The following is a 144,179-nucleotide window of genomic DNA, read 5'->3' as shown; positions in this document are numbered from 1 at the left end:
GCTGCAAGCCTGCAACAGCATTTCAGTGTTCTCAGTCTTAAAATAAAAAAAATCTTGTAAAATATGTCCGTGGTGCAAAAAAGCAATGTTCCAACAAGCCCCAGACTGCCCTAATGTTTCCACTAGGATAAATCTGTTTTCTGAATCTATTTTGTCAATTGCAACGGGAAATTCTTGCTGAAAAAGTAACCTGGATTTCAAATGATCAACTACTTCCCCAAACAAGGCTTTGCATCACCAAAAACTGTTACACTGTTGTCTATCCATTATTGTAATGGTCACGAAGTTGCAACTGACCCGGTGCAAATAAGTAATACATTTAATACATATTTTATTCAAGTGGGACCTTCACTAGCAGCCAAAGTTCCAAAAACCACTTCTAATCCATTGTCCCTGATGAGAGGCAGACTTCTCAATTCCCTGCACCTACAAAATACTGATAAAATGGAAATTTTAAGCATTATCAACAGCTTATATAACAAAAAAGCAACTGATCCAGATGACATCACTATTAAAACAATAAAAAGATTGAAGTACGTCATAAGCCCAATCTCAGCTTCTATAATAAATGAATCTATGACAATTGGTAAATTCCCTGATAGCTATAAAATTGCAAGAGTGACACCCCTTCATAAAGGGGGAACGAAAAATTAAGTTGATTAATACAGGCCTATTTCCATTTTAACTTGTTTCTCTAAAATCTTTGAAAAAATCATTCATGAATAGTTAGTAAATTTTTTTGAAAAATTCAATGTTTTGTCCCAACAACAGTTTGGTTTCAGAGGTGGACATTCTACCACATTAGCTGCTACGGTTATCTATGATCAACTACTACAAAATTGTTATGATGATTTTACTACGGTATATGCAGTATCTTTATTAATCTTACCAAAGCATTTGACATTGTTGACCATGAAATCCTTTTAAAGAAACTAGATTATTATGACATCAGAAGAAATGCTTATAATTTATTAAAGTCTTACCTAAATTACTGTTACCAGTTGTGCAGATTGGTACTACAATTTCTAAATATGAAGAAATCAAATGTGGTGTACCCCAAGGCTCGGTTTTTGGTCCACTGTTGTTCATTATTTACATTAATGATTTTTATCACGCTTCTGAATTTGTGACTCGTTTGTTTTCTGATGACACACTACTATGCATTAAGGATAGGCTAAATGTCCTACTAGATTGCAAGAAAAAGTGAATTCTAACCTCCTAGTGTTTCAAAACTGAGTGCATACAAACAAGCTAACAATTAATGTAAGCAAAACCAAATACATAGTGTTCGGGTCAAAGTTTGTCCAAGCAATTTGAAATTTAGAAATAACTTTTCAAAATACGAGTTTGCAACGCACAAACACCTACAAATACTTAGGAATCATGTTTGATGAGTCGTTATCATAGAAACAACACATCAATATAATCTCAACAAGACTTTTTCAAAGCTGTGGTGCTCTATATCGATTAAGACAGTGCGTAAATTCACAGACATTAAGAGCAGTTTACTATGCTCTAGTACACTCCCACTTAATGTATGGCATTATCTGTTGGGGTCGTGCTTCTAAAACGGAACTGTAACCTTTAAATTTGAGACAAATCATTTGTACAATTACAATCGCAGTTACAATTTACAAGTACAATCGCATCATTTGCTGTTTAAGCTTCACCAAGATTAAGGACAGCATTTCCTCCAAAACTCTTTTCAATAAAAGCAACTTGCTACAAGTCGAAGACACGTTTTTAATGGAAGTGCCGTAGGCCTATAGTCCAGTCGCTGAACGATTTGACCCAGAGAAAAATAATACCAAGCTGAAACTTTGTCAGGAGGTTCGATTGGTGATGTGGAGTCACCAAAAAAAAAGCCCCATGATTCCCCTTTGGGAATAGTGAGTTTTGGCCGTTTTTCCATAATGGCCCCGCCCCCATAGGCCAAAAATTCAAAATCGTCTAAAATTGTTGTTTTATACTTCATTCGAAAGATAATTTCATACTGAATCACTTTCACAAAAGAACTATGGTCAAAAAATACACACATTGAAAGTTATTAGCCATTGAATGCGGACTATAAGGCAGAATCCACTATTAGGCTTTAGCCTGGTGGATTTTTGTGAAGAGTGACAAGCAATGAATTACTCCATGGTTAAACTAGAGCTTACAAAAAAGTGTACAATTTCCCATCCGAAGTTACTCCTCAAACTGATTTTGGAAAACTCAATATACAGTATAAACAACAAGTCTCCATAAAAGTGGAAAATTAAAACCAATTGTATACAGCCTAGTGTAGAAATTCAAAAGTTGTTGAATCTATAATTTTGGAATATTTTATCCTGAATTACTCCCAAACCAATATTGACATATTTTTGACATTAAAATACACCACACTGAAAAAATGTTGACCGGTGAATAGCAAAATTGTAGAAATTATGTCAAAAAATGTGAAATTCAAGATTTTACATTTTGGGACACTACAAAAAACACCGACCTAAATAGTTAAGGATCACTTTTCACTTATAACAAATTTCAGTTCATAAATTTTTTTAATTCTTGTAACCAATGTCCAAGTACTGGCATTTCCATATTTTATATTAGAATAAATCAAAGATATTCCGTCCATCATCATCGTCGTTATCATCATCACTTGATTCGTAAACTTCGAGTATCTAAAATTAATAACATTGATCTTGAGATATGAAATATCTGATCTGACTGCATGTCACCTGACATATAAATAGTTAAAGTCACTCCATACAACTAAAATAATGGTCACATGACTTGCTTCTGTTGTAATGAATTATGGCGTTTTATACTTATTCTGATGTTAATTGACTAAAAGCTTGATTGTCCAAGAAATTAGAAAACATTGAACTGAAGAACTGTTTACCTCTTTATTTTTACATCCTTCACCGTGACAACCACTGCATGCTGTTACACAACTGAGGCCATGCTTCTTACACGAACATCTGTTTGTACCACATTGATTTTTCGTTGATTGGCATTTGCATCTTATAACCTGCAGGACACACTCTGGAGCAACTTTATTGTCCGTCATTATTGGAGAATAATTGTTGTCTTCAAGTTTCCAGCCCCACTCCTCTTCCTTTGACTCTATTTCCCTATTGCTTAACAATTTCCATATGGTTACTTGATGATGTGCACGAAGAGCATGGTAATAAGCTGCTCTGCTTGTTGGTGGCATTTTTTCTGGTTCCAACACACCCTGGGTTGCCATCTCCATATACTTTCTATGTCTAAAGTAAAATTAATAATGGAAGGTGTATGAAATAATAACTTATTACAGGGATGTTTAAAAGATCAAGGAAATTATCTTAACCAGTTAAGTGCGTAATTAAATTTCGCTGGTCGACCGCACAGTGCGGAATTATTTTTCGCAATTTTAAGTGGTTAATTTCAATCGACTCTGACACTTTTTGTGTTGAAGCTACAGCAAAACAATCTATTAATAAAATGTTCAGTTTGAAATTATCTTTGAAAATAGCTGCAATATGATGACGTCATATCAATGACGTCATAATGGCAATCAAAATTCCACAATCAAAAACATAATACACAAAATGAGAAACATCAATAATTTTTTACAGTGTGATAAATGCGGAAGCAAGGCTCTACACACAGTGCTTTGTCACATTCTTGGCACATGTAACAAGTTTCAGTTCGTTTTTGGTGTGAATAGCACACATGGCACCGGCGTGAAGGTCTTGCCTTTCTGGCAGTAGGTGAGATTCGTGCTGGATAATGTGAAGCATAAAGACGAATAGGAGTGTCCTCTCTTGATGGTCTTCCAACAGGCTTTGAAGGGCCATCTCTGTAATTTTCTTCTATCAGCCTGTCAATTATAGAGAGAATAAATTGTAATCTGGACTTTGATCCTCCATTTTTCTTATAAAGTATGAAGGCATTGAGTGTTGCCATGTCCATAACGTGCCGGAATTGTTTTTTGTAATACGTCTTCAATTCTTCATTCGTTTTCTTGTAGTTGAATAGGAAGCCAAGTATGCATCACTTAGATCAACTCCACCCATTTTATCATTGTATGTTAAGCATACTTGGGGCTTTTGCTTTACCTCGGACCGCGTTGCTACTTCTGTGGTGGATGCATCATGGATGGTGCTGATCATATGGACATACCTCTTGTCCCTCCAGCGGAGAGCCATCAGTTTTCCCCGAAATATTGCCTTGACTTCACCTTTTCGAAGAACTGTTTTGCTGAAACCGTCAGGTAAACCTTTTCTGTTCGCTCGCAAGGTGCCAATAGCATCTGTGTTTCTGCCACAAAGTTTGTCGAACAGATCCGGTGAAGAGAAAAAGTTGTCTAAGTGGATGCAGTACCCTTGATCCAAAAGATGATGGACAAGGCTGAGGACACACTTGCTTCCCATATAATATTCATTTGCGTATTCAGGGCGGTAGGCAGTTCCTTGTCCAGTATATACAAAGAAGTCCCAAATGTAACCTGATGAAGACTCACATAGTTCGTAAGATTTTATGCCATAGCGAGCTCGCTTTGAAGGAATATATTGCCGCCATCCCAGCCGACCCTTCCACAACATCAACGATTCATCTACAGAAACATCTCGCTCTGGCATGTAAATTGTGGAAAATTTTTGTTTCATGTGTTCAAGCACGGGCCACAATTTATATAGCTTCGGTGGAATGTCTCCTGGATCACTTCTGTTATCAGTGAAGTGCAGAAATTTGGTCAGGAGAAGGAATCGGTCTCTGTCCATTATTTTGGCAAAAAAAGGTGTTTCAATAGATGCTTTTTTGCTGAAGTAGTCAGCGACAACAGGCTTCTGAACAATGCCTTGCAAAAGCAAGAGAGCAAGATACAACCTCATCTCTTTACAGTCTGTATCTATCCATTTTGTCACACGTGATCGTCGTCTCAAATGAATACCATGGACCTCTTTGTGCTGTGCAGCATATAGATTAGTTTGATGAACTATCATATTCACCAAACTATCATCAATAAATAACTGAAAAAATTCAAGTTCATCCTCAGGATTGACTATATCAACCTTCATACCAGGAACACCAGTGAAAGAAAATCTTTGTCTAACTTGGCCTTGATCAGACCAAGCAGCATCCTGAGGAGGAGACTGTACATCCCAAGGTGTAACGGAAGTTTCACTATCAGTCACAGGCAAATGGCTAGGATTGTCTGTTGGCCTGCCCTGTGGCACAGTCCAGCTTGAATCAAGAACGTCACTGTCATCGTCACAACTTATTGCCCCAATCAAGCAGGGCTCTTCATTTTCACTATCATCCTCATCTGAACTTGAAGCAAGAAGCTCATCAATATCTTCTTCAGTCATATCAGACAAACATATTCTTTTACGCCTAGAAGCCATAATTTAGCTATATTTATGTACCTAAACTTGTGGTTATTCTGAAACGTTACCAAAAAGTTATCATTAGCTTTACAAGTAGGCCTATACTTGCTTCCCTTTCTCAATCTGCATTCTGTGCTACGCCAGGTAGCCTAAGCTATATTTGTTAGATAACTCTTCATTTGCACGCAGTTATACCAATTCTTGGCTAGAACATTGCCAATAACAACCAATGTGTATTTAGCCAACCGTGAAATATCTAAAACATAGAAATCTAAAACTTGTTTTTATAGCGATAAGGGACAAATGAGTTGAACTATAACTGACTAATTTATAATGTAAATCATGAGAGGAGTGGAGGCGGCATTAAATCTTGCATTAATCCTCTTAAATCTATGAAAACAAAAATTCTAAAGATACAGAGATTGAGAATAAACCTTTAACGTGATAACGCAACAACTTCTCATACGAAAAAAAACAAAACGTCACAGCTGCACAACGCTTTGTAGTGAGACCCCGCCTTGACGTGATATCACGTCATACGCACTGTAAGGAAAATTTTCCATGACGTGATATTCCGTCATACGCACTTAACTGGTTAAATTGCCTCTCTTCTGCGTTAATTTAGTTAAAATGTTACACTCTTATTCACAAATGCAATGTCTGAGATTCGTGCTAAAATTCTGATTTGTTGTGTGGCTCGTTAATTTTCTGTACTAGGGTAATATAAAGTGATCTTCAGTGAGAAATACACATGTATACACTATGATACAATAACTGACTTAGCCAATACTTTTAAAACTAACCTGAGTTTCGTTAAAGTTTCAAATTTCTTTCCACCATACATTGCTACAAAGATTGGTTCTGCTAACATTGCAATTTTAGCTTGGTCTGCCCAAACATCGCTTATTTTTATGGATAAATTTTTCAGTTCATCAGATTTTTTCACAAGCTTGAGAAAGCTTACTTTTCCTTTTCCAAATGGAGCCGAAACAGTATCACAGCCGGACCATGCATGAATAAACAGAAGATGTTCTCTGATTGTCTCCAGTGGTGGTGAAACAGTTTTCATGCTCCATCCCTTCTGAGCCCTTTCTTGGAAAAATACAATCTCTTGAAAATCTTCCCTCCAATGATAAAGTAACATAACAATGATGTCTGTGTCGTCGGCTACAACAACAATAGAATTTCGTCTGCTTGCAGAAAGATTGATTGCTGTTTCCACAATTTCAGTGTCAGCATCACCATCACAGTTAGTTACTTGCTGTCCATCTTTCTTCAAACTCTCAGAAACCAGATCAATAAATTGAGCTTTGTTGTGTTCATTCGAAAGAAAACGATCTTGTGTAGCTGGTACAGAATTGATAGACGCCACTTCAACATTTGGACACTTTTTACTGGCAGTTCGTCGAATATGCTCATTTGACTTTGTAGAAGCGTATTTATATCCATCAAAGATAATATGAGCAGAACCATATTGTCTTCTAACATAACATACATAGAGTTGAGCCAATTCAGCGAATGTTGAGTCTTTCAACCATCTGACTCTGTGAAGTAGGGCACCTCCATCAACAACATACAATGAATTTTTATCAATCTGGTCCTTACCAACAGCTTCTGCATCCCTCATTAGTGCTGTTCTCAAAGCAGCTTTATCAGCTTTCCTCATAAGTCCATCCTTGAACAGTGAAGGAGGATATGGTGTCATTTCGAATGAAAAGTACTTCTCAACATCGTCTTCACGTTCTGCAATAGCGGTCAGTCTTGTAAAAAGAATGATTGGATTGACATTTACGTGTTCCTTGTCTATCTTCACAAAATTTCCAAGTACCTCAAGTGGTTTAATGCAGGTTTTGCGTTGAATAGTTGCAGTTGCTAAATTTTGACCATCCAATGTTTTTTGAATGATTGCTCCTATCTCCTCTGATCTCTCACAATTAACCAAATCTTCTCCAGATATAGAAACCCAGCCGGATGTCAAGGAATGTAGATGCTCATCAGCAAAAGTAAACGGATTGCGTTGTTCAAGCCAATCTCTAAACATTACGTAATCATCATAGTCGCGCTTGCGTCTGGAGTCGCCCATGTCTATGTGCTGTTCACTTGACTTTATATCTAGTGCGGAAAGCATCATCATTGAATGGTGCACAATGGAACTGTGGCTCAAACTCAAAACCCATAAGTGGCGCACACTATCTGTCATACCACGCCCTCGTGTCAACCCACCTCGAGATTTTATAGACTTCATAAGGGTCTGCTCTATAACTAAATCACTCCATAAGCCACTCCAATGTCGGTTGGATCTTCGAACTGCATGTAGTCCATTCATGAAGCAATTGTATAGCCATTTATGAGTAGTAGGTAATGCTTGCATTTGTTGAACATAGAACCTTGCACATTTGGTATAATGTATATGCCCACTAGCAGCAAAAAGATTGATCATATCTAAGGTAGATTGGATATGTAGAGACCAGTTGGACGTTCTTTCTGCTATGATAAATTGTTTTAAAACATTGATGTAGTCAAGATATGTCAGCCAAAGCTTTGCTGTTCTGGAACTTTCACTCAATGAATCTTTCAAAGTAGAAATGACTTCACTAACTTCCTTCAATACTTTTGAGTTAATCAATACCTCATTTGTTTCTTTGGTTGGTGTTTCCAGGACTCCAGTTAATACAGATTGGATTGCTGTTACATCAATCAATTCTTTTTCTATCAACATGTCGATCAACAAAGAAGTTAAAGCGATTTCTACTAAATAATGGGCACGAAGAGCTCTAGAAATTGCCTTCCCGGATATCATATGTTTAACACTATGTTCCGCATACACTTCAGCAAACAAATCTTCCAAACCGGATCCTTTCATCAGTCCTCCTATGCTCCCAAGAAAGCTCATCATGATGTGGAATCCTCCTAATCTGCAAAATATATCCAGATTAGCTTCCTCAATTATGCCAGTAGCTTTCAACCACAGTGGTTGGTCAAATGTAACACAGGGCGTCTCGACTTTGAATTTCTTTGCTTGATCGATGACGAACAGTAAAGTTGAGTAAATACAATTTTCATCCGAAGGATTTAAATCAATAATTGGCAAAAACGTTATTGCATCTGTACGTTGTGTGCTATAGCTGTGAGTCATTTCTTCCATGAAACCAGACCAGTTTGGTGGAGGTGTTGTCGATGAACTAAAAAACCAATTACATTGCCATAGAAGATTGTAACTAACTCCCCCCAACATGTCTTTCACAATTTCAAGCTGGTTGATTGATTTAAACTTCAAGTTTAGAAGGCCTTCATAACTTTTTCCAAGATAGTTTTCAATATGTATGCCTCTATTTCTTGCAAACTCTGCTGCTTTCCTTCTTTCTTTCAATCGCTTTATAGCTGTAGTATTAGACACACTTGTTGAACTTACTGAGATAACTCCCATACCATGAAACGTGCCTTTTCCTGTGAGTGTTATCAGATTGTGGTCGACGTTATCTGCAACCCACTGGCAGAAGTTATTTTCATCACATTCGATTGTTTCTACTGCTGAGCTTTCGACTGCAGATTGTTTATACCTTAGAACTTCACTAGAAGATATTGAATAGCCAAGCTTATACAATTGGTTTATAAGCCATTTAGATGCAAATGACTTTTCCAGCTGCACCCCCAGTCCAGGCCCGCAACCAGGGGGGGGCATTGGGGGCATTTGCCCCCCCCGAAATTTTTTGAAAAAACTTTAAGCGTTCTATGCAGTATGAAATGTACTATGAATAGACGTACGTCGTACACGTAAAGCCATACTATCGAAACCGAAAGTAGGCTACGCTGGTTGGAAGCCATGCTAACGATTTTGTTCGATAAACTAGGCTGGCATCCTCATTATCTGTTACTCAAATTCCAAGCGCGGAATTGGTGTTAAACGAACTTGCCAAATCAAGTAGAAAGTTAGACATTATGCTCTAAATTAAAATGTCATTTTGCATTTGCAAAATCAACTTCTTTGGGCCTACAAACATAAAAGCTTGTTGAGCCAACAAAATGTTTCAGGATTGTAATTTGTAATTATCGTGTTGAGTTTATTCATATGTATCTGTTTGTTTATGTTGATGTAAATATATGTTATTGATTAATTTATGACTCCAGTCGTGCCAATGCAGTTCGTAGCCTACAGATGTTGTGTTTTATTTTTAATCGACTGAACACATTACTGTAATATCGTAATTTTCTTCCTCGGGTAGTCATAGCTAAATGAGAAAAGGTTACAAAGGCTAGTTTCCTTTAATGCTGTACTAAACAAAAACGTGATTGACATAAGTTATGACCATTGAACCGTAACATGGTAGTGTTACACATAGGCGTAACCGGGGGGGGGGGGCGAAAAGGGCCATGGCTGTTGAACCCTTTATTGAAAATATAATATAATTTGTAGAAATTTATATCGTTTTTCAAGACATCTGGCTATTAACACCCCCCAGGACTTGTTTTAGGCACACAGAAAGACACTAATAAATTTTGCAAATCGTAAATCGCGCAAAATTTACGCGATTTACGCTTCTTTTAACTGATCTGTTGAAGCAATTTCAGAATCGCTTAGCTACACAAAAACCCAACAGAGTAGCCTGAGTTTTTTGTGTTCTCTAATTTTAGCCGCAGTTTTTGCCCGTTCGTGTGTAATAGCTACCTTTAATAAATTAATAGCTGTTTATCTGCTAATAAATTTGATACAAATATTACCCTGAAAGTGTTTCCAGAAAGCGCTATAATCCATTATTTGAGTGTAATTTTGCAAAATTTGTCCGGGGGAGTATGCCCCCGGACCCCCTAGAATACGCGTGCCTTCGGCACGCTCTAAACTCCCACCAGCTTTATTGCTTCCCTTGCCCCACCAGGATACATCACTGCACATCAGGTGGCAATGTTTTAAATCAAACACTTTGTTGTTCTCTTCAATTCATCAAATATTTGGCCCCCCCAATTTTTGTTTGTGGCAACGCCACTGGTGTCACACACTCTTGTCCCTTATCAATCGGCGTGGACATTAACATAAAAATGTCACAATGCATCATTTTAATGTTTGTTCTTTGATAAAAATTAAATGCCCCCCCCGAAAATATTTGCTGGTTGCGGGCCTGCCCCAGTCCAAACACAATAGGACACATAACTGATCTTGGCCTCGCGGCTTGAGTGATACATTGACCAATGCTCACTTGCTTCAGTGTTGATGGTACGATATGAGCCAGGAGAAGTAGTAAGCTCTCAGGGACCCATTCCTTGTTGGTTTCGATATTTTCAATATCATGTGTGGTGGGATATACATCAATCGGTTTATTTAACTCCCTAAGTTCAGCCTTAATTATCTTAGCAGCAGCTGTGACGATGTCTTCCTTTGTTTCTTGGGTTTTCGTTTTCATTTGGTATAGAAAATATGACGCCATGTCTCGAAAGCAAACTACATTCGCTCTTCCAGGCAGCTCATTGAAATAAATGTGTTCTTTGTAGCGATGTTTTAACTTTTCTCGCAGACGTTTTTCAGAGTATACTCTATCGTGTCCAGCTAACCGTTCCATTTCCATACAAAGTTCTTTTAGAGAATACAGTTCGCAGTCACTTTTCTCTTCTAACCAGCTGCAAAGTCTATCGAATGCAATAAACATTTCTAAATTAATAGGTCTTCCTTTTTGCTTTGTATCCTTTTGAGTAACACAAAAGTTGGTCATGCACAATGCATGATACATTGCCTCTTCTGCCACGAGGTCTACACAATTTTCTAGGCGTGCCAACACAATGTTGCCCCAAGAATCACCTCTTTCTCTAGCCTTTTCTATCATATTTGATCTGAGGGGTAGTGTCATGACATTTTTAATTTGGTCTCTACATTTGTGCTTTAAATCAACAGGTTCAGCGCACAAAAAGCAATGTAACTTCCAGTTGAAGGTTATGTCCAAAGATGACCGTAATTTTTTAACTGGAAATGTTCCTTCAGTCGATTTTTTACGTTTATCTACAAACTTTCTACGACAGTCATGATGCACAAATACATGTTCGACGCCTTGTAAGTAGGTGGTCAGCTCTTCAAGTTTTCGGTCTGCACTAATTTTTATCAAGGTATTCAAACCTTTGCGGTGTACTTGAACGGATGGTGCAGATGCAGTAAATTCACCTTCGCACAACACACATTTTGATGAATTGAACTGAGCCATCTAAACAAATAAAATATTGATTTGTCTTTTGTCCGATGGCGAGAAAAGTTTTACATACATGTAGAAATAGACCGAAACAAACTGTAAGGCTACAATGAAGAAGAGGAATCATGCTTACCAAAGTCATATAACAATTTCACTGCCAACTTTTGTCTTTGCAACTTTGCACAACCAATACAAAATTAATCTAATTTTATTTGCTAAATATACCTAAAAGATATTAAAGAAACATTAAGCATATTCTGACAGTTACAAACAACATAAAAACAGAGCAACTGTCTCCAATCGAAGTGGCAACAAAACATTCGAATGTCTTATTCTGAAATACATTGATTCTAAAACATTCATCTACTAATTAGCCTACTTATAAAACATGCGTTTTCGTTAGAAATTTAAATCTTAACTTATGACACTTCAATGAATAATACATCAAAAGTGGGCACTTTTGGACCACAGTTCTTTTGTGAAAGTGATTCAGTATGAAATTATCTTTCGAATGATGTATAAAACATCAATTTTAGACGATTTCGAATTTTTGGCCTATGGGGGCTGCGGCCATTATGGAAAAATGGCCAAAACTCACTATTCCCAAGGGGGATTCATGGGGCTTTTTTTTTGGTGACTCCACATCACCAATAGAACCACCTGGCAAAGTTTCAGCTTGGTATTATTTTTCTCCGGGTTTGACCATTTTTTTAAGTTCAACGACTGGACTACTATGTAAGTTTGTTTATAAAAGCAATAAAGGACATCTTCCAACAATTTTTTTTTAGTACTTTCGCCCGAGTAATGAAACTCATTACTATAATACCAGAGGTGCTAAGAAGGATATTGCCTACTTTCTAAACCAAGAATGCGTACAAAGCTTGGCCAACGCTCAATTAAATTTATTGGAACAATCTCATGGAACAAATTACCGGAACAGTTAAGAAAAGTTAAAACAATTATGTCTGGGTATAAGCAACTGGTATAGTAGGCCTACCATCAAACTGTTTTTACTTATGCTCAGTCACCGTATCTCGCCAATTACTGAATTTTCGCTTTTGTCTTCCAGTATGCCGTGTTGTGTATTGTATTTGTATCTATAGGCCTCCTATGCCATTTTGTACTACTGCATCTTTTCTTGTATTCCTGTATTATATTGTAACTTACTGTCAAGTTCCGTACATGGGTATTGTTTTTTTATGTCATGTTCTATTGTAGGCCTATTGTGTTCTATGTCAAATAGGTTATGACATCACACGGGTGTGGCAGACTTGATTGCCAGTTCGGTCCTTCTGCTACTCCCATCATCTTCAGCAAACAATTTAGTTCACATTGTAATCTTGTATTGTTTTTTTGTTTTTTTCACTTGTGTTGATGATGCGAAATAAAAGAACTTGAACAATGAACATTAACCTTGGAAGTTGGACGCATGTTTTCGTTTACAATCAGTCTTGCGGCGAAGCTTTAAACTTCCCTTGTTATACCTTCAACTCAACTACTGCAGTAATTTGACCTTCTTTTGACAGATATGAAATAAAGTGAGTATCTCACAGCAGGAAAAATTAAATAACAAGCGGCAGAATTTTCTGGCACAAGCCCCCTTCAACCCCATTTTATGTTTGTAGCTTATCAATCATTTTCTTTCACAAATTTTTTCACACTACCGGTATTTTCATTGCTATTAAATTTAAAAACGCTGAAGAGAAAGATAGTAGCATAGGCGCCTAAGCCGTGGGGGCCAGGCCCCCACGCATATTTCTGCGTAGGAGCAACTTTTTATGCTGCATTGATAGATAAACTAGCGATCGGCAGCAGGAAAACATTTTTAAATGCAAACCGCAACAGCTTCGCGATAAATAATCACTAGAACGAGTAGCGATGATACAATCCCACCCCAGATAAAAAAAAATCTGTCATTTTTACATTGATTTAACGTCTGCAGACTACCATTTTGATTTACATTGATTTAACGTCTGCAATCTACCATTTTGCGTCGATTCAATGTCATCAGATGTTGAATGCACCCAAAAACAACATAATGTGCTACGTTAACGCAGCGTGCGTTTAGCTTAATGCGCTTGCAAACAGACTCGATGTCGCTTTCATTCGCTTAAGTCGAAACCACTGCAGAGAATTGTCGCGGCAGTGAATCGCTTGCTGTGAAAATGAACTTGAAGTCTCGGCCCGAAGTAACCTACAAGGGCTGGTACAAACCGCATTGCGCACAGTAGCACAAGCGGCATAATCAACACAACAACGGACTCGCACAAACTGCATGGCGCACACACGACCGTTGCCATAGAAACCCGATCAAAGGCGGGGAATATGCGCATCTTTTGTTTCATCTGCAACACGAAAACGGGCGTATTACAGCGAATTGAAACTTGAAAGCAGGTCAGCCATAAGTTGCGATATTGTAGTGAAAAGGGAGCAATGTCAAGTCGAAAACATAATCAAACGTCTCTCTGTAACTATTTTTCAAGGGCTGTTTACGGATGTCAGCAACTTTTAAATTCAAGGTGACGTGCTGTTGAATTAATGTAAACATGAATGATTTTGCTTTCAACAGGTATATTTTCAAGCGTATGATCAAGTTAGCTTTTTCATTCCAAACCGTCTCATGTTTCATGCTAATAAATCTAGTTCGTTGGTAAACTTTATGTTGTGCTTAGCTTAAAGAGTCGCAGTCCATCAACCGCTAGCCAACGCAGACGCATAGCATCCGAGTGTGGCAATAAAAGCCTAGTGTGACGACATAATTACGTCATCCATCTGCGTGACATTTCGCTGAATTTACGTTGCTGCTGATGAAACACGCTTTTGCCCCCACGGCCAAAAAAATAGTTAGGCGCCTATGGATAGTAGACTAGGCTAGTTTTCAAAACCTTTGGTGATCTACATTTTGGGCTTTTTATTTTTGTATTAGATTACCATATAATTATATAAGTTTTTATCTTTTGTGCGTTACTTTAATGTTAAACGTTTGTGAAAGAGGCCAAATCAGATCTTCTTCAACACGATTTTACTTTTTTTTAAAAAACAACTTCTATTTTAGTCTTTGTTCTTGTTTTACTTTCAGTTAAGCCTATTCAATGGTGTTGCAATGCAATTCGTCTCAACTGTGGAACATGAAATGGTATGCAGTAGCGTATAGGCTACAGCAGGGGTCCGCAAATAGTGGATCGCGAGTCCAGGGCCGGAGCAACAAAGAACGTGGCCCCCTCTGAACAGAAGTCCGGGGGCCCCTTACAACGCAGAAACTGGAATGCGGTATTTATTTCTCTGCATCATTTGCTGCTTTTCGTTTAGCTCCGCTCTTATACGTGCTCTTGGACATCACAAAGCACGCTTCAGCGTTAAAAAATTAAACAACTAAATTTAATGGCGTATCCTGGTGGGTTGAGCAAAAGAAGCAAAAAAACTCGTGGAGGTTAGAGCGTGCCGAAGATACCTTAAGCCAAGGCGTGAAAACTCTCTCAGCTTATCTCCAGAACTGACGACTGAAACTCAGCGAAACCAAAACTTTGACAGCAGCTTTCCACATACACAATCAAGAAGCTGATCGTGAGCTACATGTTCAGAACAATGGAAAACCTGTCCTTCTACCCCGAACCAAAATATCTTGGGGTAGCCTAACACTAGACAGATCGCTCACGTACCGCCACCATTTGGTGTCACTGCGCAAGAAAATGATATCTCAAGCGCCTGGCAGGCTCCAGCTGGGGGAAGAGGGCTGACACTTTGCGTATAGCAGCCTTAGCCCTTGTCTACTCTTCAGCAGAGTACTCTGCACCTGTTTGGTGCTGCGGTAGGCTACTACTCACTGCCATAAACAGCGCCCTGCGCACAGTTACCTCCCGGATGCCTGCGTCCCACACCATTGGACAATCTCGCATGGGCTCTATCCAAGGGGGGGGCGAGGGGGGTGAGCAATGCAAAATCACCCCCCCCCCCCCCCACTCATTTGACTTTGAAAAGGTAGTGTGATATTTTATTGATCGAATTTAAAAAATATATATTTTGGCTGTTACTCTTCGGCTGTTGTTACTCATTTGGCTTTGAAAAGGATTGTGATATTTTATTGATCGAATTTTGAAAAAAATATTTCGGCTGTTGCCACTTTTTTGAATTTTTGATTGGACAACCCTGAACTACGAGCCAGGCGTTTACACTGTGGAGTTTTAACTTAGTTTGCTTACCCAAAAATGCCCTTCCGACAGTGATGCCGAAGTTAGTTGAAAATTGGGGGGGAGAGGATAAATCACAATTTTATCAAATTTTAGACGATTTTGAACATTGGGGAGGGATGCATACTTTTATACACAATTTTAGTGGTAAGCTTAGGCTACTGGTATTTACTATTAAATTTATTAAACAATTACCGGACCTCGGTAAATTAGCTGCTAACAGCATAATATACAGACAAGAAATCATAGAGATAAAAGCGCTACCAGTGCCCTTGTGAATGACTGCTGCAAGATTAAGAAACAGGCAAAGAAAAATTGGTACCTCCAGCGGGAGTCGAACCTATGACCTTCCAATGAATACTTAGTTTTTCCAAAAAAAAACGGAAGATACTTTTCTTCTTGCCCTCTCCTTCACTAGAATCACTACACTTAGTGCATTATAGGACAAAGTCACTAGTCAGGAGACTGAAAACAATCGAAGCTACAGAAGAACATCTGCAAATTTATGACAAAAATAATAACTTTCAAACACATCAAAAGAACTTGTTACAATCGAACATATTGCGTCTTACGGTAGTGCGCATTGAAAACTCATTAGCACTGTCATTTATGCTGATGTCATTAAGAATATTTTGGTGAATGTTGCAAACAATGCTAGCATTCAACCTTTCCTGTCCCAAAGTATTTCTCAGCCAGATGGAAAACAACCTTTCACAAGCAGCAGAGCTTACCGGACAAATTAAGAGGATGTTAATCATGTGGAGTATTTGAGTGTAGAGAGATTTTTCCAACTCGGACAATGCCTGGTAAGCTCTTTTAGCATCGTACAGAAATTTTGCTCCTGTTGCCTTGCTGAATGAATCAATTTGATAACTCATCGATTCAGTGTCGGTCTTAGGGTATTTCGGGCCCTGTGCGGAATATGCTTTGCGGGCCCCAATGACAATGATCCAATTCAATAGCGTAGCTAGGTATTTTGAAAGGGGAGGGTTTTTTTGACGGCTGGCGGTGAAGCTTGTTAGCGTGCTCGCCGAAAGCGACACCCAGCGGAGGGGGATCTGGGGGGCCTCCCCCAGAAATTTTTGAAAAATTACCTTGAATTTGGTGCATTCTCAGAACATGTTCAACAAAAATTTGGGTATGAATATTACTGTAAAATGGTGCTGTCCGGTGGCATAGCAAAAGGATAAAATCATATTTTCTTTGGCATTTTTCGGAAATAAAGCTGAGTCAAGGATACCGGTACTTGCTTGTGAATCGAATTGAATTTTTTCCATTGGAAATGACAAAAATTGCTGCATTTTCTGAATAAATTGCGGCCCCCCTAATTTGCGGGCCCTGTGCGATCGCACGGTTTGCACACCCTAAAGACCAGCACTGATCGATTGTCTATTAAGCTCTGGATAATGTTTGACCATTTCAGGAACTAAGCCGGTCTTGAAAATTCGTGTAGGCTAAGTTCTTTAGGCTATACTTTGCTGAATCGGAATTCAGGCTACTTTTAAACCGTTCGGTCAGTTTAGAGATAACTCTGTCCATGAACTGATTGTAAAGTATTTTATAATGCAGTTGAGTGTCTGCAGTAGTTGCCACCAACCCTCCACCCAATCTTTCAGGGACTCTTCTTTGGCGTGGTGCTTGCAAAGACGTGATAAAATAAGCAACAAATTTTTTCGGAAGTGAAACTGCATTTTTGTAATTGTTCTCAAACTCCAAATCACGATATTTCTCTCGAGTGATTTTTAATGTTTGAAACAGCTCTTCACAAGAGTCAATGTCAAGCTTTTCTTGCAACGTGATACTAAATTGCTCTATAAGTGCCAAAGGCTTCAAAATCAGCGCAAGTCCCAAATATGCTTGTGCAGTTTCTTCATTACTGCAGTACCGTGGCCAGTGGCCTGGTCCAACTCGTCCTTAATACCTTCAATCAGGGCCGGATTTAGCTGATGGGGGGCCCGGGGCACTTTTAGATCGGGAGGCCCCCTTTGCAAAAAAATTTTTCAAGCCTACGGCGCGAAAAACCATCTCTACGTTTACAATAGCATCAGTCCAGTACTGCACAGCATTTTGCAGAAACTTTAAAGGCCAAAAGGAAAAACATAACACAAAATCATTTACAATTTACAAACCCATTTACAATTCTAACACAAAATCACATTTTTTCCACATAGGGGGGCCCTTCAAAAGTCGGGGGGCCCGGGGCAACTGCCCCCTCTGCCCCCCCCTAAATCCGGGCCTGCCTTCAATGAAGATCCTGCATTGTCTAGCGTCAAATCCAAGACAATTTAGAACTGTGATCAAACATCAATAAAAGAATAACAACAGCAATTCGAGATGCTTGCAAACAACTAGATCGAAGCAACCTACAACTTTATAGCAAATATTTTTTTTTTATGAATTATTGGGAGGGGATGCTGCTAAAATATTGGAGAGTATATCCCCCTCCCCCCAACTTCGGCATCACTGCCTTCCGAAACATACTTTCTGAAACGAATTGGAAACCCTATGCATGTGGATGATCAATGAAGCTGATGCTGCAATGGGGGGTCTGGGGGGCGTAGCTCCCCAGAAGTTGAAATGACTATGACGTTTTTAGCCCATTGTCCAAAAAACACCCCCCCAAATTTTAAAAGTGGATAGAGCCCCTGCAATCTCCCCATTCTCGCTGGCATCCAACCTGCTGAGCTTCACTTGTGAAGAAACTACGCTTATTAAGGCCCGATGTGGCCTTAATAAGTGGGGACGACCGTATTGAAATTGATATTAATTTGCATAGTGTTTTGCGCAAAATTATAGCCTATAACAGGGCTACTCAACTGGCGGACCGCGGTCCGAATCCGGACCTTCTGGGTGTTGATGGTGGACCTTGAGCTTTTGGAAGAATAACCTCATTGCCACGTTTCAGGGCTTTAAAACAAATTTCTATTGGGAGGAAGTAATTTTTACTGTGATTATCCTAGTTGCTGGGGGGTTTCGACTCCCCAACACTTTCTCAGAAATCGAATTCGAGTTACATTTTTTTACCTAAAACGTGGATTGGTATGCCTACAGATAATTTAACTTTGAAAATAAAGTATTCACCGGACCGCTAAAAATATTCAACTTGTCAAACTGGACCTTTGTTAACATTAGTTGAGTAACCCTGGCCTATAGCCTACTTTCGAAACGTTTGGGTAGCGAAGATTTCGAACGATTGTTTTTTGAGTTGCGCCAACAAGTAGCCTAGGCCTAGCCTATTTGCTGATCCCTAGGCTACAGTATGATTAATTATCAAATATTGAAAATTTTCGCTCATTATTAGGCTAAGGGAAAAATAGCTTAGGCCTTATGATTTATTTTGTTATGTTGGCGAATAAACAAAAATGTGCAAACCAGTCAAAAAACACAATAATTTGCACAATAAGGATGGCAGTGAAATACCAAAATGTCACGAAAGTCCGCACCGTTAGCCTACGTGCCAGACTCAAGATCAAGCGACGTTGGTTCAGCACTTGGGGTGTGCGCTTGAGCAACGCAATCCAGGACTGCTCTCTATTCAGCGGTACCTAGTGGATGGAATAATTTCCTCGGCAACTACTAGGCTATCGGAAACCTTACTCTGTCAATCTGGGCGACCGGGCTTGAATCAGTGGTTCAAAGCCTCCACAAGTAGGTATGCGAAACTGCCAGGATTAACCTTTCAAAGAAGCTTCCCCATTCCAAGGATGAAAATCAAACATTTAAACAAGACAGCAACAATAAGAAACATTAAGACTTTAATTAAAACACAGATAATAGGCTACATAATAGGCATAGGCCTACCGGTACCTTAATAAGAAAGCTTAGGTCTACTGTAAGCTACTTTATCTGTGAATTCATCAAACAGTTAAAAAACAAAACCTAGGTACCGGTAGCCTAGGGCCCTAGGTTATGGACGTCACTTTACTTAAACTTCTTGAAACCGGCATCACCTTAATTGCTTCTGATGTTATTAGCCTATTCAAAGAAATACGTGAACATGCAAAGGGGCAGGGCGGCAGGCTACTGCCAGGAGCGGAACTAGCCCGTAACGTTAGAGAGAAGGATGATTTAGGCCAAACCTATTTAGTGATTTCGTACGGTAACTCGTGGACGTCGCTATAATAGCATGGTGCTATTATAGCGACGTCCACGGGTAACTAACCCTTTTGTTTTGATCAGCACAACAATACACTTAAAATGTATTAATAGCTTAGGCTACAATTTATCTTGGAATACGATAGGCTTACTACAGAATCGCATCGCTATAACCTATAAGCTATAAAAAATGACCTAGAACCTTTTTTATTAACAGATTGATAAGCTTTGACTTTCCTTATTTTTTTAATTGACATCAGACACATCCATAGTCGTAGCCGTAGAAGACAAAACAATTTGGGGGCGAACAAACTTGGCCCAAATTTTACCTTTGCAAATATTTTCAAAAACGCAACATTAGGCTACTGATTTAGTGAGGGCGGCTGCTTGACTAGAAGACCTTCCAGTTCACTTCGCAGCCACCCGTTGCAGTATCCACAAATTCTACGTCAGGGGTGGGCAACCTTTTTAACACAAGGGCCAGTTAGGAAAATGTAATGCTTACAGGAGGGCCGCACATCAAATAAACAAAATTCATATTTTTAGCAATGGAGTTTATCTTATTGAAATTTCGTACAATAATGTCATCCTCCTGCAGTGAATTCAATTCAAGCTGGATTTCTACAGGCGCAAAACTTACTTCGCAAGTATGCTACAGCCTACAGGGGAGTGAAAAGACGATCATATCACTTCTTAAGCTTCGAAATTGTGCAAATCGAGAAGAAAATAGCATTAATTTAATAAGCCTTAAGCTATTTTGGGAGAAATAGCTGGAAGAAAATGAAGGGCGCACAAAAAATGGAAAAGGGCCGCATGCGGCCCGCGGATCGCACGTTGCCCACCTGTAGGTACTGTAGTGAGTAAAAATGTTGAATTATAATAACAATTATAAACTTTTTTTTTCGTTCAACGTTTAGAGTTCAAGGTGGATACCACTACACCTTGCAGGTTTACATTTTCCATACGGTATAATTTTTTTCCATTCATTTTTCCATTTGTTCTATTTATCGTTTATATTAATGATTTCAATAACCTCAGCTTTTCAGTCCAGTAGGCTAATTTGCTGAGTCTTATCAAAATATTTATTTTTTGTCGTCCCTTTGTTCGTTCGCCGTGGGCTACCAGTCTACCACCTACCATCCTGGTCAACATTCGAGTCCTACATTTTCCAATGAATTGCTTTTTGAAATTTGTCACTTATGCAATAGCTAATACAGATAGCCCAACATTAGTCGAATAGGCTAATCCCAAGCATTTTTGCCTTACCGGTAGGCTTACAGATAGTTTAAAAATATTTTGTGCAGATGTTGTGACGGACTGGCGGTAAGCTAGTAGAAAAATTCTCAACAAAGATCACTTATTCCGAAATGCTGGTTCGGTAGGCTATTTAAAATCAATGCCATGTCGCATAGTTAAAAAAAGTGGAAGATTTGTAAGCTATTTTGAAAAAGGATCATTCGGTCAATCAAAAATGTGGATCAGTGCACAATAGCAGTGTTGAGTCATCATTGCACTTGCAGTATCAGATAGATATATTTTTCTTTACAAACACTTGTCTACCGGTACTCCCCAAAAGACCACTTGGTGACAATTGTGGATCAGCAGCTGATTCTTGTTCAAGTTCTTCTGTAGATAAAGCGACTGGCATACTTTGAAGAACAATAGATCTCACATAATCATAAGGTTCTTTTAAATCTCTGCTTTCTTCATAGGGCTCTTTATTTAGCCTTGACAATGCATCAGCAATGTTAGTTTTCCCTGGACGATAGATAACACTAAAATCAAACGATTGTAAACGCAATACCCAGCGTTCTATTCTTGCTGATGGTCTTGATTTCTTCGTGTAAATGTATTGCAGGGGCTTATGATCTGTTTCAAGTTCAAAATGTCTTCCAAATACATACAAATTGAATCTTTCACAAGACCAAACCAACCCTAGAGCTTCTTTTTCCGTTTGGCTGTACTTCTTTTCCACATCTGACAAACTTCGAGATGCATAAGAAATGACTCTCCACACTCCATCTTGTAACTGTGTCAACACAGCACCTAGACCAACTGGAGATGCATCTGTCACAATTCTTGTCTTGCAGTCATTCCGAAAATATGCCAATGTATCAGCCTTTGTGATCACTGTTTTTAATTTCAAAAATGCATCTTGGTGTGCTTTATGCCATTGAAACTTTGCAGTCTTTTTGGTCAAGTCTAGTATAGGCCTTGCAATGGTTGCTAAATTTGGGATAAACTTAGCTGAAAACTGAACAAGACCCATGAATGATCTGACTTCACTAGCTGAAGTTGGAGGTTGTGCTTTTTGAATAGCTGCAATTTTCTCTGCACTGGGACTTACCCCTTGTTGGTGCAAGTCATGTCCAAAAAATGTAAGCTTTGACATTCTAAACTGACATTTTGTTTTATTCAAAGTCAATCCAGATTTTAACAACTTTTCCAGTACCACATGTAATCGACTGTCATGTTCTGTCCTGTCTTTTCCATAAATGACAATGTCATCTGCAATGTTAGCAACACCATCGCAGTTCTTCAATAAATCCCAAATAATTTTCTGATATTTTTCAGGAGCAGAACTCAGTCCAAACATTAGCCTTTTATATCTGTATAGACCTCGATGTGTAACAAATGTTGTAATATGGCGGCTCGTTTCATCCAACATTATCTGATGAAAGCCCCATTTTAAATCCAACTTACTGAAAACAGTACTACCATTGAGTTGACACAACAGTTCTTCAACAGTGGGAATTGGATGTCTCTCTCTAACTATAGCCTGATTGGCTTGTCGCATATCAACACAAATGCGAATGTCACCATCACTCTTAGGTATGACTACCAATGGAGAGATCCAACTTGATGGTCCTTCTGGGACTTCTTCTATAATATCAGCATCAAGCAATTCATTTAACTTCACATCTACCTTTTCTCTCAGCGGAAATGGTATTCTTCGAACAGGTTGAGCTACTGGCTTAAGAGAATCATCAATATGCAATTTTAACTCATAATCTTTTAACAAGCCAACACCAGTAAATAAACCATCATACTTAGACACAATGTCATTATCAACTTGAGGTTCAACATTATTAGCACCAGATTTAACACCATTTACATGTATTGGACCAACATGCAACAAACCTAAAGTCTCTGCAGTGTCTTTGCCCAATAGTCTGTGTCCATCGGTATCTGCTACAACAAAGTCAGCAACACATACTTTTTGTGTAACTTTTGATTCAACTTTTGCCGTAAATGTTCCTAATGTTGGAATTGGCTTCTTACTTCCATACGCGTACAATGTTTTAGCAGATTTCCTTGTTGTTGCATTAATATTACATGTCTTCAGCCATTCCCAAGTTTGCTTGTTCACAATGTTGCATGATGCACCGGAATCAACTAACATGTCTCCCACAGACACACCACCAATGTTTAAATTTACACTGCACAGCCCATGTATTGAACTTTTCATTGAAAAGACATTAGTTGATGCTCCAAATTCATTTTCACCCAATCCTGAATTATCTATTTGATTGGCATTAGATTTTAAAAAGGTTTTAGATTTAGCATTTCTTTGTTGACAAAACTGTGTTGTATTTCTTACTTTTGATCTGCATTTCTTTTGAAAATGTCCCAGATTTCCACATTTGTTGCACTTCTTCCCTCTTGCAGGGCACTGCCTGTCAAATTTGAAATGACCAAATAATCCACATGCAAAACACTCTTGTGTGTCTTTTCCCTGTTTTGACTTAATGTTACTCTTTCTTTGTATAGGAACTGAATTTACTTCATGCTGCATGCTTGGTTCTAATGATTTTCTTTCCATCATCTTAACCTGTGAATTAACTGCTTCATGTGCTCTAGCAATAGCTAATATATCATTTAACTGCACATCTCCTTTTTCCAAAAACTTTCGTCGTAAATGATTGGAATGACATTTATCAATTACTTGATCACGAAGTTGGGTATCCAATGAATCACCAAATTCACACATAGCTGCCTGTTGTCGCAGTCTGCAAACAAATTTGTTCACCGGCTCATCATGTTTTTGCATCAATTGCCTAAAAACATGGCGTTCAAAAGGTACATTAGCCTTAGGAAGAAAATGATCATCCAACAATGTTAAAGTCTCTTGAAGAGTTTTACCTTCATTGTCTGGAACCAAAGAAAAATAAATTTCTTGCACATCCACACCAGCAGTGTGCAGCAGCAGAGCCTGTTTTTGTTCATCACTGGTGACACCTTTTCCAGTGATATACAATGAAAACGCCCGTTTCCATCGCTTCCAACGTTGTCCCTGGTTTTGTGCATCACCATTGACATCAAAGGGTAATACAGCTGACACCTCGCAGGTAACTGCAGCTCCATTCATGATGCTCACTAGTAGTTTGGACAACACGATAAGAACAATTCACTGTCTGCTTGGACCTCTTGAACTAATAGGCTACAGATTTAAATATTTTCCTCGTCGCCAAATGTCATATTCTGTCTGTTTACTGGTGTATTATATACAGAAATAACATGCACTTCTACTTTGATTAATTACTGACAACAGAATGTACTTCCGGGATACTTGCCAGGGTTGCCAAAAGATAATCTGGTAACCGGTCATAAGCATAACATAATAATCACATTTCAATACACTACAGCTACTCTCTCAAAATCTACTGCGGACAAGCTATTCTTAGACCACACACTGATGACGTTTCTGTGCGTAAGCAATTAATCATGTCTCCAGCTCAGGCCCGGATTTAGGGGGGGGCAGAGGGGGCAGTTGCCCCGGACCCCCGACATTTGAAGGGCCCCCCTATGTGGAAAAAATGTGATTTTGTGTTATTTTATTCCTTTTGACCAGGGGTGTGCAACCCATATTACAGGAGGGCCATATATAAATATCTGGGTGAAACCGCGGGCCACACGTTTATTTAACATATGTTTTCTAGTAGTTGCAGGCACAAACAAGTAGTTTTTTTGTTATTCATGTTAGTCTTATGGCATTATTAGAGGTTATCTCCTTGCAGAAATAATAAGTTAAGACACATAAATTTCTAAGGAAAACTGCTATTCAAATTTATTGTCACACCGACTACGAGTTCAGTGAGAAATTTGCAACTGGTTTCTTTTCCGGACGACTTTTTCCAAATTTACTTTAATGGAAGTGCTCGCAATTCGAAGTCCATTTTCCAGGTGTTTGCCTGTCAGAACGGATCGATGGGGATATTTTATGACGCCCATTTTAGAAAAAATCTGTTCGCACAAATACGTTTAGCCAAAAAGAGCCATTTTTGAAGTCATGTTTTTTTCAAATATGGAAAGTCATCTTGGTTGAGATGTTTTCGGTAAAATCAAAACATTTACGACTTCTTTCCGCAGTTCGTAAAATCGTTGCAACATGCAGCCCTTGCTTAACCAACGTACCTCGGAAAAGTAAAGTAGATCTTTATCTGTCGTGTTGAGATTATCCAGAAACTTTTGAAACTGACGATGGTTGAGCCCTCGTGCTCGAATGAAATTACTGCCTTAACAACCGGACTTAAGACGTGTTTGAACTTCAAGGATTTTGCGCACAGGTTTTGCTGGTGAATGATACAATGAAAAATTGCTATGTCATCATCGATTTTTCTCTTCCTCAAGGTAGACTTCAAGAGACCTATGAATCCAATGCCAGTTCCGGACATGGATCGAGCACCATCAGTTGCGATTCCGCATAAGCTGGACAAGTCCAGTTCGAAGTTGTCAAAAGCATCAATTCAGTAAAAATGTCAGCACCAGTAAGTTGTCGTACCCTTCATTAACTGTAATGACAGAAGCTCTTCCGTTTCGTTCAAGTCTTTGTCCACTCCTTTTCAAATATGGCCAACTGTGCTGTGTCCTTCTGGTCCGTAGCCTACTTTCATCGATCGCAAAGCTCCATGAAACAAAGTTCTTCACCTTATCCTTATTGAGAGTGAGAGTGTCACTAATATCACAAGCAAGATCATCGATAGCCTACGCCTCGCTATCGTCCACCATTTTCTCGAACGCACTCTTCATTTTAGAGCACATTTCTTCTGCGACATCGATAAGACACTGCTTTACAAAATTACTGTCAGAATACGGTTTCATAGTTTGAGCTATTCTCTGTGCAATTCTGTGCCTCTGATCTACTGACGTTCCAAATAATTAAATACAATCGGATGAGCGGTGGCCAGTGGGAGATTTCTAAAATAGTTAACAGAAGGTGCGAAATGTACAATAATCCACTCTATAATGAATTGTTCGCACGTACCAGACTAAACTACATTATAAACACGTTTCGCGGGCCGCACACAATTCAAAATTGCCACATCTTCGCGGGCCGTACGTTGCACACCCCTGCCTTTGACCTTTAAAGTTTCTGCAAAATGCTGTGCAGTACTGGACTGATGCTACTGTAGACGTAGAGATGGCTTTTACGAGCCGTAGGCTTGAAAAATTTTTTTGCACGGGGGTCTCCCGATCTAAAAGTGCCCCGGGCCCCCATCAGCTAAATCCGGCCCTGCTCCAGCTACCGGTAGGCTACTAAAGTAGCATACAGTAGCGTTGACAGGAGGGTCCAGGGGTACTTTTGGACCGGGGATAATTTTAGGGGCCCGGAATATTTTCAGGGGGCCCCGGAATATATGAAGAAATCACCGAGTATTTCATAGATATAATCAGGGCTGGATTTCAGCCGGAACGGTCCGGAACGCCGCTCCGGAAGCTCGATCAAAAAGTTGACTTGTCCGGAACGGCGTTCCGGAAGCTCAAATATTTTATGCTCTTATTATGCTTTTCTCTGTTCAGAGTAGCGTTAAGATGGTCTTTGTAATTTGTATCATTTATTTGATCCGTTATTGTGCAATCTTAAGGCAGCTTGACTGTCCTAGCGCCACACAGTGACGTTTACACTTCGATATTTTATTGAGCCACCTTATTACGTCATAATTAGTTTTTCCTTGATTTTTTCACTTCTATTACTGATTGTTTCCCGCTGCTTAGCACCACACTTAGTAGCCTATGCCTTGCCCTATTCCAGTGGTTCTTAAACTTTTGAAGACACGTCTTCTTTTTACAATTCTGACAAAATTCGCGCCCCACCTTGTTTTAATATCAAAAAACATTAAGCAGAACAACCGCATCTGTTTATAATGATGCCCTTTTGAAAAGTGGTTTTGCGGAGAGAGTTTGCTACAACCCTGCTAATAACTTACGAACATCTAGGAAAAGGAGCCGGAAAATTTTATGGTTTAACCCTCCTTTCAGCTTGCAGGTTGATAGCAATATTGGTAAAGAATTTTTCAAACTTGTTTCCATACACTTTCCACCCCATCATAGATTGCACAAAATATTCAACCGTAATACTATTAAGCTGAGCTACAGTTGTACTCCGAATGTTGCAAGCGTCATATCCTCCCACAATAAAGCAATATTGCAGGCTGATAATGTACCATCGCAGCCTGGTTGCAATTGTAGGGTGAGGCCAGATTGTCCTTTGAATGGGCAATGCTTGCAGAAGGCCGTTGTTTACAAAGCCACCATTGATAACAGCCCGAAGGTTCTTAATTACATTGGTTGTTGTGAAACTACTTTTAAAAAACGTTTTTCCAACCATAAATGTACCTTCATGGATAAGTCAAAACGAAACAGCACCGAACTATCTAAGGCAGTTTGGGACCTTAAAGTGCCCCTGACAGGTTGGATCCAAGTATAGTAACTTTTTATAGCATTTCCTAGCGCAGAATTACACTTAGCGAAGTTTTTAATCTTAACCTCGTAGCTCGACTGGTTAGGGCGTAATTTAATCAAACGACTGCTCCGCAGCGCCACCACAGGTGAAACTCCATATTTCACTGCTCTGGGACGACTTTGGTGGTATTACGTCATCCTAAGTGGACGTCGTTAGCAACGGATGAAACAAACGCTTTCTAGATGTAATTGGTAGATCACAGTTTGGTCGGAGTTGGTACAAGCGGTTGCTTTTTTAGAAGATTTATTGTCTTTTGCAGTTTAATAAAACTGTACTGGATACGTTCCTACAAAACCTAAAATATACTTGAAGTAAAAAATGAAGAAATCGTACGAATCATCATTCATATTTAATTCATCATCACTATTCAAAAATAAATAAAAGTTCTCTCTCTCTCTCATAATGTGCCTTCAGTTGGCCATTGAAATCCTGTGTAACGGCCATCTGGATCTGGAAAATTGTTTCGGATTCGCCAAACAATACATGACGGCATCACAATCCGATTGTTTCTTCCGAGAGCATCATCTTGTAGTATCCACTCCAACACATGCCTGTAGGCATTTTTACTTGAGTGGTATTAACAAAATCATCTTCAGTGAAGTGAACATATACGACTAGTTTTGTATGGCCCATCCCACTTTCGAACACTTGAAAAAAACTTTGACCATTTTCTTTTCAGTACCTTGTTTTGTGGGAAAGTGGGAAAAGAAAGCACACGGTCTTTGTCACTGACAATGTCACATAAACAGCAATTTGTAGGCATTGCCTAAACCATAAATTAAAGGTACTGTTTGTGAGATACTGTTGTTACCAGGCCCGGATTTAGGGGGGGGGGGCAAAGGGGGCAGGTGGCCCGGGCCCCCCGACTTTTGAAGGGCCCCCCTACGTGGAAAAAATGTGATTTTGTGTTATTTTTTCTTCCCTTTAGCCTTTGAAGTTTCTGCAAAATGATGTGCAGAGCTGGATTGATGCTACTGTAGACGCAGAGGTGGTTTTTCGCGCCGTAGGAGCAAAAAAATTTTTGCAGGGGGGCCCCCCGATCTAAAAGTGCCCCGGGCCCCCCATCAGCTAAATCCGGCCCTGGTTGTTACACTGTAAATGGCCATAGCCAGATTAGGACAAATAAAAAAGTATGAAAATTGTAGCCCTATGAAACTGCAATTTCAATTGAATTGAGATGCTGTTTGATAAAAGTAAACTTAACCTATTTGATCGAAACCTGATAGTAATAATAACTTCACTTTTTCATTTCGGTAATTCTCAATTTGCACATGCTTTAGACCAACAGAGCCCCACACATTCACGTTTTGCAGTAGCCGTACCATACTTTACCAAGTCATCACAGAGAAAGAATGTATCCTTCCCGCTTACTGTGACGTCACAGCGGTGTTGCCGTTTTTATTTTCATAATTGAATAAGTGCCAGATTCGCCGATGTCAACGAAAGTTTGCAAGCGTGCAACTTAGTAGCCTGTTGATATATTTTACGATTTGCTGGTCAGGGAAGTTTGTTAGTGTCATCTTTTTGGTATCTTAGGTAAATTTAGCGAATTTATTTACCTGTCAGAGGCACTTTAAGGACAAGGGTGTTGATCCTAAAATACGTTGACGTTGGGCTCACAGTCGAAAGCCTGCATGTTCGACTCCAGTCACCCGCACTTGCTGTTGTTTCTCTAGGCAAGAAACTTTAAGATAATTGCCTTTACCCAGTGATCGATTTCGAGTAATGGGTAGTACCAAATTTAAGTCATAAGTAAAGTAGACAACCGGAAACAGACATTGCAGTCGGCTGCAGCGTGGGTCAGGTGTAAGTCGGAAGGCGTACACCGATGCATAGCGCTCAAGTCCGCTTTCCCGCAATGCAGGATAAAGATAAACAAACAAACAATAACTTGGTCTATCCACAGCTGTGCTCGGCCTTATAGTGGAGGTGGTCGTAACAATTGTGGCCTATGTTTGGCTGAAAAGCTGGCCATTCTGAAGGCTGATAGCGGCCACCTTTTGAACAAGCGTTCGGAACTGGTCGGCAAATGTCGTCATGGAAACAAATTTAAACTCAAGTACTTCAAAATAAAATAAATTCCTTTTGATTTTCACAGGTTTTTTAAAAAAAATTTCGTTTGATTTTTACAGGCTATAAATCTCATTTAATTTTTACAGGTTTATAAACAGATTTTATTTCATTTATTCAGGTCACTACAGGTTACATCATCACAATTCCTTGGGATTTTCACAAGTTATAATTTTGATAAAATTAAATTTCATTTGATTTTTACAGGTTATAAATCTCATTTAATTTTTACAGGTTTAAAAACAATTTTTATTCATTTTGTTCAGATTACTACAGGTTGCGCAGATCATCGCAAACTCATTTTGCTTCTTTGTGATGGCATAGATGTTGCCATCATGTTGCTTGGTTTCCATTGGGACAAATTGATTGAAACTTTGTCGTAACGGATGAAGGTAGTCCTTAGTAATTCTGAGGGTTTTTTTCTTCAGATTGGATTACGGTTATGATGTTTAATATCTTTTCAGGAATTCAGGTTTAGAGGTTTTTTTTGCAGATTAAATTACAGTTGTAATATTTAATATCTTCTCAGGAAGTACAGGTTTAGAGATTTTTGTTGGCAGATTAAACTACAGTTGTAATATTTAATATATTTTCAGAATTATCGATTCTTTACTGTTTGCAGGTTTTTTTAGACCTTCTGATGATCCGTTAGGTGAAACAATTTGTAAAGCTTCAGATAGTAATAACTATATTTGATTTAATTCGCTCTGCTTTGCCTTTTTGCTTGGCAATGAGCACTTTTTGTAGTATTAATAGTTTTCATTGTTTCAATTCTTTTCTAGGTAGGCCTAAGTTGCATTAATGCGAAGGATGTAACTTTTTTGTGGATAGCCTACCAAATGTTTAATTTGGGGATTAGTAGCAGATAATGCACATGTCAGATCGGCTTCACATTCAAGTTTGTTTCTAGATTTTGTCTTTATGTTTACGAGAGTAGAAAAACCATTTTCGCACAAGTAAATGGATGAAAATGGAAGAAGGCCTATTCAGAGTAGCCTTGTATGTCTAAGCAGTAGTGGTATCAGTTGCAGAAATAGCCCGCCAATCAATCCTGCATCTTCTATCATCACTTAAGAAATTCCATCCAAGATCGCTTGTTGAATTCAACAGATTCGTCATTTATTAACGCCTGCAAAATAGGTTAGGCTACTTGATCCCACCACTTGGCCAGAGGACACAGTAATGACACACGGAGAAAACGAAATCATTGAAGTGGCAAAGAGATTACGCTTAGATGAACGCAAAGCTGTGAGGGGTCTTCGTGAATATGTATTGTATAACTACGAAAAAAAGATCCTAGCAGAGTCTTCAAAATTTGATAACGTCACTACAATCCATTCTAATTTCATCCAGCGAGTGTGAGCGCGGATTTTCATAAATGAACCTGATACTGGCATCTGACCGTGTTTTTCTATCTCTACACACCGTAACTGTTTATACGAATGGTCGGTCCTCCACTGAGAAAGTTGAGACCCGAAGTTGCCAAAGGTCTTATGGTTTGAAATACCATGAATCTCTTGAAAAATTGTGGAACTTGTTGTAATTTTTGTGTTATTGTTTCACTAAAATACGAATATTTGTGTTGAACAACGTACGTTATATCATCTATTTTTATATTATCCACGTTTTAAACACGTACATCAAGTGTGTTGTTTCAAAGTCTTAGGCTATAAGGGCGTATTTCTGAATCTCTACTACGACACCTACCGCATTTGGAAAGTTAAAAAATTAACGTTCCGGAAGCTAATCTTCTGGAAATCCACCACTGGATATAATAATAATGCTTGTTTTTATATAGCACTGTATCCATCGCAGAATGAGTTGCTCCTCAGCGCTTTACAAAGCAGAAAGTGTCAATGCAGCCGTATAGAGGCGCAACTGAGTACATTATTACCCGAATCCACTCCATTGCTCAGTGCCGAGCAGGAATTAAATTCAGTATCATTTAAAAAAATCTTTGGTAGCCTATGACCCGACAGGTTATCGAACACATGCCTAACGATTCAGACGCGGACGCACTAATCGTTAATTAAGTCACCGAGCTGGTGATATAGATATAGCGCATTTTTTTAGAAGTCTCTTTATTTGGGCCCGAAATTCTATTGGTAGGCCTACCATAGACCCAATTTAGCCTGCTAAAGTAGGTAGCTTAGCATTGATTCAAAAAATAAGAAATCACGCAAGTTTTGCCAAAATTTTTTCGATTTTTCTTTCCTTCTTGGTGAAATCTAAAAATAAATTCCCAAATTATGCGTCACAATTAAATCTCAAGGTAGGAGTTGTTCACATAAACGAAGTCGTAGCCTACAAAGGGTTTGCAATTGTCCGTCCTGACCTAAATGAAAGCGTGCTCTCTTTGGCCTACGTCAGGTCCGGTGTAGAAACATGATAGTAAGACCTTAAAATATCACGTACAAATGCCGACACAACTCAAAATATGACATGCAAACTTCCTAAATAGTTATTTCTTTAAAATGCGGCAATAGGCTACTCAAAATAGAAATACAAGCAGCCCGGTGTCACGCAACAACTTATAGCCTAATAAGCAGTCAAAGTCCAAACCATGCTTATGTTATCATACGGCACAGATTAGACTTGAAGAAACAATGTGCTACAATTTAGGTAATGTCGCTACTTTTCAGTTCAGCTTTGTTATCTTCTAGCACAGTAGTTCTTAATATTTTTTCTTGTTGGCACCACTTTGAAATCACCAATCAGTTCTCGCACCCCCCAGAATGACTCAAAAGTAATGTTGTTTACATGTGAAAATAACAAAACCAAATTGTGTTTCTTTAATCACATAACTTACAATGAAGCAATGCAATCTGTAGGCTACTTTCTTTAGAAGGGAATCTGACAATTGCGTTGTTTTATGTCTCTATCCATCTCTACGACATATCTTCTCTTGTTCTTCCATATTCCCCCGAAGATTGGTGGCCAACAATCTTCTATTCTGTTTGATGGCATTACTTCATGCCACCTGTCCTGAGGGTTGACCGAGACGAGATTTATGGTTCTACTAACAGCAGATCTTAGTCTAACCCACGCTTCTTAGGACGTTCTAGACTAGAAGGTGATTCCCATAGACGTCAAACGACTGAATTGCTTCGACCACAGGATTTCTTCCGCAGGTTTGCACGTGTCCGCACCAAGGCAGCTCTCTGCATTTCATGACATCTCCAAGTTGATGAATGCCAAGTCTGGACCCCAGTTGTTCCATTGTCACCCGGTCAAAAAGGCACTTGGAACAAATCCATCGTAATTATCATTTCAACATAGCCGACTTTGCCCTTAGAAAGTAGTGGACCAGGTCTCACTTGCTTGCTCCTCACACACATAGCCTACTGTGCAATGTGCATGCGACCTCCGCTACCGAAAGGAATATCCTTTTCCATGAGGATAGGAGTGAGCTCACGGAAACTTTTCCAGGCCAATTGCACCCTCATTGCGATGGCATCCATACAGCCTCTCGCTTGCACAATCATGTTACCAAGATAGGAAAAAGTAGGCACAACGTTGAATTCTGCATTGCATAATTGTCAGCAAATCTTTACTGTTAGGCTATGTGAAAATTGCAACTAGTTTCTCTATGGTGGTTGAGCAACAAGCTCAGTAACGTTTTTGTTGTTTCCTATTGATGATGGCATCAAATCATGATGTAGGTGATGATAAATGCTATTGCCTATTGGTGGTGATAAATGCTAACTGTATGCAGTGGCTTAATTACGCATTGGATGTTGTAGATAAATCCAGGGGCGGCACGTTGCTGGAGGGCGGCTAAATGTGATAACGTTTTAACGAACAAAGACAGTCACATTAATTTACTCTCAGAGAGACTCGGACTTAAACGACCTAAGTTAACACTGATCTAAGTGAAGCCAAAAAATTGCACAAGTTATGCCTCTAAACAAATTTACAACTTTTTTAGATTGTGACTTACTATGCAGTATTTGTGACGGTAGGCTACTGGTATAATGATACTTATGCTGTTGAAGTCATAACTTAGTAGAATGTCGGTTGTAACTTGTAAGCTTTGGCATTGTTCAGTCAAGTTAGCTTTGGTAGTTAAGTTTAGATTACCATACTTTGCAATGTAGATTCTAACGATCTGTAAGTTATTAGCCTGATGCTGCGAGTTCGTGGTGGCAATATCGAATTGCACTAGCTTTCGGAACACAGTTCCCTATAGTCATGTGCTATGCAATATCGAATTGCACTAGCTTTCGGAACACAGTTCTCTAGTCATGTGCTATGACGAACTCGTTTGTAACAGGTTTAAACTTTTAGGTCTGAAATAGATCAATTAGCTTAAATCAGCAAATTTTCAATTATGGTTATTGTTTTTAACCATTGTGCTGCAGATTCCAGAGAAAGGTTTAAGCAACAAATTTTTATTGTAAGCTGTGAAACAAGTTTTTCAAAACTTGAGTTGATAAAATCTTACTTAAGATCGACCATGGGAGAAAGCAGGCTGTCTGTGCTAGCAATACTGTCCATTGAAAGTGATTTAGTCGAGATGTCATCTTTTGAGCGTATAATCTCTGAATTTGCTTCAATGAAAGCTAAACGTAGGCTATTGAATTTTAAACTTTCAATAAAATTAAACAAACACTGCTTTAATTCTTCTATTGTGTGGAATTTTAATTAGCTTTTACGACGGTGTTGGGGGGGGGGGGGCATTTCGTGCAAAAATCCAAGGGCGGTATATTGCGTTGCTATGCCACTGCAGTTGCATGTCAAGGATCCAAAGATGTTTGGTTTTTTATGTTAAGCAGGAAGGAAAATCAAGTTCTTGCACCCTTAAGGGGTGAGAGCTCCCCGGTTAAGAACCCCTGTCCGAGCAAAACAATCTCAGACTTATGACATGTGACAAATCGGATTATATTTACTACGTTCGTTTAAGTTTGAAAGTTAATCATTTGCTCAGCTTTGTTTGCCTTTGTCACGAGATCAGATTGGGAATTACTTTGCTGACAATACTTAAGGTACAAGTGTGGGAGTTTACTCGATCAATTTTGGCTGCATTACCGAGAGCCCTGGGACGGCACTCGAAAGGGCGCCGGTTCGACACCGCTCAAGAGCATCCGACTGTGTCTTTGACAGAACACTTAAAGAAATGCATGAAGGTGGACACGAAGATCGGAAGATTGGCTTCCTTGCCTTCCCGCCCACTTAACTCAAATCTTCAACTACAGGGCGTAAGCCTGGATACGACAACACTCGATCAAAAAGTCTAGGTCAACACGGGACGAACATGTTGCAAAGCCCACTAAAAATTTGCATTTTCGTGGCACTATTCTTGCAGTTAGCAAATCAGTTTACATCAATTCAACGTTTGTCACAACGCAACAGGGATGATTTGCTGGCTGGGGTTGAGTATTCTGCGTACGCTGCTGACATTCAAAATAGCAAAGGCTTACCAATTACATCCTTTTACAATTGCATGCTTTATTATGGCTTCGGAAAATATATAGCATCCTTTTATGAATATACTCCCATGGGCCGGCCTCAATCATCGGTGCTTGTAGCTCGCTTCACATGGCAGTCGAAAAATCATCTTTAAATTATACTGACGTTAGGACTTTGATCTCAAGTGAAGGATTATGAAATGCACCTGTATGCTATTAGCGCCATAAGATCCTATCAGCAGTGACATTGTTTGGTTTTAAAATTAGTTGGTACAAATATTCATACTGGATGTGAACTAACTACGTTAAATTTATATAAGAACTTATAATCTCATGTAAGAGTCAGCCATTCTGTCTGAATCGAACCCCAGGCGCTACAAAATAATGAAATCATCGCCAACTGTACTCTACATGTCGTAAAAGCGACAAAACGACCTGCTGTTGTAGGCAAGTTGAAAATGATGAGTATTGTTTTATTGAACGATCGCATACAAAAAATACGCTCCAGCCAAACGACAAGATATTGCAGCCAGGATAAAATCAGTATATGGAGCAAAACAACGCCGAGTTAGCGATGATACAGTATATAGGAAGTTAACATCGACGTCATTTTATAAATAAACGGAATACTCAGCATCCACAATGCTTTGCGGCAACAGTCTGTGAAAACAAAGCCAGTACAATAGATTTAAGTTTGAGACAATGTCAACGATCTAACCGGTCTGTGGTAAATAAAACGGCACTATGAAACTCCACACCTAGCTGGGAAATCACATCTGGACCAAAATTATTACACATGAAATTATCTAAAAGCGACTAGGTTGTCTAAAAGCAAATTTTTCGTCGTTTTACTTGACTAAACTCGAAATGTGGCGAGTGTAACATTGATATTGAAAATCCGACTAATTTCTACAGATTCAGCATCTGGCATGTCTCAAAGTTAAGGTGACCATAACTTACAGAAAGTACCATATATTGTAAGAATCCTATAAAATTTCCCCCAATTAAATTAAATGACAAATAACACTCAAAATGCCTGAAAGTATGTGATCAATGGTTGAAAAACATTTAGTTGCAGTTAACACTGAGCATGAACAACAAGTCAAAGTCTTGTCGATTATGCCCAACCACTATTTCACTTCAACAGTTTAATAGCAAACAAGCACATTAGATAAAGCTAACTTGCAAACTATCGTACGTACTGTATCAGGGTTCTATTATATAATTCACACCAATCTTGCTTCTCGACAGCCACGATTTAGGACTGCTTTAGCAACAGTTGACATTTGAAGTCACAGTAACGCAACTGAGTGATTACAAGAACACCGAACCAGTTCACTGTGCATTTGACCAAACATCTGAAGTTGCACTTTGACAATAAACTTCTAGGCCAGCAAATCAAGTGGTTGCCTTGCTGACTGGGTTGGTGTATTGACTTACCAACACAAAGTTGCCTTTTGTTAAAGTTCTTGTAACAGTGACAAAACACATATTTACTGCCTTTAACGTGAAGGCTTCAAGACAATAAGAAAACAAATATAGCTTTGAGCATCACAAATTATATTGGTTCGCCAATTGAATTTGTTTCGAAAAAATGATGTCATAACATTTGAGACGCCGATGCGATATATATTGATTCCAATTAATCATCTTGGAATGGGTTATTCAAAACTAGCCTACCTCATGCTTGGAAATCCAGGTAGTTTTTCATGTTTCAGAAAGTTACCAAAAATCATCAGCTAGATTACATAATGCAGTTAATAAAACTGTATATACGTCAATAATTGAAATTGAAAGTTGGTTTCGCAAAAGAATGCATTTTGTAATCGGTTGTAAAGACTAGCGTGATTCAAAAAAAACTTTTTTCTAAATTTGATCAGTTTGGTTGTTTAGACCTGTGCATTTTGGACACGAAAAACACCTCGTCAAGTCACAGGTCAATCGGTCGACATTTGACGCCCTAGAAGTGGACCCCTTTTTTGCCCGGGGCTCGAAAAGGGTATTTTTGCTGTATCTCGGTTGCCACTTGAGGTAGAAGGCTGGGACTAGGCTTAAAATGACCAGAATACATGAGTTCCTATTTAACTTTAAGAGGAACATAGGGTCTATCTAGCTTATTTTCCTCATAAACCTTAATAAACTGATTTTTTAGCCAAATTCACTACGACGTGATACAAACCAACCCCCTATTGCCATGTTTATACTTAATTATAACTTCAATAAACTTTAAATATATTTGTTTTCATTTGCTCAGGCTGTATATTAATTTGAAAGTAGTAATTAACTTGAAGTGTTTGATTTCTAAAACCTGAAAATCTGATGGCAATGAAAACAAGAACAGAAACCCGCTTATGGCCATTCGATCGATGTCTAAATGCCACTGATTTTTCATATGTTGGATCACTACCTCCAACAGTTGAAGATGTCTTGTTTAACTGCCGCTCTCGTCACAAACATCACCAACTTGAGACAAGCAGACAGTCTTCTTTAAAGGATTCAGCAAAGGAAACTGTGGTGGAAGTACAAAAATGGTGGATTCGAGCAGGGTACAAATGTAAGAGAGAGCATGAACTGGTCCTTGACATTTTGAATATTGATAAAAGGTGGAAACAACTCACCCAAGATCACAATAAAATTGTTAATAGAACTAAGAAGATGACAGACTCTATCAATAAGAAGCAGAATGATTTCATCAAAGATTGTGAAATGACTTTTCGTGTTGTACCGATCACATATGAGAAGTATCTCAGTGAATCTGCTGTGCAAACCCAAGACTTGTCTGCTAAACAAAAGTTTCAAACTGACTTGAAATACTTGATGGATATGCATGTACTTGTGGGCAATGATAGGTATGGAGGTATTGGACCTCAAGATAAGGCTCTTGCATCTGCTAAGAAACAACGAGATGAAAGAAACTCTAAAAGACTAAGATTTGTCAATAGCCAAACTGATGTTGCTTCAACTTCATCTAGCCCACCAGAAGTTGTCAATGCTATCTTTTCCTCTGAATATGAAGCATCTATCTCATCATGTGATAAATCTGATGATTATGTTCCAGTAGCAAAAAAGAAGACTGCAACAGTGACTTTTGGTAAAGAAGCATTGAAAAGGGCAAGTTTACAAGCTGAAATTGATGGTATCAGTACTCGACAACAACTGAAATACACAGCATGTTTAGTTCAAGCTTCAGGTGGAGATATTGATGATGTTGCATTGTCACAATCAACTATTCTTCGATACAAAAAACATGCTCGAAAAGAAAAAGTATTGCATATAAATGACGATAATACTGAATTGTTGCAAAATGAAAAAGCTGTTTGGATGCTCCACTGGGATGGCAAAACAATCAAGAAGAAGACTCACACTGGGAAAAACAAGCCAGTTCTTGCTGTAGTACTACATTGCTTGAATGATGAAGAAGTGCTGGTGGATGTTATCAACGTTACAGGCCATGGTGGATCAACAAAAGAAACTGAACAAGTGATTGAGTCATTGAAAACAGTTGGTTTTTGTAAAGAGCGCATTCTGGGTGTCGTGTTTGACACTACTGCACTACTGCAGTGAACACTGGATATAAAACTGGAATTACTGTTCAACTTCAAAATCATATAGAACATAGTATTTTACAAATGGCATGTCGACACCATGTAATGGAGTTGGTATGCGGTGGAGCAGCTACTGTTGTTTATGGTGATACTGAATCTCCCTACGAAGCAGTAATCAAAAACTTTGCAGAAGTCTGGAACGAAATTGTTACAGCAAATTATGATATATTTACTTCAAAAAGCAGAAAACTGTATGGTATCAAAGAGACAGTGCTCGATTTTCTTTACAAATGGCTTGAAGATAGCAATAATATTCGTGAGGACTACAGAAAACTGGCTGAGTTATCTGTTCTGTTCCTAGGTGGTGCTTTTCCTCAGGAGTACAACTTCACTTTCAAAGCTCCTGGTGCATTCCACCATGCACGTTGGATGGCCAAGGTCATCTACACCATACAAATTGCTCTTTTTAGATGTCAATTATCTCAGGTAACAGGCTTTACACATTGCAGTTACCTTGACAATATATATTCACTTGCTTCATTTTTGACCATCTTTTATGTCAAGTACTGGTTTAAATCAACAAATACCTTTGATGCAGCAGTCAACGATTTGGAAATGTGAAATGGTATTAATGAAGTTATACATGCATCCAAAGGAGAAATATCCACCTATCCTAATCTCTTCTATGATATGTCTGTTGCTGCACAGAACAAGCTAAACTCACATTTATGGTACCTTACAGAGCGTCATGTTGTTTTAGCATTTGCGAGTGATCGAGTTCCATTGACAACTAAAGTACAAATGTGGAAAAAATTACAATCATACAGGTCAAGTTCTAAACGTGCTGTCATTGGGAAAGGTTTGGTGCAGATGCCTGTGTTAAAAAAGTCTACTCGACTCCCTGATCTCATTGGAAGTGACTCTTTTGAATTATTCAAAGTTTTGCCACAATTTGAGTGCTTGACATGGAGCAATCCAAGATTGTGGAGTGAAATGGAAGAGTTTGCTTTATTCCAAAGCCTTCTCCAGAACATACCCTGCACAAATGATGTTGTTGAAAGAGTTGGTATGGTGACTGAAATTGAACTGAGACAATCTGCCCCTAAAAGCGAAGCTGGTATCAACGAAGCTATCAAACTTACGTATGCTTATCGTTGTCAAGTCAGAAAAGCAGCTAAACAGTCCTTGACATCAAAAAAAGCTAACACTACTAGTAAAAAGTTCTTGAAAGACTTTAAATGGTGAACGTCCTTATACTGAGCAAACACCATCTTGATAAACTGAACACATGAAACTGCTAATCTTGATTTTTTTTAAACGTTTCATCTTCTCATATCTCTTATTTAAATACGTTTTACCAGTACCTAACAGTTGTATAATTTGTGTGTTATCAATGCCCTTTTTCTATACATGTGAGAGGGAACATATGCTATCAAAACATTCCTTTTAGCAATGAATTTCTATTTGGCTTTCAACCAAAATTCCAAACATCACCAAAGTTCTCTCTAAGTGCGCTGGTTTCATGAATTTTGACCATTTTTGCCCCTTCAAAGGACCTAAAAAACGGTTTTAGGGGATTTATGAAGAAAATGAGCTAGATAGACCCTATGTTCCTCTTAAAGTTAGATAAGAAGTTATGTATTCCGGTCATTTTAAACCTAGTCCCAGCCTTCTACCTCAATTGGCTACCGAGATACAGCAAAAATACCCTTTTCGAGTCCCGGGCAAAAAAGGGGTCCACTTCTAGGGTGTCAAATGTCGACCGATTGACCTGAGACTTGACGAGGTGTTTTTCGTGTCCAAAATGCACAGGTCTAAACAACCAAACTGATCAAATTTAGAAAAAAGTTTTTTTTGAATCACCCTAGTAAAGACCATAAATATTGTATTGTAAATCTTCGTGATCACGCCTTGACAAGGTGCATCATATGCACAACAAAACATGGCAGCACTGTTCCATAAACATGTGAATTGGGAGCATTTAAAGTGTAACTTTTGGGGTACTAGTTAACATACTTAACAGTCCAACGCCGTTATAGCCTAGTTTTGAACAGCACAGCTAAAAAAAATATATGAACCATGCTATTAAACTACAGTATAACAAAACATTGATTGGCTATAAGAGTAAAAATAATCACCAAAGGGTTGAATTTGTTAGCTATAAATATATAGGTTCAAAATACACGAGTATACAATCATCCTCTCTTCACAAAACCAACTATTGTTCCAAACATCGCGGTGAGCCCCAGTGTGTCTTGCTGTTTTTCTCTTTGCTTTTGAACCACAGATGAATAAGCAGGTATCATGATATTATGAGCCATTTCAAGTTTTTCTTTACGTTTCAACAATTTCAATTTTAGTGATGAAATTTCAGACGCATCATTGCATGGCGATGATGACGAATTATGAAAAGAAACATTATCACTTACCGAGGAGTTGCGATCTAAATTTTGGTTACAACCATTCTCCAGGTTGGCACCCAAATGTAGGGAGCCGGTATGTGGAGAAGGCGGTAATACCATCTGCCAGCTGCTGCCTGGTTCCACAGCAGTGGCTGCATTAGAAAAGGAACTGCTGAGACTGTTGCAACTGGCAACACTATCCACAGCCGGGAGTGTCTTGGAGTTCAAAGGTACAGTGATGGGCTCACTCTTGCATAACGAATGTTTTGAAATTCCTTCACTGAAATCAAAGGAGCTGGACATTGTTTTTGTTGGAGGACCTGATGGACTAAACGGCTGTGTAGCGTTCTTTGATAAAATTGTTGCTTTAGCAGTTTCAAAACTGGAAGACAGTGCTGATTGCGGAGAGTTACATGAAAAGTCTTGGACTGAACCTCCTTTATCTAACAAGAAATTATTAGTTTCCTCATCAGAAGAGTTTAAAGGAAGAACAGCTGGAACTGATTCTGCAGAACCGTGCTTTTCGATATCAATAAGAGGTCTAGTGTTTGGAACAGAAGGATTCTTCTCCTGTTCATGGATAGAGTTTGTACAGTTATCATCAGCAACGTTAGCAATAATGCAATTTAAGCAGGTTTTCACATCATGTAGACTCAACAATGAATGGTCAGAGTTATCAGCACTTTCAGTCTGATAGTTATTTGCACAACCAATAGCACAATTCTGTGCGAGGTGCAAGTTTTCGAATTCAGGTTCACGAGTTTCCTCTGACTTGTTTAGATGGGGCATGCCATTATCATAAGATATTGCTGTTCCATTTGTTGTTTCATGACTATGGGACAAATGCTCCATCACAAATACTTCTTCTGTTTCTGTAGAGGAATTTGATACAGGTGCATTTAAACCTTCAATGCTTGGCAAAACAGAATAATCCGCAGAAGTGATGTCCTTCAAGAAATCAAAACAAAAATGCATTATTTCTTCATTCTTGTAAATGCGATCATAGAATTGATGACTGAACAGGAGCCAGTCATATGCTAAAGTCAAATACACCATCTCTTCAGCATCCAAAGACTGGTGGATCAAACCATCTGCCCAAAGTGAAAGTCTCAGTAATGAAATAAACAGAGGAGTCCTATCCCAACCAGATATGCAGTGCAAGAGAATTCCATTAGAAGACTTGCTAACCAAGCAGTTCAACACTAACTTTAGATAATTTTGTGTCAGCTTCACTAAGTCCCATTGCATGTAATCTTTCCACTTTATTCCATTGAGCTGGGCTACATTTTTTGGAACTTGTAACTCGGCATCTACAAAAGTTTGCTTCCAATCGAATTTCAGTCCAACACCAGTGTAGTTGTTGAGTGTGTAGTCAGCAAAGAATTCACATCCAGGGTAGGGGATGCTGACTATGCTGAAATCACCATATCTGTTTTCGGAGTCCACCTTCTCAGAAGATGTGACATTCATTCCAAACTTAACTTTTTTGTTTTCAACCATCAAGTCACAAATTACATCAACGTTGAGAGTTCTTAAAAGTCCAATGTCAGCATTTCTAACTTTATCTACCAACCATTCTTTATTTTTACCAGGATCTTGCATTTTTTGAGGCAATTTAGCTTCTGCTGCCCCATTTCCATTAACTGCAGCTTGTGGCTGAGGAAGCGAGACATTGCCATTAGTAAAATGAACAGAAGCTTCATCAGAATGACCATTTGTCGAAGGCATTTCTGAATTACATTGCAGTGAATCATTTTGATTGTTGCAAGTTCCATCGTCAAGCCTAGATGATGCTTCCCCTTGCATTAAATAGTCATATCCTGTTCGAGAATATATTTCTGGAGAACGTGCTAGTGTCGAAGAACGACAGACAATTTTACCTCCAAACAACAAAACTGGAGCAGGAAATCTGCTTCTCGTGCGAGCAAAACGACCTCCAATAGACTGTAGTAACTCATTTTTCAAAGTCTCTGTATCAGTATTCTCGTCTGACGTCAAATCTTGTTTTTGTTTTAATGGAAGAATTAAAGAAACTGGGTATGTGCTGCACAGAACTCCTTTGGAGTTATCAATGGTGGTACAAACATTGTCTCGACAGAACAACTCCAAACATTCGTCAACAAGCTCACTAGCAAACTTGTTGTTTGGCAGAAACACATTTCCATTGTTAATTCCATAATCCAAAAGTTTGCAGATTCTATTCACTTCATCAGCCATCATACAAAAAAATAATTGTTGCAACACCTTTTAACATAAAATCTGAAAAATTGATTATTATTATTAATACTAGTCAACATGCTACTAGCCAAAAATTCCATCATAAAATTACCATTAACACTGGTGTCATACGCGCTGACTTCCGAGGGGGGCCAAGGGGCGGCACCCCCCGTAAGTTTATTGTTGAGGAACAACAAAAATGGCTATTAAAAGTGGTGTTTCAAAGATAAAACACTTCGCGAAAGAGATTTAGATCATTTAAACGGACTTAAAGAATGCCGAAAGTGAAAAACAGCCTACGTTGCTCTTGCCCGCAAAACAGAGGCTGATCGCATGGCTTTCTCTGGAACGCGAATTATTGAAATGCGCACAGCACGCGCGCTCACAGTAACACACTGCTTATCTTCCGCGCGTGAGGAGCAACTTCAAAGTCTGCGAGCTGCGAGGTTGAATGTTTATTCTCATTTCAGGAATTATCAAAACGTCTGTTAGATTTTTGTAACTTCAAACATGAAATCGATTTTAGCAAACTATATATCGAGTTGAAACTATGACACAACGAACAATTACGTGAACAAAGCTCAAAGAAAACATGCATTTTTCAAAACTGTCATCCGTGTTTTGCTTTAATAAGCACTGTATTGATCTTGATGTATATATATATTTTGAAAATACATACATCTCATACACTCCTCAATATACTCCTCATACACTATCATACAACTCCTGTACTACGTAGCTATTTTAAAAGACTATAAAGACTTTCGATAAAAAACAGAAGAGAAAACACTTTGCCGTTGTTAATGCTTTGAAGGGAGGCTAAGTAATTAAATGAGGTTAATAAAACTGATAGCGGGTTTCCACTCTGCTTGAAATGATTTTTTGCGTTTTATTGCGATAACTTCACTGCCTTGATCGTTGTTATTGACTGGCACAAAAAGGAAATGAATCGGCTTGTTTTCCAACTGTTCCAATTATGAGCTAACAATATCAAAAATTTTACGACTAGGCGTACTGCAGGCCTCGAAATTTGTACTTTTTTCCGGCGGTCAAGCATGTCCTACCCGGACTGGCCCTTTCAGCGGACATTTAATATCTCAACCGGACATATTTTTTGCATGTAGATTTTGCACAAAATCACGCTACAGTATTGCGGAGTCGAGTTTGTAGAAGATTTTCTACAACAGAGTAACTCTGCAATGGATCATGGCTTAATTAACCGACCCTGAAGTATAATGGAGCAGATTGCTTGCAAATAAATCAGTGCGTCAATGACAGTCGTGTAATGACGCAATAAACACAATTGAAAACAACAATCCAAATTTCCTAATTACAAAAGCAACTACGATCACTTATTCCGTGGTTTTCGCGTTATAGAATCGTTGTGCCAAGCGATTATTGCCGGCGCGGGGTCGTAAATCTCCAGCTCAGGACGGTCCAGACAAATGCGCATTAGTGACTCAATAGTGTTAGTGTTAACTAACTAACACAATAGTGTTAGTCTAACACCCTCCCTTCTGTGCAGAAATTCTATTTCTATCAGTATCAGCGTGAATAAGGTCGCCACATTCGCCTAAGCACGTGCGGAACCCAGCTGAGACTTGCTTCTCTGTGACGTTTCTTTTTAACAAACGATTAATGCAACGCAATAACCCTCATTGTTAAAATTAGAATACATATCCTGCCGAAAAGTTCAGACAACTTTATTTCAAGGCAACATTGCAAGGCGTTGAAATGATGTAAAAATGGCTACTTTTGCCATCAGCTCGTTAACCACGCCACTCTAATGTGATCTTGATCTTTAAAGCAATTGGCTGTACTACTGTATTGCTTCAGCTCCGTATTTGTTCGCATTAAACAAAAAATTGTAACAATTCAAATTTAAAATATATTTTTGCTGCATTAGCTCTATTTTTGTCAAGAATTGCCGGCGGTCATTTATGACCGACCAATGAGTCGGCTTCGGCAGACATTTGAGGTCATTCCGGAGGTCATGTCCGCCATGACCGCCGGAATTTCGAGGCCTGGTACTGCATGTGTAAAATTAATCGTTTCAAGCAGCGGTTCTTATAAATTCGGTTTGCGACCTAGGTGTCAATATAAACAAGACAGTAAGCTTAATCAAAGACTATTTTAATTGAGTAAAATAGCGATATGGTTATGACGTCATCACCTTTCTCGCCCCCCAAGGTTTTTTTAAAAGTCGGCGCCTATGACTGGTGTTACCATTTCATAATACACCAGAAAGCACTGACATCCAACGATAGATTTTAAACAAGGATTAACTTCATTAATGGAAGCATTAACACTTAGCATAGTTGTGAAGTGGAAATGCTAAAAAACACAAAGACTCTACTGCACATTGTCAGGCCTGTTAAAGTACGGAATGGCCCGTTTCGGTGAGTCTGATCCCCATTCAGTGATTTTTTCAATTTTTTTTTGTAAATTACTGGGTACCGTAGCCTAATTATCATTGCCGTTTTAGGGTTAGGAACTCACCAAATAGTAGCAGACCCGTTAAAGTAGCATGTACATTATAAAATTGTACAGTTGTTTTTTAATACTAGGGTGCACAACCAGTGTGTTCACATTTAGAAGGTAGGACAAAATCGGGTAATTGCATACTGTTTTAATGTATGAATTGTTTTATCACATCAAAATCCAAAATCACAAACTGCAAAAGCCATTCTTTGCACAGCTGGACTTTGTTGAGGCAAAAACAAGGACAACCAAAGAAATCACACTGCAACAAAACTAAAATAGCATGTTTGAAACAAATGTGCATTGCACAGATAGTCAAAGTTCAGATTGTGATGTTACAGATATCAGTAAAGATGCAAAAGTCCAATTGCCACCGTTTACAGAAAAATGCTTTGATCATTTATTATGTTCTGGGACGATTGCACACAATACACTGTCGAGTAGTATACCATTAATAAACTCTTCCAAGTTTAACCAAAATTGCAAACAGTTATGATTAAATCAGTTTCAAAGCCTATTGCAACTGAGTTAGCACACACACACTCTCAATAGTAACGCCTATTCACGACAAACTATTTTTCTTGAATTGGTTTAACGCATAAATTGGATAATCCCATTAAAATGTCTGGAAAATAGGTGATACAATTTTATAAACCGATTTCATCTGTATTTGTAATGGACTATGAAGTAAATGCTTTGTGTAAGTATGGCATTTATAAATTGTTTTTGCATGCTTGAGGTACTATAGAACACATGATCAGCAACAATATCAAGCTCTGTTGAATGGAAGAACTGCTAGCCTCTCAGCAGCTTATCAACTGAGTGTCAGCTCGCATAGCCGAGTGGTGAGAGCCTTGGTGAAGCACTCAAGAGGACGTCAGTTCAACAACGCTGAAGAGCATGCAGCTGTGTCTCCAGCAAGACTCTTAAAGGCATGCCTGAAAAGTGCAAGTGGACACATAGATTGGCTTCCTTGCCTTCCCGTCCACTTGATCTAAATCTTCAACCACCAGGTGTAAGTACGTAAGCCTTGATACGATAAAAAACTATCTAAATATCTAAACGTGTTTTCACATGACATACTTGATGGGCCATGCATTGGAAAAAAATCTTTTTTGCACATTTAATTCCTAAATAATTTTTTTTATCTAACTGTTATGCAAACGCTTGAAACCATGTGGTATTCAGAATTTGTTTAAAATGTTTAATGTAAAGCACCATTTGTCTAATGAATTATTGTATATACCATTAGAAGTTGTGATGCAACATCACCATTAAGAAGTGAGAGGTAGGAGGAAGATGTGATGAGCAAAGTGAAGCAAGAGTCGAGACAAGGGCTGCATGAAAAAAAATTGGCCAATCTAAGTTCACAAAACTTTCTGTATAATTTACAATTTGTGGGATTGTGAGCCCTTTGATTTAAAAGACAGATAGCTTCTTTGTGTTTCTGCTTCTGCTGAGTTTGGTTTAACCCTTTAAGCTTTAGTTTAAGATAATTTGACGACTTGACCATTTAGGCTGGATGGCACAGCAGTCAAAAACAGCCACCTACAAAATTTTGGGAAATGATTTCTGCCGAGTGTGGACAAAGTGCTTGGACTAAAATTAAATTTTAATTTACTATGTCCTTAAATAGATTTAGTAAGTGTTTGATGGTGCATATTTATAGTATCAAAATGTTTCAGAATGCGTTTCAGAATCTTTCAGAATGCGTCATCAGTTTATCATAATTTAGCTTTATTTTCAAGTATGAGTGATAAACCTGACAGCTATCATTGAGCTTCATCGAGCAGGCAAGGCCAATTCAGAGATAATAAAGCTTCTTGAAGCACCAAAATTGTTAGCAGGCTTAAAGAACTGAACAGTGCCGCAGATTGCCCTCGAAATGGGAGACCACGAACTTCTCATACCCCAAAGGTCATTAATGCGGTTCGAGCCAGAATCCGCTGCAATCCCGAGAACCATGTGGAAAATGGCTCGCGAAATGGATGTGAATGAAAAGACGATCAGGAAGATCATTAAAACCAATCTGAAGTTGTCCTCCATCAAAACGTAAACTTGCCAACACCTCACAGACCTCCAAAAAGAAAGGAGACTCGATCGAGCTAAAATTCATCTGAACAAAATGAAGTCAGGTATAGACACAGGAGAGATCATTTTCTCAGATGAAAATATGTTCAATGTCAAAGCAGTGTGTAACCGACAAAATGATCGTATCCTTCCTCAGCCATCTGCAGACATTCCTGACTCCATGAAAAAAGTTATCATGCACCAGAAACCGTCTTCTGTCATGGTGTGGGCCACTGTCCCCAAAACCTGGAGGTCTCCCCTCATTTTTGTTCCACAAGGCGCTAAAGTTAACACCAATTCGTACAATGAGACAACTTTGACTTCTGCCCTTGCAGAGGCTAAGAAACACTTCAAAAAGAAGCCATTCACACTCCAACAAGACTATGCACCATTCTACACGCCCAAGAAAACCCAGGAATGGTGCCAGAACCATTTTCTCATTTCTGGAAGCAAGGAAGTTCGGCCTCCCTTAGCACCAGACCTGAATCCAATGGACTTTTGTGTTTGGTCCATTTTGGAGGCAGATGCCTGTGTTTCATCCCATGACCCAGTTGAGGCGTTGAAGTGATCTCTCAAAAAAGAAAGAGGCAAAATACCCCAAGAAAGTTTCAGAAGTAGATTTCAGCGTGTTATTCAGGCCAGAGGGGGACGTATTGAATAAAACTTTGTACGATTGTTAGTTTGTCTTGGCAATACAACGTTAAAATATTTTGCGACTTTATTCACTATTTACAGAAATATTACACTTTAAAGCAGTCCAAGGACTTTGTCCGCACCCTGTAGGTCTATTTGTCTATTGTTTTAATTAAAAAACATGATTTTCATTCCACTCTATTGATAGATGGATAATATCTAATAAAATTAAACCATTTTAATGCTGAGTAGCAAGTACCAACCAGAAACAAGAGTTAGGAGTATTTTAAAAATGTTTTGAACAGGTTATGGAACTCATGTCTAGTTATTAAATGATTTAAGACAAGCATCCCATCCATTGAAGCTTAAGCCATTGAACAAGATCCTCCTCATACAACGTGCCAAGTCAGTTATTGTTTCTTGTTCAAATTCCATCATACAACAGAAAAATTTAACACCTGAGCAATTTAACGAGTTTCGTTAAAGTTAATACACCGGTACCTGGTGCAGTGTATATATATATTATAAAGTGTTTACACAACATCATGCAAACCAGCCATAATTTTAGTTCTGCCTTAACCACACAAGACATCAGCACTTATGCTATCACATCTTTCACACAAGACCAAAATTTCGCTTAGAAAATCATTTATCTATTTACATCAGTCTTAGCCGGTTGTATTTGCATAGGCTATAGCCTAGCCAGTGACCGCTTTGTTTCAGCTCAGTCTTTGAACACATGCCAGGTTTGCAATTTGCTCAATAGCTGTTGAGATCATATCAAAATGAATATATGTGATATGATATAAAGAGTCAATGTGCGATTAAATCAAGTGTTTCAAACTTTCTAACAAAGTTTAAACATATAAAATGGCTAGCGTATGCCTCTGCAACAGTCATGCAACAAATTGTGGGTACCATACGATTACATGACATCTTGACCCAGCCAACTTGGCATGACTGATTTTGCATATGGACAACTTGCCACATGACTTTTAACCAATGAAATTATTAACTGCAACATTTCATATACCATAACCTTAAATTGCTTAACACTATAAGCCCACCATATTGGTATTGCATTCTTGCTCATAACACAGAAATAAGCTTATAGTCTAGCCTACTCTATTATCAGAAGTTTTAAAAGCAAATGCAATCTAAAGAAATACACTAAATTAAACCAACAACAGAAAGTAATGAGTATGGCTGCTACAATCTCAGCACTAATGTGTCTTCACATGACAAAAATCATCAACATGTTTTCTCATTTGAAATAGAGTGGCTTGCTAAAAAAGAATCAACATTACCATATATCATACATATCATATGGACGGCAGGATTTTCTAATTTAAAGAAAACTGCAACAAAATTTATTTGGAAACCATCGACAATAGGATACCAATAGTACACGCATTTGTATGAGTAGCCTACTACATTTTAGTGCGCAGTAAAATCCATGCTCACTCACTATTCACTTAGCAAAAATTGCTCCACAAGTTGGGCTTAATAAATGACACTCAGATAGTTACATTAGCATATCTTTGTAGCTAGCGATGTACTGTACTATATGTGAAGCTATACCTATAATATAGCATATGCACTAGCGACTAGCCTATTCAAGAGTAGCTACAATATTGTTTGAAACCTGAAGTTAGATATATGGTTATTTCATCGCATCACTACAAGTAATCTGAATGTTAAAGTGTTTAAAAGTTTTACAAAATCTATCAGGGCAGAGAAAAACTAGGAACTGAAAAGACCACAATACTGTACTTGCAACTTATAGGTGAAACCATGAAAGTCGAGTTTGAGTACCTAAGTTGCAATAATGCAATCGCTTCCGCTTTAAGCAACAATATATGACAAAGTTTTCCGTTGTATGGAACAGTTTCCGTTTTTGCAAAGGTTTTCCGCTTAAACCACAGTAATTGATAAGAATCAGTAATTGATAATTCTCTCTTGCATCAGCTTGCTGGGCGTGCAGTTGTTCTCTTGCGTTATATTGCCTTTTTCATTATTTTTGCATTTAATTGATAAGAGTTTGATTAATTAATTATAATTATGGAAATGTTTATCAAAACCCCGGATCCAAACTCGAGGGTTATCTTAAATCCATATTGAAACGTTTCTTTGAGAGCTTAATCCTTGCAGTTCTGCATACTTGTGAAGGTCTTGAGGCATTAACGCAGGCCCGGTAACCAAAATTAAAATATGTTGATTGATTGAATCTTTATCCTCGGACTGGGAAAGTTTCTTGCAGAGCTTAATCATGGCAGTTTCGCATAGGGGAAGGGAAGGTAGCCTAATTTGATACACTTTTAACATTTTTGCCTGTTAAATGAAAATTACGTGACACAAACCATTGATTTTAAGCTGAAATGAAAGTCTGATCCCTTACTCACTTTTTAAAAACATTTTCACTTTTCTATTTTTGTTACTTTTTTTATAATTGAAATTTTGAAAACGTCACTCAAATGTATCAATTTACCTTCCACGGAAAATAAATTGATAGGCTACACCCGGAAGGTAATTTGATACAGTAAAACTAATACAGAAATCCCCTTTGACAGCAAAGCAACAAAGGAAAATTTAATATGTGGTTGGCGTGCTTGGGTGCAAGGATGACTGTTGAGGCCTATATATGCGGCGAAGCTTCTGCAGTGGGATGAACATGGGAAGAATCATTGGCTGGAGTTCTTATTCAATGGGGGTGCTTTGCACTTTTCTCATTTTTTGACAGCAGATGGCGTATAGGCCTACGAAAGCCTATATAATAGTTGTTTCCCAAAGTAGCAGGTCTTCTTAAGAATAACTTATTTAAATCAACTAGAATTCAGGGGTCACCAACCTTTTTTGCATACGGGCCACTTTGGCGCTAAGGAGAGCTGTGGCGGGCCGCACAAATACAATTTTAGGTAGGTTGACTGTTATGCTAGAAAAGAACGCATCTCGTACCCAATATCCAGCGTTACATGTTGTTACTATTTATCTTAGAATACCGTAGCAACAAAATTAGTCGAACAATAACGCTACTGCCAGGCGAAGCTCCTTTAACAACACTTTTGACTTCTATACCAATGTCTAATAAACGAGGCTACTTTGTTTTGGGCCCTTATAGCGAGGCTATAGCGACTATTCATCGCCAAGCAAGATTGGTGTTGTCATTTCGCTTCACAAAAGTATTTTGCAATAAACAGTTTCAGTACCGTAGCCTATATTGTGGAAATCACCGCAAAAACGTTTCTATCGTCTCATGAACAGCGTTCCCTCTAAAAAAGCAATTTAGTTTTTCATCCTTTTTGTGAGAGTCTACAAAACCGTCTTTCTTTGATTATATTAGACAACTGTCACTTGCGGTGTTTATCAGCATAGTGCATTGGAATAACTTTAAGCGACCCCCACCTAGAACTACAATCTGATTGGTCGGTCGGTGGAATCGTATGCAAAGCGAAAATATGCTTCCCGGAAAGTATTTTTTGCCTTCATGCACTTTAACTCCTCAAGAAAAGTGTTTTTGGTTATACAACATTTATTACAGTCACAAAAACAAATTTAATATACTGTATCAATTTACCTTCTCCACATGTAGCCTATCAATTTACCTTTTTTAAAAAAAGTTAAAAAATTCTGATTTTTGTAGTATGCTTGGATGCACATTCCAGAAAATACGTGACATGCTCTTGAAACCTTATTAATGAACTGTCAAATAAGTTTGGTTTCATCTTTCATTAACTTTTCTTTAATTTTCCAGACGAAAATAATCATGAGTCAAAAATTTTACGAAAATACTAAAAAAACACACTTTTTACAATTTTATGCCATAAAAGCACGAGTTAGCTGCATGGTGCAATTTTTGTAGGCATCATTTTCACAGATCTTCCACCTAATGACAATATTTTTGATTAATATTTTTTGTACATTTCTGTAGGGGGGTGTATCAAATTACCTTCCGTATCAAATTACCTTCCCTTCCCCTACTTGTAGAGGCTTTGAATCACTGACGCAGGCCCGGTCACCGAGATTGAGAGTGAAGTTTCCGATTGTTGAAGTCTTGTTGCCGGGGAATTATTCCATCCATTAGATGCCGACACCCCGAGAGTCGAACCAGCGCCGCTTAATCTTAAAGCTTCTTCATTTCGGAAGTCACGCGCTAACCAACTGAGCTATTGTTGCTAAAGTGTTGTTTATAAATTATTCTATGCACTGGGTGCGGCTGAAAAGAGAATTGTCGTAAAAATGCGTTGCTTGAGCGCATACCTGGAAAATAAATTGTAAATTAAAGAAATTATGCAAAAAAAAATTGTTCAAAGCTAACAAGACCAAGAATTTAAGATGAAATTTATTTCTCGAAAACGTGTAGGCTTATCATTCTAACCACGGCGAACTAGAGAAACAAGATCCAAAACGATTGTAGGCTAGGCCTATACTTCTTTAAGTCCTGAGGTGTTCACTTTAGCAGCCCACTTCAACGATCGTTGACTATACGGTGGTATAGTCAAGGTGTCAGAAAAAAAAACAGAGCTAAAACTACATTCTGTTAATCTCGATGAGCTATAATTTGTGTCAGCACTCAGCCTCTGTGAAAGACTTTGAACTGCTAAGTGATACTTCCATCGATCCTATCTTATTCCGAAGATGAATTTTTAAAAGAACTACATCACAATCAATCATTTTGCTTAGGTGTATTGACAAAAAATGTTTTAAAGTGTTAATTTTCTGATGACCTAGCTTGAAAAAAAAATTAATTAATGTCACACTTAACACATTTCTTTGCCTAGTCCTTCGTCACTAGCAGCCTTTATCCAACTGAACAGTTTGCAAAACATTGGTTTTAAAAAGTAGTTTAACTATCAAACCTCGCAGAAAAAGTGTTGATTATGAAAAAATGTAACACCTACGCAAAGCATTTCATTTTATTCCTGGCCTGATATTTGATTGAAAAACTGCAGTTATTCCTAAGTAAATATCGTGGGTCCAATTATTATATTTTGGCTTTGTTAAAACGTGAATAAGCGCTTTTGCAATTGCTTGAATAGCCAACCGTTGAAACAATTGTACCAACAGTCAACGTAAAGCAACGTTTTTTTACCGATTGCACGATTTTTTTTAAAACGCAAAGACTAACCTACCTCAAAGCATACCAGCTCAGTGGCCGAGTGGTTTCGCCTTCGGCTCTGGTGCTGGTAGATCTGAGATCGATTCCAGGTCGGGTCAAACCGAAGACTTTAAAAACAGTAACGATTGTGTTCTATCCTGCATAGCGCAGTGAGAATGAGTCGGGTAATAAAAATGTGATAACATCGTAAACCTGATATAAATTAAAAATTAGCCCAGTCGCTAAAAGACCTTGGCTGTTAGTAGAGCGACAATAAATAAAACCATAACATTATTACCTGAAAGCATAACCAGCAACGTCATGGAAAACCTTCAAAAGCATTATCAATATAGACAACAAAACAACTAAGCCTACAAACGTTGGCTACAATTTTTACATTGTTTCAATGACTAGAGATGTTAAAATAATGTAAAAATAGCAATGACTGCTAGTTGTGAACGGTTTTGAAACGTTTTGCTAAAATGCTTTTTAAGCTCGAACGAAGCCGAAAATGAACCCTTGAAGAACAATGTTGTTGATTGAAATGGCTTTTTGCTTCCACTTTGATTATAAATGAATTTTGAGGCGCATTAGCCTATGTTTATCCCGGTAACCAAAATTAAATTTTGAATCGAAACCAATTGAAAAAATGCCCATTTGCTAATAATAACCAGTAAGTCGTATGGTGTAAGATTAGCCTACCATATTTAGCTTGCATTGACGATAATTTTTTAGTTTGCAGGAACTAGTTTACTCATTTGGATAGATTTTGTATTGAAATCAAAAAATATGATATAGGCTACTCTTGACGTCGCATAGGCTATAATGTTTTATATAGATGACGTAGTTCGCTTACTCAACCCAATGAACCACGACCATGGAGGATATTTTCAGTGGAGAACGCAGGATTTTCTTACTGGAAGAGGGGAGCGTACGATGTAATTTGACATTTTTTTTATTAAGAGTAGCCTAATGCTACTTTATAGTCTGATCAAGATTTAGGGTAGCCGCGGCTATCTGTTTGTAAAATACAAACACTCACGGTCTTTGCGTATGTCACTGTACTTTTGAGTTGAATTTTTAGATATGTGAATATGAAAAGCATGCTAGTAAGCCTGAACAGACCTAAGTAAAAACTGTAGCCTAATTGTTCCATTAACAGGCAAGGGTTTTAGATTAAATCATGAATCGAACCTCTCTGTGAAAGGTCAGATATCGAATGCAATTTATTATGGTACCGGTAGCCTACTAAACAAAAAGTATCCCTTTCTGAACATACAGTAGGCTATAAACAAGTCACATACCGTATATAATAGGCTAAGACACAACATATTTCATAATTTTGATTGAGAAATATGATAAATGCCCAGCCTACAATTTAATCACAAGGTTTGTAGACATGTTCATCATCTTTAACCAACCTGTTTCTGTTACAAATATACGCAAACCACGCAACGAGTAGGCCTATTTAATTAAAATACCTTTTTGCTACGAAATGCAATCTTAACGTAACTGAAATGAAAAACGTCTTCGTACTTATTCTCCACAGGAAAGGCATCAGTTCAGTGGCCGAGTGATTTCGCTTTCGACTCTGGTGCTGGTCGATATGAGATTGATTCCAGGTCGTGTCAAACCACAGACTTTAAAAGCAGTAGGCCTACCAATTGTGTTCTTCCTTGAAAAACGCAGTGAGAATAAGTTGGGAAATCATGATAATTGAAATTAAAAATGAGCCCTGTCGCTAAAAGACCTTAGAAAGCTGTTGTAGAGCGACAATAAATACAACTGTAACATTAATATTATTCCACAGAAAAGACGGTCAAATAGGCTACCCGATGCAATATAATCAGAGATGGGCGTGATCTTGATCTTGATCTTCAAGATCACTTTTTTTTTGGTGATCTTGATCTTGATCTAAGATCACTTTTTTTTTGTGTGATCTTGATCTTGAAGAACAATAAGATCAAGATCACTTTAAAATTGAATTTTACTTCCTACATAGAGGCATTTTTTTAGAACTCGTACTGTACAAAGTAGTTAGTGGCAACTACTAACATTAAGCCACTGTTAATATGATATGTGCCCAACAAAAGACGATTTAAAGTCTCCATCAAATCTGGTCAGTGTTGCCATTTCAAAATTGAAAAAGTTTTTTGTGTTGGTCATAATGAAGAAGTCAACTTCCGTGTACTTTATGTTTACGTATAATAAAAATGATTTAATGTGAATTTTAAAGAAATGTTTGCTTTTATTGACCCAATTTTAGATGTTTCAAAAGTCTAGAATGGCGGTGTTAAAAAATCTGGATTCTAGCCGACTTTGGTCATGTAAAGTGGTTTATTGCAGCAAATCAACCAGACCAAGACTTGTTTAGGGTCTGAGTATGGAGCGGTTTGTCGGACCGCAAACCTCTGAACTTTTTTGATAGCAGACAACAGTATCAAAGTTGCCAGGTGGGTAAATAGTGCAATAAACATTTACATACGGTAATGCAGTGAAAGTTAAAACTACTTAGTAACACGAATAAAAACTCCCACATGAACCAGACAAAAATTTGGTAAAAAATGATGCGGTTTAAACTTTATTTTTATTTATTTATTATAAATAAAAAGTATAAAGCTAATTGCAAATTTTGCGACTTTTCAGAACTACTGTAATTAACCTCGGCCTTGGGGGTGACGTTGCGATTCTAAGCAAACTACGTCAACAATTGATATAGGCCTATAATAGCAACAGTCACTAACTTATTACAATTCTTAGGCCAGCGATCGAGTAGTTAAAAGTAAAAGTTAGCAATACCAACTATATACCTTTACCCAGATTGCTTATAGTTATTATTTTTTGCAACATCATTGATCAAAAACTCCATTTTTTTTCAAGTACACAAAAAGTGATCTTGAAAGTGATCTTGATCTTCAAGATCACGATCTTGATCTTGATCTTCAAGATCACATAGTTTGGTGATCTTGATCTTGATCTTCAAGATCACCAATACTGGTGATCTTGCCCATCTCTGAATATAATTATGTGGACAGTGGATTGCATTCATGATTTCCATTGCACGAGACTACCCAATTAAGCAACAAATTTTTAACAAAAAAGTAGGCTTATGATAACGTTAGTGAAGACCGTCTTGCAGCCTTCAGCATTAACACAATTACAAACTTATGTTTTTTGACCCGTCTTGCTGCTCGCTTCGGTTTCAACACGTCTTTTCCAACCGAGAAAAGTCTTCCCAACACTGGAAAGAATTGAGGTGTTAGTTGGGCTATAGGCTACTATATATTACTGAATGAACAGACGTTTCAACTCGCTTTGAGAAAGTTCAAGAACTTGCTTCGTGTCCGAAAAAAAAAGGCATCGACAAGTGACTAATTCTTTCCGTACCGACGTTTCATGAGATGGCACCAATGAGCACTCTTGATAACGCACCATGGCCGATCTTCATAGCAACTGTCCATACAAATCTTAAATATATCAGCCAAAGCTATGTGGGCTAATAAAGCTATATAGCTTAAATATAATTATGTTGTTTATTTTATTTTTGTAACATTTTATTTTTTTTTCCTTTATAGCCTATCTTAAATTTTTCTGAAGGTGTTGCGACCGTGCCAAATTTCTTTCAACTCAATAACTTACTTCGGTCACAAGCACGTTTTAACGTTCGCGTTTTGTCGCTTCTACCTTTTTCTCGACCTTTGCTATGTTGACGTGTATTTTTTTTTGGTACGATGGTCAGAAATAAAAAGCAATTGAACTGAACTGAGTCAATGACAACACAACGAAGAATTCAATGTCACTCTTGTTGGTATCAACGTGGCTTGGGTGTTTCCGGCAATAGTCGAATGATTTTTGTTTCGATGTTTTCATGGACTGTTTTTATAAAAAAATCTCCAAAAACAATGAAATGATTTTTTTTCGTTTAAAATTGTAAAGTAGCAGGAGTGTGACTGAAACGAATGTAGCTCATCAGGCATCACCTATGTTACTCGTGAACTGACTATGTCGACTTAGTTGTATAAAAAGTGAAATTCATATGCACTGCAGAGAATGTGCTAGGCCTACATGTGGTGATTGTACTTTGAAAGCAGTTGTCAAGTTAAGGAAAGGATACTATTGCTACTCACACAATTATGTACTCGACTCGACCGTTACGCAAACAAGAAGGAGCTAGTCACTGCCCACTTCTGGGCAGGGCCTCTGAGAGAAATTTTCACTAGGGGTACGAAGAGTCATTCCGGGCCCCTAGTGAAAATTTCTCTATGCCCCTCCCCCCCAGGACAGGAGAATAACCAACTTTAGTGATTTAATTTAGGGTGCTTTTAACAGAACATGTTTGCACGTAAGGCATTAAGTCACCACTTTAGACACCTAATTTCTTTCCGGGCCCTTTTGCTACATGACGGGCCCCCCAAGGGCTAACGAATAACAACATTTACGCTTCTGGGTGATGGTAAAATAAATTTTTATGGTTTACCTTTTATAGAAATATAAAAAAGTAGAAAGTACAAGAAATTAATATTTTTTTCTTTCATGATCAGCAATTAGAATCCACCAAACGAAACTGGGACTCATGGCAACTTTTTTTTTTTTTTTTTTTTTTAAGGGATAGCGCGAACGCAGTCCCCACTAACAGAAATTATACGACCGAGTTACCCACATTTGGGGTAATCACAGAGGTCAACTTCTCCGAAGTGCAATGGTGAAGTCTCGCCCTGGGCCCACCGCCTACTAAAACATTAAAAAAATCAGAAAAAATAGCGTCTCCAAGTGATAACTTTACACGTAATCTCATCTGATCTCACTGAAAAAGTGAAAATACAGTAAATGTAATACCGTAGTTAGTACTGAAGGCTAAGGCTATCCTAATCCAATAGCAATATGTGTTGACGGCCTGTGTGTTTATTGTTTGCCATTGTGCTTTCTGCTTATTTGCACCATAACAAAAAATTAATTGATTCTTAGATTGGCTTGTAAGTATAGAATATCCTACTTCTAAATGCAGACATCAAAATAGGCATCCTATTGTAGGATGCCTATTTTGATGTTAGTTATCGGTACTGTACAAGATGTTAAATGCAATGCTAGCATTACATACTTTGAAAAGATCTGTTATACTGCATTGAGTCAGTTTCAATACATAGGTAGAATACGTAGTATATCTTCAGGCCTTAAAACTCGTGTTTTTTTCCGGCAGCCATCGTGGCCTACCGAGAGCTCCTTCTCGGCGGCCAAATCTGCGTACTTGGAGGCCAAAATACAACAACGATAGCACAAGTAAATAGCATTAAACTTGCAACAATGTTAAAATGATCACTTAGCGTTGTTGAAGTCTGGGCGACGTCCTGCAATAGAATCGTTGTACCACGCATTAAATGCTTTATCGGGATTGTAATCCGGTATTGCGGGACCATCTAACGACCCTAAATTGTTTTAACTGCTCGCAGCTCAGTAAATTGTTTCAACTGCATACCGCCTTTCATAAAACCTGACCATTTATTCCGTTATGATGTCACCTTTGAGGGTGTGAAGTCACTAACCCACAGCGTTCTCAACTATTAAGACACGTCTTTTACCCACAGATGTCAACTAACCTAGTTCTCCTTTTTAACAATGATTCAATGTCCGACAACAGTGAATCGATATAAAAACAACAATATTGCCAGCCGATGTAAATTAGCACTTCGGATTAACACTTCGTTAAAATAAACATCGGAAATTGCAAACAAGACTTACAACGCTGGTGATTGCAGCTGGAAGTATTCAATACAACAGTAGTGACTATGATGCGCTGACCTAATTCTGCGTCATTCTTTGATGCTACATATTTTCGACATTTAATCCACGATCATTCTATTGCGAAATTAAATAATTGGCTAGAAGAAACCGGCGGCCAAACTTGGCCGACGGAGGAGGTAGCACAGGCGGTCATTCAAACACTACTTAGCGGCCATGGCCGCGATGGCCACCGGCTGCTTTAAGGCTTGATCTTAGATGATAGTGAATGAGACAGTTTGTAGCATAGGTCAGCGCCTAGCCTTGATGCCTAGCGCCTTGATGCCTATTTTGATGATAGCTATCGGTACTGTACAAGGTGTTAAATGCAACGCTAGCATTACATACTTTGAAAAGATCTGTTATACTGCATTGAGTCAGTTTCAATACATAGAATAGTTACTGGTCTATCTTAGATTAGATGATAGTGAATGAGACAGTTTGTAGCATAGGTCAGCGGCTAGCGGTTCCCAACCTTTTTTCTTTTATGGACTGGTTTTAAAATGAAAATAGCCTTGCGGACTGAAGATAACCTACTTTTAATCTTTTTAGCATTGTTGTGTGGGTTTTAAAATTAGAATATATGTTCCATTTTGTAATGGCAGAATTTATAAAGTTCTAATAATAACAATGAACAATGCCAGATGCAAAAAGGGAAAAGAAAATTGCAGCTGCAAAGCGAAAGGTACAGTACAGTGATTATGTTTTACACTATAATATAAAACTAAATTTCAGTTATCCAAATTGATTTTTTTATCTGTAATGAGAACAGTATTATACAATTTGAGCTCAACTTAAATTTGAAAAATCGTACAGAATTAGAAAGTCGTATAAAATCTTTAAAAAATATATTTAATGTTTACAAATAATTTTTTTTTTTTATTAATATGTTTATTCAATGTTAATATTTTGTCATGTGTTACCGGTATCACTCATCTTTTTCATGATCTCAGCTTCTTTCAACTCAGCAATGCTTATCATGTCATGCTTTAAGTCATCTGGTTTGTGGAAGGCCCTTTTTCTGCTGACTAAACCATTGTTACATCTTTTTTGAATGATTTGCTTTTTATTATGTGCCAAAATATATAGTAGTTTATGTTTTAACGATTCTAGCTGACATGAATACAGTTTCAATTGATGAATTATTTAGTACTATACTTGCAGTAGGAGTAACTTCAATACCTTTTTCCAGCTTCGTCAATTCAAACAAAAGCGTGAGAAAGATGTTACTACAAAGGTATCTATGGAGTATGTTTAATATATATATACAATACAAAATACATATACATAACTGTTTTCATTTCTATGTTGAATTGAATAAAGAGCTATTTAAAAGCTTAGTATTTCAGTACCGGTACTACACTACCGTAAACAATAAACAGTTAAACACAGTACGCTACTGAGTTGATAACAGTTTGTGTGTACTGGATTGTAATTTTGTGTTTGTAATACAATTTTTGTTATTGTTAAACTTTTTTCTGCAATTGTTTCCCTACGGTACCCAATGAATTTTACTATTTGAAAATTTGTACTTGCTTAATACAACATGTGAATTCCTTTGAAATATATTGGCAAAATCAGAAAAAAAGAAAAACTTATAGCCTATATGTTACCGCTTGTTTCGTTTCCATGGTGCTTTCTGTGCTGCTTGTCATGTTAGTTGTGGATATATTATATACTAAATATTTTTTTTGCGTTTTTAGAGTTTTAAAGATGATGTCTCATCAATAGCCAGTGAAGATACGGAAGATGTAAATTCTTTTACAGAAAAGTCAACTGATAACAGTTTATCCATCAAAACTTTTGAAGAAGGTTTAGACAATAGTTTTGGTATTAACGAACAAGATAGGACATCTAATGTATGCAATGAAGATACCATCACTGTTGAAAGGAATTCGGTCGAAATACAACATGATATAGTTCCAGTTGTACAAAATGGCTTGGCTTTCAATGAATTAAAACATGATGTGAATGAACTGAAAGCTGGTGATGTTATTGAAACAGTTTCAGAAATTTCTAATTTACATGCAAGCGAAAATCACATAGAACCTTCTTTGAAAGAAAATGAATCCCTATTTTATCCAACGGACATCGCAAATAACGTGCAAGACAGTGGAGATTTTTTTTCTGACACTCGGAAGACAGTTCAACATCATCATCTTGAAGATTCTTCCACTGACTATTCCAATTCAGTCTCCACTGCAGATTTCAATAATGAAGTGAGTTTCCTTTGACTAACATCAAGTTACAGTTTATTTTATGATAATTGATATAAGCTTTTGACTCTCTTTTCAAAATTTGTTTTCTGTATTGCTTTGTTACATTGCTTTAGAAAATTAGCATATAAATGTAGCTAACAATCATAATGTAAAATGTTAACATATCATGTTTGTTTATGCAAAAAACAAACAAAAAACTATATATATTATTTATTTACACTTTATAAGTGAGTTTTTTCTACCAAGTTTTAGTGTGGACTTAACTCCTTAATTTTTTTTATAAGGTGAATGCCTGAAATTCTTGATTTTGTAGTGTTTATATAATTATACCTTACACTACATGATGGTATCGAAAAAATACTAGTTTTATAGCATTGCGGAAATCAAGTCTTGAAAAAAAGTCCAAGCACGTTTTATGATGGTAGTTTGTTACATATTGCAAGCTTATTGCAGCTGAGAACGGAAACTGAAAGTTGACTGAATCTAAACAATTGTTCAACTAAAACATGTGTTTTGGCAAATTGTTCAATAAGAAGAAACATTATATGAGTTGCTTCAAATTTGTAATGATAAATTATAACATGCAAATGTTTCAGAACAATGATGAATTAAATGGAAACAATGGCGAATCAAAGGATACTCAAACCAACAATGATTTGAGGTGCTTACTGCTTATTTTACCATATTGTTGGTAGTGATGTGTCATAATGTTTTTATGTGTCTAAGATTTTGTATGTGTCTCCTACAAATATTATATTCTTTAGAGAAGGATGCATGAACATGTCTTAGGTCAGGCATGTACAATTGTACAACCTTTTTCACTAGTGGGCCAAATACAAAACTTTAAATGATACCGCATGCCGCATTAATATTTTTAGAAGAAAATTTAATATAATTTTCTGATAAAAGTAGTTTATGTCAAGAAACAGGTTTGACACAGTTTACGACCAAAGGTGTAACCAGCATAACATTTCAGTGGAAGGGTAAATAAGTATTTTTGCACATGATGTGAGTGAACCCATCAACTAGTCACCGAAGGCGGAACACGCAAAAGGAGTCTGTATTTCACTAAGTCCTACATAAAGATGCGAGGGTTTATGCTAAAGAAAAATGTTCCACGACAATTCCTACATTGTGTCCACAAATACTGGTAGTGCAATAAACACATTATAGGCTAAAAATCGGATACTTTAAAATTAGCTTTCAAAATTAGTGAGGAGTTCTCTCTCCTCAGGAATTAGCTTGGGCAGCACTGCGGCCCGCCGGTTGCACAATTGAAGCACATGTCTTAGGTGAAGTATCAAAGTGTTTGAAAAAGATCGTTTATGGATCATTCTATGTTTATTTTCATAAGATGTATTATACACCGAGATATCAAGAGTGACCCTTTCCGGTTTTGCTAACGTTTCACATAATTTTGGCCAATAAACACATTGACAACATTTTAATGAAGTTTATCAAACCTCTGCTATGTTTTTTTGCTATTAATTTCATTTTAATTAGTTTAACTCTTTTCTCTACTAAATAATTACAAGAAACCCATTTTGTACGAGATGAAATTATAATGTAATTTGAAAAAATTATATTATCAACAATGTAAATGCAAAGACCAAAATTCATTTATCTATAAAGTTAGTTATCTCAAAGTTTTGCAGACGTTCTTCACCTTTTTGTATTTTTATTTTATAGTGTTACCACTACTGCTGAAAAGATTCTACAGATATCTTCGAAGCTTAACGGACTTGCTGCTGAAGCCAATGCAGTCATGTCTTCCAATGATGACGTCACCCCAACGACTGCTGATCAATATGCACTATCTGAACTTGAAGTAAGGGGCATTTTGAATCATGTAATGGCTTGTTTTGAAGACAAATTGAAACCCTATTTCTTGTTCGCTTTTTCAGAAACGAAATCAACGTTTGGCCGAGCAAGTGGCAGTGCTCTCGATGCAAAAGCAAGAGCTGGTTTTGCAAATAGAAAAGCTGACGCAGCAAATGACCGAATTACATCACCGCTTGGAGTCTGTAAGTCCGCTGGTTGATATGTTTACTTTTGAAATAAGACGGCTACCTGCCTGGTTACACGCTTATTATCTTTTGTGACCCCAGCACTTCGGATCAAACTGAATTATATATAAATATATATATGAATGAATTCAATCTAAACTTTATACATCTCAGCCATGTGATGGCCTTTGATTTCCTGTTTAAAATCCTGGCTGAATATATTTGTTGAGTGTATCATTTAGTACCTTGACCCTACCAGGCAAGTAAGAATCACACAACTAATCATATGTTCTTTAGGAAAAGCAGCAAATCTATTCTCACGGGATCAATGAACAGAATACGTTAAGGCAGCAGTTGCAGGTATTCCATGCACAATTTTACATAATAAAATTATGTCAAAATTTTATAATACATACGGTCTTTTTAGTTCCTATGTTACAATAGGATAGCTAAAGGACTGTCACAAAAACTACAAGTCCTGTCTTACTTTGAAATAGTCCAATTCAAGTTTGTCTTCAAATCCAGTAGTTTTATAGCAAAACAAAGTTTGCAGCTTCTGTGACATTCTTTTTTAGCCTATTACTGTATATAATGGCGGTAAAAAAGCCTGTAGGCATATATATTAAATAACGATTTTTAGAGTGAACTGAACATAAACTATAAACTACGAACGTTTTTGGCCATACTCAAGTTAGCCCTTCTCAAGTAACGAAACTAACTGATTTTAAATCTTCTGTATGGCAGAGGTAAATGTAAAATCAGTTATTTTCGTTACTTGAGAAAGGCTAACTTGAGTATGGCCGAAAACGTTCGCAGTTTATTTTAAAATAGATTTCAAAAACTCTTTTTTATCTTCAAATTCTTTTGATTTTCTTGAAGGTTCAAATGCAAACCATTGGTATTCTCGTGGCCGAAAAGCAAGAACTCCAACACCAAATCCACGAAGCTCGTGCTTCGGCCACTCAAGAGCAAAACTCACGGCAACGATCCCAGGACAATCTCCAAGACGCCAAATTGCGGCTTCAAACTTTAGAACGTGAAGCGGTTAACAATGAAGAAGCTATCGCGATTTTAACTTCAGTAAGTTTGACTTTCTATATTAATCGTCAAATTTTGTTGTTTGAATTAACAGCTACTTGATTTACATATTATTCCTTTTGGAGAGTAATCATATTTAATACATGTACTGTGTGCCAGCATTTAATTTAACATTGTGTTAATGTTATTTTACGTCATTGTCACATCTGTCAAAAGATTGGAGAATGGAGAGCACGATTTTTACAAACTATCCTTATCGTTGGTTGGGGAATTTTTTTTAGTTTGCCCACGCGTTGTTCCAATGTAACAAGAATATTCTTTCAAACATGCAAGAATCGTGTCAAATTATACATAATACGAATTTCTGCCCAAACAAATTCGTAACTCATCTAATTAAAGCTCATATTCAGGGGTTGTTTTGTCAGTCATTAACAAAGAAGTGGCCGTTGCTTTGGGTGCTCTATGATGGGTAAAAGCAAGAATGTGGTCATAAATTTAAGAAAGAAAAGCTTTAGTGGTGAGGAAAAAACGAGTGTGGTTTGCGAATACTGAAGAAAAAAACTACGTTCATAAATGTTAGTCCATCTTTTTATTCTCTCGTTTTCGTTAACCACACTTGTTTTTTCCTCACCACTTGAGCTTTTCTTTCTTAACTCTATGATCATGTTCTAGCTTTTACCTTTATGATGAAGGCAAGTTTAGCGCATGTACCAGTTGCAACCTGCTCGTTTGTTGGCGGTTGCTTCCTGGCTTAGTAGTAAGATCATCCGCCTAACGATCGAAAGGACCTAGGTTCGACACCCGTCGAAACACCCGTGGCTGCATGAAGAGAAGATTGTTATTTTCGCTTTCCTGTTCATAATGATTAATTCATATACCTTCAACGAGAAAGCAGCCTATATAATTGCATAATGCATATTGCAAAAATACTATTTTTTCTCAAGCAAAATTAAAAGCAGAGTAGTGCCGTTTTGTAAGCCATTTGGTACGAACAGTCGCCATATTCTTTCCACGCCCTAGGTTAAACGGTTTGAAGTCGAATGCTCAATTCAATAGATGAGTAAATACTGTCAACGCCTATAATAAAAGTTAATGGTCGTTTTAGGCAAAAGCTGAGCTGACTGAAGAAAGAGACCAACTTCAAATGACTTTGAAGCAGACAACAAAGTCGTGTGATGAAAGTACCATGCATGCCAATGAGATGAGTCGAAAACTCTCAAACAAGGTATTTAAATGGTGAAAAAAGATCGCTTTAAAATGTTTTTTGAACTTTTTGTTGACCAGACGCTTACGTACGGTACGCACTTGAAGATTAACTTTCCTAGCTTTTTGTCATCTCATCCTTTCTTTGAATTGCCACGCACAAGTTTCAAATACGATAAGATTGTAATTTTAGAAAGTTGTTTTAATATTGAAGCATTTGGAATGGAAATACTTAACATATAACTACAGTACTTAAACGATAAAAGAAGTCCTACGTGGCTATATGTTAGTTCGAGTTTTTTATTCTAAAATAGGTTTCAGTGAATCCTCATAGTTTAAATCTCCTCTGTGTACAAGGGCAGGGGTGCTTTAATTCAACTCTTGACGATGACGAAATGTTCTTGCTTGTTCTCCTAACAGTTTATTGCCTCCTTAGGACCAAGAATGCCAAAAGTTGAGCGCCGAATTGGACGACTTGCATGAAAAGCTGTCCATGGCAGAAGTTTTATTGCAGCAGGTTTTTATGGGTGTATAAAACTATGTTTAACACGAAACGTGGGTTTTATATTTTTACGTTTTTTTATATTTTCTTTTCAAATATTCTACCATTGTTTCTACTACTTTGTAGACAATCTGTTAGTTGTTTTAACAGCTAAAGAATAATATCACGTGATAAAAAACTGTATTTGTGAAGAACTATTTCCTCGCATGTGTAAAACTGTTACATAATGGCACGGTCACATTTCATCTGTTTAAAAGTTTGTCTTGTTTAGTTGTCGAACTCTTCTGGTGCTACAACGGAGAATCAGCTCCAGCAGCTGCAAGAAGATCGAGAGAGTCTGAACCAAAAGCTGATTGAGGTTAAAGTGGCATTAGATTTGGTACATTGTTAGTAATATATTCTTGCATGAAAGGATATGCAAGCATGTCGGCATGTGTTTGGCCACCAAGATGCAAGTGATTTTTCATTTTAATCCGTTCTTTTGCTTCTACTTTGTGCAAGCGTTTTTTTTTAATTTTGGCGATTTGTCCTTTAGTACTTTGTAATATTATTACAAAACTGTTTTCTCAATAAATCTACATTCTTGCACGTCGGGTGGACTTTAATGTTTTTTTAATGTTTAAAACAAAAATTTTACGTTAAAATTCGGATGTTTTAGTTCTAAATCACAGCATCACGTTATACCCTTTTTCTACTAACTTTCCACACTTCAACTAATAATTAATTAATCATGGTATTAACAAGTTATTATTATTATTTCTTATTAACAAACGTTTATTTCAAATATCTCAATGCTGCCCAGTATACGTTTTCATAAAATAACTGATACGTCACATTTGAAGCCAGTTCATTGAAGTAATAATTTATTTTCCGATCGTATCGCTCTTAAAGACAATGTCATCAACTTGCTATATTGGCAACTTTTTTGTTCCATTTCGAACATTGTTCCAAATATATTTTACCCTGGCACGAATAGTGCTGAATGTGTGATATCGGGCTATAGCTTATTGTCGCTGAGAGATGTAGGCTACGTTAGTGCAGTTGGATAGAATTGCTGGTCACAAAGTTTTTGTACAGTATTGTTTACGTTATACTTCATAAATAATATTGTCAGCTCTCAACAAAGTGTTACTTTCTAATACCAGATTGCTTGAAAACTGACTAGAAACGATTGTGGTGCACAATTCCAACGTCTAATTTTTTTTTATCAGTTTTCCATCTTTTCACATTCTTTTTACGTTGCATAGATATCTTCCCCAGGATGCAACGTGCTTCTGTTGTGTCGATGTTGAAGGATGTAACTGTCATTTGATAATAAACAATAATATGATTTATCACGAACAGTACCAACAAGCCTTCGAGCAGCTGACCGGTGAAAGAGAGCAGCTTTCCCGTCAATACGAGGACATGAGTGCTCAAATGCAAACCCAAGTTACTGAACTGTCTCAACAGGTAAGTTTTAGAAATATCCTTTTTTTATCTTTGATTCTCTGTTTGGAAATGTTGAATCAACAAAATTAATGAATGTTTGTTTCCTTTTTTCCAACGGAGGCTTCAGTGTGCCCTCTTTTGTTAATTCATTAGTTGGTCATCAATGCTGGGTTGTTTATACTCAAATAAAGTACATTCAGCACACACAACAACAGCGTGTCATGGAATTTAAAAAATGCTTGTGTAAATAAAACTGTTTACTTCATAAGTTTTCATTGACAGGTGGATCTGCTGGAAAAAGAAAAAAGTGATCTTCAACATCAACTCGAAACTTGCGTAGGAAAAATTGAGCAACTCGAAGCTACTGCTGCCGCTACCCAAGATAGTGAATCCTACAAGGTAGATATGTATTCAAGACAGAAAATCATTCATTTTTTACATTATTTAAAAAAAACGAGTGATGTGCTCTCTGGGAATTACCAACTTCTTACCTTGTCAACAGTTTTGCGTATCTTTGACTTTTACGCATGCACATTGCACAAGTCACATTGTGTTTGTAGATGACAACCCAGCTGGCAAAGTCGGTCATTTTTACATTGCTCCATACGTTTGAAGACGTTGAAGCAATGTAAAAGTGACCAATTTTGCTAGTTGGGAAATAATTAAATTTTTTGATCCAAAGTTTCACTTATGGCTTCATGCTACGTTTATTCAACGTGATTCCAAAATCAATCTGCAACATTTCTCAATGAAATGTATTGTTTAAATTTTTCAAGGACGAAAGTTTAGCTCGTGAGCTTACATCGAAATTGCAAGAAATCAACGTTGCATTGGCGAGAGTGACTGAAGAAAGAGACGACGCAAACAACAAGCTACAGATTCAACTCAGAAACAATGAACATTTGGCCAGGTAGATCCTAATCATGCTTGCAAAATTCGTCTCTTTTGCATTGAATTAACGTCTGCGGACGGTAAAAACATTTAGTAATGGCCTTGTATGGCAGTTTCATATTCAATTCGTGAATTTAAAGCTGTTTTTTTAAACGTATTTCCGCATTGGACCCGATTTCAAATTCATATACGTCTGCTACCATATGCAGAATAATCTTATACAACTTCTAATTGATGCTATCTACTTCAATTCAGTCGGAAAATAAAATTTCCACAAGGTACGAATTTTGACAGTTAGTTGTGAATATTATGAAAAAGTTTCTTTTGCAAACCTTCTGTTCGATTTCGTCTGACAATGGTTGTGTAACTTCTTGCACGTTATTGTAATTGTAATATAACGTTTTATGACGTTAGGGTAATGCCAAGGTTTTGCTTATGATGAAATATATTGCAAGTCAAAGATAGTGTAAACAAAACATCAATAGAAAGGTCGCCAATTACAAACCGTGCCTCTGGCTTCAATCCAAGTAGATGCTTTCACAACTTTGACGATATGACCAATTGTGTTTTTGTCAGTCGGTGTCGAGCCTTAAGAAGTTGATGAGAAATCGTTATACCTGAAAGTCGATTCAAAACCTCACTTTTGGAAAGAATACATAAATAGAATTCGTTCTGCCTTGTAAATGTGATATATCCTGCAGTTATAGACTATAGAATATTCGATTGAAGTTACGAAAAAACGTCTTTTAGGTTGAACGAAGAAAAAGAAAGCCAACTTACAGAGATGGGGCGAAACATATCTGACAATGTAGTATCTGCCGAAGAACATACCAAGCTGCTTGAGCAGTCTCAGAGCGATAAAGCGACGATCTCCCGCGCACTCATTCAAAACAAGCAACTGAAGCAACACCTCGAAGAAATGCAGGATGGATTCGTGAAACTGGTAGGGCTTGTTGAGACAAGTCGATCAAACTTAAGTTCTTTGGACGTTGTAGGATAAACACAATTTTTTTTATAAATCCTGTTTTAGACGAATATGCTACGTTCAGCACTGAGGTGGCTTGAGACGTACGCTAATTCAAAGCATAGCTGCGTATTGGCTGTAGTGAGACTATTCGTGTAGAATTTGTTCTAACACCAATAGTCTCACAGCAGTCACATGGTAAAACATGTTTAAATTTTCTAGCGTGATTTTTTCTTAATATCTACTATCTTTAAAAATCCAACGAGACTGTTAATTAGGCATTCTATGTGAAACTACGACAGAAGTACTTTTTAATAACTTTATGTTCACTGACCTTGAAAATGAAAAGTGTGTGTCTGTGATTTAAAACTTTAGCGTGTCTGCAATCCGCGTCCGAACAGCTACCAGTTTTTGTCCAAATTTTTATTGCACATCAACACGATTTTCACATTCACAGTGTCGGAGAGGATTACGTTGGAGGCATAGTCGAAAATGTCGACAGTATTGCAATTCTTTTTTGTATTGAAATGCAGAACTCATTAAGGATCATGATCGAACGAAAACGAAGATGCCACAGTGAAGTAATCATCGTTGACCATTGATGATCCCAAACAAGGGTGAAACTCGAGTGTGGCGACTTCTATTTTCGTTCGACCGTGGTCCTCAATGACTTATCTACAGTACAAATCTCAGTTTGCAACGAGATTGATGCTGCTTGTTAATGCTTCCAGAGTAACGATAAAATGGAGCTGGCCACCGAGTTGGTCACGACCAGTCATGCGAGAAAGGAGTTGGAAGATGAAGTGGAGAAATACAAAGTTTCTCTTACAACCATCGAAGAACAGGTAAGCAGTGTAAAAATCCAACCACAGCCAAAAGCATCATTATTCATCTGTGTCAATTCTAACCAAACGAAGTATATTCAGATGGAGTCGAAAGACAGGAGCATGTCAGAACTTGAAAGTGCTTTAAAAGAAGCAGGGTCTGCACCCACAGAACAGCTTCATTTTTCAGTCAATGAGGCTTCGTTCAATAATGTCCAAAGCGAACTAAAAACTTCCCAAGAAACAGTAGCCATACTCGGGTAAATGTGGTAGCTTGTTAACCATTTCAAACAAATCTTATTCATCACAACCTATCTTAATGGCTTTGGTTTGTTTTGCATAGTGATTGACTGTTAAAAATCGAGATTTTCTTTGCTTTTATGTTAAATTTTGCGTCTATGTCTAATATTTCCTTCTATAAATACCAGAACTAGATTGATAACACTTTGAAGTAGGGACAACTTTAAAGTCACGACTAACTCTTTTTATGCAAACTGAAAACATATACTTTCCAATACAGGGAACAAAACAAGCAATTAAAGTTGATGATATCCAACTTGCAAAGCGATCTGGACACCACTGGTCACACAGACGTCGCCGCGGAAGACAAAGGTGGCGTCGCAGCCGTGATGGTGGAAAGCGAAGTCCAGGTTGATAATCCAGAAGAGACCACAACCGTGGTAAGCAACATTATTTGTTTAACGTCTTTACAACGTTTATTGATGCAACATGCACAAAACGTGTTGAAGAATGCAGTTTGACTCAAAACCGTTTCACAGTTTCCCGTTCGTATTTGGTTCATTTGAGCTAAGATTGTTTTTTGTTGATAGATTTCTTTAGCCATCTTTGTCGAATGATTTATCTGCTGTTATATGTGGTTGGTACAGGGATAACTACAGTGTGCATGATATTGTAAGCAGTGATTGGATGCTTGCTATGCAGGCATTGCGTGTACCGCTTTGAGATTCTAAGTATGGTAGTTTTTAATTTATGTAAAAAGGTAACTATTTAGTGGCTTCCCCAGAGATTTTTACAGATCCAGCCGGAAAATCACTAAATTTTACATTGATTTAACGTCTGCAAACGTTTAATCAATAAAAAAATGACTGATTTGCTTTGTGAGGATATACTGTACTGTCTTCTCGAATATGGCCAAAGTATCTTTAATTCAATATTTGGCAATAACTTCTTTTCCGTGCTTTTCGTAAGATCTATTGGTGAAGCTTCGACGTTTCTCTTGTCTTGAAACTAACCATGCAGACTCTGCATTGCAGAGTCTTCTACTTAGTTTGCTAATGTCATAGGCTTTCTAAAGAATAGTATGTTTGACTGAAGCTGTATTTCTGTAAAGCGGAAGATAGAGTTGTTATGAATCTGATCAACCGGAACTTTTTTCTGTAGGATTTTCAGAGAGTCCTCATTCAAATAGAATATCTCACTGTAACACTTCTCTCCTGAGCAGGTGGATGATCTAAACAAATCAATACAGCACTTGGAGGAGGAGAGATCGTCTCTTCTTCACGACTACAACGAACTACGACGTCAGCATGATGATCTCATGGAGCAATTTCTTCGTTTCCAGCAGAGCAGCAAGAACTCTGAAACTGTGTCCGTGGAGGAACATATGGAGCTCCTCCACAACATGAGCTTGTTGCAGGTGCAAAGACAACGTAACAAAGAAAAATGTTTTTATAAACCAAGTTCTCATGTTGTAAAAAAACATTTTATTATATGAAAACAAATTACATACCCGACGGGTTTCAGAATAGTAAAGTAAAATTATATCTGGGCAAATGTCAGTTTTCCTGTTGTTTCAATGCGCGCTTTGACCGGAAAAATGTATAGGTTTCCATCTGATTTGTTTTTATAATGATATCGTCATGACAGAGGGTTTTTATGATGTATTGTGTTTGTATTTATATGATGATAATTCTTATGATGAGATGTAGGCAAGGAAACCAATGAAGATTTGAGTTAGGGCAACATTGAAACCAGTCACAAATTAGAACGTTCTTTGCTACCCGACCTTGCAGTACAATGATATATTTCTTCCACCGCCCCCCCTCCCGCATGTGCTACCAACCTACATAACGGCTCTGACCCCCTCTCCCAGAGGGCTCTATGTGCCATTTGAAGGGCCCTTAGCTTGTGACACTAAGACAAGTTGCTTGTAATCTCAGGACCGGTTTGCTGCTGTGATGAAGGACAAAGTCGAGGCCATAACTAAAGCAGAGGAACTTGAGCATGTCAATCTGCAACTCCAAAATGAATGTGACACGATAGGTGAGGTATTATGCGAACGGTTTGCCGAAGTAATGCTGTTATTGTATTGAATATTTATCGTTTTATTTTATGTATCAGTTACGTTTATTGAATTTAGTTACTATTATTGTTGTATTAGTCAAGTGTATCTGTTTGTGGTATTGTAAAATTAATTCTCTCCTAACGGTACGTTATCCTGGTTCTATTGAATTTCTTGATCCTTGTAAAAAAATTAAATGTTCTTTTCGTAACTCCAAATTGTACCGCTAAGATTTTTACAAAAGCGATCATTTTTCGTATTTATGAAAAAGTAATTTTGTGTCAATTTTTTTATTGAACAAATAGTATGATGTTACATTGTTAAAGGATTCACGCATGTAGGATTCTTGAGTAGTCCAACGCATTCTAGAGATAGATGAACGTTTTGTATGTAGGAGAGTACATCACGCTCTATCACAACCAACGACAAATTCTAAAGCAACGTCACCACGAGAAAGACGAATACGTTTCCTCCATGGCTCAAGAAAGAGAACAGATGCAGGTTGTTCTCAAGATTATGTTTTGATATTTGGCGTTCTTTTGTTTGAATGTTGATTTCCTTTTCTGACATGTTTTATATAGCCTACCCCCATATGAGGTTCTTTGTCTTTTATATAGCCTACCCCCATATGAGGTTCTTTGTTTTTGTTTGAATGTTGATTTCCTTTTCTGACATGTTTTATATAGCCTACCCCCATATGAGGTTCTTTGTTTTTGTTTGAATGTTGATTTCCTTTTCTGACATGTTTTATATAGCCTACCCCCATATGAGGTTCTTTGTTTTTGTTTGAATGTTGATTTCCTTTTCTGACATGTTTTATATAGCCTACCCCCATATGAGGTTCTTTGTTTTTGTTTGAATGTTGATTTCCTTTTCTGACATGTTTTATATAGCCTACCCCCATATGAGGTTCTTTGTTTTTGTTTGAATGTTGATTTCCTTTTCTGACATGTTTTATATAGCCTACCCCCATATGAGGTTCTTTGTTTTTGTTTGAATGTTGATTTCCTTTTCTGACATGTTTTATATAGCCTACCCCCATATGAGGTTCTTTGTTTTTGTTTGAATGTTGATTTCCTTTTCTGACATGTTTTATATAGCCTATGAGGTTCTTTGTCGACGTATACAGCGCAACATAACGTTTCCGATACCTCACCGTGATAGTTGTACAGCCAGTCATTTTTTAAGGAAAGATTATGGGGACTGCAAGTCAATCTGAGTAAAAAAAAGCCGACCCCAAAAAGCATCAATTTAAATCCTGTTAACAAACATTTCCCAACATGAGCTTAGTTTCTCCTTTTAGGCTTCTTGCTTTTTACTCTGGTTGGCTGAACTTTTTATTTCTCAAAATTTCGTGTCGTATGATTCAGTGCGCTTGTATGGGCGTTCATGCTTTGGAGTTTCTTAACTTTTACAAAGTGAGCTTAAACACAATTTCTTCGTTCAGCTAAAACTTGAAAAGTTGCAAAGTCTGGTCTTATCCTTGCTCAACTCAAGAGGAATCAACAATGATCCGTCATCCTCACCACTCACATCCTCCCCAATCCTACAAAATGCGCGAACGAAAGACAATGTATTAACAGGTGACGTTTTAGACATGTATAAAAGAAGTTTATGTATATATCATAGCCGATGCGCCCTCTGATGAATTGGATGCGCAGTTCGTAAGTTTTTCCAGAGTTCCCTTCGTCGCAATGTGTTTTTGGTTGTTTGCTAACTGATTTTTTTTTGAAACTTAAATAGAAATGTTCGTTGTTGTTTGTCACGAGCACGTCTCCCGAGAAGGCGATCGCTTAGACAGAGATCTTCGAATTCTTCTTCCCTGATAATGTGATCGAGAAATTTGAGTTTTATGATGCTATTCGATATTTTCTTATCTTGATGGACACGGTTTGGACAAAAATAAAAGAAGTTAATTTTCATGTTTTAACTTAGTTTCATTTTTTTCTGGTTTAATTTGCAGACGGTTACTTTCTGCTACATTACAAAAATGGCATTGCATCACCGGCCATTTGAAGCTTCAGTGGTGTTTCTAAATGTTCTGTCTAATGTAGAGAGTGCTCTGAAATTGCACAGTTGAATTTTCAATTGTGCGCAGGTCTAGCGTCAGAGTGGCCTGATATGCTGGAAGACGAAGAAGGCACACCCGATCGTATGCCCCGGCCCGATCTGCTACCTGAAACAGCTTCTCTGCATTTACGTGGCGAGAGGGATTCTATCGACGATCAGCCCGCGATAATAAAAACTAATGAACCGACACCGGGAAAACTGCAGCGAATTGAAGGGGAAGTCTCGTCTGATGGTGACACGAACACCGCCAGTGAAATCATCAACCTCCTTGAACAAATGCAGAAACCCAGCACGACGAATACGAACGATGTTCCACAAGGGTTTGGCTTGCATTACATGGGGCCTTATACTGCTATATAAATTATGCATTGAAGTTAATTTACATCCAAACAACGGATGCACCGATACTCGTTTCTCAGCAAGGACAGCCCACTTCTCAATTGGGGAGCAAGGCAACCCTCCGAAAAGGCACTTACTTGGAAGCAGAGTCGAACTAAAGTGATCCAAACACCCCAAATATTTTAAGAACCTGGCGCAGGGCCACGCGCAAGGCTTTATCCAGCTTTGTTTACGCAAAATAAGTTAAATAACATGTTCGCTTACACGCTGCTTTTGCAGAAATTAGTTGAATTGCTTTGTTAAATGTTTGTATAAAGCTTTATAGATCATCAATAGAGTAATATTGTGTATTCTTGTCATGTTTTGTCTGATTCATTAACTTCTTTCAAATTTGGTTTGTCTTGCCAAGTAAAGGCAACACCGTTATAGAAAAACAGCTGTGTTTTTTTTCCAGTTTTCCAAGTCTGTTTATATATATTTATACATCTATTATGTTATCGTACCAACATCGTGCAGTAGGCTTGGTTATTGTCAGATACTAATGCGTAGGCTTCTTGTCATTGGTATGGTGCTTGAGCGTCGGATTGTTGCTTTAATATACTTTACTCTGGTGAAAGATTCCTTGCATTCGCATTAGAGGCTTATCAGTTGAATAGTATGCATCTGAACCAGACTAGGTTAATCTCGTCGTTCTGCGTCAGCCGTGAATGACTTCAGGCTCTTCTTTGTCTTCCACATCATTCAACACCAACTGTTGTCTCGGAACGCGGTTCATATTAGCGTCGGAAACGAATAATGCACACTGCCCAATTGCAGGAATTCATAGTCCTGTACCACACAAACACCATTTACAGTAGAAAGTCCACAATTTAAGAGTTGAAAACGAAAAAGTTGGGACACATGCAGCATTTTAAGACAAAAAACAATTCAAGCCGAGGAAGAAATCAGGAACACTACGACTATTACCTAGATAAATATTTGCTATACAATGTGGAACTCATGCTTTCGTAATACTTCAGAAAGATTTTGTGTAAACAGTCATTCTGTAGAAAAACGCTTCTCGTAGGTAATCGAATGTGCAACACAGTTTGTCAGAATGAGGTCCGAACACCGCCAACGTTATAACTCATCCTGTCAATGTAACAAAACATCGTTTAAACGTAAATTTACTGCAGCAAAGTTAAAATAGCGTCACGAAATCAAATTCTCAACTCACCTTCGACTTTGATTTCTTTACTATATCGGGATATTGCTTCATAAAGTTATCAACTGTTCTTGTAATGGCGTCCGGATCCTGCAAACACATGACTGATGTCAGAAAACCACATAAATTGTTTGTCGTTGACCTCGAGTGGCAACAGCGCTTGACCAACGCTAAAATGGCGTCAGTTCCCGGCCCAGCGAAAGCATACGACCGGGTCTTAATGGAACACTTAATATTGGCATGCTTGAAAGTGGGCACGAAGATTTGCTTTCTTGCCGTTTGTTCAATAACTTACATTGAAATTTTCACTCGACACAGGTTAGGACCAGAAAACGAATGAAAACTCCGACCTAACTTTGTCTTTGAATAAAAACAATCAGGTTTGGTAACTAAACACAATTTTCGTACAGATTTTTGCAGTTGATTTCGTCTAACCTGGGATTCTACTGGTTTCTTGTCCGGTCTTTTCTTATCTCCTTTCCTGGGCGGATAGAAGTAAACCATTGGATAAGCATTGACACCGGCTCTGCTGCAAATTGACGGCAGTTTCTGGCAGTTCACTTTGCCAAACTTAACACGGCCAGTGAACCTCTGCAACCACAGAATCATTGGTAAAACTACCAACACAAACTCGTGACTAAAAAACCCTTGTATTGATTAAATAGCACAATTTAACACGACGCAAGATTAAGTTCTGGCAGTTTACTCGCAAAGTTACAAATGTTAAATTTGTTTTATTACATTGATGGGATGTTATGACAAAAATAGTTTTACATCAACTTAAGCTTTAACGTAACTTGACTAAGACTGACCAGCGAAGTTAGAATAAATTTCGGAGAGAATGCGTGGCAGTGGCCACACCAGGGCGCGTAGAAGTCGAGCAGCCAAGCGCTTGGATCAGCCGGGAGACTGTCCTTGAAATCTTCCAATTGCATGTCCACCACTTCGTGAGGCGAATTGCTGTTTGAAATTGGTTAAAGAATTAACAGTTTGAACTCAAAAAATATTTGAGATAAAAGTAGTAGTAAGCCAGTTTACTACACATTACAAGAAGCTACTCGTTGGCAAATTTAATGTTGAATGGGATGGTACAAGGCAAACGAACAAAAGGACGACAAAAATAAATATTTTAACAATATCAAGGAAATTACGAAAATAAAAAGTATGCTGGAAGTACTACTGGAAACAAAAGATAGAACAGAATGGAGGGAGTTCATATGGGAGATCACAGCTGATCAATCTGTTGAAGAAGATGCCAGTTTTAATCTATCAAAATATGCTGAAGCTAAAAATCCTATCATCTTGGTTTGACCAACCCCCGTTTCACGCTTAAACTCAATCGAAAAAAAAAATGCATAAAAAGATGTAAATTAAACAAAACTCTGTAAAAGTGACGGTCTGCTACAACAATATCGAGTCTGAAAATGCTTCCGATGTTCTCTATTGGGTGTGCACAATAAGTTTCAAATAAACAGCATCACTCACTCAAGCGCCCAAGTTGCAAGTGTGTAAGCTTGTCGGTTCCAATCCGAGTACACTTTGTAAAGAGGGTTGGAGCTTTTCTTCTTTTTCGATGGAAACAGACGGATCTCGGGATAGGCATCGACCATCTGGCGTTTACAGAACGGGCGGTTTCCAGACTTGGCACAATCGATGGCACCTACTTTCACTACTCCATGCAGCATCTACGCAAAACAAACGTCAAATACATGAAATATAACCATTAAAGAAATGTAAAAAAAAACGCTTTTCCTCAGTTGTAGAAGTTGTTTTGGCAATGCCCAGACAGCAAAATTCGTCATTTTTACATTGACTTGTCTGTAGAGACATTGAATCAATGTAAAAATGACGGATTTTGCTGTCTGGGTAGATACAACCTCAACAGTACCTTTGCCATTCGCCTCCAGTCTGGGAGCAGTTGTTTGCAAGGTCCGCACCAGTTTGCATAAAAGTCAACCATCCACGTGACGCCAGGCTCTCTGCGTTGGACCAGGGACTCAAACGTCTTCGGAGTCAGATGGACGTAAGGAGGATTTATCAAGTCCTGGAAAAAATGGAGACATTTGAAAGAGCGGCTGGAGCGCAAAATAGATTGGTGAAAATTAAGTTCCAAGAAGTCTAAATCAGCTTTATTTGCCTCGTTTCAAATCAAGAAGTCAACTGGAATTTACCTGAATAAACTGGTTGATACCATGAGAGTTGTGATGCCCTGTGTACTCCGTCACTATGGAACGGTTGAATAACATTGTGGTAGGGTAGGAACTCACATCAAACTGATGAAAGAAAACACAAAAAGTTAAAACTTGAAATTTGTGGTTTGGAGCATATATTGTACTAACACTATCCAATATCCATCTTTTGCGTATATTCTACATTCCATGCGTATATCACATCTGTATATTCTATGAACATGATGGAATTTGCTGCCTGGGATGTTATTGTAACAAATCTGCTGTAATAATGACTTGAACGAGAGTTACTCACCGATTTGCAAACATCCCGGAACAACGTGCAATCAACAGTTCCAAAATTAATGTCGTTCAAGCGGCGAGAAGCAGTGCGCAATTCAGGTAGCAACGCACGACAGGGTGGGCACCACTGCAACACAATGTCAATCACAATTAAATATGTTTCAACATCTTCAACCACTCTTTCAAACTTGTTGCAGGCTACCTAGCTAGAGAAATCGGCCCCTTTACCTTGATTCAACGTATGTAAACGTAGAATCAATGTGAAAGGGACGAATTTTTGCTAGATGGGTGGTGGCGGTGGTTGGTGAGAGAGTGTTTAGCCACGCGTGCGAAATTTAGTACGGTTGGATAATAAGATGTAGGGAAGTGAAGACTAATTTCTTGCTTGGCTTGCAAAATATATCAAGTAAACAATGCAAAGATTCAAAGAAAATGATACCATTTTTTTTTATAGCGCCAAGGGCCCAAGAGCTATTGTCACATATGTGTAAATTTAATTATAGCTGTTACATGTGAGTCATGATTGGTTGCACTCCACTAGCCTCTCAGCGTATTCTGGAAAACATCGCCGAGAGTGGTCTGGTAGTAGGTAACTCTCTTCAGCAATCTAGAAAGTGATAACCATCGGCCCCAAAAGACTCATAAGCGACGACAAAAGTCAACCTTCAGTTACTGCTTACGCAATCAAACCAAAACTTAACTTAAAACATTCATCAATACAAAAATCACATACCGGCGCAAAGAAATCAACGAACCACGGACCACTGTTGCTGTCCGCCATTTCCCCGTCAGCAAAGTGGCTGGGATTGAGCGTCATGACTCTGGCTACTGCGCTGTCTTGAGCAAAAGCGCTGATCTCAGCACTTGTAGGTCGGCCTGAGAACACATGCACTGTTGTAGTGTTGTATGCACCACTCACCATAGTTGTCTGGTCATTTTCTACCGTTTAGACGTAGATCGTAGATCAATTAACAGCAAGGAATCTGTAGCCTACTTAACACAGATAACTTACAAAGCAAAAATATGGAAGCAAGATATTGGTTGAAAAACTACAGGTGATATTACAAAGGTTTCTCTCAGTTGTCCGCGCAAAAGCAGTATGAAGAGCACGATTATCAAGGGAATTTTAACGAAACTTTCTGGAGTTAAACCGGCTGTGTACACTGGGCGGGGTTGAATGCCATGGGACGTAGGAAGAGACAAGGAAAAGCATAAACTTATTTCCTGGATACGTGACAAAAATACGATGCACCCTAAGGATCATGCTCAAAACAATGATGATGATGAGGAAGTTGCAACATCTGCTCAAGAAATGGAAGAGTCTCCACTTTATTACTGGACTCAAACAAAAAAACAAACAATGACACTTCTAATTAGAATCATATAAAACAGACAATTTTAAAGAAATATTTTCATTTAAAACTAGCATTGCTGCTTTGAATGGGGTATGATTTATAAATATACTGTGTTGAATTGTTTATGTGCCTTTGACTCATATGTTGTTGCATCGGTTATAATTTCAAAGTCGTCTGCTCGAAAATCATCCATCATCAACCAATTTTGATTATACAGGCCATGAATTAATCCTCATGTCGAGGGTGTGGCCTGTCTGTCTGTCGAGAACGAAGTCTTCCAAAATGTAAGTTTAAAAATAAAACCGGCAACACTGACCGTGAAACACTTCGAAGTTGTTAACTCCCTTTCCTTTGAACATTACAGTTGCGTCTTGTGTGAGATGCAGAGTGTCTTTGCACCAGTCGTTTCCGAAACACTTCGTTTTTACAACGGTTATTTTCTGCAGAGAAAACCAACAAGTTTAAGCAACGTGCCCATCGCCAGCTGGAAAGACGACAAAGCATAAAATGAAGGAAAGTTTGTTATCAGTCACTAAAAATTAATTGGTGGAAGCTGCACTTTTCTTTTGAACTTGAACGATTTTAATTTTGAATAAGAAACTTTTTTTTATGTAAGTAAATTTTTTTTTGTGTGAAAGGAAAATAAGATACTAACAACCCAGACAGCAAATCTGCTCCTTTTTATATTGATTCAACGTCAAGACGTTGAATCAATGTAAAAAGGGGCAGATTTTCTGACTGGGAACGTACGTGATCTTCAAGAAGAGCCGGTAGTTTCTTGAGGCTAGTTTCCTTTTTATCGATGTCTTCACCCGTGAAATGAAGAAAAGCCAATGTGGGTTCCGAACTTGACAATTTCTGTGGAAAATATGGGAAGTGAGAATATTATTCCAGCAATTCTGTCCTTTTCAGATTGACCCAATCTTGGCAGACGTTAAATCAACGTAAAAAAGGTCAAATTTTGCCAGCTGGGACAACGAAAATGTAGCAACAAATGTAAAACTATGAATTAGTTAAATCCTTAGGCAAACCTATTCAAAACAAAACAATGATCAAACAGTACTTAGATATCTCAAAGCAATACCGCCATAGGACAAATTACTTCGGTGTAGAACGGAAAGAACTGAAGCGTACTTTACCAAAAGGTAAATAGGTGATCAAATGAAACTTTTAAAGAAGTTATAGGCCAAAACCATTACAGCAACTTACCACTAATTCCACACGAGAAACCAGTTCCAATCCTGGCACTAGTTTCGCCATGAACTCTGAGTGGATTTCCCTGGCGTCCAACGAATCGAAATAGTGCAACCTCCTGTCGAAGCCAGGGAAAGTCCCAGGAGTGAAATAGTAAACACCGAGCTTACTGGTGACGTTCGCACTCTCACATATCTTGGGTGAGGTATCACACTCTACGGACCCGACGTAAGCTAGCCCGTTCTGACAAAACAAAATCAATGACGTCACACACGATTGAAATGTCTGGGTAGTTACAATTGTTAACAGTCTGACAGACATTTTCTGAAAACACATTTCTCATGTTTATTGTCTCCTTTAAGCTACATAGAGTTATAACATCACCACGCAGTAAAAGATGAGAAAACGCGATTTTTAAAAAGTTTTAGTCAAACTGTTAACAACAACAAGAAAAATACAATAGAGATAGTCTGCAAGAGTTAGTGCAGATGGCAAAATCTGAAAAAATCGAAGCGAATCTCTACGTAGCCATGTGGCTACTAAAAGCCAAGTCATGGGGTGCGAAAAAATCACATGAAAAGTTGAAAACCATTGAAAAAGTACTTCAAATTTTTTTTAGTGTAATCAAGTTCACAAATAATGGACTCACAGCTAATAACAAGCAAACAATACAAAATACGCGGTGAAAAAAGATAAAGCTTTGATAGATTTTACTCAGTGGCAGCCTAGCACAAATACACGTTGGCGAATACCAGTTAAAAAAAATTACCATCAAACCAGCAAGCTTTCTCTTGGTTGTTCTGGACGGGCAATCGCCTTCTAAATCCTCATTCTTATCTCCACCGCAAAAGGAAATAACCCAGGGAAGTTTAGCTCGGTTTTTAGTTTCTTCCTTGACGTTTCCATCCCACAGATCAATGACCTGATGACAAGTAGAGTGACCAGTGAAGTTTCATACAAACAAATACGATGCCTACAACGCACTGCAATTTATGGTGCTACAAACTCAGACAGCAAACTCAGTCATTTTTGCGTCTGCAAACGTTGAATCAATGTAAAAATAACAGATTTTTCTGTATGGAAACTTACCGCTCCAGCTAGCGAAATCGAACGTTTTTACAGTGAACCAACGTCTGCAAGCGTAGAATTAATGCAAAAATATACCATTTTGCTAGTTTGGCTTGAATTTCCTGGCCGAGGAAGACCATCGAGATAAAATTCAATATACACTGGATTTAAAAACTTACTTTGAACCATTAACAAACTACAGCTGACTGTCGAATAAGATATAGTCATACAATGTAAAAACGTGTGTTCATAGTTGAAACCGATGATCTCACACCTATGTTCTCAAATGTGCATTGTGCAAGCGTTTCAAAAATGTCAAAGGGCATTTTCTGAGCTGGCCCACTCACCTCAATATGCACGTTCTCCATCACAAAGCGAATCAGATCCTTTTTGCTTCTATCTCCATGATATTTAATCGGCTTGAAGATAAAATTAAACAAGATTATTGCAATAACTAGATTAAAGAATTACATATTGTGTTTGAAATGTAATGATGAAATGATACATTAGATAAACTTTGTTTTTTAACTTTTAAAGAGTGCCAGTATAGTATTATTCACTTTTCCATAAATACATTATATATTATAGCTTAAAAACTACAAAGCTGTATCACACGTAAATAATTAAAACATGCAACACTCCAATAAAAATAAACACAAAATCATGCAAGTCTCAAGAATGTGAAAAAAATCATAGTGAACTGTTTACAGAGGATACATGCAAATCAAGACAGTAAAGTTTTTAAAAATTTTTGTAGCTCCTCAAAACCTGGTAGCCTATACAATGGCACGGTTTTACATTGCGCGTGATAACCTATATCAAATGTATTAAATACGGCATTGTACTTTGCTATTCTTCTTCACACCAATTTTTCCCAACCTTAACAGTTTACAGTTCACTAGCCACTCTTAATAAAAGTATGATTTAATTGATTTAAGGCACACAATAAAACATTGTGGAAAAATTATAGTAATAAATTTAGATAGGAAAACTCAACAACACAAAATACATGAAGTTTGGTATTAATTTGATGCGACAGGCTGACAATTAATTAAAGGTCTTATTAGCTGATGTGATGGTAAAAAGTGTAAGGGAACACAAGATGGTTACACTACACAAAAACATTTTACAGCTTTTCTGAAAGGGCTTTGTGGCTTAAAAGTGGGTCATGATCCTCTGGTTAAGTGCTGGTCTATACAATAATATCTATATATAACCCATAATTCTAAAATCTAATATTTTATTGGGATAGTTATACAGTATATTTAAACCACCACTTTATACCTGATACCAATTCACCCTGATATTCTGTTCTAACCCAAGTACCAGATGCTACATGTTTACCTCGCTATTGCCCTTAAACAATACAAGGTTTGGAAAATATGTGATTCTTCGTTTCAAACATAGTATGCGGTTCCTTCCTGAAGTCAAAGTTTCAGTTTTATAAGACAATGTTGGTGTAATGTTATTGGGATAATTAAATATGAAAAATGCTCCTCACTTTCAAAAGCAAGTGAAACAATGCCCATGAAAGTTGCAGTTTAATGTAGCTAACAATGACACAACATTGGTTTTAATTTGACGCAAATGATTACTTTGTCAATAAGCTAAAAAATTTACTAGTATCTATGACTATACACATACAAGATATTATAAGTAACTATAAAGAGTACTCGCTAAGAAGAGTGAATTGAAGCCAATATAGTTGCTACTCTTTCAAAAATCTGAAGAGTTTGTTTCATGCTAATTGGGATTTTTAGATGGTATTGAAAAAGAACCTTCTGAACATCCCATTAAGAGTGAAATAAGCAATTAAGGTTTTCAGGAGTGAAGCAACTATACAAGTAAATAATATGATGCGTTCTACTAGTGCAAATTAAGCTAAACTTATTTATAATACCTATATATAATTAAGCTTATTTACTTACTAAGCTTATAATTAAGTTTATTTAACTAAATGCCTGGTGAACAGCCTCATTTAATTTTCAGTATACAAATACATAAATATTTAAAAAATACGACAAACAGTGACTATAAAGTTACAGGATCGTGTAAGCGATTCCAATAAGCCACCAAAATCTGGTATCAATATTCAATAGCAAGCTGAAAACAAGTACAGTAATATTCACAAAAATGTATGAACCTGAGCATTCAACTGCGGCAATGTTAATGACACCGAACATTTCCTGTGCAAAATCTCTCCACTGCCATGCACATGCAAATAAGTAAAACATGCAAAGATTTAATTATTCTAATTAATTGATATTTTAAGATAAATCTTGGGAAAATACTGGATTTCATAGGATCAACTTTTAGTAACATTTAAATTACCGTACGGTACCATAAGTTATGTTGTCACTATAAATTTGAAAAGGCATCAGGCTTAAAAAATTTAGCATTTGTATAATTTGGAAACCTGATTCCAGATAAGGTACGGTAACTGCTTCAGTTTTGCTTTATAACTTTATCAATGTGTGATAATATTATCTGAGTAAAAATTTCACCAATATCTGTGTTGAGAAGACTTTAACATGGTTCGTCGTTATCTTCGATTTAGCTATCTGGCTTTAGCAATAATTACTTCAGTGAACAATTTTTTTCATTTCTTTGTGTGTGAATTTCATAAAAAGTTGTCTGTTTCAGCCAACTGTATCATAACTTTTAGAAGACTGTCTTGGTGTTAATAATAAAACATCACCTAACCTGATAGACCAGTGCACCATCGATCAGTACTGGCGTTATATTGCAAACATATCAATATCATGCAACATAAACCCAAGCAATGGGAAAAGAAAAGCAGTGATAACTTCAGTGAGCAATGTCATGCAGTCATGCACTCGCTGTCACATTTGACCTCACCTTCTTGTTTTTATAAAAGAAAACCAGTGACGGATAACTATATATGCCATTTTGGTTACATATCCATCGATTGTCATGGCAATTTACTGCGCCAATGTTTATGGCACCACTGAACTCTTCAGCAAACTTTCTCCACTAAAGTAAGCAACATGTTTTAAGAAGTGTATGAACTGTATACAAATATAAAAGTTAAAAGTTTTTATACAATCCTGTTCTTTTTTTTTGTGAAAACTGTGTTAAGTGAAAATTGGCTACTTAAGATTAATGTTTATTAAAACTTTAGTCTACCATTCAAACATATTTATTATACTCACAGTAGGAGCTAGTTCATGGCAATGTGAGCACCGAGGAGAGTAAAAGTTAACAAACCAGGCCTCTCCAGATTTCACAGCAGCATCTAAGCAAACAATAAGAAAAGTACAGTGAGGAATATCAAAATAGCAGTTTTTTAGTACATAGAAGCAAAGTTCAATTGATTTATATACCGGTACTCAACTTTTTTCATTAAAAATTTTTTTATCATTTATTCAACAGTGTTAACATTGCTTAGAAAGTTGGTGACCATGATTTTTCAAGTTTTTTAATTGTTCATATTCAGTGTTAAATTACAGGAATTAGTAAAATTACGTTAAATTAGTGAATGGCTAAATAACCAAAACAGTGAGTTTTTATAAGAAAAAAAACAAAAAACAGATACGGTAGTTTGATAGATGTTTCCAAAGAACTGATTTTGTTTCATAATATTAAAAATACACATACCAAAATCTCCACCATCAAGAGTCACCACTTCAGGATCATCATCATAGATACCTAAAAAATATAACAATGTCAAAACTTATTGTTTATAAATCAAAGGATATTAAGTAGTATTTAAATTTTCAAGATTACTGATGAGAACTAATACAGTACTATATATACAATAAAAGATTTAAACGCAATACAAACAAACAGATAGCTTTGATACCTTGTTTTATATATACGAGTTAAAAATATGGCAGTGGCTATTTGACCGGCGCCGGTCTTTGAATCTGAAACACTATTTGACCGTCATTACATCATTATACAGTCACTCTTTTTCAAAGCAAAAAACGAGAAGGGCGTATATAAGTTCTAAATCCGACCATATTATTCAACTCCATACGTGGCGCATGCGATACATCGCCGGCTCCTATTGTAGGGGGACTGCGTTCGACACTGCTCGGAAGCGTTCCTTTTTTTTGTTTTTTTAACTAGATTTTGTATGATGATGATTTTGACCCGAAGTGCATTTTTGTAGGCAATTTTTAATTTGAGTTGCATTACATTTACATACCATTACCACTTTTTTAAAAGAAGCATTGTATATAACTAACTTGTTGAGAGCAAAAATGTAATGCTTCTGTAAGGACCCATGATGAATATCTACTGCTTTCAACCTTGTGCAAAATGTAATTCTCACATAACATTTACGTTTCTTAAAAACTCACTTGTTGTGCACAAATATAGTTTGATAAATAGTTTTCTACCCAGGAACCCAACAGTGAGAATAAATAGTTGCGTTTCTTAAGAAAACTGACTTGTTGTGCACCGGGATAATTTTGATGGATCATTTTTTACTCAAATAACCTACCACCCGCAGCTTTCCCAAGTGAGGCTGTTAAAATGGCCATTTATTGCTTTCAATCTTATTCAGTATACCCGCAGTTCACCTCTGTAATGGAATCTCACTAGCAGGAGTTCACCTTAGTTCGTAATATTGTTGGAATTTGCCAATTTTAAATTACGTAACTGTTTGCTTTTTCCTTTTTCTGAAAGTGGTTCATATACCTCTGCACAAAACAATTTTAACAGAGAGACTCATAATATTACTGAAAATTAACCCAGACTCATAAGATAACTTTTCAAATTCAAAATCTAAATTCAATTCGAACTCACGAATAAAAGAACTTGAGACTCATTGTGTTACCTTTGTTCCATCGAAGCTTTGTTACGCCAGCAGCGGTTCTGCTGTCATCAGGGGAATAAACATTATAATACAAATAAAACCTTAAACCCCTGCACTTCGTTCGGCAAACACGGTCACATCAATCAATCAATCATTTTATTTTTCGTCATCAACGCGTACGGGACAAAAAAGATACCAACTACAAAAATCGATATATGCACGTTAATGATACCAGCACGTTAATGAACGGGAAAAGGAGACAAAACCTTGAAAGGTTTAAAACGTGCCTGAATGAAAAATTATGTAGTAGGCTATAGTTAGCACGGCTACAAACGGAAAATTACCCAGAGAAATTCTCAAAATCCAGCAAATTAAAAAAACTCTAACTTTATTGCTCACATTTGAAAAGACCTATAAAAATGAGCTGTAGACAACTCAAATTAAAAATTGACTACAAAAGTGCACTTCGGGTCAAAATTTAGTTAAAAAAAAATAAATAAAAAAAGAAATGCTTCCGAGTAGTATCGAACTCAGTCCCTCTAGAATAGGAGCCGGCGACGTATCGCATGCGCCACGTGACGAGTTGAACAACAGCGTTGGATTTAGAACTTATATACGCGCTTCTCGTCTTTTGCTTTGAAAGAGAAAAAGAAAAAAAGTGATTGCATAGTGACGTCATGACCGGTCAAATAGTTTGATTCAAAGACCGGCGCCGGTCAAATAGCCACTGCCTAAAAATATAGTGATAAATATATTTAGGAGCAGGCGGTTAAGAAATATTTTCTTACCAAACTCATCCCTGTAATAACTGTAGCTTTCATATCGGCCACCACCATGGTGATCTTCTTTGAGACCTTCCTCTCCATACTTATCATATTTTTTTCTTGTATCTTCATCTTTTAGCACTTCATAAATATGATTGATACGAACAAACTTGTCATGTGCGTCTGGATCATTCTGGATAATATTGAAAAAGCAAAGTTATACCACTTATTGTTCAATATACTTGTTAATTACAGTAGTCAGATGCATTTGGCATATTTAAAATTAAACATTCATAACTTTCCCATAAAATATATGTAAAATACTGCAGTAGACTCAATTACGGATACTTTCCACACAAGTTAAATTTTAATTCAAACCATACAGTACCGTAACACATTTTATGTTGTATTCTAGATATAACTCAGTAACTATGAATAACGCAGCAGCTTGCAAAATTGGCATTTTCTACATGGTTTTGAAGTTTGCAAATGTAAATTCAGTGTAATAATAATATTGCTGGCTAGGAAAGCAAACTCAGGACATTTAACTGGTTGAAGAAAAAAAATATGTTCAAGTACATGTAAGGCCATGTTCAATTTTATTTAAGACATATTTGCAATCCTTTTATAACTTTAAATCATTTTTATTATGAGCCAGTTAAAGCACACTTTGTGTACGGTACTCAAATAACAAAACTTGAAATCGAGATAACGATAAATTATTATCCTACCCATGCAATTTCAATCCTTTTTCTTAGCTTCAAAACTGTTTAAACAAAAAATGTTTTTATAACGTCTGTCAGGTTGCACATGTTTATACAACAAACTTACAGTATTTTTATCAGGATGATGCTTCAAGGCTAATTTTTTAAATGCTTTTCGTATATCTTTCAATGAAGCATCCTTAGTTATTCCAAGAACTTCATAGTAGTCTTCTCCAAAACATGAATGAAGCAATAAAAAGAGAATGACAAAATGAAAACAATGGACCAATGAAAACATACTGCGTGTTACAGAGTTACCGTCACTGTTGCAGTATAAAATTTATCGAGTTTATTCAGAACATTACAAAAAAGACTAAAGTTCAATAAAGCAATTTTAGTTTTGAGCAATCATACCAAGTCATTCTTATCAGTATCAAAAATGCTACAAGTTAATGATGACTATGTCGTAATAATATTTATGGTTATTTTAACAGCGATAAATGACGTTGTGGCAGCTTGAATTAGAGAGATATGAAATGTTTCAGTGACTTTAGGAGTAGGCTGGCATCAGGAAGCTGCATGTGAAACTCAAGCATGATTTTGAGTATTTTCAGTAGGCTGCAGAATTCTTCCAATAAAGATAGAACACACACCAAGAATACACTCAAGTATTTCAAGACGCTCTCATTATATCATGTTAGTATTAACAAAATGCTTAAAACGTCCTCAAACAACATCGCTATTGCACAGTCACCTATTGCAATTGGCATCTTATTACAAGTTCATATCTGGAAAAGATAAATCAATGTGATCATTCATTCGAATCCAAGTGTCGTGTGTTTGTACCGCTTCCTGTAGTACTTTCTCACGCTCAATCAAGTGTGAGAAACAAAATAAACAATTGATTGATTGTGGGAGCAGAGCCACTATATACAGGCTCTGGTGGGAGTATTTATCCTCGGAATGAGAAAGCCTTGATCCTGGCAGTTTTACATACTTGCTTTGAACCACTGATACAGATCTGGATACCGAGATTGACAGCGTGAAGTTCAAGACCAAGCAGCACTGGTTTGACTCTCGGAGTGTGCGCTTGAGCAACGCATTCTAAAGACTGCTTACATTAGCCGGACCTAATGTTCAGTTCAGTTGTTTTTATTTCTGATCATCACAGAAAAAACAATACAGGTCAACATAGAAAAAGTCAAGAAAAATGTAGAAAAGGTAGAAGCAACAAAATGCAAACGTTTAAGAGTGCTTGTGACCGAAATAAGTTGAAAGAAATTTGGCATGGTTGCAACACTTTCAGAAAAATTTATGTTAGAAAGGGAAATAAAAAAGAAGAAAACATTACAAACAAAAATAACAACATATATTCAGGCAATAGCTTTATTAACCTTAGCTGATATTTTCATGACTTGAAGATTTAAATAGACACTTGTTATGAAGATCGGCCATGGTGCGTCATCAAGAGTGCTGGTGGTTGTGAGGGGAACACATATTGATGCGTTTAGCTCATAGCAAAGAAGAACCAGGCAGGCAAAGAAAACCCGACAAAGAAATTCTACCACGGGCAAAGACATTTTAGCAGTGACAGGTTACAAGATGGTTGATTTCGCTTACTATATTTTTCGCTTTGAAAATTGAAAAACATTTGGCAACATTGGAACAAAGTTTCATTACATAATAAATCAGACACGGAAACGGAAATTTGGTCTCTCTTGATTGTGGAAATTAGATACATAGATTTTGTTTGTTTGTTTTATTATCTTTATCCTGCATTGCGGGAAAGCGGACTTGAGCGCTATGCATCGGTGTACGCCTTCCAACGTACACCTGACCCACGCTGCAGCCGACTGCAATGTCTGTTTCCGGTTGTCTACTCTACTTATGACTTAAATTTGGTACTACCCATTACTCGAAATCGATCACTGAGTAGAGGCAATCATCGTAAAGTTTCTTGCCCAGAGAAACAACAGCAAGTGTGGGTGGCTGGAGTCGAACATGCAGGCTTTATTAGCTGCTGCGAAAAAGATGCACAACAAGTCAAAACACAATGTACATAGCAAAACTGTTGAAATGATTACAATTAAAAATAAGAAATTGATGAAAGCATCACAACAGCGAGAGGCTGCGAAGTGACCAAAATAAGAAGTGGTTGTACTCAGCTTAAAAAAAAAACTGAGCAAGTTAGACTTACGAAGTAACTACTTATGAATCGCGGGCTCAGTGGCTAAGTGTCCAACATATCATCAAGTCACACTGGTTTGGCTCTTGGGGTATTCGCTTGACGGCTTGAGCAACGCATTATAAGGACTGTTCTCCATTCAGCAACTACTATTGGATGGAATCAGTAGCGTAGCCAAGGGGGGGTTGAGGGTTACAACCCTCCTTTTGGCACGTGTGTGGCGTCACGATATTGAGAATGATGCTTTCAGTCTAAAAAATTGCCTAATTTTAAACAAAACTGCATTAAAAGACCGAGTTTTGTCAATACCAAACATTCAAACATCTCAGCCAGGAATTAGCAACAACAAAACATAGAGACTTAGCTTTATTTCCGAAAAATATAATACTGAAGAAAACATGATCTTATCCTTTTGCTATGCCACCGGACAGCACCATTTTACAGGAATATTCATACCCACATTTTTGTTGAAAATGCTCTCAGAATGCACCAAATTCAAAGTAATTTTTTAAAATTTTCTTGGAGTGATCCCGAAGACCCCCCGCCGCTGGGTCGTCAAACCCCCCCTTTCAAAATTCCTGGCTACGCTACTCGATGGAATGATTTACTGATTGACAACTATGGAAGCTTCACTCTCCCAACCTCGTTAACCAACCCTGCATCATTAATTCATAGCCTCTACAAGTACTGTACCGGTATGTGAAACTGCCAGGAATAACCTATCAAATACTTTGTCACTCCGAGAGTACTGTAAAAGTTCGAAAAGCAAACCAACCAATAAAATGCTCTCTCACATTTCTCTGAATAAAGTAATCTGTTATAAAAAAATCCTTTTTTAATTAAAGTAACTATATTTAGAGCACTGGTTGCAATAAAAAAGCGTTGAGTTGCCAGAGTTTTGTTTTTTTGTTTGCTCTGGATTTCAAAATTTTCCAGATCGCAAGTTTTTGTCTTCAATGGCTTAAAGCATTGCTCAAATTAGGACAGAACATTTTATCTGGCAACCGTAGTGCCATAGATATAGTCCAGTCCTATTTATTAAAGTAAAAAGGTTCTTTACATTGCTATAATTTTACCTTTTTAGACAAGGGTTTTATAAATAAAAAGTATTGGCTATCGGTATGTCAAGGTTAAATAGTGTTTTTGTCAAAAAACTCATTAATTTTTCACTATTGCATCAGCATGGATCATCTCACTGTGGTGGTATGTTGTCTTTCACAAGAATGTTTACTAATGACAACAGTGAGTCAGAATTTATGAAGGTAAGGTATGTGATAATCTTAAATATTGTCCACTTTTTCACTATACAGAAAATACTTTTTTCCCCTTATATCATAAGTGTTCTGTGTTTGCCCCTTTGTGATAAACCATCACAGAATTAACAAAGCTCACAGCTGGTGTTGTGCACAGTAGTTTTAGCGTTTGATGGGCAGTAACACACTACTAAGATAGCTTAATATTTTGTTTTATGATATTGTCTTCTTTTAGAACAGGTCTGAAGAATATTTGTATCAAGATGAACCTTTAGATCAGAAAAGGGCACGGTTGCACTGGCAAAGTCGGAAACGAGGTATATCAGAGACCTGTTTAATATTCAGCACCTTTTCTTCAAAACACTTGAACAGGTAGGCTAACACATATGTAGATTTATTAGACTTTGAAGCACTTTGATTAAGACATATAATATTTATCAATAAAAAACCAACCAGGTTTGGTAACTACAAAAATTTATTGGTAGAGCTTTCGCCGCCGTAAAGGTGGCTTCATCAGTACTCTTGATTTCAAATCGTTTGAAATCAAGAGTACTGATGAAGCCACCTTTACGGCGGCGAAAGCTCTACCAATAAATTTTTGCAGTTACCAAACCTGGTTGATTTTTTATTGATTATTATACGTTTGGTTGAATCCTTTTACATGGATCCTACAAATATTTATGATTAGCAATTCCCAAAACACCGAGAAGCCAGAACTGAGGTTAAGAGTCTGCAGAAACCTTTTATTACTATATTTATACTAGGGTTACTCAACTGGCGAACCGTGGTCCGAAATCGGACCTTCTGGGTGTTGGTGGTGGACTTGAGCTTTTGAAAGAATAACCTTATTGCCACGTTTCAGGGCTTTTTTAAACAGATTTCTAATTGGAGGAAGCAATTTTTACTGTGATTATTTTAGTTGCTGGGGGCTTTGACTCCCCAACACTCTCTCAGAAATCCAATTCGAGTTACCTTTTACCTAAAAAAGTGGTTTGGTAGTACATAGTTTAACTTTCGTGGTTGGCTGGTTGCGTGCGGAATAACTTATTCACCGGACCGCTAAACATATTCAACTTGTCAAGTTGAGTAATTTCAAAATCTAATTACTCATTAAACAAATTTTTTTGAATAATCCCTGTTTAAGGACCACCCTATTATTTATGTCATTGTTGTTGATATCACCTCAATTTATCCTTAAATGTTGCCAGTCTCTGCACAATACTAACGGTATTGTTTTTGTATAGTTGAAATCCAAAAAGGTCTACTCTAATAAAACAAATCTACAAAAGTACGCAACCTGTTATTACTACAGTACCGGTACAACTAAAAAAATATTTGCTTTTCAGTTTCACGCAAGAACAAGTAGATGCATATGATCGTTTGTTAAATGAGCCAAGCAATGATTGGGATATATATTATTGGATGGTTGGACACAAGGCTGTTCCAAAAGATTATGACAATGACATTATGAAGATGCTAAAAGAGCATTGCAGGTTAGTAATTTCTGACAACATAAAATTATAGACGCATTATAAGTTTTGCTGAAGTATTTTTATGAGTTTTCGTGTAAATCATTTTGTTCTTTCAAAAGAAATGAGTTACAGTATTTGAATGATAGCACGACTACATGTAGTTCCTTGATAATTGACATGTTAGTTTTTAGTTGTAGGGTCATTCCATTATATTTCAGGTCATGAAAAAACCAATACTCTTGGAAATGTTTCACATACTTTGGCAGTTAGTTCACAATCATTAACTGAGCACACCAAAAAAAAAATTTTTGAAATTGATCAAGTGGTTTAGAAGTTGTGGGGGTTTGAAATTCACCACTCGACCGGGGCATCGTGCCCCCCAAAATTCAAATTTTGCTAATATCTCCTAATTTATAGCTAAAAAAACAACCAAACTATGTAGAATACTATTTTTGGGGGCAAGGAATCTGAATTTCCAGTCAAAATTGGTGAAAAGATATCATTTATAGATGAAAACAACGTTTCAAAAATTTTGGGGGGATAACTTTGGGTGGTGCTTTGGCCATGTAGCCATAACCAAACTCAAAATTTGTTTTCTTGAAATTATTTACCTGTTCATGTTATGTCTTTAAAAGGATGTGCCGATTAATCGGCATCGGAATCGGTAGGTATCGGCAATTTTTGGAGAATCGGAATCGGCATCGGAAAAAATTGCCGATTCTTTCCGATTCTTTATCAAAGTTTCCTAATCAAAAGTAGCGCGAGCGCGTGGAAATACCGATCAAAGAACGGCTTCTTTGAACAACCGCATCAGCCTCAACTAGCATTCGGAGAGCGGTAATCTAAATTATGATGATTGTCCGCCATTTTGTAAACTCTTGTTTAGTAGGCACGAGATCAAAATACTTTTTTTCTTTGAAATGACGAAAAACGTTCAAAGAGAAAATCAGACCAGATAAAATATAAAAGTTGAATGATTACACAACGGTTAGAAGTTAAAGGAGAAATAGATTATTACGTAATAGTTATTAGCTTGCAGTATGCGAGGCGCTAAAAGCAAGAGAAAAAGCGAGGGAGTATAAACTGCTAAGAAAATGAGAGCAACTGTCTGAAAGATTCAATACGCTTTAGAAAAAAACAAAGGGCGTCAATGGAAAACAACGTGTGAAGTTGCAAGTTATATCTTTTCAGACGCTAAATTGCAGTGAATTAATCTTGTCACTTAGTAAACACGTAAAAAAAGATTACCTCGTTTGCGCAATAATCACTCGATTGTTTGTTCAACCTATGAAACGGGCTATGTTACGGCCAAATGCTGTCCCAGCTCTAGTCGGCATTCGGCAAAATTAGGGAGTTTTCTTTGATCTGTAGAATACACCTTAATGCAGACATTTTTAGCGCAGCAAAAAGAGAAACGACATCGTGTACAGTTAGAAGTTGTCATTGTTTTTAAACATTGTAGACGTCAATTTATTATGTTCTTGTGCGATTATTTTCTCCTGTATCAATCACCTGCTTTAAGTTATGTAACGGAAAGGAAATCTTAATTTATTTCGTCATCCCCGCACTGGCTACATAAATCCATCATTGTTAAAAATTGCAAATGAATTGCTTTCGTCACCACCATCGTCGATCGAAAGCGAACGAATTTTTAGCACAGGTGGCAATATTTTTACGCCTCAACGGAACAGACTTACTGCAGCAACTGGAGAAAAGTTGATGTTATTGCATTTTAATTTACGTGCCTTTAATTTTGAATATTAAAAAGCGGAAATGTTCTTTGTAATTATTGTTTAATCGTTGTAAAATTCGTAGTCACTGAAAGTTGCTTAATGTTAATTTACTAAGCAGAGAGAAGTAAATTCCAAGTATAGGCCTATTACGCTTAATGCGTTCAACAAACAATCATGTGATTGCGCAAACGTAATCAAACCAGCTACTCGGTAATCTTCACGTGTTTGCTAAGCAACAAGATTGTCTGCAACTCTACGTTCGAAAACAATAGTAATTTCTTCACAAGATGTTTTTCTTTTTTCGTCTATTGATGCACTTTGAATGCAAGGCTGGTGTGTTACTTTTTTAAAGGTTTTTGTGTATTCAATACCGCTGCGTTCATTTTCTTTTACACTTTGGTCTTTTTTCTTCTTGTTTCTGGCACCTTCTTGAATTCTGCGAGAAAAATACTGCAAACCGCACAAGATAATATTTTGCACACTGCGTTAAGCTACGTTTTTGCACTCTGTGAGCGATGGCGATTTTCCTCTTTTGACTGATTTCCGCGACAAATAAAACGCGTGTCTATCAACACTTTGTAGCGCGCAAGAAGTAAAGAACTACGGTACCGTAAAAAATCACGCTGTCTAGAGCAGGCGACAAAGTGAACGCTTTTAGACACTTCAAAGGCAGCAACTTGTAACAAAATCGCAACCACTTATAAAGCGCCAACTAAAAGCAGCTTTAATCATTTAACCAAAGAATCGGAATCGGTATCGGCATCGGCAAATATTTAAGAATCGGCATCGGAATCGGCATCGGCAAAAATTCTGTAATCGGCACATCCCTAGTCTTTATGATGAGTTATTTTAGTTGTTCCATGTGTTTTTTGAGAGGGACTGCAGTTTAAAACTGATACTCAGTTTGGCAAAATTCCAATTTATTTGACATGAAATTTTGGCATTTTTGAAACAGCAAATTGCAATGTCTGTCATCTGACAGTGATTTGTTTCAATCCATATGATCAAAAAAGTTAAAAGTATAATATTATTAAATCCCATAGGTACAGTTTAGAAATTATTGAGTGAGCATCAAGTTATAAAAAATACACCAAATTGCACATCAGTCTAGTTAAAAAGTTTTTCAAGTTTGTTCAGTTCTGAGCTAAAAGTGTAACTTCTACCATTGGATGTAGAAGGTGGAGTTAGTTTCAAAAGTGCAGAAGTGGGTGGCATCCAGCATATATGGTCTTTTCCAAACCAAACTGTTTAACAACTCCTTTCCTGCTGAATAATAAAAACATCATAGCCAGGCAGTTTTCTACTTCAATGAAAAGTTAGTTCAGAAATGATAAGGGTGCATGTGCTGGTTTGATAAGAAACGGTAGCAAAATCTTGATCAGACTAGCTGTGTGATATCAGCTGAATAATAAAACATTGGTAGTTTGACACATAAAACAATTCTTAAAGAAATGGACCATAATATGGCTGAACCCTGCAAATATTGTGACAAAGCATCAGTTATGTTTCAATTATTTTCATTTTTTTGATATGTATGGGTTGATATTTTCTAAGTTGAATATTTTGGTTTATGCAAAACTTACATCAATCAAAGTTCGTGAAAATATTATACTGAATTGCTTTGTTTGAAAAAGAAATTTTTTTTGCCGATTTTTTTCTCCACGCTCCGAAATATTCCCCCAAAGTTAGCGTATCAAAAATAAATTAAGAAAAACTTTAAACCTAAATAACTAAATTATCATTTGAAATGTTCATCTTGGCATATTTTTAATTGCAATTTAAATGAATTCCTTGGATCTTAAATTGGTAAAATGCATGTTTTTAGTGCGAAAATCGTTCAAGGTAAAGAGTTATTGTCAAAAAATCAAGGCGCAAAATGAAAAAAATGGCTGTGCTCAGCTTCAAAAATCCTACCAGTGGCCGAAAATTCAAAGTGCTCTATCTCGGCCCCAATTAAGATACTTCAAAAATTTTTTTTGCTATTGTCATCATTTTTTAGTATGTATGTACAAAATACGCAAAATTTGTGACTAGTGGTTACAAAATTTGAAAAAAATCTGATGATTATAAATGGAATGCCCCACTGTACAATGTTAAAAAGGCATTTAAAATTTGCAAAATTTTATAAAGAATTTTGACTACCAGTCCAGGCAAGGAACAATATGGAACAACAAAATTGGAGTGTGTTTATCAAAATATAAGTCCAACTTAACATCGCCCCCCAAAAAAAATGTTTTTTTTTTTCTTCGGCTACATGGGCAAATTTCTCCCCAAAATATATACCTCAAAAAATATTTATAATCAAATTACTCCAAAACTACATGTTTTTCTTATATTCTGTTTGCAAATTTGGATTCCTCATCCCCCAAAATGGTATTCTACATATTTTCATCAACTTCCTAGCTTCAGTATAACAGATATTGGGGCATTTTTACTCTTTGGAGCTGAAATACTGCCACCATGCGGTTAAAATTGAAAATATTGTAACTTTGAAACCCATTGACCAATTTTGAAAAAATTTCATATTGTTTATAAGGAATGAAAACAAGGAAGAACGATTCGAACAACCTGCACTGAACTACAAACCCGTTGTGGAGGCGAATAACCCATCCTGACCACATTCAAGCCTGGGGTGATTGCATGTTCTGGTTTAAATCACCGAATGCATAAGAACCCAATCAGTATTCTGTTTTACACAAACTAGTCATGTCTATGTGTTTATTTATTATTATTTTGATAACAACAGATTTAAATCTTGAAGGTTTCTTGTAAGACGTTGCTAACAGCAATTTTATATGTAGGCCTACAGAGGAATTCGGTTCTGTTGCAGAGTCCCGTTTTAACCTACAGGTAGAATTCGTCTGCAATGACATTTCGCTATAGAGATATAATTTCGAAGATCTTTTCATGTGCCACTGTTGGCGGGTTCTACTGTACAGTACATCATGTAGACTACTGCCAAAAGATGCCTTAATGCCACACGAATAAAAGAGTTACTATCTATTTGATTTTTACTGAGTTTTAAAAATCGTAATTGCGTATGAAACCATGGCTTGAAAGTTTAAATCATTCGTTATAAATATATATACATTTACGATGAAGATGAATTGAGTTTCATATCGCCTAAGGGAACGTTCAAATATTACGTAACGCCTTCGAGGGGGAGGGTTATACAAAGCGTTACGTTAGCGTCACATCGGGGGGGAGGGGGTTCAAGCAAAACGTTACGTAACGCTTTCGAGTACGGAATTGTAGTTTTTTGTGCTGAATTCGTAGTGAAAAACGTTACATGGGGGAGGGGGTCAAAAATTCGGAAAAAAAGCGTTACGTAATATTTGAACGTTCCCTAACCAGTATGCGAAACCACCAGGAATAACCAATCAAGGCTTTGTCAGTCCGAGGATAAAGAATAAGATTCAAAACCAAACCAACATGAAATTTTCATCAGGCAAGTTGTGGCGTACCTAAAGTCTGCCATTATTAATGTTGAGTAGATGGTAAACAGCGTTTCAACTTGTTTTATTTGCAAAGGTTAGTTTACAAAGCAGTTCATTCTTAACACAATTGAAATCGTTATGACGTAGTTTTGACGTCATCAGTTATCTGCCGCCGTACCAGCTGAAGAAAGACTTGTTCGAGGGTTGTTTGCGTCACAGTGTAGTCTCCAAAGCCGAGGGCAGCTTTCGCGTCCTCGATAGATTGAAACAACTAAAAAGGAATGCTTTTTATACCTACACAGTAGGGTGTCCCACTTTTAGTCGACTTTTCAGGAAAATTAGGTTCGGGTCAAATTCTGAATGGATTTTCGTCACTGATTTCAAAAATGACGTTTTTTTCATTATGACGTCATCTTGATGTGCCAGCTAGCGGATTTTTGCTATTTTGGCCTTATCACAAATATGGTAAGAGCTAGAGACTTGGAACTTGTGCCAAAATGACCGGAAGGGACGATTTCCTATTTGTTATCAATACAATATGAAACGCTAACTGCAACAGAAAAGAAGTTATTTTGAAAAAACATGTTTTTGCTCATTTTTGGACAAAAAAATGAGAAACACGGCAATTTTGCTACAGTGATGCTTCTATTTCGATTGTTAAGTTGCTCCACCTTGTTTAGCAATTAAGTACAGTGGTAGTAGTAGTGGTACACACTCTTGAATGTCTCTTCCATGTAAATGAGATTTATTTTACACACGCAAAAAGCCTTTTGGAAGGCAAAGTGAAAGGCCCTAATGCATACGAAGATGGTGGTTTAATGAACATAATTAAGAAAATACCAAAACTTAAGCCTCAACATCTGAAAATACGACAATATTGTAAAGTTTCATCACAGCTATAGCCGCAAATCATTTAAAAGTCAAGATCTTATGGTTTTCTGAGCACAAGAAAGAAACTAAAGATTCATCTTTTCGGAGCGACCATATGTGTCTTCTTGCTATGGCAGTTCATTTAGTGATGGTTGTTCCAGGAAATTTGAAACCTCTACTTTTTTATCGTCAAGAAAGCGTGTCTCATGCACGTTGGATAACAACAGCGAGTGGTTACTTAAGATTGCTGATTTTTGGGTATTGTGTTGGGCCTCAGGATATCCCTAAACTTCAACGTATGGTTTCTTTTATTGTTTGTGTTTATTTGCCAGCATTTTTAGTCATTCATCTTAACCTTCCGCTGCTGAAGGTCCCTCAATTGGTACCGCTTACAAGAGATTTATTACTTGCATATAAATCTGTGGATGAACCAGTATTCAACGCTGTTCTGAAACATTTCGTTAAGCATGCATCCCAATGGTTGAGCCCTAAAAACGTTGCTTTAAGTTCTCCACGCTGAAGCTCCGCCTTTTGCTGCTGATGCGGCAAGACAGAAAAGTTTTCCAAGAAACGTTGATATCGAGCAGACGCTTTTGAAGCGTGACAACTTAAGTGATTTTTTTTCTCCGTAGAAAGTAAGATGGCTCCACGCAATGCATGTTTTTCATCTTCATCAGTGTTTTTGCGTATGATCAACAACAACAATCGAGGAACAGAGCGCTTTATTGGCAGACTGAAACGCGTTGTGAACGGCTTGATTCGAGATGACCAAGATGATTTGGCCAAACAGACTTGCGCATTTGTGCTGCTTTGCACAGTATGGTGTGATAAATAATCCCATTGAACTGTGTTGTGTTGATGAATGGTGGTTTTGTTTGATAGATCTTTGAACGAAATGATCAAGGGTTTAAAGTTAGCTAGTATTAGTAATTGCAATATGCATGTAAAAGTCAATGCTGAGGTATATAATCAATTGTAAATACAATATGCTAGACTAACTACCACTGTACTTAATTGTTAAACAATGTGGCGCAACACAGCAACTTAAAAACCGAAATAAAAACGTCACAGTAGCAAAATTGCTGTGTTTCTCATATTTTTGTCCAAAATGAGCAAAAACATGTTTTTTCAAAATAACTTTTTTTCTGTTGCAGTTAGCGTTTCATATTGTATTGACAACAAATAGGAAATCGTCCCTTCCGGTCATTTTGGCACAAGTTCCAAGTCTCTAGCTCTTACCATATTTGTGATAAGGCCAAAATAGCAAAAATCCGCTAGCTGGCACATCAAGATGACGTCATAATGAAAAAAAACGTCATTTTTGAAATCAGTGACGAAAATCCATTCAGAATTTGACCCGAACCTAACTTTCCTGAAAAGTCGCCTAAAAGTGGGACACCCTACTACACAGTGTGATGTTGGCTGTTCTGTGTCAGTCATGAACATGTGCCCTGGAGCACAGTTTCAACACAAGTGAACAATGGTGCAGTTAAATTATTGTACACTACTATCGAGTGCAAAGCAAAATTGATCCTTAGGAGGCCCATTTCTCTATAGCAGTGGTTCTCAACCTTTTTGTTTTGGCAGACCCCTTTTGGTACCTTCGAAGCGGTCGCGGACCCCCAAAAAAATTTTATCTGAAATTTTGGTAGCCTATATCGCTTTTCCTATAATTATAATGGAATCAAATGTTTTATGAGTTTCGAAACGACACACTTAAAAGAATTTGGTGAACTCGCGACACACTTATGACTAGGGCAACCAAAAGTCAATAAAGTCAAAATTTTTCTGCCTTGTTCAAAGTTTATAAAACGTCCAGAAACTAAATTTCAGGCTGACATGAAGAGAGGTTTCAAAGTTATTAAGTCAAAAAAAAGTCAAATTTTTTGGTTAGGTCAAAATTTTCTTTTAACGTAGTTTTTCTTCTCTCTATTGATATTTTATTAAAGCTACACAGATACTGATTTTTTGTTGCAATTTATGTTGCTATTCTGACGTAATAATCCATTTGTTGCAATTTCTGTGGTAATAGTCTTGTTTCGCCCTGCCAAATTGGAAAATGGGACGAGATGATATTTCACCACATTTATATAGCCTGCTGAGGAACTCCCAAGCAACTTCTGTATCAGTAGTGAGAAGTTTGTCCATTTTAGAAAAAAATTTGACGAGAGACAGGAATTTCAAAGGCGATAATGTGAAACATTACTTGATGTTGAAGTATAATACTGCAGAATCCCCTCAGTAATTTCGGGATATTTAAAGACACTCCATATTTATCTTTTGCAGTTTTTCGAGTGATTTTCGTTAGGCCTACATGTTCGTTAGCTGTGGTGTCATTGAGTCTTCCACATTTTTCTTTTATTTTATTAGAAAAAGAAGATATTCTTACCTTACGGTTTGATTTCTAACATGCTTTGTATTTCGCATTTGGGTTGCAAACGCAGAAAGCTATTGGTCAAAATTAGGTCAAAATTTGTAAATTATAAAGTCAAAATTTTAAGTTTTTAGGTCAAAAATTTGGTTGCCCTACTTATGACTATTGATGACATTAGAGAAATTATGTTATGAGCTTTATGTTGGTACATCAAAAATCAGTAGGCTATATAATCTATAATTATGTTGATTTGATGTTTTTCTATAAATTTTATCAAAAACCAATAGAATTTTGCGACCGTTACAAACAATTTCTTCCTTTTTTCGTTTCTAATCAATATTAATTCGTTATAATCTTTGTCATCGCAAAACTGTGAGTGGTGATAGACTGCTGACCAACGTTTGTATTTCTAAGTTAAGCATTGACCAATAGACTACTGTCTCAAAAAAATTAAGTTGAACATAGCCTTATTAAAAAATTAATTCATTTATATGATATTTTTTTAGTTAGAAACCAAACCTTTGAACTTTCAAAGGACATCGCACCGGTTCGTTGGGAAGTACAGTTTGAAAATTACGGTAGCCTAATACACAAATAAAGCACAACCAACCAATTTTTACATTTCGTAATTTATATACGAAATGTATCATGCTGCAAACTCGCAAGCTTTCACGGACCCCCTGAAATCGCTTCGCGGACCCCAAGGGGTCCGCGGACCCCCAGTTGAGAACCACTGCTCTATAGCCTCGGCTACAATGTAGCCTATTCGTGCGCTCATTAATAACGTACAGTGTCTCGTCGAAAACTTTATTGCAGTTCCAAACAACAAGATTCCTCTTGACATAAACCCAACAAAGGAAATTACTTACTACCAAGGACATATCCAAGAAAAAATTAGAGGGGCGGGAGCAAATAGAATTATTACACATGTCAGTAAGCCCGGCAACAAGTTGGCAAAAGCCAAGCGCCCAGAAGGGTGCAGTGGATCTCCCCCACAAGATTTTGAAAATATATTTTCAAATTGCGCATTCTGAGAATACTTTTAGCCTAAATTAAAACAAGTGCAACTCACTGTAGAAAGTTTCAATTCAAGACCATCTTGAATTTGAGGAACGTAAAAAGTAAGCAGCCCTTGATTTTCATCTTTCAATTCACAAGCTGTTAAAAGCAGACATTGAGATGGTCACATAATAATCAGCAGCACCGCGACCGTTTCCAGCGCCCGAGTAGGCCTACAATGACACTTTTTGCTCTAGCTAGAAGTCTGGTTATAAAACATGATGAATGTTGATGCATTATCCAAGATTTTGAATTCTAGAACAATCATACGCAACAACAAACTCTATGAAATATTTGTCACCGAATTTTTCATTACAAAATCTAACCTTTGAATTTACCACTAAACCAAAAGGATGCCTAGGCCTAGTATGGCAAAAACTACTAAAACTGAGTAAAAATATCTCGATTTTATAAACAATCCTTTCAAGCTTTCGTTCGCGTGATCAGAGTTGCCAAGAAAGATTAGAGCTCTCTAGAAAGATTTAGACTTGCTTAGTTGCCAAGAAAGATTAGAGACTTACGTTCCCCGGGTGTGACAAGCCTTCAATGCAACACGACTTTTAATAACTTACCGGGTAAATACTTTTTAAGGTTAGTTTTCACATCTGAGTCGTTCGCTTTTATTTCCACAGTGTATCCTTGGCCAAACTTGCTCTTTAAATGTTGAGTTCCGCCAATGCAGCGCAGCGTCCCATTCACCATTATTGATAACCTAGTGCATAAGGCCTCGCATTCCTCCATGCTAAAATGAAATACATAGCCATTGAGCTGTAAGACTACATGCTGTTTCTAATGTCTTCATAATCGTTATATTCTTGGCTTGTTTCAAGAACGAAGCAAAGTTTGAAAATATTGCAGCTGGCGTAGGCTACTGCATAACTATAACCATAAACAGACATAACTCAGCAACAACACTACACTATAAGCTAACGTTTTCGGTTAGTCATACAGCCCTTTTCAAGCCTAAGGAAAAATATTTTTAAAAGAAATAACTATAATTTTAGCAACTGGTGCACATGCCATTAAAAAAAATCTTGAAGGTGCAAACTTGGTTCCAAAATTTACATATCGTGAGCTGCAAGTGGCAATTACAGTTGTAGTCAGAAAAATACGTCGTTTTGCATTTTTTCAATGTCTGCGCTTGACTGTAAAAAATGTAAAAAGGGCAGGTTTGGTACCCGAGGAATTAAATCCACAAAAAGTTCGAGTTTGTTATTCTTAAAAGATTCAGCTAAAAAAAAAAAGCTGAAATACTCCGCTAACAAAGAAAAGGCGCGTTCCGATTGTTCAAACCTGTGTGATGATATCACGATCGATCTTCCGCTTGCTCGTACTGATGTCAGAGCATCCCATAGCATCCTCCTTGCTCCAGGATCCATTCCTGTGCTGGGTTCATCAAGGAGCACAACAGGAGGATTTCCCACCAGAGCAATAGCAGTGCTTAACTTCCTCTTGTTGCCTCCACTGTGCAAACATCATACAAAACTGAGTGGTCAGTTAGAAAATTAGGCTACTTCTTGGAGGCAGTGACGTAACTAGAAAGTTGTAGGGAGGTAAAAACAACTGTTGGGAAGGAGGCAAACGTCATTTAACATGAACTACAATGGTATTAAAGCGTTGTAATAGAACATGGAAAGATATATATCATACAAATAAAATCTCGTCGATGTATCAATCAACAACTGCCTGCGAACTGTCACAGGTTGCCTCCGCCCAACTCCAACTGACTGTTTGCCTGTCCTTGCAAACATTGAGCCAGCTGCACTACGGCGCCAACGTGCTGTTCTTTCCCTGAGCCGTAAAGCCCTAAACCCTGGCCATCCGCTACACACAACCACGCTGAGATATCCACCAAAGCAGCGGCTAAAATCAAGAAAGCCATTTGCACGCGCTGCACAAGACCTTCTGGCAGCCTCTGGTGGAAGCTCTAGCAAACAGTGGTGCCACGCGGCGTGGTGTGAATAATGGTTAAGCAGCACGTCCCCACTTCGCCAAGTATTCAGATCCCCATCCGAAAACCAGCTGGGACATGGCCTCTCTAGACTTGCCTCATCAAGGCGTAACCGTTTGCTCACTGGTGTTGGACGCTATGGTGCAGACATGTTGCGCTGGGGCTTGGCAGAGAGTGCTGCTTGTGAGTGTGGCAAAATGCAGACGGCAGCCCACATTATCAAGGATTGCCGGCTACATAGACCACCCCATGGTATGGAAGGCCTAATTTCCATCGATGACGACACCAGGCAGTGGCTAACCAACAGATGCCCTGACATATAGCGACAATACGAGAGAAGAAGAATACAGATAAAATATTATACGTAGATAGATAATAAATCAAATAGATTTACTAGGCCTACTATCTAAACCCTTGACAGCCTGTTTCACCAAAAGGAGGATCATCAGAAGGTTCATATATTTTTAAGGGAGTGGGGGCAAAATCAAATGCTTTGGCGGCGTTGTCTCCCGTGGCTACGTTACTAGTTGGAGGTCATGATCCAAAAAAGTTTCACACCATGCTGGGGGCTGTCCAAAGTATCATTTGATGCTTGTCGTTCATGTATGTAGGCCTAAATATGACCGTCATTATCAAGCGTGTTAAGGTACATCAGGGATGGTCCAAGACTGCGAGCATGAAGAGCCACATTATGGTTTGAGGAAAACTAAGGGCCGCATAAAAATTGATTTTCAGCTTGTTTGCGACTAAAAAAAGTGATTTTCAACTAGTAAAGAAGCAAAATGCATGACACACCAACAAAATAGAAAAACAATATTATGGTTTCTTGCTTTTGGTTATTTTTAATCTCTGCATAAAATTCGGTGGTCGACTGATGTAAACAAGCACCCAAGGTTTCATCAGCCATTCTGTTCAATGTGTCACTTTTCAACCACTTTATAATTGAGAAAGTGCTTTCGCAAATGCGGGCTATGTGCTATCGAACATGGGAGCACATCTCCAGTGCGAAGTCTTTGATGTTAAACTCCTTCAGAACGGAAGTGACTTGCAAGCACACCAGACACTGTGGCTTAGCATTGTTATTGGCAAAAAATATCTTTCCGCAAATACTGCAGAATAATTCAGCTTTGTTTTCTTTTAGTTGACACTTATTTTAATAAAATACTGTATTACTTCACTAAATAGATAAGTCAGTAGCTAACTTACATCTGAATTCGAGAATCTAAGCTACGCACAACAATCAACGCAAGTCTGTGTCGTCAAAAGCCGTAAAAAGAAGTTGTTACCCTTTAATGCAGTTTGATGATGATTTATTTATGGTGTGGCTAATGCAATGCATTTGTGTAAAACGCAGGTAGGTGCATTATAACACCTGTGGATTTTGCACTGGAAAATTCGGCGTGCAAGAAGTGATCCCGGGCTGCATGCGACTGGTGTGCCGGGGTTTGGACCACCCTGGGCTACATGATAAGTTAGTCGGATAAGCTCTTACAACGTCTTGAAACAAAAAGATCAGTGCATACTGCATAACCAACACAATATCTGGCAGTCTCAGCTCAGCCTATTTTATTTTTCTTCGTTCGCAGACAATTTAACATTTTAAAAGTTAGTTTTTCTTTACAGATAAGGAAAAGAGAAAAACTGAAAAACGAGAGAAACGTATTTGTATCAAGTTTCTTTTCTTGACTACATTGCATTGGGTAGCCTATCACCTACCTGTATTTCCCGCATTGCTTGTCAAGGTGCTGAGAAAAATGTAAACTGCTTCCAAGGTTTGCAATGCAAGCAGGGATGCTCGATTCAGGAACACCTCGCAATCTGGCAAACATTCTTATAGTTTCAGAGCCAGTCATTTGTTCAATCAAGGCGTCGAACTGTGGACAGTATCCCATTCTTTGCTGAGCCTAAAAAGGAATGTGACCTTATTAGGCTACAACTGGATAGTTTGTTGATTTAATGCGAGTAAAAATAGCCTACCTGTGTAACACGGCAAAACACAGGACTATATAGTACTGGACAATTTATTATGGACTTTATTTATTTTTGGACAATTTTCCAGCAAATTTCAGATTTTTTTTTGATAACTGAGAGCACTACAATAAATGTATTGGTGGTTCAAAGCAAAGAAGTTGCAATTCTCCAACATCGGTATTCAATATCACGTAATAATGCCGGATTGTGACGTCATAATGGCACAAGTCTCTACTACAATGCCAGCAGTTCAGCCTTTGTGACGTCCATTATGACGTCATAATGTGGCGCTGTTGAATACCGATTGTGTAGAATGGTAGCTTCTTTGCTTTGGGCCATCATTACAATTATTTCCGAGCTCTCAATTATCGGAAAAACAAAAAAATTGAGATTTGCTGTAAAATTGTCCAAAAAAAAATCCATAATAAATTGTCCAGTACTGTAGGTTCAATTTACATGTTTCAATTTAAATAAAATTCAATTTACATGTTTAGTTGATTTACAGCAACATGTTCTTGTGTTTTGTCCTGCTAGACAGTAGACAGGTAGCCACTACCTGATCTATCTCTCTGAAGAAGTCAGTCGTGTCTGATTGACGGAACGTCGGAACACAAGCAGATTATCACCTTCTACATTTTGTGATAGTTCAGCTTAGTTTGCACCAGAAGAACGTATATCATATTTTTACAGATAGGTGTTAACATATCAACTCAAGATGTTTCTTGCAATCATTGTTTCACATCTGTGATCACTATTAGAAGACGACGCACCTGTCTAAGATGACTTTTTATATCGTATCCGTCTAAATAAGCCGTGCCACTAGTTGACTTGTAGTCACCGGTCAGCATTTTAAAAGTCGTTGTTTTCCCAGCTCCATTGATCCCAAGCAAACCGAAACATTCACCTTCAGGGATGCCGATGGAGAGATGGTGCACAGCGATCAGTGCGTTTTCACCAGATCCATAAATCTGGGAAAGAAGAGTGAGCTTACCCAACAACGGCGGAACTTTTAAACAAAATAAATTGAGCAGTCAATGTTGCGTCTACACACTGCAGAACATTAATTTACCAAATACACGTTGTTTATCTTATAACACATTAATGTTGAAACGGGGTCAATCTTACCTTTCGCAGGTTTTTAAGAATCAATCGATCAGTTGTCACCAACTCTGACAACTCGGTGCTGTTAATGCGAATGGATTCCTTAGCAACATCATCGTCATAGATTTCTCCTTGTACGTCTACCTAAGATAGAGTTCAATTTCTTTAATAAACACTTGAAAGTAGTCATACACTCTACCAAATACTGTATAACATGTCCTTTAAAGCAACTTACGTTGTTCAACAACTAAAGGCGGGTCACATTAGAGATGATAAGGTTAAGTAGAAAAATAGAAGGTTGTGTAAAATATTGGAAGATAATTTATTCTGAGACTAAGAAAGGTTTTTTTGAAGCAAGTAAATTGTGGACGTTTCGCACTCAAGACAAAATTTAGGAAGATGCTTGTTATCGAGGTTGAGAAAAGTAAAAAAGCTTCCGCTTGATGAAGTCTTATGGCTTGCAAAGCACTTCTACTAGGTTAGGGCTGCCATACGTCTAGCTACTAGATGCCAGGGTAATTGTCATGGAAATGTTTTGTTAAACTAGCCTGACAGTCTGAAATACGATAGAAGTGTAACTTAGTGCTTGCAGTGCGCGAAACGCAATTATGCGTAGGTTTACTGACATTGTTACTGTCGACAGTTAAAGCTAAAGCACCAACGTAAATTGTGTGACGTCATAGTTGGTAGGGGTCGTTATCTTTGTGTTGTAGTAACCATTCTTTACCTGCAACTAGTGCAATTGACACATTATATATATTCTCCTTTTGTTAACATTGTGGCAGTGGTGGGATTCGAACCACGGCCACGCCATGAAAATGACTGGTGAAATGTTATGAAAGTTGGAAAAAAACTTTCCGTCTCAGCACCGGGCCTATACAAGGAATGAAGGAAAATACTAAAACAACGTCTTTATTCTTTTTTCAATTACGATTGCCTAACGATTTCACAATGGATGTTTGCCATGGCGTAGCGTAGGCTAAGTCAAAACAGCTTTGAGAACATTAACCAGAAAAACTTACTGCTGTCTTTGAAAAAGTGGATAATCGAAACACGAACGTGTAAACATTGAACTCAATCAAGAAGAGAATTGCGAAGAAGACAAGACCTTGCACAATCATGAAGACAACAAACTTGCCCACACCGAACTGATCCCACGCGAGAAAGTTCTCTTGGAAAGTTATGCCTGAATGAACAACAGACTGAATACGAGATGTGTTCACCTCACATAAACGACACTTGTCAATATACCAACAACATCAGCCGCAATTTACGCTTGAAAATTTATTTGTAAACCATTGACCGTATTTTTGAAAAAATGTTAAAATTTCAAGACATAGGCTAAGCAATTTGAAACTAAAATTTCAGTAAATTATCAGCTACTAAACTTATCACAACATACATATAATAAATGCATGCATGGCCGATGTAGCGTTGAGTGCAGTTTGCGTTTCTGCTCTGCTGTATTAGTTCTTACTGCAATAGCAATGAATTGAGTTGTTTATTTCAACATAATTTCTTCTCCATAGCAATAACCATTAGGTGATGCGGTTAGTTGCTATATGCTACCCAGCCAGCAAATTAGTTCTTATTTGCAATGATTCAGCATTTGCAGACGTTGAACCAATGTAAAAAGGTCTTTTTAGCTAGATGTGTAGCCTACTTGTGTAGGCTATAGGTTTACATTGTGACTGCGAAAGACAACGGACAGAGTAAAACATCTTACCTAAGTCCTCGCAGAACAACTTCATGACTTCGGTAGTAGTGCAGATGTTCACCATTTTGTGGTTTGAGTAAAGGTCGGACAGTCCCATCCCCAGGCAATAGGGGGGGATGACCAAGAACCCCCAATTGAGACCGTCGGCCAAGTCAACCATGTCTTGAGAAAAATACGAATTGAAAATTGCACCAAAACCATTCCAAGACTTAGGCCTACTGTAGTCTCCAGATGACGACTACAAAGTGTAGGCTACACTCTTCAAAAGCAAGCATAAACCTTTTCTTTGCATTTAGATATGTATTGTTTTACCATGCGTGAATTCACATTATTAAGTGTAATCGCTAAGACAAAGTTTCATTACTACATCTGAAAAGGACTCTTCCGCTATGCTGTGTACTCACCCAATATTCGTAAGACGTTGACGGTGATAATGGAAGCAACCCCCAAAATTATGTTTCCTATTGTCACTCTGACAAGAGCTGTAGAAGGCACCGTGAACAAGAGCGAGATAAGGTAAGTAAGCGGTAAGGTGGACCAGCAGTAAAGCCCAAAGAGCAGCAAGACGACTCCGGAGTGATTCGTGAATTCGGTCACCGAAAACGCGGCAAACATGACCTACAACATTAAAAGAAACGCAACCTTGAAATGGGACGGAGTGCAAGTCATTGTTGGCAGGTCCAAGTCTGTGAAACCTGGGATCGATTCCAGACTGGGTGATACCAAAGTCTTTCAAGAAAGTGAAATTTCTTGCACAAGGCAGTGATGACAAGATGTTTACATTTTTAATGGGAAACAAACACACATTAAAACGTAAAATCATTGAAAAACCTTATTTACTTTTTCGGCAACAATACGTAAACCATGACAATATTATTACTATTAAAATTTAGGCTAAATATCGGTGCAGTGATAACGATGGATGGTCATTTTATTTTTGTTTGGATACGAAACGTACAGTGTGCAATGTGCATCCAATGAGAGAGTGCGAAAAACCGTAGCCCTGAAGGCGTAGGAGGTTGTCGAGTCTGCACTCTCTCATTCAAACAGTTATACGAAAGAAAGTATAAACCTATCTTATCTAAAAACTAGTAGCCTATCACAAATAGCCTTACTATAAGATTAGGTTTTTACCACAGTGACAACGCAGGGTATCATGAAATTGATGAAGTCCCACACAAATGCTGATAACCAAAAACATAGAGGGTCCACTCCTGCAAGAGTTTGCAGCAAAGCTGATCTCTCCACCCTTTCTCGAACGACGAAAAGACAGAAGGAAGCGGCCAGGAACGAAAAGCCAAGCACAATGTTGAATGCCATCAAGAAAGCTACAAACGATCTGCAACATTAAAATATCACGAGAGTTTTCCTACCATCAAAACGTGAATCATACAATACCTTAGCCAAGCTCAAGCTAGATCGGCCACCCCCACTAGTGGGGAACAAACCGACGATGGATTATGATGATGATGATGAAGCTACAATAGTGGGATTTATACTGCTCGATGGTGCCAAGGTAGCCTTCGCCATCAAGTCACCAATATTCCAAAGCTTCTATGTGGCGGTACTTTGTAGCGAAGATTTGTAGTTTAGTTTCACGTACAGTAATTTGTGGGCTCTCTTATGGGTAGAAAATCCGATGCGTGACTGGCAGGCGCGGCCGCAACGGTGGCATATCAAGCCTGTCACCGGTGATGGAGAATTTCGACGGGCAAGTGTTTGGACGCTTTTTTTTTGCTTGGTGATTCGCGTTTCCTCATTCTTGGAGGCGGCATTGCACAGTGCACAGTCAGCTTGCACTGTTGCTAATACCACAGTTGATTCACAAGCTTCAAATGTTCTCTATTATTTCTTCAGAACAAAAGCAATAGGCTACACATGAAAAACCAAACTACAAATATTGCACGAGTGCTGCAGAACCACGTTCAGTGGTTCGAAATCATCATCATTCGATTACATTGTTTACCAATGACATCCCCAAGACGAGAAAGAAAGTAATTTAGAATAATATTCATTAAAGACTGCCACACTCTAACAAACGAAAAAATGGCGAACTCTTGCAAGCAGCTCAACGCCGAAAAGCATCAACTGTTGAAAAAATAAAGACCTGTCTGCGGAAAATACAGCTATAAATCAACTAGGCAAGCTACTTCTTATATTTTTCCGTTTTCTTGGATTTTCTGAAAAAAATTGTCATAGCATTGCACTTTTTAAATTCTGATAAACAAACTTTGTAGAATGCTTATGCAATGTAACCCAGATACATGCTATCATTTAAACACCATTTAAATTACGTCTAGGTTGCATGCGGCGTTCATACATTCTGGGTTAGGGTTAAAATGCACTCAAGTAAAGTTACGAACTTACCCAAGTAACTGTTCCTCGACTCTCTTTGTGGAATTTCGCGGTAAGGGCGCATTAATGACTCGAATAGAAAAATTCCTTTTGGTGACATATCTCACATAAGCTTGGTCGGTATACGCTAGGCTAGTGGCTGGCGTGTGGAATCCCTGGTTGTTGAACCAAGCGGTAGTGTGTGACGTGTTGGTTGCTGCAAAGCAATGGATGCTACTCGTGGATTGGTGATAGTTGAATTGTAAACGAAGCTTAAACTTAATTTTGTTGTGGTTTCTAAACGGATGCAACATAGCCCATTTCGATGTGTTTGTAAGACGAACTAATTCCGAAACGTGAAGTTTGTGCTTATGCTTCCGAATTAAAGATTTGAATCCAGTTCTTTCAAGCATGACATTAAGCGCCTTGCTAAACCGTATCCCGCGCACTTGATGAGTTTCGAACAGAGGTCCTACCGATCTCGGTCAACATTCTTACCATCATCACTAGAACACACAATAAACGTGACGGAGCAAACAACCCACGCACATTCACTCACAGCAAGACTTAAAAATCACACTTTTTTACTCGGTTCAAGTTCATATCTTTCCATTCCTTAAAGTCTATCTTTTCTACATTCCCAGTTAGACCAAAGCACTACAGTTTGTTAAAATCTGATGCGGAGACGAGATAGGCTAAAGTCAAAAGTAATAAAATACATGCGTTTGTGAAGCTTGCGGATATGATGTTGGCAGTGTTGAATTCGCCACCCTGTCGTGTATTTTCCTCGGACAAAAAAGTTTCCAAGTCACCATCGCCATAATTCCTCCGGTCAACGATGTCTGTAAAAACAATGCCGCCTTGCTTTAAATGAAAATATGTTATAATTACATAAACATACGAAACTACCAAGAATAAGCTTACATCAATCCATCATTTGCATATTTATGATCCAAACAAAATGAAATCAGTACAAAGAATTTAATTCTAAAATCAAACTAAGTTTATTCCAAATGCCCTTCGAAGAACATGATGTCAGCACGCAGGTTGCATTTATATGGCTTATCATGCGTTTTGAAAAGATAAAACAAGTATTTGTTTAATCGTTCTGTAAAAGTTTTGAATGGTGGCGCTTAGATTACTTAGATTAGTGGCAGATCCAGGGAGATCGCCCCCTAAAACACAAAAAAATAACTTTACTCATAATGTATTTGCAAGGTCGGATTAAGGTAGACCTACATCTCAATGTGTCTTGTTGAAATCGCCCCCTCTCCCCTCCGCAAGGCTACTTACTGGATCCGCCTCTGGCCTAACCCAGACAGCAAAATCTGTCATTTTTACCTTGATTTAACGTCTGCAGACGTTGAATCAATGGAAAAAGCAGATTTTTGCTGTCTGGGAAATGACTGAAAGGACCCTTCACTGCCTCCTTGTCGTTGCATGTTAACTTACTGCTTATGTTTTCGCGCTTACAATTTACATGTTAGGCTATTATTGTAATGCAATAATGAAGAAGCCTGTTTATTGTCTTATCCTAAAATCTCACAGGTTTAAAACTAAGGTCGTTTATATGGTGTTTCTGTTTGTTGTGTTTAGTTTTGATTAGCTCAAGATGCAGTAAAACATCAAAGGATAACTGTACGATGCTGTTCAAAACTTTGTCTTTCAAAAACAACCTATCGCAGTCGTGATCACCTGAAAACTGGTCTTTGTATACTTCACCCAGTTCTAAGTCATAAGGATTGTCGATGTAGACTGTATTTGGGCCGTAAGCGTCGATTGAAAGGTCTGAAAAACACACATGGTTCGCTGCAAATGCATAGTAACAATTGGCAAAATACAAACAGCTTGTGGATGGCATTAATCAAACGACAAAAGTATATCTCTGAAGGTATTCTGGCAAGTGAGACCCACGGGGTGAAGCTAATTGATTACCACTGCGACAACACAAATTAACACCTTCTTATAAAGATTATTTCTGAATATCCATGAGTTAGTCTTCGAAAGAAGTCAGTCGTGTCTGATAAACAAAACGTCAGAATTAATACAGATTATAAGTTGCCACATCTTGTTATAGTTTATGTTACTTTTTCCCATAAAAGAGTAGTCTAGTTTATTTTTGAGCAAAATGCTTTGTGAATGATTTCATTCAGCTTTCATGTGTTGTGTTTACTTTTAGCTGTCTCTCACTTTTCAAGCCTTAAACAAAAGTAGCACATGAATCACAATACTCAGTATTATAGTACCTACCTAACGGTTCATTACTTCTTTCGAAGGGTGGGTACTTCGCGTTCAATATTGCAAGCACTGAGAAGAATATTGGGACAAGCAACTGGAAAATTGCGACCTGATAACGTAAAATGCATTAGTTTGTGCGACGATCACGAAAATCTGTTTGAAAATTAAACTTAAACAACATACATACGAAGCGCTCGGACCAGCCCAGTGACTGTGGAGTTTCGTTTTTGGCTCTAGTAGTAGTAGATCTGAGATCGATTCCAGGTTGGGACATACCAAAGCCTTACAAAATTGTACCGATTGTGTTGTTTCTTGCATAACGCAGTGAGGATATATCGGATAATAATGTATTGACATCGTATATCTGATACAAAATTAAACATGCGCTCTGTCGTTAAAAAACGTGAGCAGTAGTAGAAAAACAATAAATGAACCATAACGTTATCATTATCACAAAACCCTTGGACGTTACTTAAAACTTATGTCCCCCGGAGAGATAACTGTCTGAAAACATCTGATCCAATGATTATAGATCTTAATCTTGGAATTAAATTTGTCACGGACATTGTTCATATTTCATAACTTCCTGGATTTGGTTTGTAATAAAAGTGTAAAAATGTGTTTGTTTTCAACGTGTGATGGTTCCATAATGTTGAGACCAACACTTTTAAGAACATTCGTTAACATCTTTCACGTCATAAAAATTGATTCAAACTCTAGGACATTTATACAGTTTGTGTACATTGATGTTGGTTATATTCGCTGTGAGTTGTTTATTTAAACTACAAAATATGATAAAAAGCACACACCTTGTAATTTCTGCGAGAGTGCAAAATCTTTTTAACAACTAAACCACGAAATTGCTGAATCCATAAAGTTACGCCAGTGTTCAGAATAAATGACGTATCAAGTGATTCTAAAACAAAAAATCGATTTTTTCACGAGCAACCACAAGATGTACTTAGACTATTATATACGCTTTAATGCAAACATTAATCATCTTCACTTAGCTATGAAAGCCAGTTCAGTTCAGTTGTTTTTATTTCTGACCATCATATCAAAAACAATACACGTCAACATAGCAAAGGTCGAGAAAAAGGTAGAAGCGACAAAACGCGAACAAAACAAAGCCATTTTCAACACTATTCAAATATACTGTACACATCTCTTATTACAAAACAAGATAAGTTATTGCCATCTGTTTTAGCCTGATGCTGCGGTTTCGCTATGGTTTGGTTGCAAAGCGCTGCTGCCACAGCGAACACGCAGCATCAGACTACAACAGGTCGTTTGTACTATCTATGCTTGTGAATTAAACAACGATCATGCTGCTAAAAGCGAAACTCAATTTATTGTTAGATAGGTTACAGATCGTGGCCACGTTACAGATGCATACTATGCCCAATGGTTGCAGTTTATTATGCCCAATTTGCAAAAGCTTTTTATAAAACTTAATTCACCTGTTTTGGCATGAGTTGAAATTCCCATGGCGTGTGGGGAGGTTGGGGGGTTCACAGGAGAAAGCGTATTACTATTCATAATGACTGGACGGCATACTGAAGTCTTGCTCTTCATCCATCTCTCACTGGCCGTCTTAACAGGTTCTTGTGCATCTTCAGTTACGCTGCAAGTGTGGATGAACTTATAAACGACAAATCAACCAACAAGCTGCTTAGAGACCATAATTGTTCAAAATGCAACTCAGATAGCGAATTATGTTTTTGAAAATCGTCTTTCTCACCGAGAGACTGAGATCCATGTTAAAATTTAGCTTAAATCGAATAGGTATGAGCATGTTTTCACGATAATTATGCCTCGAGTTTCCATTGCACTGCAATATAGCTATCACTTCCTGATTCTTCTACGAACAATCGCCAATTTAGTTGTTTAATCAATTTACAACCCTTTACGTTTACAACCATTTACAAATTTTACAGTTACAACCCTTTATAAACAGATAAAGGTGACTGCTAGAAATACATCGTATATGTGACAATAGGCCAAGAGAGCTATGCAAACGTGTCTTTTCTTTCATATTAAGCGTTTATGTCAGACCTTACAATCCGTAAGAAACAACAAAAACAGTATTTATATTCCTCCACTTAGGAAAATATTGGAGATGAGAAGGTTTTGAAGATAAAGCTCACTAGATCTTACCGTAGAAAAACTTCCTCCAGCGTTGTGATGGTGGCTCCATATCCATCAATTCCAAGAGAAGAGGCGTTATCATCAAGAGCTTGGAAGAGTCCAGGGAATTTTGGAGAAGCGTGAAATGGTAGCACGAAGGAGAGTTCAGCTCCAGCAGTTCTTTCAAGAGAACTTTCAGGAACAAAAGATTGAATCAACTGTGTAAGCTGAAAAAAAATTAAGTACTTGGCAATGAAGTGGCACTCCAGCTTCAGCTCGAATGTATTACCTTTTTGCTTTAAGATTTTACAAGCACGCAAAACTGCCAAGGCTAAACTTCAAACTAAAAGGAAAAGTATTCCTCCGATCAGCCACATAAAACGTCGTAACTGACGAGATATGGACGTGATTAAGCAGTACCCGAAGAACAATGGAAAAGTATGCTGATGCAGCCCACTAACACTGCACCATGAAAACGAAATTGACCACTACCCCTGTCCAGTAGAGGTAATACAGTAATTTTAAATCAAGACTAACTGTCTAAGTACCTTGTTAGCGTCACACCCTGATGACTGAGTCAACACAATGTGATATCCGACACCAAACGCGCTCTTCAAGAACATGGAAGACCCTGAGTATCAATATCAATGTTAGTATCTCAACGTAATCATGTTTATCATTGTTTCATCTGTTATTGTTTTGTAACATCAGCAAAGAAACAGAACAAAATCTAAAATTGTTCTAAACCGCATTGGCTTCCTCATTCCAATAGAAGTCAAAAGAGTTTCACGAATCATATGAATCTTATGCTGGTTTGCGCACACTGATTAAGTTAGATTTTCAATATTGAGTTTATCAAGCACTGATCGAAAAATATTAGTTTTTAAGTTGATTACATTGTTAGTTTATTAATATTTATTGTTTAGTTTATTAAAATTGTTGGTTTTAAGCCTAATCGTATTGGCTACATCACTTCAATAAAACTCTACAAACAGTTGAAGTGTTTTTCAATCTTTTTTGACTCAATGAAAACTTTATGCATTAAAATAATCTTGGGGAACACCAAACGAAAATTTTATAATGATGCAATAAAATAAACAACACAATAACAATTTAAAATTCACTTTAAGGTTTTCTCAGTGCTATATCTGGACCTGTTTGGATGAACACAAACTTGATAGTAATTAATCGAATAGGAATTGAATAAAAACAAACGTGAAGCTCATTTTATTTTAATTTTTGACCGCTGTTCTAAAATCAGCCTTGCGGAACACGAGTTTTGCGGAATACCAACGATTTTTTACGGAACACCAGTGTTAAGTGTTCGAAACATCGGAACACCCAGTTCCGTGGAACACTGGTTGAAAATCACTGTGACGATGAATCACGAAAACTTCATGGCATCGGACACTGATTTTCGATTTTCAATATTGAGTTTTTCACTGACCGGAGCATCTCAGTTTTCCATCTGCCATGATGGCAATCCTATCTCCCAGAAGATCAGCCTCATCCATGAAGTGAGTGGAAAGTAGCATAGAGCATTTGTTCCTGTAAAACTGAAGGACTTCCCAGATTGCTCTTCTTGCTGCAGGATCCATTCCGGATGTTGGTTCATCCATAATTACGTACTAAGTAGGATAAAAGGTTTACCAATCCTACAAATGTGATGCTTTGAACGTTAAGATTTAGTGTTGCAGCTTTTTGATTTGAAAATTAGAATATAACCATCAGTTATACGTCGATAAAACATAGAATATTACGCGTGCACAACATTTATTATGAAAATTTGCTTTATTTGTTCGTCTTAGGAATTTTTACTCTTCGTCGGCAGCATTGGCCGAGTGGTTAGCGCGTTGGGCTCGCAGTCGAGAGCCTGCATGTTCGACTCCAGCCACCCGCAATTGCTGTTGTTTCTCAGGGCAAGAAACTTTACGATAACTGCCTCTACCCAGTGATCGATTTCGAGTAATGGGTAGTACCAAATTTAAGTAATAAGTAGAGTAGACAACCGGAAACAGACATTGTCGTCGGCTGCAGCGTGGGTCAGGTGTATGTCGAAAGGTGTACACCGATGCATAGCGCTCAAGTCCGCTTTCCCGCAATGCAGGATAAAGATAAACAAACAAACAAATAAAAATACTCTTTCTTTTTGAGATTGATTTTTTTCCATTTTTTACATGTGGTAACTAGCTGAAGATGCTCTTATTATAGCGTATAGCGGCATTATATAATGAACAATGAACATGCTGCAATATGCATACATAATAATAATAATAACAATATGTAATAAACATAGCACACATCATTGCATCAGTTTGTAACATGTTGTCGCTTGTATACCAACCAATGGATTTATGAACAAACGGACTAATGGGAACGGACTGGTATACTAGCAATCTTGGTACTTGGTACATTAAGACTCAGCTCTTCAAAGTTGAGCATCTGCTTTATTTTTATTTCTTATGATTGATCGTGATAAGGACTGTTGTAAGTTTAACACAACATACAAATAAAAATATATAAATAACAAGAACGCATTCAAACAGAAGCTGAACGAAAATAGAAGTGTAACCTTGGAGCCAGCGGACAGAGCCAGGCCGACCGATAGCTTCCTCTTCATCCCTCCCGATAGTGTGTGAGATTTCCGATCACGTTTGTCTTCAAGTTTAAGAATTTTAGTCATTTCTTTGCACTCGGCTTTGGCTTGTTCCTTAGTGAGTCCCTTCAGCTGAACAACGGCAAGTTGAACTTATAACAAATCAACGTTTGAAGTGAATGCAACGGACAGAACGAGATAGAAAATAGAAGCGAAGATAATCGGCAATCGCTGCAAGGAAAAAATCAGCCGCTACCACCAAAGCAGAAAAAACTAATGGATGCTGATGAAGCAACGCATTCTGCGATAGATACAGCGATATATAAAAACAAGCATTATTGTTATGATGATAAAGTGTTGAGCGTGAAAATTTCACTCACCCTTCCAAAAAAATAAAGATGTTCATCCACTGTGAGAAGGTCGAAAAGAATGTTGAATTGTGGGCAGAGGCCAAGAGCTTTGCGAACGCCTATGATGTCTTTGGTTACGCTGTGGCCGTCTACAAACGCATCTCCACCAGTTGGAGGAAAAAAACCTGAATGATTTCAACATATGTTGTAACTTTTTTTTCTGTTGTATTCAGGCTTACGGCAGGTGCTTTTTTAAGATTTAGCCTAGACTAAGCAAACTGGAAAGCAAGAAAGCCAATCAGGGATGCATTTATTTGTCTTGGCGAAAACACAGCTACGTACTCTTGAGCGGTGTCGAACCAGCGCCCTTTTGAACGAAGAAACGAAACGTTCATTACTAGCGTTAAATCAATGTAAAAAATACTAAATAGACAGTCACCTGTCAACATGGACATAGTAGTGGTCTTCCCAGCCCCGTTGTGGCCAAGCAGTACTGTTATTTGGCCATCGTACATATTGAGGTGTAAGTTATCAACTGCTACTTTCCGCTTTCCGCCATCAGAAAAGACCTACAGAAATTTACATTCTAGTTACACGGATTGCTTCGATTCGTTAATACAACGTCTGGACACAAAAAACGAACGTTTAAGTTGTATTCCTTTATCTAGATTTTAAAGTTAACAATTCTACACTGTACCTTCCTTAATCCTTTTATTTCGACGGTTTTCTTCAAATTTCTTGGCTCCTCCTCAAAATAATCTTCATCCATTTGCTTTTTTAACATTCTTTCTTCACTTTTTTCCACATCTTCAACTATGCTATATCTCTTTCCCACGACGGTCAGGCCTCGCCAGTAAGATTTCTAAAATCCACCACAGTTCAACTGATTAATCTGGGTTCCATAAAATTTACCAAAATACAACTTAAAAGTTATAAAACTATTTCCAAACGCAGCAAAATAATTAAACCATAGATGTTGCTTCGCAGCAAGTACCTTCCAAATATGGCTTTGGCAAAAAGTTTAGAAACGCATGCTTTTGCAAAACTTTTGCAAACGTCAAATATAATAAACTTAAAATATTGAACTCCATTACGCTATGTATGAAAAAACCTCATTTTATATATTTAAAAAAAGATTATAAAAAAAATTGATTGCAGAGTTATATCACATAGGCTATAAGTCCCATATCGAAAAAGTAAGAGCTAAGGTGGCTTCTCGGCTGCAGAATATGCCTGCCCAGTTTGGAAACGCTCGGCACATGCCAATAAAATCGATCCTATGTTAAACCAAAGCTGCCATTTGATTACAGGCTGCCTCAAATTAACCAACATCACGTCGCTACACATTCTGTCTAGAATGGTTCCTCCCAACATCAGAAGAAGCGTGACCAGCAGAAAAGAAAGAAAGATCTTGTCAGGACATGGATTTGAGACACCCACCATATGGCCTAACTCCAGCACGCAAGCGATTGAAGTCAAGATAAAGTTTCCTTGCTTCAGTTGTCCCACTGGGTCAAGATGAGGTTGCCGCCAATGTGCGGGTCCAACTGTGGAAGGAGGAGCTGGCAGCCGGGTTGACACCGGTCAATATGGAGATTTTTCCCACAGAAGGCCTTCCTCCCGGAAAGCGTGAACCTTGTAAGTATTGGCGATGCCTCAACCGCTTAAGAACTGGCATTAGAAGATGTAAGACGTTGATGCAACACTGGGGATATTCCTTGGGAAGCACAAATTGTAAATATGGACAGGAGCAAATGATGCAACATCTCCTTGGATGCTCTGTCCTAAACGCAAGATGCTCTGCACAGGAGTTCAGCCGAGTTCAGCGATAAAGCAAGAGCTAGAATGATGCTCTGGGCTACGCCGTGTGACTCACGACGAAGAAGAGTATTGCAGAGTTCTAAAGACGGTTGTGATACTGATATAGGCTAATTTACTTTAGACTTTACTTATATTGCTGTAGACTTATGTATCGTGTTGTGGATTTTATCATTGATTGTAAGTACCAACCATTAGACCTATGAATTTTTATCGCTTTTGGTGCTTTATACAATATACATAAACGTTTGATTCTTTTTTGTTACAAGATGAGGCAGTACAGTATGAGGTAAGTTAACTGTTTCTTGTCAGTTTGGCTAAGAATGGCTGCTTGACTAGAAGACAGTCATGGTTACTTGGCAACTTCCCATTGTCATTTACTTGTAAAATGCCGTGTTCCTTTATTTGATTATTTATCTGTTAAATTATGATTTTTTTAAGTTACTTGAGAACTGTGTCAATTTACTGTTATATTGTCACTCATCGTCGTCATGTGAGGCTCTGGGGTCTGGGGCCGAGGGTCTATCCTTTCACTACCCCAAATTCACGATGTTTCCGGACTAATCTGGAAGGCTACTAGAGAGCAGCCAGTCTTTTGTTTCATCATCCAAGATACGCAGACCTTCCATTCCATTAGGTGGCTTGAAGATGGTGCAATCGTTGATGATGTGATCTGAGGTCTGTTCCTCAGCACCACATTCACAAGTAGAGAAAGAAGCCATTCCCTTCCCCATTGGTGCATGGTTGAGCGGAAAAGCCCGACGCTAGTGTGGAGACGGTTGAGGTGCACCCACGCCTGTCTTTGTATTGTCAAGCCGGTAGGACGGGTGTCGGCATCGGGGATGAACGAATGAAGTTTGACTTCTATTGAGAGTTCCATTTATGGTCTAATTAACCACAGATATGTTTTGTCTATCAGCTTTGTTGATCAGAAGTTGAATGGCTGGCACGAATGGGTGTCTTGATTTCAATCCACGGGGCTGCTCTCTAGGAGGAGCAGGGGTCTTGGAATGGAGAAGATGGTTAGGCTCCAATGTCGGTCGAACGAGAGACAGAGTCGACCGAGAGACCAGAACAGGCCTTCCAGAACGGGTGTCAATCTTTGTTCTCAATTACGTATCAAGAGGAAGTGCTTCTTACTTTTCACAGAGCGTGGTGCTGAGGAATAGATGATATCGTCTACAATTTCACAATCCATTATCACTAAGCCGTTAATCGGAGCAAAAAATCTGCGTTTCTGGGATGATGATGTCATGGAATGGCTGCGCGCTGACAGACTCTTTGCAGTTAAGGAAAAAATCAACAGCTTGAGGTGGTCAAAAGATAGACCATCAGTCTCAAAGCCTCAAACGAAGAAGTAACTTTTACTGCATTTTTCTGATAAGGGCTCCACAGAAAAAACAAAACCGTTTAATTCATTTGTTTGACCTTTAGTGAAAAAAGTTAACGTTAAACCCAATAGTGATACAGTACTTCGACTTACAGTTTAAGATATATGAAGTGAATAGACTAACGTAGGCTTACCATAAATGGAAAGTGCCATGGTTTGGGAACGCCGTAATCTCCTGGCCAGACGCCCTCAATGTAAATAGCCAGCAACATATACAGAATAGTGTCCAGGATCAACATTCCAAGTATCTGTGAAGACTTTGCTTAAGAAAGCGAACTTCTGGATTCCGCAAGTAATAGCCTATAACTCGTCGACAAAGCAGTTTCTTTTCAATGGTTATTGTCAAGTGACTCACATGCAGCATGGTGAAGTTATCATCAACTGTTACGCCTTGGTGGATGTTTGACCATTGCACGCCGGTACCTAAAAAACCATTTTGCAGTCAAAGAAACCGACCTTAATGCATGAGATTACACAACATATCATTTTATAATTGATTGGACTTTTATTTAAAAACGTTCGAGAGGTTTTTATAAGTTTATTATAAAGGTAGAAACACACTGGCGAAATTATCTTTCGGCAGAACTTACACAAGCGCATTTGTATGGCTTGCTTCGAAATGTTCTGAAAATTGAATGAGGCTGTTCACCAGGCATTATATTAAATAATATGAGATGTTCTACTGGTGCAAATTAAGCTAAACTATCACAAGATGACAATTACACAGTGACAGTATACAGTGACAATCTGTTTTTTGTATTGAACAAAAATGTTCAATACAAAAAATGTCTAAATTAAGGTTTGTATGTTGCAAAGCCATGCGTATAATAACTTACAACGCTGTTGACATTGAGTGACTGAAAATCGGTGCAATAGACAAATTTGACGAAAAAGGTAGACCTGCAGTACAGCGCTCCTTTATTCAAAACTAAAACATTTCACAGTTCTAATTAAAGAACGCTATGTGCACTTGAAGACTGAAGAGCATCACTACCCACCTTTGCCTTCGAAACGACCGATTATGTTCAAGCCACCAGCCATCGCTACGTTCGATAAAAGGGATGAGATGTACTTGATATGTTGGCTCAGGCTGGTGTAGTTTGAGGACATGAACAAGTACGGCATGTAAGTGAAGGCATAGATTGTTCCTCCTGCCGCGGCTGCTACATTGGCTGAAAACGGATGATTCTGGTTGGTTTCGTTTTAATCTTTATTCTCGGACTGACAGAGCCCTTGGTAGAGTATTTCTTGTAGTTTCGCATGCTTGTGGAGAATTTAAACCACTGACGCAGGATAGGTTACCGAGATTGACAGAGTGAACTTTCCGATTGCTGAAGTGTTGTTGCCGACGAATTATTCCATCCGCTAGGTGCCGGTGAATGGAGAGCAGTTCTGAAATGCCTTGCTCAAGCGCACACCACGATAGCCAAACCAAAGCCACTTGATCTCGAATAGGGCGCTTAATCACTGAACGAACGGGGCCGAAAATACATATCTAGAGACTAGAGAGCAATGCAAGATAACAATGATTCAAATACTAATTTGATACGCATCGATTTTGTGTAAATTAACATTCTTTACAACACTGCACACAGATTCGTAGGAAAAAGCTTGTCATAACTTGTCAGTGTAGCTTACACAATTCACCACAAAAGTTTGATGAAAATTGGTAGTAAATTCACTTACCTTTTGAAAAAAAAGTAGAGATAAGAAAAGACAAGGTAATTGTAGCAGAAGAGAAAACCAACAAGAAAAAAAAGATTAGAAATGGGTCGCTGTTGGGCATTGTGCTTCCGTAGGTTACCTAGCAACACAAAACGTTTTCACTACACTCGCTCAATTCGCCTCCGACCTCTCAGACAGATCATCACTTTTTAAACGGATATAACTACGTCTGCAGTTGAATCATTGTAAAAAGAGATAATTTTCTGGCTTGCCAAATGCGTTTTAGCTCTTTGCTCAGTAGATGGTGCCTTTTTGAGCTAAGTCAAAATTCCAAGCCAAATATCAGCAAAAACTTGGATTCGTTTGCTTGTAACAATGAATCGGTAAGGTACGGCTGATCGATTCAAGATATTTTAAATGTGAATGTATAAGTTTGTCTACTTCGGAAACTTGTTGGAAAGAATAATGCTTTGAAACCGCACTATAGCGACCGCCTTATATTGGCTACGTATATCACCATGCAACGATGCGTGCTCGCTTTACATGGTTTTACTTTTACGCATTGCAAAAATACTGGATTCGATCCTTTCTAAAAACATTTTCTCCAGGTTTTCGCCTCAAAATAATGACCAGTCGCTTTGGCGACAACGTTTGGGCTTATGAAAGTAATGGCTGTCGATGATGACGGGTGCAATGGTGCATGCTTCCATGAAGTCATAGAAAGTCAACTGTCAAATATATAATGCATAGGTTTTTCAGCATTGACTTTGATCTCACCTGATAGCATTCTCACTCTAAAACATTTTCGTTTGGTTCTCTCAAACCTTTTTTAATATAAAAACATTTTTTTAAAACGGCGGAAAACAGGATAATAGCCCATTATCCTAAAATATTTACATAAGCAAAATAATAGTTTTGTTAAAAACATCAACAAATAATTGAGTTAATTTTTACAAAAACTAACCTCAATCTTGTAAGTAAATGTCATCAGAATACAGGAGATCATTAAAAACACGAGATATTTAAAAAACCAAGCAGACCAGTGAAGCCAGTTGGACAGTCCCATCATCATCATGTATTCCTGAAAGAACTCAGCGTTCATATGTGTTTCCGTGCTAGAAAAATCAGTCCTTTATACATTGATTCGACGTCTGTGGAAGTTGAATCAATGTAGAAAAGACGGATTTCGCCAGCTGGGTTTTGTCGTTTAACAGGAAACAATTCATTTCCGAAAACTTGCCAACACCTTTGCTGGAAACAACCTTCCTTCACAACTGTCTGTGACACTACGGAATTCAGATTTGTGTCTCAAAATAAGTCAGACTTATGCTTAAGTCAGACTTACCTTATATAGGCCAAGCTTATACGAGAAGCTTATTTGCGATGCAGAATCTCGACTTATGTAAGACAGTATTAAGCCTCTGTTTTTTCGCGCGAAAAAGAAATTGCTATAGCAACTCTTCGGTTGAGGTAATGAAGCGTAAAACTGAAGGCTGTATAGCTGAGCTACATTCATGCTGAATCTACAAATAATGCAATATTGTGCTTTAAACTCACAACTAGAAAAAAGTTCTTTTTTGTGATGTTGAAAAACCTTCTTCTTTTTTACACAATCTGGTCACTAGCAAATGGTTCGACACCCTGTCTTAGTCAAAACTTCTCGCGCTAGGCACATAAACTGCATAGTTTTCCGACTGTTTTGTAAACTAAAAATTTACAGATTTGTGTGGATCTGGTAGACGCTCTAACAGTGTTACTCCCCTATATCGGCCTACCTTCATTCTGAGCTCTTTCTCCTGCACAATGCTACGTACGATGATTAAGGATGTGTAGAAAAAACTTAACATGACAGTCAGTGGCAGTGTGTTTTGAACGGCAACTGCGCAAAGAAAAAATGGAGTTGTAAGAAAATTCTACGCAAAATATAGGTGTGTACGTTCTTAAATTACGTATACTGTACTTACATATGAAGGTATCAAATTTATAAGGAGGAAAGGGATATCTTTTTAGCTCAAAAGTAGACAAATCTGCAGTGGAGTTAGTCACGACAGATGCAAGCGCCAGATGAATAGCATGCATTAGAGACAAGAATCCTATAAAAACATAGAAGAATTATTGTTATTCTTCATATCATCATTGACACTTTATGACTTCCATTCGGTTATAACGTACCAAAGTAATTAGTTAAAAAAAATGCGAAAAAAGAATCCAGTCATCAAAAAAACCGACCTTCTTCGTAGTAATATGGTCTACCGCCAGTATTCGAACGGTTAGAGCGTGGACCAAGTCTTTGAAATGTGGGAAAGAGTTGGTTAGTCCTCCATGTGTCAACTCTGTAAAAAGATTCGCAACAACTTGACAATTGTTTGGATGACAGACAGTGACGACGACGCATTTGCCATACTAAGATCCATTGTTAACTGTAAAAGCTTGTTTGTATTAATCCTGGCAGTTTTCTAAAGGGTCTAAACCACTGATGCAAGCTTGGTCACCGAGGTTGATTGATGAAGTGAACTTTGTGCTTACGTTTGAAGTCCTGTTGTGTTTAAATTATTCCACTTATTAGGTGCCTCGATACGGAATGGCCCGTTTCGGCGAGCGCCCTATTCGGAGACAGCCTTTTTTCGGCGAGTTGAATATTCAGCAATTTTTTGAAAAAAATATATTAAAATGAAATTTAGAGAAAAATGTTTGAACTATTAAATAAAAATGTTTGCTCACATAAAATTGACATGTATCCTATAAAATGATTAGTTTGAATCAACAAAATATTTTAATTTGAAAAACCATGATTTATTTTTGTGCCAAAACTTAGTAACAGAATGAAAAGGCTAACCAAATTTATTATGTTGCCTACAGTTTGGATTGAAAGAAAGTTATCGGGTACCGTAGCCTAGTTATCCCTACCAGCAAAAATTGCCTATTATGAAAAACATTATCTTAAAAATGCACAGCCACCAAACCTAGAAGAGAAAGCGAAAAAAAAACTTTTATTTCGTCAATTGTAAAATAGACCTGTACAATTAACACTTGCAAGAACAACAAGGGCAATTTAACACAAAAGAAATTCAAAAAGTGACAAGTTTCCCGAAGTTTTTACTTTGAGAGTAGTGCATTCAAAAACTTGGTTGTGATGTCATAAAAGACTCAGAAAAAAAAAATTGCAGGAAACCGGCTCAGTGTGACCATGCGGATTCAGAAAAAAGTAAATAACAATAGAGATATAATTAAATATATTAAAATACAGACATATACTATTTCTGTTCAAATAAACTTTGTTCAATCAATTTCACTTTCCAAAACTTTTACAAAAGTTACAAGCGAAATAATTTTATGGCGATTTAAATGCAATTATACTGTATTTTCACCAAAAAGTTAGTGATAAAAATGCAAAAAAAATTGTAGTCAAAAGCAAATTAAGAAGAAAGTAGTTGCAACAATTTGTATAAAACATTAAAGCTACAGAAGTAGAGTAGTTTTGATGATACGAATTTTAGTACAAAAATAAAAAAGGTGTGGCAGCACTATTTCTAAAAATATAGTTAGGTAATTTGATGACAAAAACAATTAATATATTCTAAGTTTGCATACAGACGGTGACGTAGGATTCAAAGAACCCAATTAGCCTAACAGCTCGTATTTACATTGATTCAATGCCTGAATATTGAATAATATTCAATCGTTGGATTTTCAAGAAATCGCCGAATAGGAAACTCGCCGAAAAAGGCTGTCGCCGAATCGGACTCGCCGAATAGTTGCAGACCCGCCTCGATAGGCTACAAAGTGCTTCCTTGAAAGTATTTTGCTAATACGTCCACCTCGAAAGTGGAATAAACGTCTCTTGACAGAAATCCATTCAAGCGGGACTTAAAAATGACAATAAACGAAAACTTTCAAAAGCAATGATACTTCAACACCACTGACAGTTGTGTTGAAGTGGTGGAAACTCCAGTCTCTGTTACAGTGACCGGCTTACGTCAGTGGTTCAAAGCATTGGCGAATTCAGGGGAAAGGGGGGGGAGCACTCCCCTTGAAACACAGAAAAGTACTTTATTCACGGTATATTTGCAAGTTCGGATTAACGTAGATCTACACATTGCCGTGTTTTGTCGAAATACCTCCCTTTAGGCTACTTGCTAGATCCCCCTTAGTTCAAAGCTCTCATAAGTAAGCAAGATTTTCAGAATTAAGCTTTTAAAGAGACAATTTTAATCCAAAGATTCCTTTAATTCAGTATCACACAAAACCTTACATTCCGGAGAAGGCTGAGCTGCTTCTCACGTTTGGGGTGATAGGGTCGGAGTGGAAACGAAAGGTTAAATTCAAGTCATCCGATAAGACCCCAGAGTCACCAAAACCGTTGAATATGACTCCTGCCAGAATCCGTTGTAAGTTGTTGTCATTCTCTACATGTTCAAGAAAAGCTTCTTCACTCTCGAAAGGCAACACTGCAAAAAAAGGCAACTTCTGCGAAAGCCGACAACATTTCAAATTAAAAAGGCATAAAGATTCGAAAAACAAAAAATAGGCTTTTCGCACATGCACAACAGAGAACTAGGCTACTATGAATCAAGTCATCAATATGTGAATAAGAGACGTTAAATCGTATAGATAGATAGAACATCAATGTGCTTACATCTGACACTGGGTACGATCCTGGAAAAAGAGCTGAAATTGAATGAGTCTGCTCTTGTAGCATTCAAAATACGATTTGCATTACTTGCTGATATTCCAAGTTGTTCTATAAATATGGATATTTGTGAAAAAGGAAGAAAAAAGTCCTCCTAGGAAGTATATTCCAAGGTAAAAACAATCTACGAAAAATCGTCCATGGAAAGTGCGCATGAAACAGTTAGCCCCGTGGTTACGCGCCCGGCTCAAGATCACGCGACGCAAGTTCCACTCTCGGGGATGTGCGTTTGAGCAACGCATTTCAGAACTGCTCTCCATTCAACGGCACCTTGTGAATGGAATAATTCCCCGGCAACAACACATCAACAATCGGAAAACTTCACTCTGCCAATCTCGGTAACCGGCCCTGCGTCAAGAGCCTCTACATTCTACAAGTATGCGCAGCTACCAGGAATAACCAATCAAGGCTTTGTCAGTCAGAGGATAAAGATTCAACACCAACCAACAGTTTTCTTGACTTAGTATTGTATACAGTAGACAGTTCAGCTGCTTATTTAAATGTTTAGCAATAAATATTCTTTTGTCATTTCACTAAAGGATTTTGTATTTTCACTAAAAAAAACTTTTAGCAGCTCTTTTGCAATAACCACTGACATTTTTGGTTAAATTACAGTAGGCTAATCTAAATTGCGAGTGAGTAAGCAAAATTTTGTACCATCAATTAAATCTAGAGTAATCTAAGCAATGGCCGTTAACACCAGATACGAAGTATTGAAAGTGTTTTTTTTTTTCTATGTTGATGATATTCGCTCTTCGTTTCCGAAGATGGCCAGGCATTGCTCACGTTCCTCTAATAATTAATGGAATTGCGAATTCCTTTGCAAAGAAGTGTCATATTTTTCTACAGGCTGCTGATCTAAAGAGTCTGTACAAAATGTCAATCTGCCACAACCAATATGGGCAGTTCAGACACTCAGACAGCAGGTTATATTCTATGACCTTACAAAGGTGTGTTGTAAGTCTTACAAGTCGTTATGGTCGATTATTGTCCTAAGAGCTTCTAAAGAATTTTACATTCTTGTATTTCTACAAACTTCTCTATAACTTGAACGTACATTCTGATATTTTCTGTGATGTCATGACATCATAGACATGCTGACGTGTTGCAAGGTTTAACCAGGAGATCAAGCTCTTATGATGTAACGTAAACGTAGTTTTTGGAAGTTCCTGGTCAAAGTAAACCGGTTGTAGATAACGGCTAGCTTTTACAATGGTAGAACAGTTAAAGTCGATTCTACAAATTGTGGTTGTAGGATGAGAAACTGCTATCACAATTATTGAGTACGGTAGCAGTCGGTCGTGTATATTTTGAAGCCGACGAAGAAGTTGTTTCTGTTCAGCGTTTGATTTGGTTATCTGTTGGTAGTGTGGGACTATTCAGTTATTATTTATTGGCTGCTTTAACGTTTGATAGCTTATTCCATTACACTACGTCATCAATCTTTCAAATTCTCTATAGCCTACGTGTTAGAGATAAAAAGAATTGTGATACTATCCAACACAGCATTTTGGATATGCAAATTTAATATACGATTAAACGAGTGATAGAATCTTTATCCTCGGACTGGGAAAGCTTCTTGCAGAGCTTAATCCTGGCAGTTTCCCATACTTGTAGAGGCTTTTGAACGACTGACGCAGGCCCGGTCACCGAGATTGACAGAGTAAAGTTTCCGTTTGTTCAAGTCTTGTTGCCGGGGAAGTATTCCTTCGAATAGATGCTATGGTGTAAAAAAATAACTTTAAGAAAGTTTTAATGATGAAGACTCGACAACAAAGATTAGATTATGATTTACCAAAACTTGCAAAACAAATAAAAGGCGTTTCACACCTGCAAGCTTTTAAATGCGGTTCTACGACCAATTGTTCTGCGACCTACGTGAGACACAATGTGAAAAATACAAAAAAAAAAAAAACTTTTTAAAAATCACTTTCACAATAATCACATGGTGCTTGACTTACGAATAACTGCTTGTTGACAATTCGTAGTTAAAGTAGCAATAAATGAATTCCAGGAATTGCTTTGCAAGATACCGCTCAGCAGATCAGTGGAAGAGACGTTACTACCAGCAGCCATTCCATCAATTATTACTTGTATTGGAGGTGGAAATCTCCTATACGTGTTGTCGGCTATCAAAAAAGTAAAATATAATGGTGTCATGACAAAAGCTATTGAAGAATATACCAACCTTTTGAAATAAAATTTTTAGTAGTAACTTTCAATCCTAAGTACTTTCATTTTAGTGAAACACCACTTTCGTTGAAACAAATTGTAATATAGTTGAACTAATTATTATTATTTATATGTATCAGACAAGAATGTCTATATTCAAACCACACAAAACCAGAAAAATACTAAAATAATATCTAACTACACTGAGGAAACATTCTTCTACCCTATTCTTCTCTTCAGTCTTCTAGTTCTAAAATAGTAATGTAAAAAGTGGATTATTTCAAAGTTGATGAAAGGTAGACTTCTAACTGAAAGCAACACTTTCTAACATGTCGGGGTCGGCTCAACTTTCGCTTAACTCAACAAATGTTTTGTTATACCATAAAGCCTTATTAAGGTGTCAAAGTGGCACAGCCTCTGTACAGTTTTTTAGACATTTGCAATTGATTCTATTGAAATTCTTATAGATTTGATTATATCTCATATTTTGATATCATATAATCAACAAGAGCATCTACCCATTGCTCTTGAAGCGTTGACGATTGCTTGTGGTGAGGCACCAGCAGAGGCATTGGGAAGAGTGGGTGCAGGTATTGCAGAAAAATTGCACAAATTCAATGGGTTAGTTGGCAGCTGACCTGAACAAGAAATGGTTATTCCTTCAATGAATATAGAACTGTGGAATAACGTACTACTTTTTTTGATCACAATTAATAGAGTTTGCAGGAATGTTTAAATCACCTGTTTAAAAACAGGTTCCAGCTAAAGAAATTATTTTTGTAGTTAGGCTTATGTCCAGTGACTGAAATGCAAAAAAAAAAATAATTATCAAACATTTTTCAAAATTTTTACTTGGTTGTTCTGATAAGTTCTTGGGGTTTACAAGTTTGTTAAAGCTTTGAAAAGGGTACAATTTTACATGGTTACAAAATGGCTGGAAACCACTGTTGCAAGGTCAATAAAAATATTTATATTTTCCACTTACTAGAATTTTGACTAGAATTTGAACTACCGGCATTCAATCGATCTTGCATTGCCTGCATGATTTCACTAATTGTTGAAACATTGCTAGGAACATAAGCTACTGTCCACGTCTGGTCATCTGGTACAATGTCACGTGAGTATGCTGGCAGAGAGTCTATAGTGAATGGCCTTTAAAAACAAAATCTCAATCACAAACTTTGCAGGACAAGACATATGCAAAAACATGACAAAGACAAAGGGTTACATAAAAAACATTGCATGGCTATCATATTAGGTTTGAAAATAGTAAACTGTTGCAATTGTATTGGTGTCATACAATCAATCAATCAATGTTTTATTGCAAAAGTTACACAAGTTCCCATACCAACAGGGAGACAACGAGACGACTATACGGTCTACTAGTCAATTGCCATCTTACCGAAATGTCGATTTTGCCATTTAAAACAAGCTTTAAAAATAAAATAAAATGTTAAAACGTTCCAGCGCTTCAACATACGCACCAAAAAAAAAACATATTTAAGATAACGTAGGCCTAAACACAAAATTCCAAGAAGCAAGCAGAGATTAATCAATTAAGTTTCCAACTGAACATGTTATATTGCATATGAAACTGACAAGTTGGTTTCCATAACATACAAAAAAAATTACAAAAAAATTATATCAGTCATATTTTTTATTTAAGGCTAAAATGACGCTGTGTTTGTTTGAATCACTATCTTTCTATTGATATCATACTGTTACAAACAAAAACTTTTAGAAAGAAGTAAATAGCAGTGCTTTATTTTACATTTACTGTCTCACTTCAACGTTGAACACATCATAAAATTGTGTTACTGCTTCTTCCAGTGTCTGCTAAGTTTTTCAACATAAACGTTTTCACCATCATAGAAATATAATCAACTTAACAGACAAGATTAGCCTATCTACTATACTTTTATGCAGTCACTATTTAAATTGAACAATGATCACACTTGATTAAAATAATTGTAAAAGTGTGTCAGCCCAGTAGTTAAGTACCCAACTTTGTTACACCAAGAAATTTCAAAACCAAGAGGTGCTGGTTTTGCTCGGGGTGTGCTTGAGCAATGCATTTCAGGACATCTCTCCATTCAAAAGCACCTGATAGATGGATCAATTTACAGATAACAACAATTTAACAAGAGAAAACTTCACTCTGTTATTCTCCATAACAGGCATTGTGTCAGTGGCCTTTGCAAGTACGGTACCACACAAAGACTCAAACCAACCATATCATACAGACAGAAAAATTTATACACCATTAGAAAAATGTATAACTTGTATACATATGTTAAGAACATATAATGGTATTTCTTGCAAAAATCAATTAATCATACTTTACATACTTGTATGTGGTGACATTGGGGTATAACTCCACTTCAACATTCATTCGAATGATGACAAGAATTGCAGCAAAAAATATCGGCAATACAAGCTCAATAACTGTTGCAATGCGACGGCGTTTTTGTAGAATAAAGTTCTTCCATAAAAGAAGAACAAATTGATCTCCACAGCCCATTTGGTCCAAGTAATAATTCGTGAATGTTAAATTTGTTTCATGGATTTTTACTTCTTAATAGCAGTCAATTTAATGTTCTTATCCAATTATAATAACTCATAAAGGCATTGCAATAAATATGCATAAAAAAGTTCAACATTTGTTTTAACATGGCCTTGCTAAATATAGAAAAACAAATAATGTGATAATTTCTTTGTACTTTGTACTGCTAACCTATTATGTTACAATTAACAGCATCTCCGGATACTAAAGAAAATTTTTGATTGTCTATTTTACACATTATAGTATTTTCTTTCAGCATAACCCTTTACAAGATGTACGGCACCATAAATGTTGATTGGCAATGATTTAATTTTAAAAGCAACATATTTCGAATGCATTAGCCTACAAAGACAAGTTATATCATTTTCCATAAGAAACTGACAAAAGTATATCCTGATTATGATAGTCTAAATTGGAAACATTGCAAAAAATCACCCATTGGAGAATATAATGTTGGCTGAGATAGTATAAAGTACGGTAAACTAACAAGAAAACAACAAAAAATAAAATACATTGACAACACCAAGCAAATTACGCGACCGAAAAGTATGCCTAAGTTATTCACAAAAACGAAAGACAACAAAATGGAAACAATTCACAACTGCTCTTCATTTTGATCTATCTGCTGTAAAAGAAAGTAACATAGGCTAGATAGTCTAGCCTAGTGGTTCATTTTCTGAGTCATAATGACCAAAACGATATAAAAGGAACCATGAACACCAAATTATACATATTTTAGTGTAGTACGTTTAGCACCACCACTCTCACATAACCATAACATGCAAGGCTACAACCTACGGTACAATGCAACACAAAGCTTGAGCCTGCAAAATAGGGTTGCCAGAGGTTAATATAAAAAAGAGCCCAAGCTTATGCAAAAAGTAGCCCAATTTTTTGGGGGGTTCTAAAATAGAGCCCAAAATGGAGCCCAAGCAAAGAGATAGGCTAATATACAAAATTATTCCGGAGCGCTTGATCATCAGTCCCAAATTTTAAGTGTTTTTCCAGTTCTTCACATCTTCTAAACAGATTGGCAACCATGCATTCACCCGATAGCTCAGTTGATACTTGGTTAGCGCACAGCGCGTGACTTCAAGAACGAAGAAGCTTCAAGATCAAGCGGCACTGATTCGACTCTCGAGGTGTGCGCTTGAGCAACTTATTTTCAGGACTGCTCTCCATTCAGTGGCACCTAATGGATGGGATAATTACCCGGCGACAACACTTCAACAATCGACAATTTCACTCTGTCAATCTTGGTGACCGGGTCTGCGTCAGTAATTTAAAGCCTCTACAAGTATGCGAAACTGCCAGGATCAAGCTATTCAAGAAGCTTTCCCAGTCGGAGGATAAAGATTCAATCAATCAATCAACTGTTTGTTAAAATAACTACAAACAGGCACCGGTACCTAAACACAAAAAATGCCTTCACTAGCCTTCATTTTCTCATCTTTCTACTGTACATTTTGTAAAAACTTTAATAAGGTGTTGCGACCATGCCATAACTGATTGTCCTGCTTTGGCATCATGTACGTTATAACGTCCGTGTTTTGTCGCTTCTACCTTTTTCTAGACCCCTGCTATGTTTGACATACATTGTTTTTCGTTGCGATGGTCAGAAACAAAAACAAATCTGAACTGATGTCCACTCACTGCATTTTCATGAAAACTGGATCACTTAAGTTGCCAGGATTGCCAGATATTAAAGCCTAAACATGCACATTTTTGAAAATTGGCATCTGTATAGCCTATCAAATTGGTAACCCTGCCTGACCGAGGCCTCCAAAAATGCTCCTCCTCAATGAAATAACTACGAATTGGGAAAAAATCTTAAACATGACACAATTTTTACATAAAAAGTTATATTATACTTTTAAAAAAAGTAGCCCAATTGGGCGCCATCCAAAAAAGCGCGCCCAACGCGAATTTTTGGCGCCTGGAGAAATCAAAAGTAGCCCAATTGGGCGTAAAAGCGCCCAATCTGGCAACCCTACTGCAAAACAGAAAACAGCAGGCGACGAGGTAGCTGTGTTGCCAAATATAAAAAAATAAATCTAAAAGTGTTTCTTTTTGGATAACTGAATATTTAATTTATGAATTGGTAAAACAGGACATGTTTACTAGGTTTGGTTTAGAATTAACTTAGTACGTTTTGAAATAACTAGGGAGTAAATTAATTTGAAAGTATCGTTGCTCAATTATGCTCTTATTTAAATCAGACTGCCAGTTGCTTTATCCCAATCTAAACGAACACACAATCACGATGCCAGTGTTAAAGGTGTTATGAAAATAGCCTAGTGTCAATCATTGTTGTATTAATTCAATTTTATTTTTCATTGCTGGCACAAACATGTAGAGAACGACAAATTAAACATACGAATTTGCATGGTCAGATTAATGCAGACCTATACATCATTGTGTTTTTTTTTACTATCGCTCGCCCTCCTCTATTAATGCTACTGGCTGGATTCGCTACTGACGAAACCCTTTAAGAGTTAGCAAGTAAGTATGAGGAAGTTTAAAAGTTAGTCAAGAAATTTGATCCGTCAAGAGCAATGTGATGTGAGGCAAGACCGACGCGTCTGTTAGGCGAACTCAGCAGTAGCCTTGGGCGCAGTCTTGATGGGGCGCAGAACTTTCTTTTTCATGCACTTTTGTGACTTTTTTGAATTCATTTTTTAACAAGACATTTTTGTGTTTCGAATGTTGTAACACGAACTGCAAGTCTATAGCCTACTTACGAGATAACAGATGAGAAAGTCGTTCTGATGCTTTGAAACCGCAATTTTCATGAGCTCATTTGAAAATACGGACTTGCATTAACTTTGCAAAACATTAGTTGATTTATCTTGACAAAAAGTGTAGGCCATGTCTTTTCAACAGGGGTTCCGCGAGTTTAAACAGTTTTGTGAGTACAGTTGTCAGGTTGGCCTAAACTTCGGACAGACAAAGACAAATTGACTTAACTTAACTGGCAGAGGCTTCATAAGATTACTTTATGAGAGGAACGTTATTTTCACAGTAAATATAACCTCCAGCTTATAACTTCACTAACTTAAAATTAGGCCAATTTGTCGTATACTGTCCAAATTTTAGGCCATCTGACAACCGTGTATGGTCCGTGAGGATTCCTCGTTTCTTTTTAGGGGAATTGCTGATGATTTATTGCTTCAGTGGGCCTACTGTATATTAATGTCTTTCTGAATTTTTAGATCACTGCACCGCATTCACACTTAGTAAGTCAATCGATGGAACATGAGGTTATTGCTGACTTTTGTAATATCTATTTATTTGTTAAAGTGTCTAATCACCTTTTGAAATGTAATAACGAAACAGTCCATTTTCTTGCAAGTGATTTTTAATTTCTAAATTTTTGCTAATGGAGGTGTTCCGGACAATCGTACGTGTTCACCAAATCAAACGTCACATAAAACCGTTATGGTCTACTTAACCTATAGCTGGCGTCTTACGTCATGGAAATTGCTAAAAAATGAGCCGAGATTGCAACATACTTCGTAAGACTTGTAAAACATTGCACCTGTAGCATAACATTGCACAATCTCTTGAACACCTGTTGAAAATTGCTTCACAATGTTTATCACTGTTAGGTCATAGAAGCTGGTTACGTGCGTTTGAAATATCTCAAGTCGGTAGCCACTTTAACAAGTCGAAATTCTGCCACTAAACTTGACTAGAATGAAACCGCCAACCAATCATAAGCTACAGTTTAAGTGACGTAAAAAATGGCGAAAAGAAGATGATAGAAAGCAAATTAAGTGATGGATTTTTTGTCAGCTGGTTGGCTTAGGGGTTAGGGCTAGAAAGTAGTCATTTCATTGACGCGGGTTCGATTCCCACCACTGCTATTGCTCTTTTTCTTCTGTAATTACCAAATAAAGTTCAAAACAAGCAATAACTCTCTGGATGAGTGCTAGAAGGGTCACGATTGGACGGTAGCCTCTTATAACATGTTCTGATTGGTTAGCGGTTGCATTGTAGTCATTCGCAGTGGCAGAATTTCGACTTGTTAAAGTGGCTACCTCTCAAGTCAGTTTCGTCTAGGGTTGCCAGATTGGGCGCTTTTACGCCCAATTGGGCTACTTTTGATTTCTCCAGGCGGCAAAAATTCGCATTGGGCGCGCTTTTTTGGCTGGCTTGGCTGGCGCCCTATGCTGGCTACTTTTTTTTAAAAAGTACAATATAACTTTTTATGTAAAAATTGTATCATGTTTAGGATTTTTACCTGATTCGTAGTTATTTCATTGAGGAGCAGCGTTTTTGAAGGCCTCGGTCAAGCAGGGTTATCAATTTGGTATAAAGATGCCAATTTTCAAAAATGTGAATGTTTATGCTTTAATAGCTGGCAACCCTGGCAACTTAAGTGATCAAGGTTTCCATGAAAATGCAGTCGACATCAGTTCAGTTCAGTTTGTTTTTATTTTTGACCATCACAACGAAAAACAATATATGTCAAACATAGCAGGGGTCTAGAAAAAGGTAGAAGCGACAAAACACGGACGCTATAACGTGCATGATGCCAAAGCAGGACAATCAGTTTAATCATAATATACGGCATGGTCGCAACACCTTAATAAAGTTTTTACAAATTTAGAAAGATGAGAGAAAAAGGATAGTGAATTTTTTTTTAACAATTTAGATGAGTAAAAAAAAACAAGACAAGAAGATAGTTGCATGTTGATCGACCTTCGTGGATTATCGAAACTGTTGATGGTCTTGAAGGGAACACTCTTGATGCGTTAGCACATCACGAAAAACAAAACCATTTTTTTTTTATTTAGATACCGGTAGGCTACTTGTTTGTAGTTATTTTAACAAACAGTTGAGTGAATGCATGGTTGCCAATCTGTCTGAAAGGTGTGAAGAACTGGAAAAACACTTATAATTTGGGACTGATGATCAATCGCTCTGGAAGAATTTTGTATAATAGCCTATCTCTTTGCTTGGGCTCCATTTTAGAACCCCCCAAAAAATGGGCTACTTTTGGGCTACTTTTTGCATAAGCTTGGGCTTTTTTTATATTAACCTCTGGCAACTTTGGTTTCGTCATTTAGAATTGTCGTTTTGAAAGGTTGGTCGCATATTAAAAGTGTTTGCTTGTGCTTACCAACTAGACGAAATTTCCGTCTTTATCTCAGTAATTTGTATTGTGGTGACAAGTTTTAGTAGCGTACCGTGTTGCATTCCAATTTTGACAGCCAGTGGCTATTTTTTGCTCAAATACATCTCTTGAAAAAGACGTTTCAGAAGAGTATTCTTTTTTGGGGTCATCGCATACAGACGAACGGATCCGGGAATTTTTTGTTGCAGCTTTCCCACGAAGATATTATGGTTTACCGCTGTGACCAGGAGGTTCAGTGACAAACGCGAAAGTAAATTTGGGTTCCGCGATGATAAAAAGATTGAAGAACGCTGATCTGGGCCAAACGTTTTCTAGTTGCATTGCCTTTCGATCAATGCGGTAATTATCATTTTGAGAATTATTGTTTGTAACAGGTTTTGTTCCCTGTTGGCACATCCATCCATTTGAACATCAATTCAACGTCTGCAAACCTTTAATCAACTGGTATGAAATAGAGGTGTAGCCTACATGAACGTTTTTCAACCAGATACAAAGTAGCCTATTAACGTGTTACATTTATCCAATTTTTAAATATAATTCAGAAACCCTAGACTTCTTCTTTTATTGTCGCACTTAATTCCAAGCATTGACTGCCTCTTGCATGAAAGTTTCCAAGATACTCTGTTGTTTGCTGTGTGTATTAGGTGTATGTTGGTGTTGGTTTTGTCGGTTTGTTGGTTTAATCAATCAATCAATCAATTAAGTTTATTTCGGCATAGTTCCACATTCATTTTCAATGTACACATCAGTAGATATAACAAATCGCTTTTTTGATATGGAAACTACACCATGGAGGCACCGAAAAAACCATGCGGTTATCTAAGTCAAGGTGCCCCCATAACTTAAGTAGGTTAATCTTTGTCTGCCTTGGGCACGCTTCCCTTCACTTTTGCCTGTGAGAGAGAGATGTTCTAATTTTCCTTTGCGCAGCACGTGTCCTTAAAATTAAAGTTGATTTTCTTTGATATTTTTGAGTAGATTCTTTGTTTAATTTGATTTAAAACATTTTGGTTGCTTTTTTCTGGCAGTCCAGGAAATCCTCTGGATTTTTCGGAATGCCCACATTTCAAAACCATTTATTCTTTTATTAATTGGTTTGGTAATTGTCCTGGTTTCGGCCAGAATCGGAGTCGAGTCGGAGTCTGAAATTCTTGGCATATGTAAGCAGGGGCTCCGAGAGGGGGTGGGAGTTGGGTAACTTTCCCCCCTAGCTTAACATTGTAAAGGAAAAACGAGTAGTTTTTGTGTTTTTACTTTTGAAGGGAGCCTATTTTTACTACTAAAAAAAAATGTAGCAACTTTATAATAATATAAATAAACGAAGCAAGTGCTCTTTTATTTTCTAATATACAGAAGACTGTACATAAATGAGAAATATTTTGAATTACCTTATTGTAGGCTAAATAACCTAGTTGTTGCCAACAATTAGTGGAGAACGTGGTTTTGGCACACTAAAACTTGTAAAAAATTGTTTGCACTTCACCATGACTCAAAACCGATTGAACAGCATATGCATGTTGTGCATCAACTCAGGCCTTGCAAAATCTTTATTATTTGATGCTATGATCCGTAACTGTGCAATGTAAGAGGTCTGGAAAAGAATGAGTTGCATGCATCATGCATGCTTTGTTGAGCTATTTTCGTTGCTTATAGCCAGGGTTGCCATACCGTCCTTATTTCTAAGATTTGTCCTTATTTTGAAGAGCCGGTGTAACGGTCCAGGAGGTACTGCGGTCTGAAAGTTACCGTAACTTCTGGACCGCGTATACGCGGTCTGAAAGTTACTGCCAGTCCAGAAGTTACTAAAACAGGGTTTTCAGATTTGACGCTTGCAGCAGATTTGTATAAATGATTTCAACATTGGAAACATGTTGAACTTGAAGACTTATCCACTATTGCATCTTAACAACATGATTTACAGCAGAAACGTATTTGTGAATGAAGCGAAAATAAGATGAAAGTTAAAAGATGAATTTTGTACCAGAAATTGTTGCTGTTTTGGAATGAAATTTGAATTTGTAACCTAACAATTTACGTAGGCTATCATTTTAACCTGATTTGTTTGTATTATACCATTTGAAGTTGTGTCCGTGCCTTAGGCTACGTGCGTTGGAAAATAAATTTGCATGGGGAGGTTATTGACTAGATGACCACTTAGCTTATAGTCTTCTGCTGTCATCCTGATTGTGCTATAATGCAACCTACGATTTACAATGTAGTATTATGAGTGTTTTATTGACTCATTGTAGGCTATATGGCTCTGTTGAAACAAATAATTTAATTGATCATCGCTCCAAACATTTCAAAGTTTAAATCGGGCTATACGTGAATCGGTGGCATTTAATAAGCTATACAGGCCTCAACCCTTTGCTTTTCAACGTTTTTTTGGAAGTTAACTGCTCAAGGGGGGGCCGTTTTTGGATCAAATTCAATCAGCTGTTACGTGTTATCCGCTGATGCTATTTCAACAGAAGTTGCACTGGTGTGAAAGCAAATCATTTGTCTATAAGTTTAGAAAAGTCATTATTTTAAAATTTTATATGTTAAACTTGATATTTCAATTTTTGCAAAGGTACCCAAAAACGACAATTTTGATTTATCTTGCCGCTATTTAATTACCGTGCTAATCCGATTTCATGCAAACTTCTGATAAACAAAGAGCTCGATCGAACGCACGAAGTGTGTGTGCGGTGTGCCGAATCATTGCATTGATTAGAATTTACGACTTGCGAGCAAATCTTATTGTAAGCTACTCACTGATTCTAAAATAGTTACAATCAGAGTAACATTGTGACACGAATTTGAAAAAAATCAAAACTGCGTTTGTTGTCTTACATTTTTATCCTAAACTAATGCATTCCGAAACTCATGGCTAGCTTCTAGTTTTATGGAACCAAATTTCTCATAAGTAACACCTTAGCCTGCTTGAATAGCTGTTTACATCTTCGTTTGTGTATTTTAGGTCTACAATTGAGTTTGTAATATGAATATTTTTAGTAGAGAGAAGACAATTGAACAAGTTGTTGAAATTATCTGAAATTTCTAAGTTCAAATTAGGTGCTTTTGAAATTGTGGATTTGTGTCAAGTCGCAACACAAATATCATGCAGGCCACATCATAAGTCATTTCGCTTACGTGTGTTTATAAACATGACTCATAAATTACTTCCACAAAAAATACAGCATTTACATCAACAAAGCTAAGTTCAAAGCTCACTTTTTATTGAAGATTGTGTCAATCAATTTGAAATAACATTTTTAGTCCGCCAGCGTCGAAACAATGCAACAGCGAATTGAGGAACATGCGTAAACAAAGAAAATGTGAAATAACCCACAGTCAGCAAATCTACATAAATTTAACGTTTACAAATGTTGAATCAATGTAAAAGGACTCGATTGCTGACTGGATCCTTATTGTTTGAAGTACAAAAAATACGCGTAAAGGCGACAACATCAGCAAGGCAGCGATTATGTTTCTGGCCAAAAAAAGAATTAACTTTTGACTTCAAAGATAAAAATGATTATAACGAAGCTTCATAGTTTGTAGTAAAAAATATTGCAGAGATACAATAAACATAATCATTTTGTGCCAGATTGTGAGAAGACTTCCTAGATTCTTTCCAAACATTTGCATGATTGCAAATTATTTTCTATAACTTTATATTGCCAAAAAATGGCTTCTTTGTTGAAACAACGTGGCTACAATTCTATAAAAAATTCTTAGGCCTACAACATTGAAGTAATGAAATTTTTTTTTGTGATTTTGCTGATGACGTTTTACAATGTCCGAGAAGTAAAAAATAATAATGATGAATTATTTTACAAAACCGTGGTTTGCAAGCGCTTCACAAAAAATTGTTGGGGGAAAATTTACTATTAGACGTAAAATGTTTGTAAAAGAAAATTGTCGGTTTACGTATTTATAATGTTTATTGCGCTGTTATCGAATTATAAACTGCCTGTATTGTCTACCTTTGTGGTTGCCGGCCAGCTCAGAGCAGCATGCAAACTACGCGTTTATGGTATTTGCATCGTGTTATGATTCTTGAAAATTTCCCACAAGGTCTTTATTTTCATCGTGATATTTTTGTGCCTTTTTTGTCCTAAACTTGAAGTCATTGTGAAGCACAATCCACATCGGTTTTTAGACTCAGTCTTCATTGAAAATCTTTTGTGTGGTGCATCATTTCAAGTAGTGTCTTCCCCTAAGCTGTTACACAAACCGCCCAGAACCAGGTTGATTATTATGTATCTTACAGCCGTTGAGAGCCTGTTATTGTATGTGTGGAATTATTACTGTAGATGTCTGACTAAATTCATGCCAAAGTCGAGCAAATTCTGCTTTCGGGATGCTTGCCGTTATTTACGGTATTTTTTGTTGATAAGTTTAGGCAGCATTTTTCCAAGATAAATGAAGACATCGGTATTGTTCGTCACTTAGATTTAGTTTTCTCAGCATTGTTTATTCATTCTTTGATCCACTAGTTTGTCTCACTTTTGGTATAATCGGATCGTTTATAAATGGCGGTCTTCACAATAGCCGGCCTCTTATACTGTACATTGGCGCAACGTATTCAGATGTTGAATCAATGATCAAGAAAGCTGATTTGTTTTTTGTCTAATGTGACGCCTAACTTTATGCCTTATCTACATTACAAAATATTTTGTAATGTAGATGAGGCATTATCATCTTTATTTTGCGCTCTTTGGAACAACACACAGTGCACGGTGAAACAAAAATGCAGGACATAAGAACAAGTAGGCGACATAAAGCAGGGAAGGGACGCCATCGAGTTAGCTACTACGTGTAAATGGAGCCTATCTCATAATTTTGAGTGTATCTCACAATTACTGTTTGCAAAAACGCTATTTCTCCGGCTTCTCCCAAAAGCATTTGCAGTCAGACATTTCCGCAATTGCAATGCTTGTCAATGAGAGTATTTCCATAGAACGTTTATTTCGAAACCAGGTTTTCGTGCCTTTACCCAAGATTTCTTTTTGTAACGTTTTTTATTCGTCAATGAATATTATCTGCTTGAAACAACTGTTTTGAGTAGTTTGTGGCCTACATAGCCTACTATTTTGATCGTGGATTGCTATTCTTCTTTGTAGAGCTGATAACGCAAAAAACGTTTGCTATTATTTTTTCTAATTAACAGCTTTGTGATCACTGGCTTTTCTTTTGTGGCATAAGAAATAACGCGCTTTGTATTATTGAGGTCAAACCAAACAAAGGAAAACAAGAAGATGTTTCTCTCTGCTCGCGCATATTGATGCACGAAGCAATTATGAGCTTATGGCTTGTCATCGCAATGTAATCCATTTCACGCTTTGCTGGAAGTTAGCTAGAAATAGCAAAAATTCACCAAAATCTTGAATTTACAAGAAAACTACAC

At 37.4% G+C, this 144,179-nt stretch overlaps 5 protein-coding genes and 1 pseudogene across 6 annotated transcripts; 2 read left to right on the top strand and 4 right to left on the bottom strand.

Moving 5' to 3' along the window:
* Positions 1-40,446: 40,446 nt before the first annotated feature.
* Positions 40,447-43,192, bottom strand: LOC145764766 (uncharacterized). Its single transcript, XM_082576433.1, has one exon. The coding sequence runs from the start codon at positions 43,190-43,192 to the stop codon at positions 40,769-40,771; it is 2,424 nt and encodes an 807-aa protein (XP_082432559.1). The 3' UTR covers positions 40,447-40,768.
* A 14,882-nt stretch (positions 43,193-58,074) lies between these two features.
* On the bottom strand, positions 58,075-58,210 carry LOC145765720 (U1 spliceosomal RNA; annotated as a pseudogene).
* Positions 58,211-59,796: 1,586 nt separating this feature from the next.
* LOC145764629 (golgin subfamily A member 2-like) lies at positions 59,797-75,645 on the top strand. Its single transcript, XM_082576267.1, has 23 exons — positions 59,797-59,931; positions 60,439-60,483; positions 60,950-61,465; positions 62,062-62,126; positions 63,155-63,293; positions 63,370-63,489; positions 63,769-63,831; positions 64,351-64,551; positions 65,615-65,734; positions 66,149-66,229; positions 66,486-66,572; positions 67,559-67,666; positions 67,928-68,044; positions 68,422-68,555; positions 69,287-69,479; positions 70,232-70,345; positions 70,427-70,584; positions 70,845-71,004; positions 71,787-71,981; positions 72,505-72,607; positions 73,021-73,127; positions 74,074-74,209; positions 74,725-75,645. Exons 1-23 carry the CDS (start codon positions 59,884-59,886, stop codon positions 75,054-75,056), a joined length of 3,342 nt encoding a protein of 1,113 aa, XP_082432393.1. The 5' UTR covers positions 59,797-59,883; the 3' UTR covers positions 75,057-75,645.
* Positions 75,646-75,798: 153 nt separating this feature from the next.
* On the bottom strand, positions 75,799-88,944 carry LOC145764753 (endoplasmic reticulum disulfide reductase DNAJC10-like). Its single transcript, XM_082576417.1, has 19 exons — positions 88,706-88,944; positions 87,899-88,067; positions 85,946-85,996; positions 85,501-85,583; positions 85,187-85,321; positions 82,675-82,746; positions 82,029-82,181; positions 81,275-81,502; positions 80,816-80,923; positions 80,382-80,505; positions 79,444-79,586; positions 78,724-78,837; positions 78,411-78,512; positions 78,128-78,283; positions 77,725-77,924; positions 77,052-77,199; positions 76,675-76,830; positions 76,252-76,329; positions 75,799-76,166 (listed from the first exon to the last, which is right to left on the bottom strand). Exons 1-19 carry the CDS (start codon positions 88,874-88,876, stop codon positions 76,155-76,157), a joined length of 2,403 nt encoding a protein of 800 aa, XP_082432543.1. The 5' UTR covers positions 88,877-88,944; the 3' UTR covers positions 75,799-76,154.
* A 2,907-nt stretch (positions 88,945-91,851) lies between these two features.
* On the top strand, positions 91,852-98,337 carry LOC145786694 (succinate dehydrogenase assembly factor 2-B, mitochondrial-like). 2 transcript variants are annotated; one of them, XM_082598422.1, is made up of 5 exons: positions 91,852-92,025; positions 92,252-92,388; positions 93,363-93,509; positions 97,758-97,853; positions 98,023-98,337. In XM_082598422.1, the coding sequence occupies exons 1-4, from the start codon at positions 91,885-91,887 to the stop codon at positions 97,834-97,836; spliced, it is 504 nt and encodes a 167-aa protein (XP_082454548.1). In that variant the 5' UTR covers positions 91,852-91,884; the 3' UTR covers positions 97,837-97,853; positions 98,023-98,337. The 2 variants fall into 2 exon arrangements, with proteins under 2 accessions (XP_082454548.1, XP_082454540.1); XM_082598414.1 differs by having other exon boundaries at positions 97,758-98,336.
* A 386-nt stretch (positions 98,338-98,723) lies between these two features.
* LOC145786685 (phospholipid-transporting ATPase ABCA3-like) lies at positions 98,724-133,756 on the bottom strand. The gene is made up of 38 exons (XM_082598402.1): positions 133,430-133,756; positions 132,067-132,233; positions 131,600-131,719; positions 130,871-131,038; positions 128,856-128,960; positions 128,472-128,667; positions 126,449-126,552; positions 126,184-126,312; positions 125,995-126,098; positions 125,184-125,300; positions 124,241-124,358; positions 123,553-123,726; positions 122,910-122,977; positions 122,689-122,802; positions 120,044-120,208; positions 119,786-119,915; positions 119,377-119,531; positions 118,973-119,128; positions 117,848-118,028; positions 116,949-117,031; positions 116,431-116,627; positions 115,734-115,897; positions 115,083-115,189; positions 114,286-114,382; positions 113,731-113,823; positions 112,755-112,877; positions 112,069-112,252; positions 110,836-111,040; positions 110,106-110,319; positions 109,711-109,863; positions 109,007-109,170; positions 108,009-108,128; positions 107,654-107,851; positions 106,629-106,816; positions 104,255-104,425; positions 103,534-103,703; positions 102,975-103,060; positions 98,724-98,929 (listed from the first exon to the last, which is right to left on the bottom strand). Exons 1-38 carry the CDS (start codon positions 133,600-133,602, stop codon positions 98,795-98,797), a joined length of 5,496 nt encoding a protein of 1,831 aa, XP_082454528.1. The 5' UTR covers positions 133,603-133,756; the 3' UTR covers positions 98,724-98,794.
* Positions 133,757-144,179: the final 10,423 nt, after the last annotated feature.

This window comes from Aplidium turbinatum, chromosome 2, assembly GCF_918807975.1.
Source record: "Aplidium turbinatum chromosome 2, kaAplTurb1.1, whole genome shotgun sequence".
NCBI lineage: Eukaryota > Metazoa > Chordata > Ascidiacea > Aplousobranchia > Polyclinidae > Aplidium > Aplidium turbinatum.
The sequence above is the reverse complement of the archived record's forward strand: the minus strand, read 5'-3'. Positions and strand labels throughout refer to the sequence as shown.

Excerpts from the sequence above, each read along its gene's own strand:
- LOC145764766 (XM_082576433.1), bottom strand. The coding sequence starts at position 43,192 with ATGGCTGATGAAGTGAATAGAATCTGCAAACTTTTGGATTATGGAATT.
- LOC145786685 (XM_082598402.1), bottom strand. The coding sequence starts at position 133,602 with ATGGGCTGTGGAGATCAATTTGTTCTTCTTTTATGGAAGAACTTTATT. Across the intron at positions 120,209-122,688 it reads CATGGCACTTTCCATTTATG|AAATCTTACTGGCGAGGCCT; the intron begins GTAAGCCTACGT and ends GGTGGATTTTAG. Across the intron at positions 115,898-116,430 it reads CTGGAGGAAGTTTTTCTACG|CGTAACTGAAGATGCACAAG; the intron begins GTAAGATCTAGT and ends CCACACTTGCAG.
- LOC145764753 (XM_082576417.1), bottom strand. The coding sequence starts at position 88,876 with ATGTTTTCATTGGTCCATTGTTTTCATTTTGTCATTCTCTTTTTATTG. Across the intron at positions 80,506-80,815 it reads CGGCTCTTCTTGAAGATCAC|AAAATAACCGTTGTAAAAAC; the intron begins GTACGTTCCCAG and ends TTTTCTCTGCAG. Across the intron at positions 78,284-78,410 it reads GTATCAACCAGTTTATTCAG|GACTTGATAAATCCTCCTTA; the intron begins GTAAATTCCAGT and ends CATTTTTTCCAG.
- LOC145764629 (XM_082576267.1), top strand. The coding sequence starts at position 59,884 with ATGCCAGATGCAAAAAGGGAAAAGAAAATTGCAGCTGCAAAGCGAAAG. Across the intron at positions 65,735-66,148 it reads GTCGAAAACTCTCAAACAAG|GACCAAGAATGCCAAAAGTT; the intron begins GTATTTAAATGG and ends TTGCCTCCTTAG. Across the intron at positions 66,573-67,558 it reads TGAACCAAAAGCTGATTGAG|TACCAACAAGCCTTCGAGCA; the intron begins GTTAAAGTGGCA and ends TATCACGAACAG.
- LOC145786694 (XM_082598422.1), top strand. The coding sequence starts at position 91,885 with ATGTCAAGGTTAAATAGTGTTTTTGTCAAAAAACTCATTAATTTTTCA. Across the intron at positions 92,026-92,251 it reads GTGAGTCAGAATTTATGAAG|AACAGGTCTGAAGAATATTT; the intron begins GTAAGGTATGTG and ends GTCTTCTTTTAG. Across the intron at positions 92,389-93,362 it reads TCTTCAAAACACTTGAACAG|TTTCACGCAAGAACAAGTAG; the intron begins GTAGGCTAACAC and ends TTTGCTTTTCAG.